At 45.2% G+C, this 143402-nt stretch overlaps 2 protein-coding genes across 4 annotated transcripts; one reads left to right on the forward strand and one right to left on the reverse strand.

The window, feature by feature from the left end:
* The first annotated feature begins 35578 nt into the window (after positions 1-35578).
* On the forward strand, positions 35579-113973 carry AMOTL1 (angiomotin like 1). 3 transcript variants are annotated; one of them, XM_019286452.3, is made up of 15 exons: positions 35579-35741; positions 42918-43053; positions 45592-45642; positions 66367-66513; positions 68993-69878; positions 79837-80113; positions 84132-84276; positions 85342-85431; positions 95775-95920; positions 102335-102484; positions 105943-106133; positions 107440-107565; positions 108821-109047; positions 109752-110021; positions 110978-113973. In XM_019286452.3, exons 2-15 carry the CDS (start codon positions 42969-42971, stop codon positions 111079-111081), a joined length of 2895 nt encoding a protein of 964 aa, XP_019141997.1. In that variant the 5' UTR covers positions 35579-35741; positions 42918-42968; the 3' UTR covers positions 111082-113973. The 3 variants fall into 3 exon arrangements, with proteins under 3 accessions (XP_019141997.1, XP_039419456.1, XP_010398930.1); XM_039563522.1 differs by lacking the exons at positions 35579-35741; positions 42918-43053; positions 45592-45642 and adding an exon at positions 55398-55433; XM_010400628.4 differs by lacking the exons at positions 35579-35741; positions 42918-43053; positions 45592-45642 and adding an exon at positions 60684-60982.
* A 15032-nt stretch (positions 113974-129005) lies between these two features.
* Positions 129006-143301, reverse strand: CWC15 (CWC15 spliceosome associated protein homolog). Its single transcript, XM_010400626.4, has 7 exons — positions 143196-143301; positions 142084-142222; positions 139909-140021; positions 138910-138998; positions 138060-138170; positions 129737-129855; positions 129006-129452 (listed from the first exon to the last, which is right to left on the reverse strand). Exons 2-7 carry the CDS (start codon positions 142212-142214, stop codon positions 129323-129325), a joined length of 693 nt encoding a protein of 230 aa, XP_010398928.1. The 5' UTR covers positions 142215-142222; positions 143196-143301; the 3' UTR covers positions 129006-129322.
* Positions 143302-143402: the final 101 nt, after the last annotated feature.

Here is a 143402-nt window from a genome sequence, read left to right on the forward strand (position 1 = left end):
AGTGTGATATGAAAGAGTAACATGGATATAATTTTTACATTTTACAACTGATGCTTCAACATCAGAGATCCTACAGGCAAAGCAGACTGTTGTACCACTAAGGTTTGGACCCAGAAGGACTTGGGCATATCACTTGATACTGAAATTAAACCTGATTTGTACATCTGTAGGATTCTGTATTTAGATTAGAAGCATCTGTGTCGAGTCCTGTTTCTGTGCATCCCTACTACATTCACCAGGGTGTTCTCAGGAATGCTGAAGTCCTCTCTTGGACTTGCAATCGAGATATACCTGTGCACATGTAAATACTGAAGGAATATGGCCTGAGTGACTGACAGGTGCATAAGAGAACAAAAAGATACCACTGCAAGGGAACACTGGCTTTGTTCTCACTGAACGGTCTGACCACGTAGTGCCTCTTGTTTCCCATGATGTTTACAGCACACTAAAGCCTTCTGTATTGAGCCTTCTGAAATGCTGCTTCTGCATCAAAGGGAAAGTATCGATTTGTTTCTGTGGCATCTCACCTGTCTGGTTTTACCAGAGAGTTGTCAATCATCTTATTTTACAGGCACTTCTCCATTCTTTTAAAAGAAAACTATTTCACTTGCATCTCAGGTTACTTGGTTTATATGATAAAAACTCAGCATTATAAGTTAGCTAAAGGAAGGTCTGGCTTTAGTGAAAAGTCACAAAAATTTACCTTTGTTTCAGCCTCCACAAAGTCTGATATAAACCAAGAGAGATGTATCTGAGAGGTCCTAAGTCCTGTGACCAGACATGGAATCTTTCCTGACCTTTGCTCTTAGGACAATATTCTACATATTTTATGATTCTGTATCTTCTGTAAGAGGTAGTCCAGAAGGCACAAGTGGATTTCATCTTTTTCTGAAGTCTTGCATATTCCTAATTCACTGGAAGTCATTTTAGCCTGACTTTCCTGGAGATAGCAGTGCTAGTTTCTAGGATGATACATTCCCCTGCATTTACCTCCTCCTTCAGTCAGTGACCCAGTGTGTGAGTTGTAGAGGTGAGTCTCCACTCAGCCTAACATCTCAGGCCCATGTGTGTACTTACAGCTGTCCTTCACACAAAACAGTGCTCAAAATAGGTGGATGTAGCTCATGATCAGTTCTTATCTGAGCTCAGGGATGGTAGTAATTAGTGGTGGTGGGATGCTGGTGGGTCTGGGACAGCCTGATTCTTCACCCTAGGAACACTTCCATGGAGTAAGACAGGACCTGTCCATACCATTCCTTCTCCTCATTTCCCCCCCACTTTGGTTACAGTAAGCTGCAAAGAATCCCTCTGTTCGTAAATGCACCTAATATGATCCTTATTTTCTAGGGGCATTGTGAGGTATTTTCCCCCATTAATAAAGTACTTTGAGATCTATAAACAAAAAAGCTACCACAGTGGTATGAAGATGCTAGAAACTAAAGGAGTGCATGGCAGTCAATAAGATGAGAAGATTGCTGTATTAAAGCAGCCTGGACCTGTGACCTCTATGGGATAAGTCACTTTCATCTTTGCTAAACTGATGCTCTAGTTGGAGTTGTCACTTCTGCTCTGAGAATGCAGAGCATTCTCGCTCCCAAACCCATTTCCACCCCCACTCCCATCCTCATCCTTTGCATATTGTCTTTGAGAGGAACATTGTAACATGGTGGAGATGGGAATGTCTGCTTTGTGCCAACACTTCCCTGTAAGCTGTTCTGTTAAAGGTGTTCACCCATGTCCCACCAAAGCACAAGGGAAATCTCTCCAGAGGCTTTCTTGGTGTATTACCCTACGTGTTAGTGCCGTATTTGCCTACATGGCCACAGGAATTATCACAGGAGACACAACAAAAGGGCTGCTCCAACACCAACCAGAGTGACTACGCTGATATGATGTTTATTCTGAAAGCAGAAGAAAGTGAGATAAGGTTAACCTGTTCTTTCCACGCGCACTGTTTGCACTGCATTAGTGTAGTAATGTGTTTATACCCCTGGTGTTTTGCATCTCTTTGATCTTTGCAATCTCACAAGTTACAGCACAAACAGAACAGGGTCTGCAGGAAGCAATAGTGCTTTGTGTGCCTTTGTTTGCAGTGAGCATGACCTCATGGGTTGTGTTTCAAAGTTCCAGAGAAGCCCATAGCTTCAGAGCAAAAGAGAGGTTTCTATTCTTCACCACTTAGACACACTTCTTTAATATAAAGGAGACATGTCAGATGGTCATGTCTTGTGTGGTTTGATTTTCAGGGGAGACACCATGGTTTTCAATGACCTGATGCTCTACCCATCACGTGCTACATTTCCTTTGCCCCCCGTGGGACACACACAGGCAATGGGGGATGAACTTGTGTCTGCACAAAGCAAAGTGTGTACGATCTCAGGGGCCATGGGGAAGAGGAGGTGCTGTATCAGAACAATGAGCCATTGCTTCTTGGAGCAAACAGCAACAGTGATGGCAGCAGCCACTAACATCCATCCTTGGCCAGGCTACTACACATTTTGAGTAAAATGAGGTGATTTTCTTCATTTTTGAAGGTAGTGTTCCCTATTCTCTTCAAAGGCTAATAGAAAATTAGTTTGCTCTCACATGCATGGTATCCAGAGCAGAACCTCAAAACAATGGGCCAAAGCAAACAGAAGAAGCATGACCTACCAAGAAAAGAACAACTTTCCTCTATCCTCAGCCTAGCTCTAGAGATAAAAGTGCCCTGGACAGTAAACATATACCATCTAATGGAGCTCACTGCAGGCAATGTCCTTTTAAGAAAGGGTGGGCTTCTAGTTCAAAAGCTGCTGCCAATTTTAAATAAGACAGCATTAAGCAAAAAGAATCACAGGCTCATTGGTAGCCCACGAGGTCCCAAAGACCATTCTGGATGTTTTGAGTAAAAATTAATGTTTTGGATTTTATCTGTGACTTGAAGTGTGTCCTAAGACAGAGGGGTGAAAGACACAGGTGTAATTCAATTCTAGAAGTGAAATTCAGGCCCATGGGATCACCTTGGGAAAAGTTTGGAGACCACCCTGGATCTCAGCTGAGCAGGTTTTTATACCATGGCCTGAGAGCAATTTTCTGGCCTGGCTATGTATTGCCTTCTGTTGTTGTGATCCAGTCCTAAAGTAAGATAAGCACAGATAACAGACAAAGCCTACACAGAAAAAGTCCTTGTTGGAAAAATGCCTAGGTACACTGAGCAGCCCTCCTGCTCCAGGAGCAGGTCAGGCTACCACAGTGCTTCTGTTTTGTTATGTACTTACATTACAAGTGGCAGCTGATTCCCATCAGTCAGGCACATGGATATAATTGTCACTTTTGCTTCTGGTTCCTTTCCAGGAATGAGTTAGGCTATATCTCAGTCCTTGCTGAGGCATTGCCAGGTGGCTCTCACCTGAGGCCAGGACTCACCTGAACACTGAATCCTTTGTTCCACTGCCCTTCCTTGGTCAGACAAGGAGCAAATAATCAGATCACTGTTTACTGACAACCTGTTTTCCTTAGAACATATGCAAAGAGACTGAGATCAAAAGGTTTGTCACCTGGGGCTTTTTCTTTATCAAATCTCCATCTAGCCACCAACATTTTGGTACAATTAAAGTACTAAATGGAGACAACCATACATGCAGTTAACTGCATGAGTGTTTTACTCTAAATAGAATGTGTGTCCATGGAGAAACACACAGAAATATTAATTTCCTTTGTTTTTCTTCCCATTGTCACAGTGTCACCAGTGAGGATAACTGGAGTGTGCATGCTCTTGCAAAAATAAGGGTCTCAAACTCAAAAGATATGGCTTCTCTCTGCTGTGTCTATTGATAAATGCACTTCACTTGCTTATCAGTTCTCTAGCAGGGTAGCTGTGTTGTGGTTAAACTGGGCAGGCAGCTAAACACCTCCTAGCCATTTGGAAAAAAAGTAAAACTAGTGGGTTGAGATAAAGATAGTTTCATAGAATAGAAAAGGAAGGGAAAATAATAGTAGTAATAATAATAATAATAATAATGATGATGATGATAGTAGTGTTAAAAGAATAAGCAAAACAAATGATGCACACTACAGTTGCTCATCACTCACTGAATCATGCCCAACCAGTCCCTGAGCAGTGATTGGTCTCTCCTGGCCAACTTCCTCAGTTTTATTATTCAGCATTATGCCATATGGTACGGAATGAGCCTTTGGCAAGTTGGGGTTAGCTGTCCTGGCTGTATCCCCTCCCATTTTCTTGTACACCTGCAGCCTCCTCGCTGGCAGGGTAGTGTGAGCAGCTGGAAAGTCCTTGATTTAGAGTAAGCACTACTTAGCAACAACTAAAACATCAGTGTGTTATCAACATTACTCTTAACATCATTCTCATCCTAAATCCGAAACACAGCACTGTACCAGCTACTAGGAATAAAATTAATCTATCCCAGCTGATATGAAGCTGATATCTTGTACTTTGAAGCCCTCTGTTACCTGTGTGCATTAAGAGTTATAAAAAGAGTGAAGGGTTCATCTAGGACTGCCTCTGTTTGACCTCTGTTAACAACATAAGGATTGCATGTGTCAAACAAGAAGATATACAGACTTCCTTAAACCTAAAATAAGAAAAAAAATCATAATTACAGCAGCCTTTCATGATGAGCTCAGCTTGTTCAGTTGTCCTTAAAAGCCCAGCAACTGAGATGAGCATGACAGCAGGCTCTGGATGTTACAAGATTTGAGTCATTTTGGTTTTGAGAGGTGAGGAACTGACTTCCAATGTCAGATTGCAAAATCCACTCCACCATCACCTGCCAGAGCTGTTAAAGGAGCACGTTCTCTGCCATAACTCTTCCAAGATGGCTCAGAGATCTCAAATTTCAGGTATTTCAGATTCAGTAGAAAACAGCTCAAACTCCATCTCCTAATCTGCATGCCATCAGTACAGAGAATGGCATCTGGGGTTTCCTGCAGCACAATGATGCTACCAATTCCTGTGATCCAGCCTGGTGTCCTGTGTGCTTACAGGTGTATCTACAGAACCCTGTGGAGGGAGAGTCACCAGGTTGCAGGTGGCAGGGTGCTAAAATTGCCTCTCATGAAGAAGCATGCGTTGTCTTGGGTCCGAGGAGTAGGTGGGACTGGGTAAGGGCATTGGGTTCAACAGGCTTTTGCAAGTGCAGAAGGGAGAGTACAAGAGCTTGGCAGCCTGCAAGTAGTAATTAACATCTGTGTGCAGCTGAGGGAGGACAGGCAAGAGAGGAGTTTTTAACCACTTTCCTCTGGCTATTGATTTCCCCTCTTTGAGCTTGCTGGTTTAGCTGAAGTGTTGTGTATTGAACATCTGCTTTGTTGCCTCTGTCATGATGCTGCTTTTGCATTCTCTTGCCTTTGGAGCATTAAAGCTTACAGTGAAGAGAGAGATAAAGCTGGGCTTTGATGGTTTCATTGCGCATTGCTCCTTTAGTGTCCCATATCTCCAGCTAGAGTGTGGGAGTCTGGCTGGGAGATGGAATCCACTCACGTGTATTGGCAGAAGGCAACAGCAGAGCCAGCTCTGCTCCCCCACTTCTCCCTGCTACAGTAGAAGCCAGATCCAGATAGATAAAGCAAGAACAATATGAATTAGGATGGTGTAAATACATAGAAATGACAGCCCTAATTAATTCTACTTTTTTACACTGACATGAAAATGTCCACTCTGCGTTCCTCTAACTGCAAAGAAAAAAACCCAAAACAAACAAACAAAAAAAAAACAACCAAGAAAATTGCTGTATTAATTTGGGGAAGACTTGTTTTTCTTGTAACTCTTGAAAAACATTACTATACAGAATATACAATGAATACTGTGTATTTTCTGTGCTGCACAAAAATGTATATGAAGAATGGTTATTTCTCATCTTTTAGCATCATTTATCCATGCCTCTCTAGCCAGTTATATTTAGGATCAGATGAATCATGGACTGTTTCTGCCCAGTGACTATAAAAGGAGTCGTAAATGACCATCTCAGATGCAGATATCTTTTGTAACCATTTTTGTTGTACTATCCCTCCTTAATTTAGTTTCACAGTTTGGACAGAAGAATCTGTTGCTAAATCAGACATCAGATCTGTTATGCCAAAACTAAACACAAAACTGATGGATTTTATATAATAAAATACAATCTGAAGGTTATAAAAAAATGGTAGGTGATGAAGTAACCCCCACAAACGTCTCCAGAGTCATGGCTTGCTGAGGTGGCTGCTTTGGCATCTCTTGTGTGCAGTGGGTGGTGTGTAGGTACCATGGCTCTCCCTGCCCATCACCTTGCCAGCAGCAAGCCTTCCCACCCCCAGCAGAAGACACAGTGTTTTTCAAACTCTCTTCTTCTGGCCTGTGTTAGACATCTGTGCTGAGGTAAGCTGAAGTTGCTTGGAGGGCTTGCTCCCTGCCTCGGGGCTCCTGCCGCAGCTGGGGTCCCTGCAGGGGTGAGGTGTCTGCAGCCCCAGACTCCTGTGTGTGTGATGGGCCTGGTCCCAGGTGGCCTGAGGCAGGTGTGGCCACAGCAAGGCTGCGCCCTGAAGGAGCTCACACGGGGGAAACACGAAGGGCAGCGTGCTGGGGTGGTGCTGGCAGGAGGCTGGGCACGGCACAGCACAGATGTGGCCGGTTCTTGTTTGTGGTTTCACAGATGGACTAACAGCGCCTGCAGATGTGCTGAACCAGTGGCTGCTCGGGTCCTGCAGCCTGAGAAAGGCGCTTCCACCTGCTCTGGCCACAGGGGAGCATCAAACCGGGCTCCAGAATGGGAACGTGCACCCTGCTGCCCTGCTTTGCGTAAGCAAATGAATGGTAAACAGCATTATAAGCTCACTAGGGCAGGGAACATCTCGTTTGTTCTCTCTCTTGTTCTCTGCCTTTTTTCCTATATTGTCATAGTAGAGATAATAATGCTGTTATTAAATATCTAACAGGATTGGTGAAACATAGCATTTTCTTATAGGTATTGGTATGTCTGAGCTTTAGACAAAGAGTACCATAAATAAATCAGTTTCAATGTGTGTAAAAATGAAACACTTTTTGTTTTGTAAAATAATTTACATTACTTTATAAAGTAATTTATTATTGTTTATTATTTCATAAAACTTTGCAGTGTTCTGCAAAGTAATTTGTCTTTTGCATTTTTGGAAAAAGAATTAATATATTTCAATGCCATACTAGTCATTAAGCCAATTGGGACAAATTTAATAAGATTAATTTTGCATTCCAATGCTGAGTAGTCTGCTGGGCAAATAAAAAACAATTAACTATAATGAACCTTCAGACTTGCTATTCGTTTTGCAAACCCAGGAGAAACAAAAGACAGCAAGAGCAACTGTATCTAAATTTCATCAATCCCACTGGAGCCATTAAAAAAGAATAATTTTAGGTTTTTCTCCATATTTCTATTTTCCCCATGCACTTTTTCCATGCTGCAGGAGGGAGGAGTTTCCCAATGGCAGAGACGGGGAGGAAGGCTCACTGTAAGGTTCAGGATTGAGAAATAAATACCAGGAAGACAGTGTCAGATGGCAGAGATCATAAACTGGGTAGAATAAAGACTTTTTTTATTGCATTTCCCTGCATTTGCGGGATGGGGTTTGGACAGTGGCTGAGCACTGGAAGGCGGTAACCTCGCTGTTTTTGCTGTTACTGACTCATAAATGACTCAATCTTGAAAACACAAAAGCACTCTTGTGCAAAGTTCTCATCTCTGATCATTGGTAGTCATTACCTCTGAGAGGGTGCTCAGAACATGTGTAGGAGTTTTCCTCTGCCAAGAGAGTATTTTGAGGTGTCTGGTTTTTGACAACCCAATTTTCTTTCCATGCTTCAACTCCTTCCTGACCAGACAGTTGTATGAAGCATTTGCAATTTTTTTGGTTCAAGGTTTTAGTAAGTCTAGGGAGGGCAAAATCCTGTTTAAAAAGTAGCAGAGAAAGCTTTCTTTTTTTTTGGTGCCAATATTATTAGTATTTTTAAAATACAGGTGTTAAATACAAATCTAATTTGTTTTTTAATTTACATTCACAGCTGCTTGTCATTTTGGCCATCTGCTAGCATTGCTCAGAATCAGAATGAAATACCAGGATTCCTCAGACACACAGCATCAAGGTGATCGATCCCCTGTGTGTCACCCACCTTTCCCTGGCAAACACCAAGCACTTCCCAAGTTCATCAGGCACCCTGATACATTAGCCCATTAGCAGCCTCTTTGCTCCATAAAAACAGATTCTTGCTGTGTTCCGTTCACTATGAACATACTTTTGCTTGTCTCTTGTAATGGGTTTTAAATCTGCTCAAATTATTTGGCAATCTTTAGAAAGACTGTGGTTGGTTTTTTCACACTGGTATGGTGCAGAGGGAAAATGCAGGGCCCATTGCTCCATCAGCAGTTACCTGAAGGACATTTTGGTTTAGATCTTTGCGGGGAGATTCGTCTACAAATCCCAGCGGGGTGCAATGGGATCATGTATGGAAGCTGGGCAGGCTGTGTTCTGTTGCTGACTTTCAGCAGGAGCTGTTTGGATGGGATGGCCCCTCTGTGCCTCTCCTAATCCCTACTCAGGGGATTATGGCATTGTGCTTCCTGAGGGGCACTGGTGGATGTAATCCACTGCTACATGTGAGACTGGCCGCAGGATGATGCTGAAATGCAAAGCAGTGGTTTGACTTGGAAGATGCTGTTCTGTTGCAGCTAGCCCATTGTGTTGGAAGCTCTGAAAGATCCGTGATGGTGTGTGCTTGTTACAATGCCTGTCAGTGGGAATCTGGGTTCTGTGTTGAACTCTTCAGTTCAGCCCCAATTCTCTGTTATATTCTAACAATGTTGAAAATAAGTATTTTACAGGCATCTGCCTCTTGTGACAGAGATTTGAAGGGCTCTTTGTGTTTGCTTTAAGTGCAGTTGGTTCTTAATTCTGAGTCTTGTTTCCACAGTCCTTCAGAAGGCCCCTAAATGTTAACTCAATGTCAATTTATATATTTAATTGTGGGTTTAGAGTTAATTTTTTTCCCTTACTTTTGCTGTCTTCATAATTTCCATAAGGTAGTACATATTGATGGTGGAAAAATAATTTTTTTATTCTCACTTCAGGCTTCTTAAATTTTCTTATGCATCACCAGGGAAGATACTGTTATCATGGATCAATAAGAACTAAGATATTTCTACCAACAATGTCTTAAAACAATTTTTTTCATTTAAAACTGACTTCTGTAGTGGAACTGAAGGGAAAGCTGACACAAGCCTCTCTAGTGTAAGTTTTGCCAAGGAGGCTGCGATTGTATCAATACCACATAATGACACACTCAAAATTGGCTTCAGAGTGCCTGCTACTTGCTTGGTTTTACAGCCTGAAAGAATTTCATAGGAAAGCAGGAGCACCTGGTGGTGCTGTCACAAAACCTAGAAGCTTCTAACCCTGTTGAAGAAGATAAATAGGCATGCAATTTTGCATATGTGTATGGCAAGAGAAAATATAAAAAATTATTGCTTACTTGCTTTGTGAGCACCTTAAATATTACACATTCTGGGCCTAAGTGCCTCTTCCAACATAAATCATTCTATAACTCTACCTTTTTCAGAAAAAGTGGGACCCACGGTGCCCATGCATCTAAAACTGAGGACTTTGTCAGAAAAAGCACTTAGTAAAGTCTAGGATGAACAGAAAGAAGAGGGAGATGCACTGTGCTCTTCAGTGCTAATCTCGATATGAACAGAAGCGGAATGTTTCATTTTCAAAGTCAGGTGTGATTTGGCTTTTTCTTACTGTAGCAAATTCATGGGTTTACTGGCTTTTTAAAAATAATGTTTGTTTCAATCATGTTTAACCAGTCTAATCCCTCATAAGGTATTTGATTTTGTAAAGCCCATACTTAGGTTTATGTATAATCGGTACTTACTGGGGGCAACAAGCAGGGAAAATGAAGACTGGAGTAGCACGACACGTGGTAAAACCAAACGAAAACTGAAAAAAAGAGAGTGTGACATAGTGCAGGTAAAATAGGGTGAAAGAGCTGTGTGACAAATGAGTTGTATGGGAAAGTCAGGGAGATGCATGTTTGGGGCTGGAACAGTGGTTTTTTATTCAAAATCGGTGCCCTTCTCAGCTAGCACTGGGCTGCCAACGTGCCTCTTCACGAGCTGAGCCGTGGCTCAGTCCCCTAGATGGTGTTAGAGCGCTGTGATTCTCGGCTACCTCCTGCTGCTTCGTCTGCGCTCTGAAGGGACCAGCCGATAAAACAGGCAATATCCTAAGAGGGTCTTTGGAGAGGCCACATCATGCTGGCAGCTGCCATCCAGTCTAATCAGCCGGTCCTGGGTTGCTTTTCTCAAGTAATTGTGTGAAATACAGCCAGATGCTTTGAAAACTAAAGCTTGCTTATTTGATAGCTGTTTCTCAATTATGTTAGCATGCCCTTAAATTCTTGTCTTGTCAAAGAAAGTGCTTCTGCAGAAATAGAGGCTTGTTTATATCTGATGTTGCAGTTTGTATGCTGAATTTCTTTGAGGGAACAAGCTCTCACAAGTGACAAATCTTAGAAGAGCAGAGAGTAAATTCACAAATCTAACTTCCACCACAAATTGTCTATTTCTGTGTGTCTCCACAGTCTGGAACTGCCCATCAAGTGTTCTTTATAATAACGCATCTGGGCTTTTAAAACATGGGGAGAAAATCCTGCTGCTGGAGAAAGGACAGCTATGTCCTTGTATCAGTCATAAAGAAAACGAAGATTATCTTTGATTTAACGTAGGGGATTGCTATTCAATGTTACACAGTTTGTATCTGCGGTGTATGCTTCCATGAATAGAAGGTCCTTGGCTGCAGGAGCTGCTTGAGCTGCTGCTGCTCTGTAGGGAATGACCCTGCATTGTCTCTTTACCAAGGTGCAGGAACTCTCAGGAATGACAGCTCCTGTCTGCTGCTGGAGGAGGTTGTTTCTGAAGAGAAACTGCGCTGATTGTGGAAGTGTGGGGAGGCAAAGGAATGGCATCAGTAGGTGCTGTGCTGGCATCTCTCTGCTTTGCTGGTTCTCATTACTGAGCTTGTTTCACAGGTCCAGCTCCTGGTAGAGCTGGGCTTGCTTGGGGTATCTTCTTTGGACCACAGAATCACCAAGTGGTTTGGATTGGTTAAAGATCACCTAGTTCCATCCCCCTCCACGATGAGGGACACCTTCCACTGGACCAGGTTGCTCAAATCCCCATCCAGCCTGGCCTTGAAGATTTCCAGGAATGGGGCATCCACAGCTTCTCTGGGCAGCCAGTGCCAGTGCCTCACTGCCCTCACAGTAAAGAAATTCTTTCTAATGTCTAATCTGAGCCTACACTCAGTCAGTTTAAAATCATTCTGCCTTGTCCTATCACTGCATATCCTTGTGAAAAGTCCCTCTCCAGCTCTTCTGTAAGCCCCCTTAAAGTACTGGGAGGTGCTGTAAAGTCTCCTCAGAGCCCTCTCTTTTCCAGAGTGAACAACCCCAGCTCTTCCAGCCTGTACTTATAGCAGAGGTGTTCTCTCCTCTGAACTCCCTTCAGCACATACATGTTCGAACAAGGCATGTATGTCTGTAGAGAGTCGTTTTCCAGGGTCACAGTGGCCAAAGTGACTGCTGCCACCTGAAGAAGCTGCTGTTGAGCATGCTACAACATGCAGGTATTACTGCAGCATCCTTTATAGACTCATCTTGGAAGCAATTGAACTAGTTATCCCAAAAATTCAGATTTTACAAAAAAATCCCCAAACAACCCAACCACAAAACTGGGAGTTTTCTGAGAATTATATTTGGTAGATGTGGCATCACACTTGTGACTGGTCCTCATCTTGGAAGATGAGCAGCAGACTGGTATTTGCAAAGTTAGGGCACAGCTGGATGTGTTCACTGCACATGGTTTTATTCAGATTACAAGGGCCCGAGCGCAGGGTGGCATTCCTGGGGCAAGGCAGCAGCACTCGAATTTGAGGCACTGCTGGGGTTACTGCCTTTTGTTTACTCAGGCACCCGTTTGTTTTGCACATGAAGAAAATGCAGCCTGATTTCTGGCCCTTAGGGAAGAGAGTTGGAGAGGGAAGTGAGTGTTGACAGTGCAGAGATCAGAAATCTTAGAGCAGTTATTTTGGATACTGGTACCAGCATGACTGCAAGGGAGAGGGGTTGCGTTCTGCCCTGCAACGTGCACGGGAGGTTTGCTCCCATGGCTGGGCTGTGATGGGTTTTAGAGTAGCTGATTGAAAGCTATATAAGGCATATTTGTGCATATTTGTGCACAGGGCAGTAATTTCTTTGTTTTTTAGGGTAGATGTGAAGAGGCTGAGGAGGGGGCAGGATGGAAGTGCAGTAGGTGCAGGGTCAGCAGCTACAGGGACACTATGTCCTGCCTCTAATGAAGTACATTGGCTTTATTTCCCCCCCAGAATAGGGTAAGAGTGAGCATGCGACATTTTCTTCCTGGTCTGGAAGCATTGCCACTGCAGAGGTCTCCCCTCCAGTGCTTTCAGCTTGTTTGATCCTGACAGGATTCTGTCTGGAGCTGTCACCAGTTTATTCAGCACAGTCCATTTGGGCAGATATCTTCAGCTCTGCTACATGGATCTTATTTACCAGCTGTCATCTTGTATGAAAAAGAAATTTGCAGAGTAGCCAGATCAGTCAGAATTCATAAATTCTTCCCATTTCATGAGAAAAACTGTGTGTGTTTAAAACAGTGGAAAAACCTTGCCATAGGGAGGTGTGTGGAAGCAGAGCACTGCATCACCACCTCCACATCTCCTGGGGAGGGACATGGGTTCTGTGAAATTAACATCAAGATTTAATGATAATAAATAATAAACACAAAGACATCTGCGTGTGTGGGGCCTTTCAGCTGGGTGACGTGAAGTAGCTGCCACAAGAGTGTACTGTAAAACTAATTAGCTCTTTCTGTTCACCAATAGATCAGAAGTCAATTCTATCTCCTTTTCTAATTGGTCATTTAAGGGTGGATTAGGCTCACATTAAAATATTGCTTGATCTTCAAAAGTAAGCAGGCGGTTTAGTTAGACAATTAGACAATTATTTAGACAATATTGTATTTTTTATCAGTGTATTAGTAATAGGAAAAGTTTGCCCCTATGTTGTTGACACATCAGCAGGAAAACTCTTTCTTTACTGTTTTTCTCTTCCATACTAATTAGTTCAAAAAGGTTTGTCAGCACTGTAGAAGTCCAACCACCAGTATAATTAGGTCCCACCTTTGATTTGAACTGACACATCACTGTGAGTATCAGCCTCATTACTAAAATCTGCCCATTTGGTTTGACTTCTGTGCACGGGCATGTCAGGGGCCAACTCCAGTACTGGCAAGATTCCCGCCTCAGTTACAGACATAAACCAAATTATTTCCTTCAGAGCCTCTGTCAGCACTCAGGGATTGTACAAAGTGCAGGAAGTGGCATGAGACATTATAAAAATTGTAATTTAGAAAATGTAATAATGCATTAGCAGCTCATCAAAATCAGTTTATCACTAAGTCACTCCAAATTTAAATATGTTATTTCACAGTTCACATCACTCCTAGTGATGGATGCTGGTAAAGATGCAGAAGGTTGGGTAATGGGCTTGGTGGCCCACCCTAATTCCAGCATCATGAGGTAAGGGTTTTGCCATCTTCCAGTTCAGTGATGATCTGATCTGTCTGAGGCAGTCCAAGGAGAAATGAAACCTCAGACTGCCCTAATAAGGAGGGCAGACACAGCAATAATAACGGCAGTGTGAGCAAAGCCATAACACTTGCAGCTGACCCAAACTTCAGGAAATGGATAAAAGAAGAGGGAGCATAACCTGCGGATGCCAAAATTACCTCCAGCCACAGCCAAATTCTTGCAGAAAAGCAGGAGGCAGTGACTCATCTGATCAGCCTGATTATACAGCATGGGGCTTTGGTCCTGCTTGAAAGCGTGTGGCTTTGGGAGGGAGCCAAGGGCACCTCCAGAGCCCGCAGGAAGGGCATGGAGGAGCCCAAATCAGGCTCTGCATGGCAGTGCAAGGCAAGAGGATGAGAGGCAATGGACAAAAGCTAAAAGAATATGTGAGATTTGGATGGGCATAAGGAGAAGTCTTTTCTCTATGAGGACACCCACCCCACCACCCAGAGAGGCTCTGCAGCCTCCTTCCTTGGAGGCTGTCAAGACCTGAATGAAGCTCTGAGCACCTGAGGCAGATCTTGGAGCTGACCTCCCAAAGTCCCTTTTAGCCTGAATTTTTCTCTCATTTTATGGAAAAACCCAGTGCTACCAAGGGAAATGCAGGCAGGCATGTATATGTGCAGGAAAATACCCAGCAGATGAGCTAATGCACCTTCTCATTTGGCAGTGTTGTGGTACTTCTTGAGGGGATGGTTTCAGTAGTCATCTAACACTAAGACAGTTTAGGGGTGAGTCACAGATTTAATGAAGTATTGGGAAAAGTGCCTTTGTTGTGAGACTCTTAACGAGCTCATTTACTTAGCTTAATGAAGTGAGGATTGAGAGCCAGCTTTGATCCCTGTCACTGTTTATTTGAGGAACAAATTGGATTGTGGAGTTTCCAGTGTATCAGATAAAGCCAAAGTGAAATCCAGTGGCTGAAGTCAAAGTTAGATGGATTCAGGAGAGAGGCCATTAATAATCACTAATAAATCATTTTAATAAATTTCTGATTTTTGGAAAAAAAGTTGCCATGGGTTATGATCAGTCCTCTGCTGTATTTAAATCAAATACATTTATTTGACAGATATGATCTACCTTAAAGGAGAGTGCATTCAGGTGAGTCCCTTGCCCCTCCTGATGCAAGCTGTGGCAGTTGAATGGGTGAACCTGAGCAGCAGTGCTGGCCTCATTCCCTGGTCTGGTCCAGCCCAGGGAAGGCACACAGAGCTGCATTCAAGAGCTTGGCACAAAACCACTGCTTTGTTTCCAATGATCTGTTTCATCACTTGGACAGAGATTCAGCAGAATACTTAGTCTTTTTGTAAGAGTGTAAGCACTTCCATCATCAAGAAGCAGCTTAAATTACACTTGGTTCCTGTGCCTTGGTCATATGGACAGTCACTCTTCACTTTTTGCAACGGTCAGATACAGACAATGGTTCACTAAAATGCAGCATTTCATTACTCATCTCTCTGTCATTCACAAAAATGTGAAGCACTTTTGATGAAAGCCACGAGCGTTACGGTGTTGCATCTAATTCACAGTCACAGGCGTAACCTTTATTTCAAATGAAGCAAACTTAATGTGAGCTCACAGTAGAAAATACACATCCTTTGTCCTCAGCATGTTTAGCAAGCACTCGAGATTACTCCACTCAAAAGAGCAGTTTTCATCAAGAGGTTCAGATACACTTAAATGTTAAGTAATTGACTGCCCAGCATTTTTGTGAGAAAAAAGGATGAGGTAATGGTTCGATTAGAAGAGCATGTGCTGAGGACCAGCAGTACCCTCAGCATAATTCCTCATGGTAACACTGGTCTTTGCAGCCCTAGGCACCATTTTTCAATAATTTTTTTATTTAGAAAAGTGTATTTACATTTTCATCTACCTAGTGTGATGGTCCTCTCGCAATCCACCAGTTCTTACAATCCCACTATTACTGCCTACCCCCCTTGGAATGAATCTTACATTGGTGAAGAAATTACTGCAACACCATGACCTGTATCAACTCCTAGAATGCATTCCTGTGTAAATCACTCTAGATTGATTCTAAACTGATTATTCTTCATGTACTTCACCTGTACAGTGAGTAATACAGTCAACCTTGCCATTCAGCTTTGTTTCACTTTCACAAATTTTTATTAAACTTCTTGTGCTAATACCTTTGACAATAATTGAGTGGTTGTAAATCATTGTTACTTTGGTCAGAGCATGGTGCTAATAACACCAAGGTCGAGGGTTAAATCCCTGTATGGTCCATTCACTTAAGAGTTGGATTCGATGATCCTTGTGGGTCGCTTTCAACTCAGACTATTCTGTGGTTCTGTGATCCCGTGAGTACAGTCAGCTAGCAGTTGCCCGAGTGCTGCCAGCTGAGGTGTGAATGGGTATTGAGAAGCACAGATGGATAAGCAGAATCACGAGAAATGACTCATCTAGAAGTTGTAGGATCCAGAAATACAGCCCTAACCGTGAATCAGACATCCCAGGCCACCCAGGATTTCTAGTAAACTGAGACCATGACATCATCTTCAGTTATGAGAATGTCTTAAATATCATATGTAACAGTGGATAAACTCACCTTATACACCCATTCTGTTCTTTATCCTGATAGTAAAATCAGCCAGAGATGGCCATAGATGTTGAAGTTCCCGAGCTGCTAAACTTCACCACAGGATATATGAGATTCCTTGGGTGTTTTTTCACACTCTAGGAACCTGAGCAGGTTCAACACTTACCTATTCTGTGAGAGTTTGGGTTTTTCCCCAAAAAAACATATACACAAAAATTTTGAAGTCGTTATGTTTCTTACTTCTCTAAGGAAATTGGATTTAGAGAGAGACTGCCTAGTTTTATATCACTGGATATCTTCTTCCATGCCCAACAAATTGCTGCATTCACAGTGAAGGTGTGTGGTTGCTGTAGGCTACACTGTTAGTGAAGAAGGCCAGGAAGCTCCTGGAAGGAAACCAGACCTCACAAGGTCTGAGCCCATCTTCAGTGATGATCAACACATGCAGCAGTTCCATAGGGATCCTGGGCTGGGACAGGATCCCAGGACTTAGCTACTTCAAGTGCATGTGAGATAAACCTGAGCTTAAATTCACTTACAATTAGAAAATATGTGTATGTAAGTGCCTGGATATGTGGCCTTTGTTTCCTCTGTTGTTTCAAGACCCAAAGTGTCACAGCTGTGGTCTGGGACAAATGCATCCCTTGGTTCTGTGTGTGCACCCTGAATGCCAAGGAGACATTTACACCCTCCTGAGGAAATGTTTGACATCTGCATACTGCCCAGCGCAGAGAGCCAAGCTGAGGGGGAATATGTGGCTCAGGGGGTATCTGCCATCAAATAGCATTTTGAGAAAATATTAAATTCAAAACCAGACCATAAACCTGAACTGAATGAAGCAGTATGTGACTATTTTTAGCATTTCTTCATCTAATAAAACTTGCCTTGCCTTAACTATTTTACAGAAATTCTCATATTTTTAAAACTACAGATATAAATTAAAATTCCAATACGGAACTTGCTGACAGAGTCACTAGTTGCATTGCAAAGGGTGCATAGCAATCCATATTAACTTTTTTATTGCTTTAGGATTATCACAGCTCATTAAAAATAGAATATGTTGCATATAAAACAATTTCACACATGTAGTCTTAGGTTTTAAAGGTAATTCCTAATATATGTTCCTTCTAGAAGAGAAAAATACAACTGCAGGATTTCTCTTAATGTAATCTATATTACTTTGCTTAAATCTGATTCCACAGTTTCTCAGAGCAGTTCTGCATTGCTGCCAGTACAATTTTAGAGTGAAGTGTAATAATAGCCTTAATGGCCAAGTAACTGTATTAAATAGGTATTGTAACAGGTAATATATTGTGAAATCGTGCATGGAAGAAGTGTACATCTGGGTATTTCATAACATTCAAAATCAGAAGATGAGGTATCCTGGAGAAGAAAGGCTTTCTTAGACAATAAACAGGAAGGTTGCCACAGAGGAGAATGTGGAGCCAGAAGCAGAGATGGAGGCACTCTGTGTGTGACACTGTGACCCTTCACTGCATGTGCAGCCTCTGCATCTGAGGCATTTCATGCTCATATGCACAAAATGCCCCTCCACCTCCTGCAGCACAGGTCCTGTGGGCACAAGCAGTGCTACAGGTGCTGAAGCTCCTTTCTGGTGTCCAGGGGGCCCAGGGGAGCCTTGGGGCAGCTGAACAATGCAGTGTTCTTTATGAGGTTCCTGCTGAATCACAGAGCTCATCTGGGCTATGGGACAGGATGCTCTGTCCAGGCTGGCAGTGGGCATGGGGAAGGGGGACATTCCCAGGCACTGCAAAGTCTTCCCAGAAAGCCTGTGACTGCTGAAAAACTGTGGAATGTGCCCGTGGTCTGAACCTGTTGTTAGTGTCCCTGTGAAGGGCTGCTGGCTGTGAAGAGCATCACTGGCAGTTGCAGGAGAGAATCTAAGCTAGCACCTTCTCTTTCTCTGCTAGTGTTCAGGGGAGACTAAGAGCCTTGGAGAGGGCTGGCTGGAAGCATGGCTGTGGAGCCTGGGTCACCTGGGACCGTTCCTTCCAGAACTAGACAGAGACTGTAAACAAAAAAAATTTAAATACATTTGCATATCTACACACCGCACACACACTCATGCACTGTGGTGGAGGAAAAAAAATTACAAATATTTAGAAGCTTGATCTCAGTTGCCTTGAAAGATGGCTAAATGTAGAAGGCATCCCCGCAGGCATCCCACCATGGTGCCTCAATGTGCATCAGAGCTGATGTCCCACCAGGCACCACCGCAGGCACCACCGCAGGCACCACTGCGAGCATCCCACTGGTTCATCTCTGCAGGCAGGAGAGCAGGAAAAGCAGCAGACATCTCTCCACAGCATCTCACCAGAACATTGCAGCAAGAACCACAGCAGGGTGGTGCTTTGCTGCCAGCCCTGCTTTTGGGCCCGATGGGGGCAGGTGGATGAGGAAGCAGGGCTGTTCCCTGGGCAGACACAGGCAGTGCAGGTGACTGATCACCCACAGGTTAGCCTGGGTGGGATAAGGAAGGGCTCAGGAAGGGAGAAGCAGCAGCCTCCAAGAGCATACAACAGTTGCTGGTGAAAAGAGGAATCCTGCAGGTGTCATGCCTGCTCTTCAGCTGAGTTCTAAGGAGCTTTAGGCGTGTTTCATCCAAAAATGGTAAAAACTGGCTTTCCTTCCACCAACTATATATATATATATATATATCATGTCCAAAAAATACAGTGTTCATTGTGAAATTGAGCCTCTGGCTGAACACGCAGAATGTGACCTTGGGTGGTCTATGGCCACCAGTGATGGGGAGAGCAATTCCACAGCAGCATTGTGTACAGGGAAAAAAGAAGACGCAGTGGTGCAGATAAGAAATGGCCATTTACTTTCTCAAATACTTTTTTCACAGGGTCTGGTTGGCCTGTGAGCACCCCATGCCCAAAACCAGGGAGATGGAGCAGCCATGGGGAGCCAAGCCTGGAGCTGCCTGACTGGCTTCTCTGCCCAGTGAAGTGAATAATCTCATACTGTAAAAATGATTTTCTGAATTGCTGTTGGAATATCAAGGCTGTTAATAAAGTCTTGTTCCACATCTCTCATTTCCCCTCTCATTAGCGAGGGGAAAACATTTGGGTTTACATTTAAAATGAGGAATAATCTATTCTCTGAATTAGGACAGCTGAAGACTTTGTGTGCCCAGGGTAGCTGCATATCAGGAATGATGACATTTAAATACACATTCTGGTGTCCAGGGGCAAACCCCCACTAGTGCCCTGAGATGTGGGGCGTAAATAGACCACGTCTTACTCTGCAGGCACACACATTTGGCTTCTGGGTTCCTTTTCAAGGTCGCTTCTCCATTTACAGAATTTATTTACTGTCTGTTTACATGAAATTTTAAACAGTTCTTAAGAAATAAAGTCTCATTGCATCATAGGAATATTTTTGATACATAATATGAACATTGTATTACTAAAATATATTACGTTGAAGATTTTTCTGAACTCATTTTGCTGTTAATCTGGATACCCAGGTAAGGAAACAGGCACTGGCACAGATGTTTTGGAAAATGAACCCTGATGTCACTGCCATGCAGTGTAGGAACAGATGAACATATAAAACCCACTGACACATGGGCTGGAAATGGAGGAAGTGCTCCAGGTCTTGCTCTGGTCCCAGTCTGTGAAACTCAAGTGCTTCTATTATTGCTGTGACCCCGCCATGGTGACTTGAAGAAGGGCTGTGCTCAAGCAGTGCCTGCTGTGCAGTTTTGGCTCCCAAAAGATATGGCTTGTAAAGACAAACTCTGACTCAGCCTTTTCTGCAAGAAGTTTACATACTTCCAGTCCAGCCTTGATGGACACAAGTGAGTGTCCATCCAAACTGCTACCTCACCTCCAGCACAGCCTTTGGCCATGCAAATGTGGCACTGCAGAACGCTCCTAGTGTGGTTTGGATTTTCTGTACTATAAGCCTTGAAGTTCAGGTGATGAATCCAAGGAGATGAAAAGATCATGTTACACATTTCAAACAACAGTACTTTGTGCATTTACTGCTTCTATTTCAAATATTAGGAAGGTAACAATTTGGTCATTTCATTTACAGATAGTTTGGCAATACTGGCATCCACATTTTCCCACCTCTGCTGTTCCCTGTATTTGTCAATATCCCTGTGTTTTGTCCACACATTGGTCCAAGGTCTTTCCCCAATTACTTTCCACAAGGTGGTTATAGGAGAACTTAACCATATGTGACTGTGAGTTTAAATACTGCCACATGAACAGCTGATATGCTCTTAAATAGTAAGAAAATTTTCTGGAAATTATTTTCAAGAAGGAGTGAAGGGGAAAGGATTGCATGACTTTACTGAGAACTGTCAAGGCCAAAGATACCTGGTATTAGTTTTACATCAGTAAAAGAGCTCTCAAAATCCAAATTTAGTTCAGTTCTTGCTGTCTTGCCATACCCAGCTGGATCACACTTTCTTTAAATGAGTGGTGCTATTAAACACATACAAATATATTACACTTCCTGTCAAGGCAATACTTGCACTTGTATACTTTCTTTTAAAACTCTTTTCAAATAAATAAATAAATAAATTTCAAAATAAGAGTGGGAGCTTTAACGTAAAAGTGATTTTGACTCAATATTTTTATTCCCTGATAACATTGCAGCAGAGTAATTTGTGGGTCAGGGAAAACTCTGGGATCTTCACGCAGCAGTATCCAATACTCTATATTTTTATTGAAATAACTTACCTTTCCAGCAAACAGCTATCTAGCAGAGCTGGTGAGGACCAGGAAATGAACATCACCTTCCAGTATCTCACCTTGCATTTTATCCATGACCTGATCCAGACTCTGTCCTGGCAGTCCCAAGAGAAGAGCTGGCTCTAGAAGCATCTGACTTCTGGGGACTCCCACTCCTGCCTGGATCAAGCCCTTGAGCACTTTGGCTGTTGGAGCTGCACATGGGCATGGCCACAGCAGCCACTCTGCTTCTGACAGCATGTTTCCCCATGCACTAAACTGGCTAAAACCAGAAAAGTTAGTTAACCATAGGGGATTAAAAAAACCCAAAAAACAAATGTGAGAATGGTTTTATTCAGGTTTGAATCCAGCATCTAATTTAGCTGATATACTTTGAATTATATATAGATTTAACATTTGCTCTTCAGAAGTTTGAACTTCCTTAAAAGGTCATATTTCATTTTGTATTAGAACATGGTGTGTTGGCTTTCTGCTTGTGGTTTTTCTGCACATGAGTGCTTAAGGTAAAATGCTTTCTATTTCCAACAGCAGCAACTGTACGGACACTTAATAAAAAATAATTTCTTCACACCCATCTTTAGTCAGTAGGAATTTATCAAGCAGCAAGATAGAGGAATTCTGGCTGATTTCTTCAGGTTTCCACCTCAGATCCTGCAGAAAGCGATGAATATCATAGTAATACAAAATTGCTCTTCACGTTCAGCACCATTCCCATATGATTTGCCTCTCAAACTCATCATGCCAATCTCAGCTGCCTGCTTTGTTTTTATGAGTTCTGGGAAATCAAAACAGAAACCAATTTTGCTTTAGCAATTGTAACTTCAACTAGACAAGATACAAAGCATGTGTGGGCTTTCCTCCCTCCCTCCTCAAGCTTAGAAGTGTGACTGAAGTTAATGGCATAACTACCGTGACATAACTACCAGAATGAAACAGAAGAGAAAAGGCCCAGGATATTTACTCTAAATTTTATGAGAGTGGTCTGGTTTTGACTCTGTTAAACTGAGTATGGACCCAGCTATGTCACGTCAAATGTTCAGTGCTAAACTGAAAGATGTATCTGCTTAAACATGCAGCATTACACTGGTTTAATTAAAGCAGCACAACCCTGGGTGTGCACACCGCTCACAAGAGCGGCTGTCATGCAATTTGTGAGTCAAATAGTAAAACTTCAGCAATCTGACTTGTTTTGTTTCAAGTAGCCAAGGACATCTGCCTGCAGGTCCTGACTGCAGATGCAGAAGGCTGAGCTCAAAGTAGGGCTCTCACCCACGCTGTTTCTCCAGAGGAGGTCATCTTTTGCAGATGAGCTACAAAACTGTAGCTTCTGTGTTTGAAGCAACCCTCTATGAAGCTCCAAAGTAAAGTGTCACGAAAAACTTGTATGGTCCCTGCAGTCATAGAGCTGTAAAGCAAAAATAACTCTGAAGCAGAGAAAGTGTGAATTGTCTTTGAACTGAAGCCACTGGCAAAGTGTAAAAACAAGAATTGGAGAAGTGAGAAAGATAACAAAATGCACGTGTGTGTGTGTAAGAGAGAAACAGAGACACATCCATGCTATGGAAAGAGATTCTGTGTTTCACCTGATCCATCATCATCAGATCTCTTTTTACATGGGCAGATATTGATAGGACAAAGGGGTGTGGCTTTAAACTGACAGGGAGCAGGTTTAGATTGAATGTAAGGAAGAAATTTTTTATACTGAGTGTAGTGAGGCACTGGCACAGGTTGCACGGAGAAGCTGAGGATGGCTTATCCCTGGAAGTGTTCAAGGCCAGGTTGGGGCCCTGAGAGGTCTGGTCTAGTGGAAGGTGTCCCTGCCCATGATGTGGTGGGTTGTAACTACATGGTCTTTAAAGTCCCTTTAAATCCAAAATATTCTATCATTCTATGCTTTGGTGACTTCAGGTTTATTAAAATCATCTGCTAATTGCAGCCCAGAGAATAGCCACAGTGTCCTGCTTGTTTCCCTAGAGGTTTGTGGATGACTCAATGTGATATTTTTGTTTAACAGCAGGCAAAGGCAATTTTTCTATCACACCAGTCTGCAGGGAAGCATTTCTCTCTGGAGCTGGCTGTTGCTTTGTCCAGATGCATCTCCGCATGCAGTATCCCTCTGCCATGCTCAATGACACATCAGTCTGCCTGAACATGCCAGCAGCAAAAACAGATGAGAAAACACCCAAAGGAAAACCACAGAGCATCTAAAAATGCCAGAAGAAAACACAGTTTGCAGAACATCATCTCTTCCTGAGAAAACCTTCATAGCTCATCAGCACGCCTCACCTAACAGGCACAGGAGGGACATGTGCATGCCTAATTTAGCTTTGCAAGTATGTCACTGGGCACTGGGATGGAAATCTACCTGAAGTTTAAGACATTATAAGAATTCAGAAGATCGCAGCCTTTAAACACGAGAAATACAAACCAAAGCTGACCATAGGTGCCCCACCTCCAGCCCGCTTGGGGCACAGGGACTGCAGGGAATGGCCACCTTCTCCCAGCTATGGCTCATCTCAACTGTCCCTCTGAGTGCTGGTGTCAGTGAGATGAGAGAGGGATGCAGCTTTTGAGGATGAATTAAATCATCCCAAGTCAGAAACTTGGTATCATTAATCTCATCCTGAAAGTAGGCTCCTCCATTCTCCTGGGATGAATTTTAGCGCTTAAAACAGGTAAAGCTAACCCCATCTGTGTACCCTTTCCTGTTTAGAATGATTTGAAAGTAGTCTGCCAATGTAAATTCATTTTTTTTTTGAAAAAAACATTTTGGTCCCTGCTTTGGGACATTCAGAAATCATATATTCAAGTCTAAAGTAGTTGCTTTAGGCTTTCTTTTTAATCAGAGAGGAGAATGGGCACCTCTGGCGGGACAGTCATCTGTTTTGGGAGAGCTGGTGGGCTGGTTGGCTGAATCATCCTTTGGAAGTGCTCATGCCTTCTGATAAGGCAGGTCACTGTTAACAAAAACTTTTTGAAAATAAGAAAAAAAGGCTTTTTGGGATTACAGAGACTGTTTTGTGAGGTAGAAATGCAGGGTTTTGCTAGCAAGGGGAGAGTCTGGGGCTTTGTAGTTGCACTGCTGAAAGCCCTGGACAGAAGTGCAGGGGAAGTGAGCCCTAAGCTAACTGACACATGTGGCAGACAAATAAAATCACATAAGTTCTCTGATCTTGGGTAAAATAAGGAGTGTGACTCCCAGAGTAGTCCCTGAGGATGGGACTTCAGACACTGATCAGGGTATTCATGCAGCAGGGGACACTGGATGCAGCTTCACAGGGCTGACACCTGAGCCAAGGTGTTTACCTATGAGCCAGCTGTCTAACCCTGGATCAGGGGAAAGAGAGAGAGAATGAGAAAGATTTCTGTCTATACCCACGCACAGAGAGACATCAAATGAACTGACATGGAAGGAGCTGCTGAAGCTCACTTTATGCTCCAGCACACAGGTTAGAAGAAGAAAGAGCTCAATATGGTTGCACAAGATAAGCTAATTTTCTGGACTGAAACATCATATTGCCAGTTATTACAGGCTGAGGCTGTGCTTGTGCACTCAGAGTTAGGAATTCATGTTGGTAAAAATAGCAAAGCAGTTTTATCTGAAATAGGTATTTCTGAACCAGAAGTTCATTGCAATGCAGAATAGTAACTCAGTTTTGTGCCCAGGTACTGTGTAGGTGAAGCTAGTGGGAAATTTTTGTTGCTCTAACACTCAGTAAATTCTAAGGGCTAACCCATGTGTGGGTAAAACCAGCACATGTTCTACTTTTATGCGTGTTAACTTGGCCAAAATTTTCTTAGCTTTTCATTATTAAGTTGCATGCAAAATCCATGTATAGCAATCAGAAATGACAGAGTGCTGCACACTGAGCAAGAAGGAACTGCTACCATTAAAGATGCAGTTCCTTTGTTGTCTTGGCATCTTGCTGGATGAAGGGTTTTTCTGAATGAAGGGTTTCGGTTTTGCTGTTGCATTACTCTTAACACAATATTAGTGAAAAAGCACTTCCGCTTCAGAAATGCTTGTGACATCTTTTAAACCTAAGTAATTGTATTAATTTGTCATAGCACTCTGTAATTTCATAATGAAAGAAGACAAATCAAAGGATATTAATTTCTCTTAACCGAAAATTCATATTATGATTCTTTTGAAAAGCAGAACATACCTTTTAGATGCAGAATACACATAGATGCAGCTAATTACACAACCAATTTTCTTACAAAATTATGTTTCATTTGTTTCTGAGTAGTGTCTTCATTTTTGCTAGACCTGCATGCTAGAAAAAAATTAAGCAGATGAATGTTTGCGTGTCTGAACCTTAGGGTACCAGTATATACCAGCCAAAATGTATAAAACAGCTTAGTGCTGTATATACTGGTTGCAATTGCTCTTTCTAACCCAGGAATAGATTCCTGGGTTAGAAAAGGGAATGGGACCAAACTACTTAAACTAGAGGAGAGCATGGGGTTTAGAGCAAATGGATATAAACTGCCTGTGAATGTATTTAGACTGGAAATGAGAAGAATGTCCTTAACCATCAGAAGGTGAAAACATCCTTCTGAGAGTAAAAATGGTTATAGAGGATGAAACTAGCTGTGAGATCTACCTCAGCTGGTTTAGCACAATCTCCTGATGTGATTGCTTGTGGCAGACAGCAATGGAGGATGATGGCACAGAAGCTCTGCTCTGGCATTATCTGGTTCTAGTATAACACAATGAGTACCTTTTATGCTAATAACCACCATGGCTCTTCACAAGGTGTGCTTGGATCTACATTAATCACCATCAAGTTCATTATGTTCAAACGCTTGGACATGAAAGCTGTGAGGTGGAATCAGGTGCCCTTCGGCAGAGGTAATTGCCCTGGTGGAAACGGCTGATGACGCTCAGGGACTGCAGCGGGAGGAGGGAAGATGAAGGTGCTTGTAACGTGTCCCTGAGCAGCATCAAAGAGAACACATTAATCAAAGTGGGAACAACAAAGGGCAGAGGGATGACTGATCTAAGAACAACACCGGGTCTTTCTTGTTGGCTGGAGAGTCAAATTGCAGCAGATGTCCTCAGTGGTCACAGACTTTGAAAGCCTGGTGATGCACAATGAAAGTGGTTGTGAAATGCGTAAATGAACGTCTGGATGCACAAGAAGCAATGTTGGGAAGAAAATGAAAGCGATGGTACCTGATCCTTGTAGATGTCAGATGTTTGTATCCCAAGAATGACACTTTTGGACTTTTCTCTGAAAAGCATTTAAATTTTGCAACTATTTGAGAATTAGGAGAAACGCATCATCCCTGATGCAGCAAGCATATTATTCCCCTCTATAGTGTCAATAAGGGCCTGTTTGGGCTCTGCTGTGGAGGGAATACCCTGGACTTGAACCTTCCACATCCCATAGGCATGGTGCAGCTTCACAGGCTGAAGCTATGGTGATGATTTTCCTTGAGACAGAGAAATTTGGAAATACTCTCAGCAGCTCTTCCACATATCCAGTAAATTTGATTAAGAGCTGAAGAAGATTCCATTATACTAACAATAAGGTCTACAGATTATATTAGTGTACTCTTAGGCAGCATTAATGTCAGAAACAAGAGGCTGGAATTGAGGGCCATCAGCCTGCTGGGCTCCACTGCCTTTTGCAATTAGCACGGGCTAGGGACGAGTACCAAGAAGAGTTCTATTGTTTCTCACAGTCTGGCTTGGAATCAGGTGCTTCCTGTGGCTGTGGCTTCACCGTCTGTTTGGTGGTTGCAGAGCTACTCCTTCAGGAAAACAAACAGATGTTCTTTCCTCACACCCAAAATACTCCAGTCTCCATTTTTTCAGGTGCCACAGGACTGCAGCAAAACAAGGCAGTTGCTCGTGCAAGATGGTACACTCGGAAACAGAGCGCTGCTTCTTCTGGTCATCCTGAATTGGATGTCTCACAATATCCATGTAGAAGGACGTGAAAATTCAAAGCTCTTATTGCAACAGCTTTGTGGTATGTGCTTCACACAGAGATTAGAGAGGGCTTTGCAAGAATCAGCAAAGAATCAAAAGTAGAGTGTCTATGAAAGACACCATAAACTGCAGAAACCATCTTGTGTCAGGACTGAGGTTGCCAAAACCAACCCGAATTGCAATTACACAGCTACAGCTTCCACCCAGCTCTACAAACATCAGACAGACTTGGGGTTCAGAGTCTCCTCGTGGGTTTTTAGAGTTTCCTCTTCACCTTTTGGGGGAGGCTGTCTCTATTGTGACTTTTTCCCATTCCTTTTCTTTGGAGGTACTCTTCTCTTGTGGCTGCTCCAGTCAGTGAGAGCTGCAGCATCCCCTGGGGTGGGGATTAGCAGCTGCACGAGGTGTTGGGGAGTCCATGGGCTGGGACTTGCCCAGCTTTGCCTCCCCTGCCATATCCCCACCATGTGAGGGCACTTCTGTCCCTCCACAATCTTCTACCCTCCCCAGCAGAACAAGGACCAGCAGCTCCATGGGGCTGTGGGATTTCTGGAGGGGTACCTTTGTCCATGTCATGGGCAAGCTTGAAGAGGCTGTCTGCTTTTGTGCTGCAGCAAAGCACAGTGCACCTGGAAGGGGGCTTGTTTTTGAAGGGGTGATGCAGCATGGCAGTGGGGCTGGTGTAGAAACTCCTGGCTCCATCCTCTGCCCTGTGCTTGGGTGGGAGGTGGTTGCAGGGTGTTGTCTCTCTCTTGTCAGCCTGGCAGTAGCTTCCCTCCAGAGCATTTTAGGACTGTGCTAATTCCCTAAATTTAACCAGTGATGTCAAAGGCTCATGTTAGCTCCCTGCACGGCGTCCTGTGCCCACACACGCTGACATGAACCAGGAATAACTCCACCACCACGTAGATTTGAGTCCTGTCCCAAGCAATGGCACCCAACGCCCAGTTTCGTAACAGACACCCCTAAGCCTTCGCTTCAGCCACGCAGCTGGGGGGAAGGAGATGCTGGGGCTGGGAGAACTCACAACAGCAGAGCTGGATACAGCTGGCAGTGCAAGGAGAAACCTCTCAAGGTAAGCTGGAAATGGAGTGCTGTTACTTATTGATGCAGTGGTGGCCAGAGAGCAGGCATGAGGATAGCTGTGTTTGGTTTGGCTGATGAACTGACAAATTGGAAGAGGAAAGGAAACAAACTCGGGCGTGTATCTAAATCGATGTTACTTTCTGTTGTTGGCTTTGTCAGTAAAATGGCAAAGTAAAGAAGATAAAGTTCTGTTCAAAACAGAATGTTGGATGGTGCTGGAGATGCCTGTCTGACTTTGGGTTCTGGCTAAAGGAAAACAAGGGAAACAAAGGGCTCATTTCACAACAATGCTGGATGGGTGGCAGGCCCCCACCAGGTTCCCATCCACCCCATTCCTTTCCTTCCTGACCCCAAGAGGCAGCAGTGCAGCACCCCACCAGTGTTCAGGCTATGGACCAGCTCTCACCCACCTCCTCCCTGAGAAGTGAAGCCCAGAAAGGCTTTGTTAGGAAAAAGTGTCTGTTTTCAGATAGAATTTGTCAACAACATTCTCATCCCGTTGCCTGGTGCAACCCTTTCTCTCCATTCGACTGCTTTTTTGGAGGAGTGCAGTGCTTGCAGCTGGGCAGATGTTTAGCACAACACCTTTCCCCCACCAGTTCAGAAGAACTGGTGAGCAGGACAAGTTGTGTGGAACAGGAGTTTTGCCATGAAGATGTTTTGGTGGGGCATTGTTGTTTGTGAGGATGGACTCAGTCGGCGCTAGTAGGGAAAAGCAGTCCCAGCTGTATGTGGTGTTTTGCTGCCTGGGCAGGACATGGGTGGGCAGAAGGGCTGAGCCAAGTTGGCACAGAACATCCATCACCTCTGCATTTCAGCCTGGCTGCAGGCTGTTGAACACCCCCTGGAACCTGGAGCCCTTCTTGTCTCCCAGAGCTGAGCTGCAGAGGGTGTGGATAGTGCAGTCTTGGCTCGGGACATGCAGCATCATGAGAAACGTGTGGAGAACTTACCCTGGAAATAAAACAGTCTCAGCTAGGGCTGGGAAGAAACAGTTTTTGAGCTTTATTATAGCTTCCCCCCACCTTTGCCCCCTCCCCTCCCCCAGCTTCACAGGAGGATCAAATCTCATCTTTATGATTTTTGATTTATTAGTTTTGTTGGAAGAAGACTTAGAGCCCAAGATCATAACCAAAAGGGTTAAGGATGTAGGAAGCTCAGGTCAGAGACCTGCATTGAAACAGGCCAGCTTAGATCCCACCACTGTCCTGCCCTAACTGCTGATTGCTGTTGCCTCCAGGTGGTTTTTCCACACGTAGACTAAAAGTTCCAGCCTAAGAAACTTTCCTGGCAGAAGTTTTGTTGAAAATGGTACATTCCTGAAATGAGGAGAAAAAGAATTATTAGTTGATATTTTCCAGGAAAATATTGATTTCTGTGGCAATTGGGAGGCAGTGAGGTGAGCACAGGGGCCGCAGGAGCTGCTGCTGATCCTCATGAGTCCAAGTGTTGGGTGGACAAGGCACTTCCATGGGTAGAGAGCATCCCTCTGATCTCTGTGTGTCCTGGCCACTGCAGACACAAATGACATGCCTTTGGAAAACTGCAGAGACTGGTGGGCAAGCTCCAGGGCCTCGGAAAAAACCAGCAGTGGAAAACCCACTGGCACAGCCCAAACCACAGACAGCCAAGAATGAGCTGTTACAGCTTGCTCATGGGGGAAAAGAGGTAGATGTGGTCTCCTTTGGGCCCCATCCATGGAACATATGCAATGTTTCATCCATCATGAAAAAATCTTGAAGGAAAAGCCTAAATTTTGGTGTTGCCAATAACCCATCTGTACATTCAGTGTGGTTCAGTGTCCCCATAGGGGAGGAGATGATGGGCTTGCAAGGATGTTTTCTGGGGGGAGACAAGACTGAGGAATGGAGGGAATCAAAGACTGCCATAATTTTTTGGGGGAAGCCTCAATGTAGTGGCTTACTGGAAGGAAGAAAAAGGGAAAGGGCAGCCTCTGTCACACCATCATTTTGGGAAGAGACATGGAATTGCCCCATACCCTAGAAGAAAGTGCCTTCAATCTGCTCAGACCTACTAAGAATGCTTTCAGCATAAGAACAGAAAAAGACTTGAGAGCAGTTGCTTTCTTTGCAGGAGCAGGAGTCAGGAAAAAAATAATGTATTTAACAGAACTTAAAGATTATTCTTCATTTTTTTGTGGTAGCAGAAAATCCCCTCAGCAACCCTCTGAAAAGAGTTCATATCTATGATACTTCTGATTAGAGAATCGTAGTGGCCAATGTGGGTAGGACTGACTGTTACAGTGAAGTGCCTGGTAGAGCCACAGGAAGTTTTTTTAGTTTATTTGCAACATCACAAACATGTCAGTAATAATGGAGGTGTCTTCTTGGCTGCTTGGAAGTGTAGGGAAGGTATTGTGTACCATATAGTAAAAAAAAAGAGCTATCCCCATTCATTTACTTTGTTGCAACTGGGGGGTCTGCTCCATCATTTCTTGAAGTCAACAGGGAAAATATTATTGACCTGATGAGGTCTCTCTTTGCCCCACACCTGGCTCTGTTTCCATTTGAGAAGTGCTACCACCGATGCTGGATTGCTGATGAATTTTTCAGTAATGTGCATGTGAAAGTAATACTACCTCAAGGGATGATTAAATCACTGGGTGTCTCAGTCTCCAGGATGCAGCTAGACACATCCTGTCAGACGCTGTTCTTCCATAATTGACCTGAGCAGACTTTTTCATAAGGTTATTCCTCACCAATAGCTCATACTGGTTCCATGGCATCAGTGTTCGTCAGGCTTTCTTGTGAATCACCAAAGCAGGGGGTGGATAACTGTTACTTTGGTTCCTTGCCGAGAGTGTAAATAACATGCCCAAATCGAAAGCCCCTTATTGATACAAAATAAAAGCCTAAGGAATACTCAGGAGGGAACCTGAAAGGAGAGGAGATGAAATGCCTCACATTTCAGCTGGAACAAATGCCACTACAGTGCTGACATTTTTCTGGTGGAGTAATTTTTTTTTTTCTCAAGTAGCAAGTAGAACGGGCTGGAAAATGGCATTTCCCTTTAGTGAGATATTTAGAAGTTTCAGCTTTTGGGTTTGTTCTGACTTGGAGCATCAGGTCTTCTCTAGTTTTTAATGAGAACCAAAGAGAATGAGGCAGGGACATGGTGACAGGGACTCATCCACCACCATGCCTTAGGTAAGACTGATGGCCAAAATCTTGCTCAGTGTAATTAGCGATTAGGATTGTAATTGCACCCTCCTCATACCCCGGGGGCATCCCTGGCTCCCCCATGCCAGTGGGTAGAGGGAACCCTGCATCAGGTGGAGCTCTGCCCTGGATGCATCCAGATCCTCCTGCAACTAGAGAAGGAGCTTGCAGAGGATGTGAGGTGGGAAGTGACCACAGCATCCCACCACACAGTTCACAGGGAAGAGCAGGCAGCCAGGGGAAAATCAGGCGAAAGAAAATGTTGGCTACATTTCTGTGATCCCACTGGCAAGATATTAGGTATCTGTGTTATGGCTGACTCCACGGAGGCAGAGATCATCACACCCTCATAAATTGTCACCAGAGTCTTGGGTGTAAAGATACAAAAGAGATTTGTTTCTCTTCTCCCCAGCACCGCAGCAGGACTTTCACATTCCATTTTATGTGGAAGACATGAGCAAGTTTGCAGCTAACTGTTATCTCAAGGTCCTATTTGGTCTGCTTCTTAATATTGCAGCCTAGCAAAGGAAGACTTGATCTTCCCTCGTTCACCCATGTGAAGCCATCAATGAGCATCCATCCGTGTGATTGGCCCACAAAGTGTGCCTTAAGGCCTGCTAGGGAATCAGCTGGGAGCCAGGACCCCAGGGCCCCCCAGCAGCACCTCCTGAGAGCCAGCAGCTTTCACTGTCAAAGCTGGGTTTGGGGTGCCCAGTGCTGGGCTCCTCCAGGGGAGGCGTGCTGGGTGCTGGGTAAGCAGGGAGTGAGCGTGGGTGTGCCCTTGGATGGAAAAACACAGGGCTGGGGGAGATTAGAGCTGTGCATTGGTGAGTCACAGGAAGCCAAGGTGCTGGGTCAGCCCCGAACTGAATGAGGAAGGATTAGGAGCCAGACCAGGTGCAGGATGCCATAACCCCTATGGGAAGTCAGATAAGGAAGGATGGTCAAGGCATCCTTCACACATGCCGCTGAAGTCTGGTTTTGCCATAAATTCCTCCCGTAGTTACCAACATCACCACCACCTTACCAACCTCTTTTCTGCTCTTAGCTGATCCTGGGGAAAGCAATTCAGTGAGAGGCAGGTTGGATTCCCTCTGTATTTTTCTCTTCAGAGTTCCAATTTTGTTTAGCACAGAAAGATAGACCAAAAAGCAGGTTTCTCTGAAGAGAGAGCTGTAAATATTTTATGTCTAAGTCAGTCCTCTGGAAAATACTACAGCTTAAACAGAAAGTGTTTCCTACCTGCCAGCAGAGATCCTGCCTGAGCCTCAATTGCACTGAAGGATGTATGTGGATATTTGAGCAAAGAAGTTTCCTCAGCCTGCCCTGTCCTTCACCAGGGAGAAAATTATGGTGATTATGGCTGTGCTGTCTGTCAGGGTCTCAATGTGACAGAACTCTTCCCCTCTGACTCCCATCACTGAATAACTGCTGCCCATCTCTTCCTGCCCCACAAGTAACTTGAGACTCTCTACTGCCTGTGCCTGGCCTGGGACTTATCTCCTTTCGACCACCAGTCACACTTTCCTCCTCTCCCTGGCAGAGGTAACTCAGCACTCTCTCTGAATGAGAGAGCATTATAGGCATGGCGTGGTCTAGACATGGGGATGGGGACAAACCAGCCCTCAGCCAAGAAACTCCACTGCTCCTCGAGAGGCAGCTGTGCAAGACCCCACCAGTGTTCAGGATATGGAAAATCTCCCATCCAACCTCACTCATGCCTGTGCTGCCTTGCGAGGAGAAGCCCAGAAAGGCTTTCCTAGGAGAGTGTCTGTTTTCAGACACCTTTGCAACAACAGAGGGATGGCCTCCCTCATCCTGTTGACTGGTATGATCATCCGTCTCCATTTGCTCCACTCTTTTGGGGGAGCACCGTGTTTACATCTGGGCAGATGTGTAGCAGAAGACAGGCGCCATGGTGAAGACTTTTCTCCCACCAATTCAGAAGAACTGGTGAGCAGGATGATGAGCAAGGGATGGGAGTTTTTATGTGGGCACCCAGTGACACAGCTCAGGTGATGTGGCTGGAGAAAGGGCAGGAGGCTGGTGATATTCAGCACCATCCCTTGTCCTCAGCACAGGGTAGGAAGAGAGGAAAGAGTGGGTTTACCCACTTTGTGGCTAAACCTTTCTGCAACAGATGCAATGCAGTGCAATGACTGCTCAACTCTGCCTCACCCAGACTCACCTGGGAGCTTGGCTTGGGCTGAAACCATCCACTCCATTTGTGTTCGAGGCAGATCGGTGCCTCTGGCTGTAAATCTCCTGGGAATCTCATGACTCACAAGAGTCATGGAGTGCCGTGAATTACACATCGCCGGCTGCTCACCCTCCTGAAGGCAGTTTTGGCTCCCCAGGATGTTTGTGCAGGAGTGGATGAGCCTGTGCCGTGGTGGGGCGACCACAGCCCCGCACAGACATGCCGGGAGGAAGGTAAGAACGTGCCCTGAGTCAACAGGCCTGGAAAAGTCATTAGGACTTGGTATCCCTGTAATTACAAGCCTACTATGTAGGTTTTTGGTTTTTTTTTTAAAAAAGCTTAACCCAAAATCTCCACACAAATGTCCATCAGTTGACTTCTATCCAACCAGTGATTTCTCCAAGTTTCTCCCATTACAGAGTTGAAGCCTGGTGGCCTCCTCATCCTCCAGGATGGATCCCGATGCACCAGAACCTCAGGGGCTTGGTGGGAGAGCTTTGACACTACTGGTGCTGCTCCTGCTGGTCTACAGCTGTGGTGAGTGAGTCAGGGTGTGAGGACGACCTTGGAACACACCAGCACAGCCAGGGCTCTCTCAGCTCCTCCCCTGTGCATAGGTGGTGGCACAGCCAGAATCGTTCACTGCTCCAGACACTGGCTGCCACCACAGCCAGCACCGGTTGGTGCCATGCTGGCAGTCCCCAAAATGCCTCTTGGTAAGAGCTCGAATGCTCTTTCCTTTGTGGCCAGACCTATGCCATTGGAGAAGGTATGGGAATGCAGGGTCTGAGGGTCTTTGTTCCGTGGCTGATATCTGCTTCTCCTGGACCTCCTGGCTTCTGGAATACACAGGCAGTCTGCAACCCACCTCATGCCTGGCAGCATCCCAACCTGCTCACGCTGCATGAAGGTGCCAAGTACAGCCAGATACTGACAGAGGTCTTAGGCAATGCTGGCTAAATCTGGAATTGGGTGATAAAACCAAGCCTCAGAGTTGGCTCAAATGCTGCACAGCACATTTCTCTTTGTCATCCAGTACACAGGGCTGCTTGAAGCCCTCCTGGCCCTGGGAATGGGGGCTGTTTGCCTCCTAGGTGTGAGGTTTTTTCCTGGTAGCTGGAAGCACTTAACAACCAAGCTCAAAATTTTATATAATCTCCTGAGTACCATAAGCTGTCAAGAGACATGATGGATGGTAATGGTCGTTCAGGAGATGAAGCAAAAACCAAGATCTGTTCACATCTGCTGCAGGTGTGTGGGCTGCTTATGCTCAAGTGAGCTTGTGGAGGTCATGAAGGATTTGGAGGTTCACTTCTGGGATGTCCTTGTTGTAAATCATATGGGAAAACTGGCCACTCTGAAAAAAGATTGCAGAGTGTGAACATCTGCTGGAGCCATTCTCACCATGGTAAGACCATATTTTTCGTTGCAAGAAGGTGGGGTAATCAAGGCTTCCTTCACTGTTTGCTCTTCACTGTCACCCTCATCTCCTCCCATCTACTTGGTACAAGTGGCTTCTCTGGAAATTTAACTTGCATGGTATCCCATTGTCTCATGCTATTTATTCCTCTTCTGAGATTGCCTGAGGTGCCATTTGATCATGGCAGATATCCCTTTCCTGGTATCACTTTCCCCAGGTGCTTCTGACTCAAGGGAAAACCCAGGAAGACACCCACCATCCTTATCAAGATGTAACTAGCCCAGGCACCACTGCATCACATCATTTTTTCATTCCGTGTCACCGATGACTCAGCCTTCATTAGCAGCAGTCATCAGGGACTATTTCACCTACATTTCCTCCTGGCTAGAGGCCATCCCATAACCTGTGCAACTCAGTGAGCTTCAGATTGTCTCTTCCAGTGCTGTGGCTGCTTTTGAGACTCTGCTGCTCCTTCTCCTTGGCACTTTCCACATGTGGTGCTGCAAACTGCTGAGGAAGGTGGGAAGCAGCCAGTCCAGCATCCCTGCTAGCTTTGGCATTTTGGACATAGGAATTAGCAAATCCCCTGTTTGAGAACATCTCAATGTTTAAATCCTGTCGAGGGATTTAAACAGCCCATTAGGTTTTTCCCCCCTCTGCCATGTTTCCGCAGGTTACTTTCCCATAGATAATTATGTGACTCAGGAAGACAGACACATACCTCGCATACTTGTGGGAACCATAATTCGATAGGTGGTGTAGAGCATTTTGAAGCTCTTTGAACACACAAGAGCAGCTGAATTCCCGTGACTTACCTACCCAAACCAAAGCAAGTCCAGGCAATGGCTACATAGTTTTTGTGGGGCTCTTACCCAACCGAGGACAAACATTTCCCAGGAAAGCTTTGGTCTTGCAGCACCAAGGCACAGATGCTTTTTGTCGCCAGAGAAATCACAGGTGTTTTGTCAGGTAAGGTTTACCATTTCTACTTTACCATTTTTTTTTAAATGTCTGAACTGAGGCTGGAACAGGAACACTTTCTTCTATGACAGCAAAGAAAAGGCAGTCGTGTTTTCTGAGAGGTCAGGGAAACAGCAAAGAGAAATTGTCCTCTCTTAAGCAGCTAAGTGATTGTTATGGCTAAAATATCCCGGCAGCTAATTGCCTGTGAAGATAACTGGCAGAGCTGAGGCGTGGTGGCATTTGCTTCTGCTAGTTTAGTACAGACAGCTTTGCAACAGACACAAAAGGAGACACAGGCTTTGCTTCAAGTGCTTTAACATTTGGATTGTGGAATTGCAATTCAATTTGCTGACTTTGGAAGAAAACCAGAGAAGTAAGGAAGAGAAATTTTATTCCACATGGTGACTTTGAGGACCTTACAGATCTTAAACTCACCCCAAATCTGTATTGATATGTGCATCCAGCACCTCCTGTACTGTGTCATCAGAGCAGTGGTCCTGCAGCACTGTGAAGTGAATCCTGGTGTCCGGCCCTACCTGTGGGATGGCTGGGACAGGTTTGTGAGCAGCTCCATTTGGGGGATACCCTTGCTCAGGAGTGAGAGTAAGAGTTTGGCTGAAACTAAGGATTCTCTTTTCAAAGGTCTTCAAGACTTTGGTTATCTGTGTGGCTAGAGGTGAGCTGTTTAAAGGAAGTCATGACAGGTAAATAGGAATTTATTTATTGGTTTGCCTCCTACCTTTACATCCAAAGGGATGTAGAGGATAGATAGGACTTCTAGAGCCCATCCCCATCAGTGCAGGTGACCTGAAACTACCCACCTGCCATTATGTCCCCTAAGACCAGATTGGTGAATGAAAAAAGGGCTTTGTCATACAGAAAGCTTATCAAAAATGTTTTGGGGTTCCTGAGCAAAGATGGGATTCTGTCCCTAAGCCCCTTCCCTCTCTGGTCATCCTTGCAGCCCTGAACTGAGTCAGGGCTGTATTTTTGGGAAGGTTCCCTTTGGAGGAGATTGTGTGTTTGGCTTGTGAATGTTTTTGTTTGTTGGGGTGAGGGGAGCAATACAACTTGCAGCTTGCCCTGACATGTGCCTGCTGTGTGTAAACCTGCAGCTTTTATAAAAAGGGCTCCTGTCTTGAGAACTGTGGAGTGTTCAAGTGCTTCTTGGCTCTGGGCTTCTCCTTTAGCTGTCGTAAGATCAGATTAATGATGTATTAGTTCAAGATAACTGCCATGAGATCATGTAATTAGTTTGTGATCATGCTCTGTGCCAGTTGGCTGAAACTGATGCTTTTAAAAAAGCGTCTTTCAGACCAGCTACAAAAAGAGCTTTTTGATTGATGACATTAACAAATAGGTCATTAGTTACCTTTTGGGCTAATTAAAGGAGAGCACATCCAAGGCAGTAAAGAACAGCTGTGGGTGATTAAAGGCAGCCATCAGGCTGAGCTCTGGGGTACATGAAAAGTAGTTTATCACCTTGTGCCTTTCACTGTGCCCACGCTGCTCCAGGTTAAACAAATTTGTAATGTCCCCCTCAAAGTCCTGATCATGCCCTGCTCAGCTCTGTAAGGCTCAGTCAGACCTTCCCATTCCCGCTCCTATTGCCTTTGGGCAGATGAACAGCTGCAGGAAGGCAGTGCCTTCGCAGGGCAGTGATACCTGCCCAAGAGCAGCTGCTGTCTGCCCAAGCAACAAGACTTCCCTTTGCCACTGCTCCCACATTCCGAGTACATGGCCTTTTTGACACAGAAGTTGTCAAGAAGTTTTTACTCAGAGCAAAACTATGAGTCAGGGGATACTTTAACTTCTCTGGACTCATTGGGTTTGAGAAGAATCTGGATTATTGTGTAGGCACCATAAGGCCACTTTGGTGAGCATGGGGAGAGAGGTTCCCAGTGCATCCCTGATGAGAAGGCAGCTATCCCTGTGTTACTGCAGGGTGCTGGGAAGCATCACTGATAAAGGGATCTGTCTCATTGCATTTAATCCCAAGTGTGATTGCTGCAAGGCTGCTGCCCGACACCTTCTCCCACAGTCTGGCCAAGCTCTTTTCTTCAGTCCCTGCTTCTTGTCTCAGCCTCAGTTCTACCTTGGCTGCCCACATCATCCCTTTGGTGTGGCGAATACAGATCCCAAACCCCAAAAGCTGTCTGGAAGCACATGTTGGGGTCAGTGCCCTCTCTTGCTGGAGAACACACTAGTAATGGCCAGCCACTCCTGTAGGGTTTGCAACATGAACAGAAACAGATTTTTCTCCCTTGTTCCAGCCTCCCCTCTCCAAACTGATACTGAACACCACTCTCCATGGTGTACTCCCTGCTGCCCCATCTACCAGACCTCCTATGACTTGTGACCACCTCAGCTGTTGTGTAGCCTTTTCTCTTGCCACAGTCCCTGCCCATGCTCACTCTTACACGAGGCTGCTACAGGCTAGTGGTAGCTGTCTACTCGCTAGCCCTGGCCTGGCAATGGGCTGGTGTGGCTTGGGGCTGCTCTGATCCCAGGAACCAGCTGTGTGGACCTCACACTACCTGGCTCCCCCAGGACAGATGCTACTCAGAAGGGATCACACATGAGCTCTTCTTAGGTGCTACAAGGTGTTGGAAAGGTTGCTCATTAAATCAAGAAATCGTTAAATGCAAAGGGCTCCACTGTGCTGTTCTGGGGGCTCAGACCAGCAAGGTGGTGTGTGAGTATCACCAGCCCTAAGTGATCACCAGCCCCAGGTGGTCAGCAGCCCCAGGTGGTGATCTACCTGGATTGTATTGAGTATCTCATGAAACTATGCCCTGCTTTGTCCCTCATGGGGAAGAGAAGTAGCTGAGTCTGTGTCTTCTGGAAGAGCCACTGAATTTTACTCCCAGTCAAGTAGGTGGATGTAGTTAGAGCTCTAAACCTGAACCATATGCAAGGAGACATGATAGCACAAAGAAATGTGAGCTCCTTTGTACAGCATCTGCATCTCCACTCAGCAGCACTTGAGCCATGTGGATGGAGCCAGTTTTGAGGGCAGTGTTTGGGCAAACACTTCCAGCCTATACTTGTCCACCAGATCAAGCCTCTGCCTGCTGTAGCATTTAGGGTTTGACGCTTTAATCTCTTGTCTGTCTGGGTTAACTTCAGGTCATTGACTTTTATTTTCCTGCTGTTTTGGCCATGTGAATTCTACAGTTTATGGTACTAAAAAAAATCCCCATTCAGTTGCTGAGTTCCCTGAGAGGCTGGCTGTGTGGCAGATTGTCTTGAATTGGAAATGCTCCAGAAGAGGAGCTTAACTGGGGCTTGTGCTCCAACAACCACTCCTGACAGATTAGAGGGATTGTAAAACTTTGCTGAAATGGTCATTCCAATATTATGCTATTTTTTTCTGTGGTTTGGAAGAGATTTGCAGGTTAGATTGAACATGGACAGTGCTTTGTGATCTGCATTGTTGTTATTGAGGTACAGTAAAAGCTCTGGAGTGAAAGGACTCTTAATGTATTCAGTCCCTATCATTTTTAAAATACTGTATCAGGATATAGGAGGAATGTGAGTCTTTTCTCACCTTGTTTTTCCTCAGAGGAATGGTGGAAGCTATTGGTGTGTAAAATGAGCACCCCTTGCCCTAGGTGAAGACTGCACACAGAACCTGAGTGCAGGCCCTTTGAAAAATCTCACATTTTATTTGTCTTCTTGAAAGATGGAGGTAATGGGTGTTGATTTTTGACCATAGCAAGGCTGAGCCCTTCAAGCAGCTGGAGCTGTCATCCCAGCCCTAGTGAGACAACAGCTTGAGCAGTGATGCCTCCTTCTCCAGCTCTGCATTTTAGCAAGAGGTGTATTGCATGGATATAAATGCAGCTAGTGGACCCTGTCCTGTGTTTTCACTCATCCCTTTCCCTCCCATCCCATCCTGTTGGGCAGCCACAGCGATAGTGGGCACAATGCATGCTCTGTGGTGAGACAGGGACCACAAACCCATCGCTGATGCTGACACTGAGCATCCAACACCAGCAGCCTGTGCTGATACCAGGTTCTGCTGTGCAGGGAAGAGATAGATGCCCCAAAGCTACAGCAAGGACTGAGGTTTATGATCGTCTGGGTGTTTCTCATTGCTGGTATTATTGACCCAAATAAATTTTGACCTTTGCTTTCTCTAGTGTAGGTTAGACCTTATGTGTCAGTGAAGTCAGAAGGTTTTACATCCGCAATTAATCTTCTATGTGATGAGAGCTCAGGACTCGTGTCTATATGATTTCGTGTCTATATGATTTCATGTCTATATGATTCTGAGCAGAGCGGGTCAGCAGGCAAAGAGCTGAGGTTCCTTCTTTCAGAGAAACAAGTTAATATGGAAAAGCCATTTTATCTTCTATGCTATGCTGATAAATTGCCCTTTCGTTCTTTCTCTCTTATACTTTTATTGAACTTGCAGACAAACCCCTCCCTTGGCAGGTAGAAAGAAGAAATTGCCAACAGTACGCACTGAAGAGATGCCTTTCAGTAGTGTAGCTGTACAAATAATAGGTTTTTCATTTCAGTGGCTGAAGGGAAAAATTGAAAATACTTTTCGGTTTGGATCACCCCCTAAAGGAGAATGTTTCTTTTCTTCTTTGATTTCTTTTCATAAGCGTAGCATGAGACATTCTGGTTTGAGATTATTTACTGCTTTTCATAACTTAAAAAAAATAAGAAAAAAGAAAAGAAAAAGCAAACTAGGTCACTTTCAAACCAAAACCAGCATTTGAAAGAACAAGAAAAAAAGTTTCATTTTTTAAATGTCAAAATGGAGCCTTGCTGGTCTTCTCAGGACTCTTTTTTTCTCTTTCAGCTTAAACTAATTACATAGTCAATCCAAATTTGCCTGAAGTCTCAGTACCTCTTAATTGCAATTCAGCTGAATTTGCTATGTCAAAAAACTCCAGTCCAGCTCTGCCTGTGCGTGCAGTGACCTGTCCTGCTTGCTGCTCACCAAACGCATATGGACAAGTATTTAATTCTACTCCATTAAGGTGTTGAGCAAGAGAACGTGTGAAATGACTTCTTGCAGGTCTGGCCAGCTGGGGAAGAACCAGCATACTCCTGGTTCTTGCTGGTGAGACCTGGCAGTAGGCTGAGGTAGGGGCTTTGGCTGTGCCGTGCTGGGAGCCACTGGGAGCCAAATACGTCAGTGTGGAGCTGCTGCCCCTTCCTGCAGCTCCCCTCAGTAAGATGGTAGCTGAGAGGTACCAGTGCTTGGGAAGTGCAGTGGGATGGCTCAGCCGTGCTTTGCTTCCCTATGGAGACAGGGCCCCATCCATCTCTTTCTTGGCCTCATTTGCTAAGGAGATGGTGCTGGTGTGATGGTGTCCCTCCATTGCTATCTGCCTGCCTCTACCAGGAATGCCCTCAGTTAGGGTCATGACAGCATTAAATTACAAAAAATTCCTACAAATAATGACGAAGAAAATCAGAGACCGAGTAGAGATGATCAGCTGCCAGTGTGGTGGGGCTCGTGGGACACACCTCACCATGAAATCAGCTCCATTGCTGCCTTTTGGGGTCTGGGTTTGCCTCAGACACTGCTGAGGAAGATCCTTGTTGTCACCTCCTTTTCAGCATCTTCCAACAGAGGCAAAAACTTGTTGTTGCATCACAACACTTGTATGTTTCCTTAATAAATTAGAGGTTGCTGATACTGGATGGACTCTATTCCCTTCCAAATCCATGTAATCCTGAAGGCTTAGGGGTGCATTAAATGCCTGTATGTGCTACCCCACCAGGGATCATAGAACCACAGAATCATAGAATTGCTTGGTTTCGAAGGGACCTTAAAGATCACCTAGTTCCAACACCCTGGCTGTGGGCATGGGCGCCACCCACTAGCCCACATTGCTCAAAGCCCCATCCAGCCTGGCCGGAAACTTCCAGGGATGAGACATCCGTAACTTCTCTGGGCAATCAGTTCCAGTGCCTCACCACCCTAACAGTAAAGAATTTCTTCCTAATATCTAATCTAAACGCTTTTTATAAGCCACCTTTAGGTACTGGAAGGTGCTATATGGTCTCCCTGGAGCCTTCTCTTCTCCAGGCTGAGCAACCCCAGCTTTCTCAGCCTGTCCTCATAGGGGAGGTGCTCCAGGCTTCTGATCATCTTCATGGCCCTCCTTTTGACTCACTCCAACAGGTCCATGTCCTTCTTGTGCTGAGGATGCAGCACTGCAGGTGGGATCTCACAAGGGCAGAGCAGAGGGGCAGAATCCCCTCCTCACCCTGCTGGCCATGCTGCTTCGGATGCAGCCCAGGATGAGGTTGGCTTTCTGGGCTGTAAGCACACATTGTTGGTTCATGTCCAGCTTTTCATCCATGAGAACACCAAGTCTTCTGCAGGGCTGCTCTCCATGAGTTATTCTTACAGTCTTTGCTCACATCTGGGATTGCCCAGATGCACAGGTCCAAGGAGTAAAGGGAAGATAAAGGTCTCCAGGAAGATTCTCAGGTGCAATAAACCTGTAGGTTTCCTGACTGATAGTCAAGAAAATAATTTAGTGTCTACACCAGAAAGGAACTTTTTAGGGCGGAGAGCTCTCATGTTAACTGCTCAATAATCCCCATCCTTCCCTGGTGGCTCAGAGCCACTACTCCAGGGCTGGGGCGGCTGTGAGAGCCAAGTGGCCAGTGGTAGTGTTGCCTTGGAATGTATAAATGATTGTAGTTTCCAGCCTGCAACTCCTGTCCATGGAGGAGCTGGGATGTGGGAAAAAGGGCCAGCAAGCCTGCCCACTCCCCTCGCTTGCCAGGACCTGATGGCTGGGCATGTAAAGCCAAGACACACATCCCCGATGGATGTCCTTGTGAAACATCGCCTCACTCAGAAGTAAAACCCCACCCCTGCAAGTATCATGACAGATTAGGAATTTCTCAGTGTTGGTCAGACTGATAACAGAAAATGGAAGATGTCCAAGTGTTGGTGGCCTTTTGATGCAGTGGGGAGGCCTGTTGATGTGGTAAGTCAAGGCGTGGTAGAGTCAGCAACTCCTTGGTCCAAGAATTCCCTGTGAGCCATGTGGGTTTTTTCTCAATTTTTTTCTTAATTAATTTTCTTTTTTTCTCCTGAAATATTGACAAGATTTTCCTCTGCTGAGGTGAGCTTCTCAGCAGCTGGCTATGGTCCAGCAGCACGACAGATGCTTAGTGTATCTTTTGATTATTCCCCAGAGAGAGCAGCAGGAGGCATTGCAAGCAGATCTTTGATGCTGCGGATCAGAGATGGACCCTGGTGAAAACTGGAAGCTGGATGAAACAAACTGGCTGTCTCGTGGTGGGATCCACCCCTTTTCCAGTGTGAAAGGAGGTAGGATGTGATTGATGATTTTTAATCCACCCAGTGAAAGTGCTGAGAGCCTTCCCAGTGTGCTGCTGCCATTCACTGTGCTTGCAGTGGCCCCAGGGGTTTTGCTGGGCTATATCCAGAGCCAGGCAGTACTTGGTATGAAGGTGGGAAAGGTCTGACCCAAACTGTCACACTGACACAGGCACTTGGCCTGCGGCTTCTTTTCCTTGTTCAGAGTGGACTTTCAAAGAAAAAAAGAGAAGAAAATAAAAGAAAGAAAAAAGGCTTCAACACCCATCTTTTGGCCAGTTAATGTGCCACTTGTGCTAGATGTAACCACCCTCACTCTCCACAAGCAGAACTCCGCAAATGACCATTGTTGGGAAGGAGTGACAGGAGAACTGATAAAATATTCTCTTCAATCACATTTGTGGGGGATAATTTAGGATGGCTGCAGGATACATGCTGTCCTGGCAGTGACAGGGGGGCTGCCCCAACTGGGGCTCCATGTGCAAGGACTGTTCAAGGCTTCAGCCCACCTTAGCCAGACACAAGATGTCCCACATCAAGGCTAGGGTTCATTGCTCTCTAGAAATTGCCTGTTTCAGGAAAGCACCCAGGGCAGATGCAATGAGAAGTACCCAGCAGTCCTTTTTCCTCTATTAATTAATCTCTACCTAATTTCCAGTCAGCTGCTCTTACTTGCTTTTTAATCCCCATTTGAACATTTGGCAGGAGCAGCCACAAGTGCTCCTTGCTCAGCCCCAGGTCATCTTTGTTACCAGAGGTCCCTGTCCCCTGGGCCAGCACAAGCTGTCCCTCCTTGGGCAAAGATCCTTCTTTGTCTGGGATGTGCTGTGCCCTAGACTAAAACCAAAATAAACCCACAGCCTTCCAGATGGCAGCACCTTGGGAACGGAAACACTTTGCTTTGGTAAAGTGCTCGCTTATCTCCATCTGTTTCCCTTGGCTTCCCGCTGGTAGCCCAGATGCTGGGGGAAGGGAAAGGGACAAACCAAGAAGCAGCATCGCCTCCTTTTCTGTGAGAGCTGAATTACATAAGTAGCTTTATCCTTTTGAGCCCATAGGTAGATTTATGCTTTTGAGCCCTGGGTTCAATATCACCAGCAAAGCACCACTGGGCAGCATCCTTATGATAGAACATCTGTTGCTTTTCCAGGTACCCAGCCCAGGGTGGCTCCAGGGGACCAGCACAGGGATGCTTCCTGCAGTCCACTCTTTTTTCCCATTAGAACAATCTCTGCTTCTGTTATTTCTGAAAAGTCTTTCCTGTGTGCATGGTCTGTGTTATTGTTTATAGCTGTATTGGTTAAATGCCCATTGACTTCAGGACTGCAATGTGCTTGTGTCTGTAGAGGATGGCAGTGTCACTGCCATCACGAGTTCAGAAAAGTCCAAACCAGCTGAACAATTGAATGTGGATGTACATTGGCTTTTGGTTTTGTATGCAGCCCATTGCTATCCTAAACTAGTGGCTCACAGCGTTTTCCAACTGTTGGGCCTAAGAGCATTTTATAACAGGGGGCAAGATCTCTTAGAAAGGGCACAGGTATGGATTGCTGTAGGGCATCACACACCTGCCCTTCTTAAATGTCGTTCTGGAACCCCTAGGAATACAGCGATCCACAGATTCCAGACCAAAAGTTTTTTGAGTCAAGCCCATTCATTGAAAAAATGCCATGAATCATAAAGGGATAAAAAACCAGCACAAAAACCCCCACCCACTGCAATTTAATTTTTTTTAAAATTTGCATTGGGTTTTTCAATTTAGCAACACTTTTGACATTGCAAGAAATGTTTGAAAATAGCAAAATCCCCCCCAACTACAAGGCACAAATGGAATTCAACACTTGGCCACGTGTGTGGTTGTGGGTCTTACTGGCAGTGAGCGATCTGTGTGTGTTGTTCTCTGCAGCTGGGAGCAGACAAGAGTGGGTGGGCTCGTTTATGGGATGCAAAATAAACCCCTACAAGTTTTTGATGAGAGATGCCACCAGCTCAGGGATTTCCAGAGACTGTGGCCTAACCCGTCACTGGCACTGAGTTACTTCGGTGCTGTTATCAGATGACTCAAAGGTTTGGTCAGCCTCTGAATAATTCTTGCTCCCGCTGGTTAAACCTTCTCCAGCTGCTGTTGTTGGAGCAGACTGTAGCATACAGGAAAGCTTTGCTGCAGGCAGGGTGCTCCTGGCCATGCCCTAAGCACCATGTAAATTGAAGAAAGGGAGTGAAAAGCTGTGGTGTGGACAAAAAAGGGAGCATTGCCAGGGATCCCGGGGAGGACACAGATGGGGCAGTGGAGCTTCTGCTCCTCAGGGCTCATCCTGACAAGCATCTGTCTTGAGATGGTTCTGAGGTTTTTCAATAACAGCTGAATTAGAAGAAAACCCACAACATGCACATGAAAGCTGTCAGGGTGAACTGGAAGCAAGCTGAGCAAGGGCTTATCAGCAGTGTGATGAAAACAGCATTGTTACTCCCCCTGTCCTCATCTACCTCTCCAGCTGACTTCCTGAGCATTTGTTCTTCTTCCCGCAGACAATGAGCTCTCCGAAGGTGCCCCAGCCCTCTTTGCTCTGGATCAGCTGGGTAAGTCCATGCATGACACATTTTCCTCTCCCTGTTTTTTCTATGTTGAGTAATTAGGAGATGACTTAAACAACAGCAGGGCAGCTGCTGAATGCTTTAAAATTTATCAGCAGCAGTGCCTCCTTTCTGTGTTGTTTTTTAATGCCATCCATCAGAGGGATGGAACAACTTGACAGTAGATGTGTTTGATACATTTCTGTGTTAAATCGATGCAGGTTTTTTTCCCCTGGGAGAGAAGCTGTTACCTTTCTGGTGCAGAGCACTATAGGATGCTGTTGTTTCTTGGCTGGGGGTTTGAAGCTTAGCCAGCAGGTGGTACTGGAGTTTATGTGACTTTCTGGCACCTTGCAAAATGATGAGGGATTTTTCTTCACCTGGGAGGCAGAAATAGAGATGTGTAAAGCAAGAGTGAAGAATAAGATACTCAGAGAGAAAACAACCTCAAATGGACAAGGGAAGCTGAAGGCTTCAGAGGCTGAATCCATGGGGAAACCTCATCTGGCAGCGATCTCCCCTGAATCCCAGGGTCAAGGTCAAAAGAGGTGTGATTCTCAGGATGAGTTAGAGACGTTCTAGGTGGGGTGGGGTGAGGACTTGAGCTGCAGGATGGGAAGCTTCTGAAGGAGGACTTCTGGGCACCCAGCACTGGAGGTCTGATGTGCATGGAAAGGGGAAAATCACAGAATCATGAAATGGGTAAGGTTGGAAAGAACCACAGTGGGGTCATCTGGTCCAACCTTCCCACTCAAGTGCCATCAATTGCACACAGTTGCATCTAGATAGCTCCAAAATATCTCCAGTGAGGGAGACCCCCCAATCCCTCAGGGCAGTCTTTTCCAGTGCTCGGTCACCCACACAGTAAGGAAGTTTCTTCTCATATTTAGGTGGAACTACCTGTGCACCAGTTTCTGCCTGTTGCTGTTTGTCCTATTGCTTGGCTCAACTTAGAAGAGCCTGGGTCCATCCTCTTGACACCCTCCCTTCAGATAGTCATTGATAAGTCATCTCTTCATGAGGCTGAACAGGCCCTCAGCCAATCCTTACAAGAGAGATGCTCCAGTCCCTTAATCCTCTTTGTAGTCCTCCTCTGTATCTGCTCCAGGAACTCCACGTCTCTCTCGTACTGAAGAGCCCAGAACTGGACCAGCCCTCAACCCCTCCTGAGAAGAGCATGCTGGAAGGCGTGAATAAGAAGTGCTGGGAGATATGCCAGTCTCAGGACTGGGTACCCTGCCTTGCTCTGTGGCAGCATGGTGGGACTCCTCTGGCACACTGCAGTGTGCACCACCTTGACACGACTGAGCACTGGCCCTTCCCCACAAGGAAAAGGCACCCTCCTCTTCATTTTCAGGGCAATACATTCTCCATACTTGGAGATATTCAAAAGCTCTCTAGACAAAGACCTGGGAAGTGGGCTGTAGGTGGCCCTGCTTGAGCAGGGGATTGGACCAGATGAACTCCAGAGGTCCCTGCTAACCTCAACCTATCTGTGATTCTGTGACTACCCTGCCACTCTTGGAACCCACCTTGACCCCAGTAAAGATGATCCACATGCACTCACGGGGTACTCACCATGTACGGCACTGGTGGAAACTTGGGATAGGAGGGTAACACTGCAGGAGCCCAGAAAGTGGTTTTTATCAAGTATAGCCATCTTCAATGTATATTTCTGCTGCTAGGAGACAGGTTCTTGAAAAAAAATCCTAGAAATACAAAAATGCTTAAAAACTGTATGATGTCTCACTGGTTCTGGAATGGGTGGCGTATCAAGTGGTTGTCCTCACTTCCAGCGAGGATATATACTTGATCACATTTTAAAGTAGTCTGTGTGAGCTCTCTCCACTTGGTGTCAGGATAGAGACTGCCCTGACATGCATTCACCCAGAAGAGTGTCTTAACAGGGAATGGGAATAAAGCCAGGAGCCTTCTTTTGGCTGCCTCATTCATTACCTGATTCTGGTTAAAACATGTAAGATAACTTCAAAATGCATTTTCTGTGACAGAACTTGGACCAGCTCCTTTTATATTCTTGGTTATCCTTGTCTTATTCCTTGAACAGAGTTTTTCCTCAGTGGCATGTGCCCAGCTCTCCTAACCCTGGTATTTAGTGACAAAGATAAAGCTCCCTCTCCCAAATAACAAGTTGTGGTCGATTTTAGGAGGAACTCCTTGGATATCACTTTCCTCTGCACAGCAACTTAGACATCCCTCAGTCTGGAAAGGATTATCCAAACCAGTGCTTATATCACCTTACAATTCCACTCTCCTTTCCAAACATAGCACAAGATGTGATTACTCCATCCAAGGTAGACAAGACAGAAAAAAGATATGAGATAGCAGAACAAGTAATGGAAATACAATCTCTCCTCTTGCCTTCCTCCCAGCTGGTGAGTTTTCAGCTGGATCAGTCCGCTGGCCCAAGTCAGGCACAGCTGTCTAGTTTGCAGTGCCAGGCAAGACAGACGGTAAGACCAAGCACAGGTTGGAGGGAGAGAGGACAAGACCATGCCGGTAGCAGCTTGGATTCATGCTGTGAAGTGATTGTGTAACCAAAGAATACCAGGTCAAAAATACTCATCTCTGGTCAAACCAGCCACCTCAACAGCTGGAGTTATTAGTAGAGGAGCAGCAGACAAAAGAGTATTATAATAACAACATTCTGAGACAAACCATCAATATTTTAATAATCATCAGGATAAAAATCACAAAAAGGCAGGTCTGAGCAGGACTTCAGGGAGACAGATACACCCCACTTCTGCCTGGAGGCAGGGATAGTGGCTCCTGTTCACCCATCACCCTGTGTGCAGGACCAACTCATCCTAACAGCCTTCCTAGGCAACTCACCCCAGTGCTTTGCTGCACTGGAAGGGTTTCCTCAGTGTCTAATTAGATTTGCATAATTTAAGCCAAAGGCAGGCATAAAGGCCTTCCATGGATCAGACTGAGAGTTTCTTGCCCACTCTGCAGGGGCTGAAGGGGGCATTCAATGGAGGATCAGTGGAGTGTATCCCTTTCTTCCTGCTCAACATGTCTTCCTTGACCTCTAGTCCTGTCTCCAGTTTTCTGTCAGCTTGTCCCAGCTTGCTGTCAACTGCAAATTTGTGTTATTTGTGGAAATGCTGATCAGGACCAGATTCATGAGAAGTTTTTTTGCATCACATCATACCACAAGCAACTAACCTCTAAGAAAAGTTTTGACCAGACATGCACCCACCTTTTCATATTTTCTTGTAGCCCGTGTGTTCCTATCCTGCGTATAGTGACCCCGTATGATACAGTACCACAAGCCACACTTACACACCAACACATACAGCATCTGCACCTCCTTGTTCACCTACCTGGTTTATCACCTCATTGCAGCAGGTCAGATGAGTCTGACAGCTCTGCTCTTGCTGAATGCGTGCTGTTACTCATACTTTCCTTTTCTCCATGTTTGCAAAAATTTTAGTGATTCCAAAGCTTCCAATGATGGAATTAACCATAACTGGGAAATCCTTCCTAACTCTTCTTTCTCTCTTTGTCTTAAAGATCTGTGGTCTGCTTTGTCATGTCTGACCTTTGAAAACCTCTCTGTGGTCTGCTGCTGTGCAAGTCAGTGCATGGCTCACCTGTACCTTGTGCAGTAAGAACATTTCTGACATTCCCTGGAGAAGTACCAGGCAAGGGAGGCAAAAATGACTGAGGGAGAGAGCAGCTTTTGTGAAAGCAGACTCTGAGAAAACTACAGCTGAATTGGGTGGAAAAGAGGTGCTTGAAGGAAGGTACAATAGAACTACAAGAATTATGAATGGCATTGAAGTAAATAAGTGCAGGAGAGACATGGACACAATGGACATGGTCCAGCAAAGGGCCACAAGGATGATGAAGGGATTGTGGCACCTCTCCTGTGAGAAAAGGCTGAGAGAGCTGGGTGTCATCAGCACAGAGAAGGAATGGCTCTGGGAGATCTCATCAATGTGTATAAATACCTGTAGGGAGGTTGTAAAGCGGTTGTAATCAGGCTCTTTTCAGTGGTGCCCAGTGCCAGGACCAGAGGCAATGGGCACAAACAGAAACACAGGAGGTTCCCTCTGAATATCAGGAAGCAATTTTTTCTGTGAGGGTGACCAAGCACTGGCACATGTTTCTCAGGGAGGTTGTGGACTTTCCATCCTTGGAGTTATTCCAAAGCCATCTGGATGTGGTCCTGGGTAACAGGCTCTAGCTGGTCCTGCCTGAGCAGGGTGGTTAGACCAGATGACCTGCAGAACCCCTTCTGACCTCAACCAGTCTGAGATTCTGTGAAATAGGGAAAGGCTTAAAATAACCCAAAGGATGTGTGTCTTCACTCAGCACATAATTCCTCTGTGCAACTTGCTGCCGCAGAATGTCCAGGGTGCCAAAAGTATGAATGGGCTCAAAAAATGATTAGAAAACATCATGGGAGAAAGGTCTATGAAGGGCTCTCAAACTTGATGATGCAGTTAAACTTCTGGCTCAGGAAGGCAAGTGGGATCATGTACTAGAGGAAACAGCACTTGTAATGTTCTATGCATTTTCTCTGCAGTCGTCTACTGGAGAGGACACTCGGAGCTCTTAAACTCTGCAATAATCCAATGTGGTCCTTCTTGTCTTTCCTTAGGTCCACAGTGACTAACCAGAAGAAAAAAAAAACCCAAAGCCACACCTTCTCTTCCTTTCTTTTCTTCGCCTGTCTCTCCTCTCCCACAGCTTTGGCTGCTGGATTTCAGCAGATATGAATCAGACGGTGACTGTTGTGTTCCTTTTGTTCTGTAAATGATTAAAACAGAACATTTCACACTTGCTTTGTGGCTCAGTAGAGAAATGCTCCATTTTCTCCTTGGCAAATCCTGAGGTGGAACTTCTGGCTATGGAGAAAGTGAGATCAGGGAGAGAAAAACTATCCCAACAGAGGAACATGTGCAGACTGCTTTTCTGTCTCTCCTGTGCTTGGCATATCTTCTCCCCATTTTCCATTTTCTCATCCCTCCTCTCTTTTCCACCTCCTTCCCACCCCACTGGCATTTTTTCTGCTTGCTGCTTTAAGATAATTTAATTGAATATCAGAAAAAAAGAAAGCAGACTGAATGAAAAATGCAAGGTGAAAGCCCCCAGCGCAGAAAGCCCTGGGAAGAGTAATGAGAATGTGATGAAATGGAAAAATAAAGTGGGAGTAGGGGGTATGAACCTCACTCTGCCAAAATCAAGATGAATACGTATGGGAGATGCAATATCTCAGTGGAAACCCCTAGGACCTGTGCCTCACATTTCCTGACAGCCAACCAGAGGAGGAATTAGCTGGCTGTACTATTTATAAGTGCACCCTGGGCATGGCCAGCTTGCTGGAGGAGGCTCCCCACAACAGCGGCTTGCAGGAAATACTGCTTTGGTGATACTGACCGCCTGGGGAATAAACACGCCCAGAAACGAGATCTCATTGGATATAAAGGGAAGGAAAGAGAAAGCCCTGGTCCCTGCCCTGCTTCTTCCCACTGCTTCACAGCCATCCAGCTGGTTTTTTTTCTTTGTTGTCCTGACCTCATCCCATACTGAAGCAAATCCAGAGAGCGAGTGCTCTGCTTAGCTGTCTTCTGCCAGAAACCAAAGAGGTCAAGTTATTAGAGAAAAATGAAAGCTCTTTGGCAGAACTGGAAAAACAGATGTGCAGAGATATTTCTGCTGCCTCCAAACACAATGCTGCCTATGAAATGTGTATCAGAGGCGATCTGAAAAATATGCACAGTTTTTGCAGCAGAAATCTTAACAGTGGCTAGTTATTTAGCAGGATGGGTTTCTTTGGGGCTCCCCAAACCACTGAGTTTACTGGCTGCTAGGTTACAAGATTACTTTAAAACCTTCTGCAGATGTAGTTTAGAAAGTCGTGCTCCAGTGCTGCAGGAGGATCTGCCTCTGCCCAGTAGCTGGAAGCCAGTTGGGGATGGTGAGAATGGGGAGCTGTGTCTCTGCAGGGCACGTAAAGCCTGTGACTATCAAGAAGAGATAGGGTATTCTGCGCCTGAGGTATGGTAAGGACATCTTTCATGTCAAAGGCTTTGTGGCTTTTATTCACTAAATTTGCCTGGGTGGAAGTTTCTACGCAGTGTATTCTGATTTCTTGATTCAGCTCTTGCTGTGGTCTCGGCACTGCAGGGCAGCTATTTGGGCCATCCCCAGAGGTGGTGTTAATGGGGCTGGAACCCTCTGGCTGCCCATCAGCCACTGCTAAAAGCAGCAACGACAGCAAGAAGTGGAATTGTGTGCAGGCATTTGGGGTTGCCGCAGTGTCAGGCGGAGCGGGACAATTATTTGTTTGCTTGCGGCATTTGGAATCTGTGGGATTACACGCATGGTTGGCTGCAAATGTAGCGAGCATCAATACCCGGGTGCGCCCGTAGCTTGGGATGGCCACATCCCTGCTGCAGGGTCTCAGGGGTCCGGCCCCAGGTCTGTCAGTAGCAATTGCTTCGAGCTCCCCAGCTGGCAGGTGTTTGGGATGGTGCAGGGATGCTGAGTGATGCAGGGGGCTGCTAAGGACCAAGCCCTGATGGCACCTGGAAATGCTACTCCTTCCCCATGGAGCTCACCAAAGTGCTTGGGATATCCATGAGAGGTGTTTGTTTTCCGTGGCAGGGTATAAGAGACATGGGATGTGTGGATAATGTGGGTCTCCTGAATCCATGGCTACCAGGGAGAAGCAGGAGGGAGGCAGTGAAAAGAGATGGCACTGTCATATCCACTCTGCAGACCTGACAGCTGGAGTTATGGTGGCACTTGGTCCTGGCTGAGCAGATTAGAACTAAAAGGAGTGAAAAATTAACTTCTTTCCTTCCCCAGATTCCTTTGAAGAATGACATAAAACAAACAAACACACAAAGAAATATTAAAATATTGGAGCTATTCCCAAATTGAGGGAACAATATATTTTAATAAAATATATAAATAAAAAAATTATTAAGTACATATAAAACATATTAAAATATTGGAGCTACAAAGGGGAGAAGCTTGAGTGGCAGTTGCCTTGCCCTCCTGGGCAGACACAGCTCCCCAGAGGTCATCTGGGGATAACCTCTGAGAGATGTAACAAACCAAAAGGGGTTCGAGAACTCCCTCTGCAATCTGTCACCCTTTGTGGCCACTTGCCAGTTTATAAAATCAAAATGGAATTGAAGAGGAAAAAAGATTTTGAAAATCATGTGCAAACACACACCAGAAAATTGATTACATGAGAGAAAATTGAAACAATACCTTCACTTCAGCAGAAAAAAAGGGTCTTTTCCTTGGGAACATAACAGCATGGCTCACCAGGTCCTTGCAATGCTACTGAAAGACAAGATGGCAGATAATCTTTTTTCCTGATATATTTGTTCTTCTAGCACCAAAATCATCACTGATCACCATGTAGGAGTAGGTAAAAGGGGAGCACAAACTCTGGGGCCAGAATGAGAAAAAAATAAGCCCTTGAACAGGATGGATCTGCTTGGCCAAGGGCAGTACAGCCAGATGGCCCCCATGACACAGACTGGGAAGCAGAATAACCATAATAATGTGTCCCATTTTGCCCAATCAAATTATAAAATTGGAACATGACAAAAAGTACCACTTGAATTGCTACTTTGAACTGGACTCATGGGACTTACTGGACAGCAGTGCCTTCATCCCACTTCATCTGCCACAGTGAACAGGCACTTAACAAGCAAGGGCAAAATTTCACCTTCATTTTACAGCTGAACTGGTTCATGGCTCACCTGCGCTTATAAGCAAAGCTAACATTTATCTCTGGGAGAGGTAGGAAAATCTGAAAAATCCAAGGCAAATTCCTCTTGGGGACTCAGGTGTCTAACTCTATTGTCAAGGTTCCCCATGACTTTGCAAAGGCAAATTTGAATTTGAATTTAGGCATTCAAAAATCTGAATTTGGGCTTAATCTTCTCCCACATATTCAGGGCACCTGCAAAGGAACTGAACATCGATCTCTAATACAAGTCTGGTACCCTAAGCACTGGCCTGTAGTTTGTCTCCCAAAGAGGTCAAGGGTATGATGATTCCCCTTGTCCCCCACCTCAAAAAGCAGCATATTTGCAATTCGCTTCTCCCCTGTTTAAGCATAACCCCAGCCTGTATTAGATGACTTCAGGGAGACAGGTAATAGATGCTTCAGCTTCAAAGCTTTAGAGAGACACTGCAGGGACAGCACCTGACTGGCACCTCACCTTGCACACGGGCATGGAGGGAAGGGCACCTCTGAGGATGTCCAGCTCACATGGCAAACATCATTCTGGGGTAACTTCTGTTATGGGAGATGCACAGATGCAGGAACCGAGGAACCTGATTTCACCGCTGAATATTTTTTCCTTCTTTGCCTCTTTCCCATATCCTATAGCGTCCCTGTGTGTTGCATCTGAGCAAAACCCAAACTGAGCAAAGCTGGGTTTTGTGATGCAAAAAAGCAATGCCTCAGACTGCTGTGAACCACAGCACCCCCACAGTGCCTGGAGGTACCAGGAGTCCTCTCTGCATCCATACAGTCCTGTGACAATGGCACGGGGGCAGCTCCTGTCTTGCTGTGCCCCTTTATGGGGCTGTGGTGGCAGTGAGTGAGTTCTTCTTCAGCCTGTTGCTGCATTCCTTCCTACCTGCCTTTATCCATTTGGCACAGTGTTGAGGAGGGAGAAGCCAACATCAGTTCCTGGGAGAAAGTACAAATACAATGGACAATCCTGGCATCAGTGGGCAGCTTGCTGGACTGAAGAAGGTTGAAGCACTGAGATGGGGAAACCCAAGCAGTGTCCTGGCAGTGCCACTCATCCCAAAAGATGCCCACCCTGTGGGCCAGTGCTGGGAATAGGGTGTGTTGGGACTGCCCAACCCAGTCTGTGCCCATATGTCTGCAGGGATGGGAATGAGGTGCTGTGCAACACCAGAGGAGCTGTCCTGCCATGTTCCCTCTGTCAGACCCTTGGCAGAACGGCTGGAGTGGTCGGGGGAGATGGAGTAGCGGCTCACTCCAGCCCTAATGAACACACCCGTGGAGCTGGTGTGCCAAACCACAAAGACACCTGAGCTGGCAAATGTCCTGTCTTCCCATTACCGCAGCGCTTGCACTCAGCATCAGCTGTAAATCCCTTGACATAAAGGGATATGTGCACCCACCACTCATGTGAATATGTGTGATGGAGCAGGTGGGCAGCAGGGCAAGGGGCTGCGTTCAGGAATGGGGCGCTGAGTTTAGGAACGGGGAGCTGAGTTTAGGAACGGAGTGATATATGGCCCAGTCAATCCCCAAACAGCCATCGGCTCCTCCATGCACAGGGAGCAGCTAGAGCTCTGGGAGATGAGGAGGATGCCCAGGGTTAATTCACGGGATTGGGACTCGGGGTAACCCCCACCAACTGTCCCTCAAGAGACCAGGGAGCCTGTGCCGGTACCTAGGTCGGGATTTAGATCCCGAGCATCCCCAGACATGAGGCGGGGCAGCCGTGCTGCCACACAGGCTCACCCCAGGCGTAGCCAGCTGTCTTTACGCGGTCCCGTGTGGGGCTGCGAGCCTCCAGCCTGTCCCCCACAGCGTGCCGCCCCCACATACCCGACCGGAGGGGCGAGGGGCGGGCAGCGGCCGCCCCGCGCCGGGAGGTGCCCGGACCGCCCCCGGACCCGCCCCGTCGGCTGCCCCCGCCCCCGGCTGTCCCCGCCCCGGCCCGGCCCGTGGCGGCCGGCGGAGCGCGCCCGGCGGCGGCGGGGAGCGGCGCGGATGGAAGCGGTGCTGCCGGGGGCGGCGGGGCGCGGAGCCGGAGGTGAGGGCGTGGAAGGGAAACGGTGTCCGTGTGTCCCCGCAGGGGTGCCTGTCCGTGCGTACATGTTTGCGCACACGTGTGTCTGTGCGTGGGGGGATGCGGGTGCCCGTGTCCACGTGTGTGCCGGGGAGCGCGCCGGGGTGTGCGGGGGTGCCGCTGCGGGATGTCTCTCCTCATGCCCGCCCGTGAGTGCTGTCGTGACCCGCCACCCTCCCGGGAGGATGCGGGAAGGCCTGGGCAGCCTTCTCCGGCTCCCGGAGCCAGCGCACCCCGCTGCTCCCCCGGGCTGCGTGGAGCCCGCACGCTGTGCGGGAGCGGGGCCGAGTCGGCGCTAACCCGGCCCGCCGCTCCGCTAGAGCCGAGCCGCCAGCCCGGCCGCCGCCGCTGCTCCCGCTCCTTCGCTCTCGGAGTCCTCCCCGGGTGCTCCCGAATCTTCCCCGCTCCGGGAAGGCAGAGCAGCGCGGGGCGAGCCCCGAAACAGCCCCGGTCAGAGCGGGGTGTCCGCAGTATATTCCGAAGGAGGAACGCGCCGAGGGTCCGCCGCCCCGGCGCTCCAGGGAAGAGCGAAGCGCCGGCTGGGAGCGCGGGCAGTGTTTCCAGCGGCACTCGGAGCGGCCGCTGTCGTTTCCGCAGCAGCGATCGCAGCGTCCCCGCGGGTCCCCAGCGCCGGGCTGTCACTCGGAGCGGCCCCGGAGCACCCTCCGGGGACACCGGCCCCGTCCCGTCCCGTCCCGCGGGTGCGTGGGGCGGCAGCGCCGGCCGCAGGGGACACGCAGGAGGGGCCTCCCACGCCGGGGGAGCGCTTTCTCATGTTGTTGTTGTAGGGGGATGGTGAGAGGGAACTTTTTGATATTTAACCTTCCTACCCGTTCAGGAAACAAAGATAAACTCCGGTTAAACAAAACAAAACAAAAAAAGGCAGCATTGAAAAAAAAAAAAAAAAAAAAAGCCGCGACGTGAATTTTACCCGAATCCTTCTGCCAGGTTTTGTGATTCATAGCTTTAAGTACAGGAAGGTCGCTGCTTGGGCTTTTTCCTCTTTCGATGGAAAGAGGTTTTTTTTTCTCTTTCCTGGTGCTGTGTGAGCATCCCGGGAGCTGTGGACAGCTGCTGCCAGAGACCAGGAGCTCGTGAATGAGAGTCTGCAAGGCCCTTATCGTGCATCCACTGAGTACAGGTTATGCCTTTTTATGTATAAAAAGAAGCCTAAAAGCTTCCTGAGAGAAGGGTGGCAGTGAACATGAGTCCCATGAATTTTCCTGAGCACAGCTAGCTGGCAGCGCCATTCCTGCTAACAGGTGTGCATGTATATAGTTATATATAGATATTAAATACATACATTAAAAATATATGTAGATAACTGTTTGTGTATTTTTCTATATTTACATATATATAGAGAGAGATATATGGCTGCATATATTATATATAAATAAAATAGGGACCATGTGTATATATTTATTTTTATACATATATATGTGTATATAATAGATTTTTGCATATACATGTAGTCATTTCTAATGGCCAGAAAAGCTTTTCCAAGAGTTCTATAAATACCTTATCAAGAAATGTCTGAGTGATGAGGGCAGGGAATATTGGGTGGGCAGGAGCCCATAATAAAATCCTCTCTGGGGCTGTGCTGGGTGCATGCTATGGCCCTGCATGGAGAGTCCGAGTCCTGCCCAGCCTTCCTCATCCTCAGCCGTGACTGGAGCAGTGGTATGAGGGGATGAATTCGGGGACGCTGGTTTTAGGTTGTTAAACTGGGGAGGTATGTGCCCCACAGTGTTTCTGGGGCTGGGCCTCCCAGTTTCCCCAGGCTGTTTGGGGCCAATGGGATCCCCCAATCACCTGCATGTCCATTCTCCTCTGTCCTGATGTCCATTGCTCCCCTTTTCTATCAGCATTTCACAGGGGGAACTTTGCTTTCCCTCTTCTTTTGGAAAGCACTCAGCTTCAATCTACAGGGGCACGTGTCGCCTCTCCTAAATCCAAGTATCTGCAGGATTGGTGACAGGCCTGAAGGCAGTTTCCAAGTCTTGGCCTCCCACAGCGATCTGGACCAAAGCCTCTGCGCATTAGTCCCTGGATGGAGGGATGGGTGCACGGATAGAGCTCTGGTGCTCCTTGCAAGAGCTTCTCTGTGAGGAAACGCCAGCACAGAGCCAAAGGCAAAGAGACACCTAAGGGGGTTGGAAGGGATCCCAGCTGCAGCCCGGGGAGGGTCAGGCACAACCAAACTCTGCACAAGGGTGTTTCAGGATTATGTGGAGATGTTACTGCTGACCATTGCAGCTTTCTTTTTTTCTCACTGATAGGCATGTAACTCACTTTAAAGGCCAGATCTGGTATAAATGTTATTTGGCGCTAAGGCAGGAGTGTGTGCCCTGTGCAGCTTCCTTGTCCTGGAAACCATTAGGAGGACGGCTGCATACTTGGATTTTCACACACAGACTATCTGCTAATGTAATAGTCCCAGTGGAAAGTTTAGTGCTCGGGAATATTTTGTGGATTTGAGAAAAATCCCAGGAGGATTTTTGGTTTCATACAGCAATTGCTTTTTGGCAGCTTTGGGATAGATGTAATCTGGTTCCCATTTGTGTCCTGAATATTTAAATGGAACGGCCTGCCTTCCACTCAGGGCACAAGTAGATGGATCTAGAAATAGATGGAAGTAGAAAATAATAGTAACAAGAAAATCATCACCTCTACAAAAAAAAAATTTCTTAGGGCAACTTTTCAGATGTTGCGTTTAGGAAATGTATATGTCAATTTTTGGTCCTTTTAGTGACTTTTTGAGTAGGTGAGATACTGCTGTGGGTGTAAATCTGAAGTAAACCTGTAGAAGCTGGTGAAATTGCTCCAGGTTTGGATTGGTGCATGTGAGAGCAGAGTTTGGCCACACAGTAAGGTGTATCCCATTAGTGGCAGGCAGTCCTGCAGCATTTGCTGGCTTTCAGTGGCCTTGTCCAGCTCAGATGTCCCACCACGGTGTGTGGTTGTGGTTTTCCTGATGCGTGTCTGTCCCACATCTTGAAGGTGTCATTTTTGTGCAAACCAAGCCATGACAGCCAGCACCTGTCAAGGCAGCACCAGCCGAGGAGCAGCGTGATCTACAGGGGGATGCCACATCTCAAGAAAACACAGCATGGGGTTAAATAATTGAGCAGCACTTGGGATTATCTGCTCTGACCATGTTGGCTAACACAAATATTAATGTGCTTTAGACAACAGTAACTCCAGTGATCAAGTCTCAGGCTGGAAAATAATGACATTGTTAACTTAATGAACGATTTAAGGAATTAAAATGCTTTTAGTGAAATTCTTCCCTATGATGGCTACCTGGGATGGACAGAGGGTCCCTGCCAGTGACATATCCTGTCCCCTGGGCTGTGTCCCTCTGCTTGTGACCAGCACCATTTTGGGTCTGTTTTTGATATGATGGCTCCACACCAGTGGCTGTTGCTGTGATTTTCCCTGTTTTAAATCTGAGCAGAGCCATCTGGGAGCAAGAACTACAGGCAATTATCTTGTTAGCTCTTCTACGTATAACACCTTTATTAAATTTCTGCATTTTAAAAGTGGCTGAATATAAATTGCTTGTAATGATTTAATAATGGAAGGATCATAGTTGTAATATATATTCTGGTGGGAAGAAGGTTTAATTCCTTTTTGCTTTAAGTTATGACACTTAAGAATTGTGCAAAGGCTCTGCTTAGAGTAGGGTTATCACAAGCAGTTCTTCACACAGATCACGTGAAGAGCTGTGGATCCTTAGGATGGTTTGTTGCTTGCATTAAAAGAAAAGGAAAAACTCTAGAAATCCATACGATAGAGTTCAATGCCTGCCTTTTCAGTTAGAGAGCACTGTACAGCCTTTGTACTATTTTTGTTCTGTCCTTATCCCAGGCTCCTTTGTACGCTGCAAGTTTGTGGGAATGACTCAGGGAGAAAGCTATTTAACCTAAAGGACACCACTGGCAAAAAAAAAAAGAGATGGATAAAGAGCAATGTCCGTGACTGTGAGTGGGAACCAAGAGGAATATTTGTGTGTGTCTGAGGAAGAGAGATCCCAAAACCTCCTCCAAATGGGAAAAAAAATCCTCTTCTTCAAGATGCTGTTTATTCAGTTCAAGAAGGGAATTTTAAAATATACTTGCTTGAAGTAACAAGGAGCTAAGACTGAATGATCCACAGACCTAGGTCCTATTTCACTTCTGGTTAATTAATGGAAGGGCTTAAATATCCGAGTGACATGGATCGTGCCAGTGCTTTTCTGTAACGTGATCATTTTTAAAGGCAGTAAGTACAGCAGAATTTATCATGGCTTAAACTCCTGCTCTACAAGTGTCTTGTCTGTATGTTGTAGCTGATTGATGATTTTTCTTTTTTCCCCCAGTAGAAGAAAATTTCCTTCCCTAAGAATTTATGTGATGAATTTTTATCTTGGAGGTTTTTTATTGCTTGGAAATCAGAATTTATAGTGTAGTGAAATTGTCTGCAGACAGCTGCTGTGCTGATAAGCAGTGTGGCTGTAGCAGAAGTGTTGTCTCACTCGCAAGCTCCATGTCAGCCTTCGTATTTCACTCTTTTACCGGGAGTTTCTTTCCCTACTTTCAGCTCTGAATAATACTTATCCTTTCATCTCAGAGCAGCAAGGCTGACATGAGTCATCATTGTGCCACTGGCACTTTGATCAAAGCAGGATTTTCAATTATTGATTCAATTCTTTGAATAAATTTGGGCTGGCTGTGTATTGTAGACTCAGTGTTACAGCTGCAAAGGCAAATGTGTAGCTTATAATATAGAGAGACCTTAAAAATGCACGTATTTGTGCAAAGCCTAGTGCAGCTGCCTAAGCAATATGCATCTCTTCCTCCGTGGGGTTAATGCCCAGGTAACTGTTTGGCACCTGGAGGTGTGATGAGAATGCTCTGCCTGTATCCTGCCTCTCCTCTGGGGTGAGCCTGGGACGGGGGGAAAAACCAGCATGTTTTTCTAGCATTATAAAACCTGTTACCATCTGAGATGAAAGAGTGGTGATGGGCACAGTTTGCCCCTACATGCCAGCACACCTGATTTCCATAGGGAAGGGGGAGAAGTGCGGGCATCCGAGGGGATCTCCCGGGTAGTCAGGCTTGGCTCCACTCTTTCCTCTATCCATGTGATCTCATGCCAGCTTCAGGAGCTGCTTTCAAAGCACATTTGCTTTGCTTCTCTCATAGGTTTTTTTCTCCCCTGCTTTGCTTTTTGCTGAGGGGAAGCATATATGAAAATAAGCGCGTGAGGCTGAAGTTTTGTGGAGAATGCTCATCCTTGTCAGCAGTTAAATTTGGACGTGTTAGCACGATTCCTTGGGAGAGACGGAGTTTGGCTGCCTCCATTGCCTATTCACATTAGTCTTGCTCGTGTTTTCTTGGACAATGCACTTTCTGGAGACTGGCATGACAGTACCAAGGATGGGTGACTCCAGGAACTTTTCTTGAGCAAGGGAATAGCACAACGTGGATCCTGGAGCTGATACTGGGATGAGGATTTCTTTCCCCAGAGTGGTGAGTTGTGGAGGCGTAGCTCGGTCTGATAATCCTGCCAGGCACAGGGGTGCAGCTTCTCCTGGCTTTCATGTGGAAAATGAGAGGTGCTGCTTGCTCACATCTGGTGTGCATTATGTGTGTTGGATTTTAGTCCTGCAAGATATTGCTCTGCTCCTGTGAAAATAATACTAGTGATGCTTGTTCAGTCCTCGCAGGGCTCGGGAGCCCTGGCAGTGGATGCGAGGTTCACAAGCAGAATTATGGGGTGTGAGGATGAGTCAGCCACCCCAGAAGTGACCTGGAAAACTTGTGCATTGACTGGGGAGCTGTTGATGGAAAATGATCACCAGTGGCTGCCTGAGCCCCTGCACTTCATCGGAGCTGTGGCTGCAAAAGAATCCCAGCGCTGCTGAAGGAGAGCTGCTGGAGGTACCAAAAACATCCCTTGTGACATTGTTAGGAGTCCAGTTTTTATACCTAAACTAAGAAGTGAGACACATGAGTTATTTTTTTTCTTCCCAGCTTTGGGAGAGTGGCATGGCTATGGGGCTGGGGTATGGCAATCCCTGCTCTCACAACTGTGCTAATGCTTAGGAGGGGAAGTAGTGTTCATGGGCCAGGATGCACATGGAGGGGTGTCCAGCCTCAACAGAGGGTCCCTGTGACCCACTGCAGGGACTGATTGGTCCACCCTGGGCAATTCATGGTACAGCCTTCGTGCAGCCCCTGGAATGTTGGAGTGCTTTACTGTCCTTTTGTTTTCCTTAAACAATTCTCTTCCTTTTTTGACCTGAGATTTTTATGCAGCAACAGGGCAGAGAAAGTATTTTAAATGTGGAATAAGGTATTTATACTCCTTTTTGGCACAGCTATGATACAGAAGGACAGATGTGGGCTTGGAAATGATGTAGTTTTTGTTCTGTCTTTTTTGGACTTCCCTTACATACTGTGGCAGGATTTAAAGGAAAGTGTAAAGCTGCCTTACTTACTTTTTAATTTTAGATGATTGCTTTGGATGATATTTGAAACACCTCAGTTTCTGTTGAACTGCTCGGTCAGTAGGGTACAGATTAAAAGGATTTTTTGGAGGTCAACTCTGTGGTTTTGTTTGGCTGGGTGGATTTTGGGTGGTAGAGGAGGAGTTACACATGCCAGCAGCATGGGCTGTGCTGCGGGCAGCCACATTATGTTACCTGGGTGGGCAGTGGGGTGTGATGCAGAAACTCATTAGCTGGACTCTGCCGTGAGGTGTTGCCTCTAAATAGCACCAAGCTGTGTTTTCACAACTGGCATCATTTGGTGTTTTGCTGAAGATGAGAGTCCTAGTACAGTTTGGCTGTAAGCAAACCATCTTCTCTGACTGTTTTCGTAAATTTGTTTCTTGGGGATGCTGTTATTGCTCTAAAAGCATGGCTTTCCTCTCATGTCACAGCAATGAGCTTCCTATGTGGTTTGCTTTAGATCCTTTTCAAAACCAGACTGAAACCACATCAGAAACAGGAAATATTTAAGTGTTGCTCCACTGTCTCTGGGTCCTGGCTGACTGTCTGGTGTTAATCTTAGCAACTGATTCATTTAAATAGTTCTGAATCTTCAAATGAATTGCACTGCTGTGCAATAACCTCCAGGATAATATGTCTGCTTCTGTACAATGGAATGTGTGCTTATCTAAAAGAAAAGGAAAACAAGTGAATTGGTGTCAGGCAGTCACTTAGATGTAGGAGGGTCAGTAGAGATGCAGAAATGAAGGCCTGGAGCAGCTGCCCAATTTAGCAAGGACTGAACTGGGCCAGAAATGTGGTCATGTCTTACAGAGCTGGCTATAAGAGACACTAGATGTATGGCAATTGAAGGCGTGATGTCTATGGACTGGGCTGCATCCTGGCATTCTGGGGCTGAGGGGGCTGGGCTGCCTTTGGGAGCGGGAGAGGAGAGGGCACAGCACAGCTGGCAGCTGCCTGCAGGCACCTACAGACATGATGAGGTTGGTTCTTCTTGGCAGTGGCTGTCACAAAACATGGGGCAGCAGCTGCAGCAGCTGTGGTTTATGGTTTGTTTGGGCTAGATGTGGGTAAAAAGCCATTCCCCAGGGACACGTCCCTGAAGGGGTGATAATCTTCATCCTAGGTTGCCCTCAACTGGCTTCTTACTCATGGCTGCTGGGCACCACTGCTCTGGCACCAGGAATCAGTTATAGGGATGAAAATTGCTCTTTTGGTGAGCACTGTAGAGGAATGCAGAGGTCTGGGAAAGGAACAAATGCCTGAGCATTGGATGGGTGCCTTGCACCATGTCAGAGCTGGGTGTAATAAAGCCTTTCCCTTCAGAGAGTGGAGCTGGGATTTGGAAGGCTCCAGTGACAGCAAGGAGGGAAAGAAAAAGGGCTTGTGCTTTGCTCCAAATGGCTTGGGAGGTTCCACTAAGCTTTCAAGTGGTGCCTTACTGCCCATGATCTGGATTTTGGTTATGTGCCAAACACTGATCTTTTGGCAACTGTTTTCTGTGTTACACAAAAACTGGTTTTCTGTGTCAGTTACAGCTGACATTTTATTAAAACCTACTTTGAATGAGCATAAAATATTGTTACATCATTTTTAATGTCATAAGACATCATGACAGCATTTTATAATGATAAAACATCAACGTGGGTGCAGCACAGTCCAGTAGTTTCTGCCTGGATTTGGGCTACTTGATTTTGACTCTGATATAACAGAGATCAGAAACTGAGCAGTTTGGCAGATGCTGGTATTTACCAATCCTGATTTTAGTAGAATATTGCTCTGCCACGACTACCAAGGACAAGGGGTTAGGTGAGAATTTCTGATCCTGTTAAAGAAAAAACCATGTCTTTGTTCTCGATCTTGTAAAATTTGAAACCATGACCCAAGGGTGCCTACAGACTCGAAATGCAGAAGGCGAGGGTACAGTTTTACTAACAGTTTATTTCTTTTGAATTCTCTTTGGTTAGTGATGAGGCCAAGCCAGTATCTGCTTGAAGCTGCTTGTCTTCTTCCTTCGGTATGCAGGTTTTCTTTGCTTCACCCCAGTCTACCTTTTATTCATAAAACAAGCTTGGGGTTGAAATGCACTGGTTTCATACAGGATTCCAAATTCCAAGGCAGAACTGTGGGTGTGGAGGAGCAATTAAGGGTGTCTTTAATCCTATTCTCTACCAGAATAGGCCAATAATTTTTGAAATTAGTTTACTTGAGATTTTTTTTTGGGTCTGTGTTGGCATCAGCACAATTTACAGACCAGTCTCCTATGCTTCTTTTCACAGACATATATGGTTTAGATCTACTCAAGCAAGCAATCTTTCCCTCTTGCTCTCTAAATATAGATAACTGCCATGCACATTCATGCATAATATGAATGGTAAAGTGATGAATTCATTAACATTTTGCAGAAATGTCTATTTCTTTTCCTCTTGGCACAGAAGAAAACAGTATCTTCATGCCTGTAGAAAAGATAGGCTGGATCCTACCCCCTTGTTATCCCCCTGCTGCCTTGCTCCATGCAGTTGCATGGGGTTAGCGATGACCTGTGTAATATATGCAGAGAGATGCAGTTAACTGAGCACAAACCAAGCAGTTAGGATTTATAAATCCGGGTCATTTGTGCATGACTCTTTCTTTCCTGCAGAGCGGGGTGCTGCAGATCTCTGTGTTTGTGGGCTTCCTGACCCACAGGGGTCGGTGGATGCAGCACTGGTGCCACTTTGAGCATTCCACCTCCTGCTCAAGCAAGTCCTTGGCAGTGGCTGGTGCTAGAGGTTGATGACCATTCCTTTAGCCTAAAACCTGTGACAACCAGTGGGGTGAGTTGAGAGTGAGTCTTCTGTGTCCCTGCTGTGTGCCAGGGTACTTGCAGCCAGGAGATGCTCATTTCCAAGGTTTGAACCTTGAAGAGCCTCTCTTTACAAAAATGAGTAAGTTCTCAGAAAAATGAGAAAGTGAAAAATAACAAAATCATAGAACAGACCAGATGGGAAGGGATCTCAGCAGATCACCTGGTCTAACCTTTTGAGGGAAGGAGACAATTTAGACGAGATTATCTAGGACAGTGTCTAATCGCATCCTGAAAACCTTGAGTGATGGGGAGTCTGCCACATCCCTGGGCAGGTTGTTCAGTGAGTGATTGTTTTCACTGTAAAAAGTTTCATCCTGATGTCGAGATAAAACATCTCTTAGTGCAACTCATGCTTGTTGCCCTTTCTCACGGTAGCTCCTTGTGAGGAGAGGGCCTCTTTCCTCTCAGTAGCCTCCTTTTAAATCCTGCAAGACTGTAATGAGAGCTCCCTCACAGCCAGGGAGAAAGGACCTAACTGCTTCAGCCTTTCCTCACAGAACAGGCTCTACAGCCCACTGATGATCTTTGTGGCCCTCCTTTGGACCCTGTACAGTCTGTATCTTTCTTGAATTGTAGGGTTATGCCAATGTCATTTGTGACCTGAAATATAGGGACAATCCAATGTCATTCCTGGCTTAACGCTGCTGTGATGCATTTTGTATCAGCTTCTTAAAACAAGCACCCCTGAGAACAGATTTAGGATGGGCCCTGTTGTTTGCCAAGTTGCAAGCAGAAAAGGCCTGAATGCTGTGTAAGTGCTGCTCAGCAGAGACTAAAACATCCCTGTGTTATCAACAGTGTTTCCAGTGCAAATCCAAAACACGGCCCCACACCAGCTACTGAGAAGAAAATTAACTCTACCCTAGCCAAAACCAGCTCAGTCCAGTCATCAGTGTCTGTAGCATGCTGGGGCTGGGGCATGCAGCTCCTGTGCAGTTGATCTGCCAGACGAATTCCCATGGCCCTCCAGCTACATCCACTCTTTACCATATTAAGAATATCTGGACAAAGTGATTTATAAACTCTCTCCCTTGATAGCACTGGTTGTATTTTATGTCTCAGCAATTTTCTGTATTGCTAAACTATTACTCATGGGCAGATTTTGTGGTAAGGCCTTTCCCAGACTATAGCCCTATTTAATGTGTGGCTGTGTCCTCAGCTTTCCTTCTTTTTACCTATTCCCTTGTTCAGTTTTATGCTGGCTCTGTTGGTTTCATGTCCTGGGGCTATGCCCTGATTCGTGAGCTTGTGACTTGTCACTGCTAGCTCTTACAAACCTTTCTTTGTACCTGGACTGAGGACCTTGTAGCCGAGGGTGGGCCAATGCATGAAACAGCATTGGTGACTTGGTGTTTTGCCTCTCCTTCCTCAGAGCTACTGTGTTATTTGGGAGGTGTGGACTGAAGAGGTGGTTTGCTCACTGGCCTCAGAAGGGCTCCTTGGCACCCAGCCAGGCTCAAGAAAATTTTTTTTGACTACTATCATAAGTCATGGCTTCATATTTTGTCGTTCATGCGGTTTCTTTACTGACATTCCGTTCGTCTTTCTTCCAGGCTCCACATCTGTTTGTTACAAGCCTACCAGCCCAGTCCAGGTACTGGAAGACACTGGCTTTCTTTACCAGGATCACCAGTTATTTGCTGGCAGGCATGAAGTGTCTCCACTAGCGGCTGAAGTGATCAGTGCCAAAGAAAAAGCTGGTAAGCGCATGGCCACACTTCCGTATGAACCCACTGCACTTACTTCCAAGTTTTCCCCAAAGCATAAATCGAGCAGTTTAAACCATTTACAAATAGTGTTTACAGAGTTGAAGGCCAACTTCTCATTCTTGCTAGAGTCAAAGTTGCCTTTGGCTTGTGTATTGTGACCCACCATTGCTTGTACTTGTGGAGGATGCAGCATTTCCACTTGTCCTTCAGGACATGGTTGCTTTTCACTGCACAGCCGGACCAATTTCCACAGCTCTTTTGCTGATGGAGCAAGACCACAGGCACTGTGGAAGGCTCACTGTGGTCAATCCTTCTGGACTTCAGTAATAGGCAATTTAAAGTACATCTCCCAGATACAAGGATGATAACATCACTAGTACAGAAGTGGAAATCCTGATGTGTTATAAAGAACTGCCTTGACTGTGTGATGTTGGCTTTGTCCCCTTTCCTCAGGCTTTTCTCAGGCGTTGTCTTACAACCTAGACTGGAAGCTTTCTGGTGTGTTAGGGAGACGTTATTCCTTGTCTGCAAAAATGTCCCTTGTGGTGAGGCTTCTGTGTGCTAACATGGATAAAGCAGCAGGAGTTTGCTGTAACTGCAGGGACATATAAGGCAGATGGATACTTGGCTGTTGAGCAGACAGGTAGATGGAGATGTGTGTGTCTGTGCATCTTCCTGGCTTAGACCCCATCCCGAGGAGCTGATAGCCCCTCTGAGAGGTGGTGGCCAGGCTGCAACCCCAGCGAGTGAGGCTGGCAGGCAGATAACATGGTTTCAGCGAAAGCAGGAGAGGTGTATCTCCTAGGGCAGGTGTGGAGTGAAACAGCCTGGGAATCTTCTCTCCCTCTTGAGCCCCACAATCATCTTTAAGGCTTTGCCACAGAAATGTTAGTGGAAATGACCTCATTGTTAAAGGCTTTTCTTTCCCTCTTGCATCTGGGTTGTATATAAGTTATCCCACAGCATGTGCCGTAACTGGTGAAACCTCCGGGAAATGACCAGACCTCAAGAGAAAGTTTGTTTTTAAACTGCTTTTAAATGCCAAAAAACAAATGTAATTCCTGACAAACTCCTCTGAGAATTGGAAACAGCAGGAGAAAGAAAGTTGCCAAGAACAACCTCAAAAAACCAAACTGCAGACATCACCTCCTTCTTACCTAGGGACATTGGAAGACTCTTCTCACTTTTGTCTGCACTGGAATCTTTCAGGAACATTCCTCTGAGTTCAGACGGCGTTCAGATAGACAGCTTACAGCACTTTTGGGATGGGTGTGGAAGAAGGGCTGCAGGAAGGAGGGATTCCAAACCTCTCAGCCATGGCTATAACACAATATGCTGAGTTGAAAGGGACTCATTGGGATCATCAAGTCCAGCTCCTGGCCCTATGCAGGACACCCCAAGAATCACACCATCTGCCTGAGAGCATTGTCCAAATGCTTCTAGGTGCTTAGCTCCAGGCAAGCTCCATTCCATATGCAGTGCAAAGATGGTGCCATTGGCTCTGAATGACTTCAGTAGCCTGTGTTAGGGTTGTGTAGCTAATCTGTCTGTGTTTTTTTTTTAAATGCTGGCATTACATCTATGACCATAATGCCTTCCTTGTGTTGACCCAGCAAAATTACAACAGTTAGTATTGACTCCCTTAGAAACAGCGTTATCAGCCAGAAGGGAAATTGCAGTTTTAGAGGAACATGCCGGAGCACAGATTATTCTCAGACCTTTAGGGTCACTTTATTTTCAGTTCCATTTCACAGTTTTCCTGTGACACATTTTACATTTTATTTTGTCATGGCACACAGTACACTTACGACTTCGTCCATCAAAAATACAGTAGTTGGTATTGCCATGCAGGCTGCCTCTGTAAGTTGTGCAAGCCATCTCCAGGGAGAGGTCAAACACTGGAACAGGCTTCCAAGAGAGGTGGTCAATGCCCCAAGCCTGTCAGTGTTTAAAGAGGCATTTGGACAATGCCCTTAATAAAATACTTTAACTTTTGCTGAGCCTTGGATTGGTCAGGCAGTGGGAGGAGATAATCATTGTAGGTCTCTATCCCATCCCATCTCATCTCATCCCATCCCATCCCGTCCCATCCTATCCATTTCAGAAAATACCAAATTTCCCTGTGATATGGAAGTCCCTTGTTGACTTGGAGGAGGGGTTCAGAGCTGTGGGTATGGGATGCATGGAATATTGTGGAGGGGAAGGCCAGGGAGGGGACTGGAATGTGTTCCTAGGGGTCACTGCAAACAGAATTAGGGGTGGGGGACAAAGAGGGAGCAGTGCTCCGCCTCCTTTGTTGGCTTCCAGCCATGTCACCTGTGCTGCCAGGGGAATCCTGGCAGGGCACTGCCCATGAGGTGCATCCTGGGCACGGGGTCACTGTTGTGGGACGTAGGAGGGGGAAAAAGAGCAGGGGGAATTAGACCTCCTGGACAGCAGAGCTAATGGCCGCCTCTCTCTCCCTGTCCAGCCGAGGACACCCTCTGCACCCTGCGCCCACCCAGCTTCCGCCGTGTGCCAGAGGCGGAGATGCGAGGGGCAGAGGAGGTGGCAGCCGGCACCGTCCTGCAGCGCCTGATCCAGGAGCGGCTGAGGTATGGCAACCCCAGCGAGAACATGAACCTGCTGGCCATACAGCACCAGGCGACGGGCAGCGCCGGCCCCTCCAACAGCACTGCCAGCACTCTCTCTTCCGCAGAAAACCTTGCTCCCGAAGACCTGCCAATGGTCCAGCCGTCAGGGCGGCAGGAACCACAGGGGCAGGAGCACCAGGGGGACGGTGCTGCCATGGAGAAGCAGCCCCGGGCCCCGCAGCCCCCACACAGCACCGAGGAGCTCCCCACGTATGAGGAGGCCAAGGCCCAGTCTCAGTTTTTCCGTGGCCAGCCCGCACCACCAGCCACCGCTGCCACACCGGGTTTTTATGGCTCTTCCAGCCAGAAGTCCAGGACGGAGGGGAGGCCGACAGTGAACCGGGCCAACAGCGGGCAGGCGCATAAGGATGAGGCGCTGAAGGAGCTGAAGCAGGGCCACGTCCGCTCGCTGAGCGAGAGGATCATGCAGCTCTCGCTGGAGAGGAACGGGGCCAAGCAGCACCCCCCAGCCCCAGGAGGTGGGAAGGGTTTCAAGGCAGCCCCACAACCTGGCAAGGCCACAGACCCGCGGGGCCCGCCACCTGAGTACCCCTACAAAGGCAAGGCAGCAGCCCCAGGCAGCAAGGCACAGGAGCACGGGCTCTTCTATGGCGAGCAGCCGGCACAGGATGTCCTCAAGGCTGCCTACGCCACCCCCCAGCCCGCCCGGGCAGAGCTGGCCCTCGTCCGCTACCAGCCACCCCCAGAGTATGGGGTCAGCAGGTAATGGCCATTGGGGGTGGGTCTGCGGGGCCACCTGGTCCTACCCTTGTTGGAGGAGCCGGTGTCTGTGGGGCTTGGGCCTTGTGTAGACATGGCCACAGTGAGCTGTAGCTCCAGGCACGGGGGGGGACATCACACCCTGCAGTGGGGACATAACATCCTGTGGCTGGGATGGCAGGCCTGGCTGGTGGAGGCACCTGTATCTCCCCGAGCACTCTATAAAGCTTGTATGCCACTTATGTGCTACTTAAACCTTCCCACAGAGCTCACATGGGGCTTTCACAGTACAGGGCCCCTCGTGCCAGGCCTCCCCGTGAGCACAGGTTTATTCCAAGCGCATTAAAAACAATCCCGTGTTTGCTGGCTGTGTGCTGATCCCTACGAGCAGTGCAGGTCCTGCCTTCAGTGGAGAGGTGGTGTGTTAAGGGCTCCTTTTCCTTGCTGTACCTGAATGCAAGTGTTTCTCTGTCTCATCCCTGTCTCTTTGACCTCTCAGACAGTTATTTTGCTGGGTTTGGAAGTCTTAAGTTGTTTGGTGTGAATGTGAGCGGTTTCTGTGTTGCAAGCTGCCTCATTGGGTCTTTAGTGATCCCAGAATCCCCAAAGGTTTTGTTGTCATCACCTTAAGTTGCACACAGTTATTTTACCACAGCACAGGCACAAAGAAAAGGTGATACAACTGACCTGGCTCTTTCTGTCCAAAATGTGTAAGGCATGAAATGCAGGAGGGAATGCTCTGCTTTTCCATGTTTGCAGAAAGGATGGGTTTTGTGTCAAGACAGGTAGAAACTCAAAGTATAGCTTCAGTGACAGTGGCAAGGTGACTGTGACAAGTGGTGGGCCTGTGCTGAGTCTTTCTCCAGCTACATGTATGGCCACTGTGTGGAGTTTATGCAATTTTTTCAGAGCAAGATGGTATTTTTAAGACCTCAGCAAAAATGCCTGTTTATGCAAAGAAAGACCTATATGAATGTGAGGGCACCTGGGGCCATGCTTTCCTGCAGTTGTTTATTGTGCTAACAAACATCTCCAGCACCAAGCAGAATCATCCCCACAGAAAAGGAGCTGGTTTGGGTATTTTTATCACTCTTGGAAAATGCTGGTTTAATAGCCACAGAGTGTTCTGGGTCTGTCCAAGTGAGTGGAGCTGGATGCTGCATTCACTGCTTCTGCTAATGGGGAACTGGGAAACCCTTTGGGACCACTTCCAGAGCTTTTCCTAGTTGCCTGATCAGCAAGGTTAATGCTGAGAAACCCTTTGATTCAGTGCAGATTTCCATGCCAGTCCTCAGCAAAGGCTGCATCACCCCAGCAGCTGTGGGGAGAAATCCACTGCCTCGTGATGGTGGTCACTGCTCATTCCTGGCAAGGCAGCGTAGTTTACTCCCAAATCACGCTGCAGGGGGGATGTGTGCTGTTTTCTTTGCATGGTGCTGAAGCAGTCTCCCTCCTGTCAGGTATGGGGTCACCAAGGGGAGGGATATGTGCTGCAGCAGAGGACTGGCAGCATGACAGAGCAGAGCTGCTATGGTTTGCACACTCACTAAAAAAATCTTCAGTGGTATCTTTCTTGCAACTCATCAAGGGCCTTAATACTTCTCAGTCTGCATATATCCCTGCTGGCTATGCCAGGAAGCTTATAGAGATGTAGGTTAGGAGGTTGGCATGGCCGGGTGTTGTTTCACCAAAGCTAAGTTTGCTCTAAGGTGTATGGTGTCTCTTGTGCTTTATTTAAGGCAGTTCTGGGTCCTGATGTGCAGATGGTTATTTTCGGGTCCTTCTTGGCTCCCTTTACATGGTGCCTGGATTTTGGGGAGGTTTTCTTTCAGTGAATGGGGGAACATTTGGCTGTGCTCAGATGTCAGAGAGTGAGCCTCTGGGTCTCAGCAAAGCGATGGTCTTCATCCTCATCTCAGGCTTCTCTATATTTTTTAACACAGGAATGTCAACCTTTCACTTTCCTTGGGTGCACTGAAATATTCATTGCTGGCATTACCTGGGCTTGTTCTCAATTATTATGAACTGGTGTCACTAAAAACCAGGAAATAAACTCACTTAGTTTATTCTCCTGTGCTTATCCCAGTTTATAACTGGTCCCATGGTCTGTAGGATCCCTGTATGGCTCTGTCACCCAGGGAGATTTGGTTGACAAAAGCAGTTAGGAGGTGACTGTAGTCCCTGGGTGTTTATTCATCACTTGTCATTTCTCTATCTGCAGCAGCTGTGCTCCAGTGCATCCTTGCATGCATCTTGGGCTGCATGACAGGATGGGCTTGCCCACATCTGGGATGGTTAAAATGCAATTTCACAAAGTAGTCTCTGCACCAAATATTCCTGTCTTTGGAGAGGATAAAGGCAGTTTACCTGCTCAGGGATATGAGCCCTGTCTTTACTAGAGGATTTGTCTGGGCAGCAGTCCCGAAGCACTGCTGGAGGAGGCGGCGGGGGCTGTGTTACACTCCTGGGGTGCTCCCAAACACAAACCTTCCTGTGGCTCTGCACTTGATCAATGCTTCTCTCCTTACCTGGGCTCTGGGGAGGCTCACTGCATGCTGGCTGGGATGGAGGACCTTGATAGAAGAGGTTGAGATAAGGGACTACCTGGTTTCATAAGGTTAACAGTAGGGGTAGGGTTTGGAGAGACTGGTTTTTCTGTTAGAGGAGCAAGCGAGGTGAGGAATTTCAGCTTTCATCTCATCAGGAGGGTCTGGGAAAGAAGCTGATGGAAACAGAACTTTCCTTATAGTCAGATGGGAATCTCATATACCCCAGCATCTCCTTCCCTCTGTCTTGGTCATATCAGTTCCCCAGCCCATCCATCCTGGCATCCTCTGGATAGGGACCACGCAAAAGGCTTCCATGTTCCAGAAAAGAGGAGAAACACAGAGTGCATCAATACAGGAAAAGCATTAACAGATACAAGGAATGGAAAAGACCTCTAGGGTCATTGATCCCCCACTTCCCCCCCCTTCTTTGACAAGGGAGATGTGGCTGGAAATGGACCAATGCTGGCAGGGAGCTGTTGAAGGATAATGGAATAACTGTAGCTGCTGCTTAACTTCCTTTTTTGGTTTAACTTTTTCTTTTGCACATGACTGGTTTTAAAGGAAGCATTGCCTTTATAATCATCAGGGTGAAATATTGAAATTTATTGTAAATTTCATGATAATCGGTGTTGTACTGAAGAACTCCTAGAGTCATATGATGTTGTGGTAGTCTCAGTATTTCTACAAATTAGACTTAGTGACTTCTGTTTTATGGACATCACAACTGCAGAGCAGAGCTTGAACCTTGAAGCTTAAAGGACAAAACAACCAGAAGGCAAATAAAAATGAACCAGTATTTTTTCCTTTTAAAATATCAAGCCAGTTGCTTGATGCTTGGGGCCCTGACTCACGACTTCTGAATGCTTTAAGTTGGCCAAGTATAATAATCTTTAGAAAACGTTTCCTTTCCTAGATGTGCAGCTATTCCTGAATGGTGTCTTTGCTAACTTTCCTTAAGTGCAGGTTCAGAAAGTCACAGCTTGTTAGGCAAAAGGGCTGGGAACTAATCTAATTTACTTTTTTGCACAATGCCATGAATTAATTCCAGTTTGTGAAACATTCAGTCCTGGAGATTATAACAGTCTCCATCTGGAGAATCCATCACTGCCTTTACAGCCTTGTTCCACTAGCTAATTGCCATCTCTGGCATAGATCTCCATCTTAGTTTCAGGCTGTATTTTCTAGTTACCAGGGATTTTGCGAAGTCTTTGTCAGATACAGTGAGGAGCCCTGTGCTATCAGTCCTTTAATATATTTAACAGATGGAGCCTGGAGCCCTGTACTTATTTCACTGTTGTCAAAATCCGTTTTTCTCACTGTGGAAAGCTAACATGAACACTGCTTCAGTACCAGCTGGACCAGAGGCTTATCAGGTGTAGTAACACCTCTGATTTGACTCAGTGTTCCTTGTTTACATAGCTCATTAACACTTGCAGTTGGCACCCTGGGATCTCCCCATACAGCTTGTTACCCGGTCAGGCATGTGAGGGTTGTCACAGCCCAGGATAGTATTTTCCACCCTTTTACTCTAGCTTGCTGTATTTATTCCTGGATGGATGATACTGGACCAGCTCAAGTCTGTATTGTTTCTCCATGTCCTGCTTAAGCAGTGATCCAGATCACTCGGTGCAATGAATCCTCTTCATTGATCCCAGTGGCCCTTGTCAGATCCTGGTGTCTTTTATTCAGAATGATTTCTTTCTCTTCACTATTAATAAAAAGCGTGTATAATGCAAATGAAGCCTTGAACTGGAAACTTGGCTGCTTACTGAGGGGAATTAATTTGTGGTACATGCATAAGACAATCATGCAGGCACCTTTTCATTCTGATTTAATCCATGCATTTTGAAAGACAGCATGCAGAATCAATGGAAAGAATAAATCTGGGCTGTTTTTAAATACATCCCATTTTTTATGTGCCTCATAAAATTCCACCCTGCCAGGATGTAGAAGTCTGTAATTAACTGCTGGAATAGTCTGCTGCTTCTCCAGTTATTTGTGTATTTATTCCCCCCACACATATTACTGCTGTTTTCAGACAACCTGTTGGTATTTACTGATTCGACCACGTCTGTGGCTGCTGACAGGACACAAGGAGCTTGTTTTCTGAGACAGCCCAGGCAGGCAGGTTTGCTGGCAGTGTGGATGAGCTGAAGGATGTTACACCCAAACTGACTTGTCCTGGCATTTCTCGGCAAGGATAGCCCAAACATGAGCGTGGGTTGGAGGCTGCACTTCCATCTTACGTGGATGCTGGCAGCCCTGCGGAGGAGCTTTGCTCTGTATCCTTTTCCTTCTGGTCTAATATGCCTTACATTAAAATAAATGAAAGGCGAATGAAGCTGTTTCCGTGGCTTGGGTGATGCCCACGTCATTTCTCCTTACCCTTCTCTATTACTATCCCAGCTGGTTCTTCTAGAAGTGCAGAGGTCTTATGCTGGGAGCCTGTTCTGAGTGTGGATCTCTGAGAGGAAATACAATATCCTGTCCCTCTCTTAACTACCGAGGATAAGTTTGATACAGCATATATCTTTTTAGATCATAATTTTGACCTGCAAAATCTTTATGTAATTGTGCCAAAGAAGCTGGGCCAAGTCTTTCCAGAGCTAACAAATGTCACCAACAAAACAGTGAATTCAAGAGATGTGAGTCCAAGTCTGCAAAATGCTTTTTGAAACAAATACTTGTGTTTACAAGGTGCTGCTGCTATTGCTGATTCCGTAAGACAGAGAATACCATGAGGGCCCTGTCTGGGCTATGGCAAATGTTCTCCCATTTCTTTCTGTAGCACCATTTAGTGGTGGATCTATAGTTGTGTTTCCTTGAACCATGACCATCAGACTGGGCTTGCTGACTTTGCCAGGATCCTGTTTTTTTCCTGCGTGGTTATAATACTGTTTCCTCCATGTTATTCACAATGAGACAGAAGTGTTTGAAGTCTGCTTCGTGACTGCAGAAATCATAATGAGATCAGGTAGACACCTGGGTCTGAGGTTAGTAGCCAGACTGAAGGCACCCAGTAAATGGGCTGGAATAAGCGCATTTCACACACTTTTTTACTCTCATTGTAAGGTAAAAGCCTAAGGCAACTTCAAAGAACTGCACCCCAGAAATGCCTTATTCTCATCGCTGTCTCAGCCAGAGCATCCACAGTAGATGCATGAAGTTGTGAGATAAAGTTCCTTGGGAGAGTCTTTGAAAGATGAAATAGGCCAGTCTGCCCTAGAGGCAAAGGAAGGCAAAGAATTCAGAGAAAGACGAGCTAAATAGGTTAGAGGAGGGCATTTTAATTATGAATGTAAATGCCATGGTGTGTTGGAAACAAAGTCCTTGCTCCACCGGCCCCTTTCCATCTCTAGACAGAGGAGAGCTTCACTGTACCTGTAGCAAGGCAGAGGTGGAATTTCCTTTCCAGAACATTTACAGGCATTTTCATTTTATTACTAATGCTGCGCTGCTTTATCCAACAACAGCTCTTCTGTATTTATGATTTCCTGGTCATCAACAGCAAGTGGACTTTATAATTAATTTTCCTTTCCAGGTTTCTTATTCCTACATAAAGCTACAAATTGTCCCCAAATTCCTCTGTCTTGGTAATTCTTGCTCCCAGGTGGGCCAGTAGAAGAGGAGTATTAAGACCATGCCTAAATTTGGGGGCTTGGGCAGCCCCAAAATCTTGAGGGACTTCTTATGAAAGTGAGATCTGTGGTCAAGTATTTTGCTCAAGACGCTGTATTACAAGCTATAGGTAGTAAGCTATTATATATGTATTACAAGCTATACATTTGTGAAAAGAAAGAGAGTGCTTGGTGACCCCAACACAGTAGCCCTTGAAAGCCTTACTGCCTGCTGGTGCTCCTTAATTTTTTTTCTTTTTTTCCTTCTTTAGAATACATTGCAGAAGCTTATGGGGGCACTACTTCTACAATAATGTTAACAAAAAACATGCTTTTAATAGAAATGCAGCTGAAATGTTGCAGAGACAGCCAAAACTCATAATGTTCCACAGTCGCATGCTTTTAAGAAGGATGATTTTCAACGAGAATGTGTTTGGCTGAAAGATTTTAACCTGCTCTAATGCAGAGTAAGATCAACATTTAAAATACAGTAGAAGCATTGTGAGAATGTCATTCTTTACTAAGCCCAAAGGACCTCAGGATAATCCCACTTGCTGCGTTTCTTTGGAGCTTTATATGAGAATTTGCATAGGAACTAAGCTGATGTTATAATATTCCTATTTTTGCAAATGTTGATTTGTTAATATGGATTGCTGTGTTTATTTTATTCAATATATACTCAGAGATTTTGCAGTTGGCTAAGTCAGAACTAAATTGGGACAGATTAAACAAGTAAAAAGCAAGTCAGAAACGTTAATTTGGTTGAACAGCTGTGTATCCAGAAGTATAAAGTCAATTGTACCTGTTCAGTTTCCAAGCTGGAAAAAAACTGGAGAATCTCTCCTGTAGCCATGGCTACTGAGACTCTGGTGGCTGGCTGCTGCTATAGGGTGTAAATCTTTAGGAGCTCAAGAAGTCATTTGCAGTTCCATAAAATAGAGATTTCTGTGGTCTTTCCTTCCTCTCTATGTAAAGATAGACAGACTAAAGTGACAAGAAAGGTTTGATGAAAGGGTAAGATTTTCCAGAAGTACAGTGTCAAAAGTTCATGCGAGGGTCTAAAGGGTGAATCTATGGACAAAGATTGCTGTGCTTCATAATGAAAAAGAAAGATTGCTGTATCTCCACTGGTTTAGATTCAGAGATCAATTTAATTCTATTGCTCTATGCTATTCCCTTAAAGAAGTGAAAAAATCTGTACCTGCATCAAGTCTTCCAAGTCTTCTACTTTCTACTGAGTGTCTTTGTAGGGCTGTAACTGTATCCAGACAGCTGGGCTTTTACTTGCATAAAACCAGCTGTGCCTTTTCTTTCGGTAAAGACAAACAAGCTCACACTTATCTGAATTCATTGCTGAGGTAAAACATGCGAGCACAGACTGGCTGTCAGCAGCGTTGAGGTCTGAGTTGTCTGAGTTCGTGTTCACTTGTGCAGCATCTTTTGCTGTGAGTGACATCCCTCACTCATGATATTACTTACTGTTCAGATTTTTGAGCAAAAGAATATTCAAGTCCCACAATGGGGATCAGGTCCCCTGCCAGGTTTGCACACTGGAGCACCAGAAGGAAAGGGGGAAGGAAGAAATTTTTTATGCTGAGGGTGGTGAGGCACTGGAACAGGTTGCCCAGAGAAGTTCTGGATGCTCCATCGTGGGAAGTTCAAGGCCAGGTTGTGGACAGTGTTCATCTAGTGGAAAGTGTTCAAACCTGTGGCAGGGTGGCTGGACTAGATGGTTTTTGAAGATCACTTCCAACCCAAGCCGTTCTGTGATTCTGTGAATTCCTATGTGTTTTGTTGTGAAGTGTCATACAGCACCTCCATGACTTCTTGTCTTTTGGAAAGTTTTATCCTCTTTTAGTTGACATTTAGCACCTTAGTTATTAGCCTGCACCTCTGCCAGAGAACTAACATGCCTGGGACTGAGAGCAAACCCTTCTGGCCCTGGGAGCTGCCCAGGGGGAATGACCCCTCTCCTGTGCTCCTGAGCTGCCTCCATGGATGTTTAATTTACATTACATCTCTAAGGAGAGACACAGCCTTAGAGCATGTCTATGCTAGACAGGTAAAAGCCATCTCAAGACCAGACTGAGCTCAGCGCAGCTTTCCTCAGTGCTGGCTGCATGAAGCTCTGCTGGGATCTTCTTCCCAGGGGCACTGCTCTGTACTTCTGGCCAGGTTAGCAATGTGCTTGTGTTTGGTGTTTCCTCCATTTCAGTACCTTTCTGTGCCAGAGTGGATGCACTGGGCAAAGCTGGGACGGGAGTGTGGGGCTGTGTGTTTGCTGTGTCTGGGGGCCTGCAGAGCCCTATTTGCTTTCACTCTAGTTTGAACAGAAGATTAAGGCTGAACTGCTGGCTTGCTTTGCTGTCGTGTGGCTTGGCGGAGACAAGTTTGTTAGAGCAGTGCTGTTCATTTTCTAGGGCAGGATTTTAAAATTGCCTTCACTTTTGAGCTTTGTTCTGCAGCAGTTGAAAGAAGTGGTGGGTTATTGTCAGTAGAATTAGGCCAATACTCAGGGCTTTTGAAAACCCTGTTTTGAGAAGCTGTGTAGGTGCTGAAGACAACAATAACCACAATTACTGTGCCTTTATATAGCACAAAATTGTCTGTCTAAGAAATAGCATTCATGGATCTTTGAGGCCCAGTGGATTAAATAGGTCTGTTCATTATGTCTTGTGCCTTGTGTAGGGTATAGAAATAAAGGTAATGATATCAACAGCAAGCCTAATAGCTTGTGGTTAAGTTAAAATACAAATTCCAGAAGGTGCTTGATTGCAGACTTCAGGTGGAGTCCGGCAGCCAGCTTATTTTCCAGCCAAACTGGGCCCTGACACTGTGGTACCACATGGTCTGGGTAGAGTCTCTTAAACAAGATCAGTGTAGAAATTCCAGAGCTTTGGCATCAGGGCTGAGGAGTGGCTCAGCCTGTGCACAGTGAGATTTTGCATGGGGCTGCTTCCCCTGGCTGAGGCTTCGAGGCTGCCTGTGCAGTGGATGGAGGGATGGAGATGGGTCGAGCGAGGGACTCTGATCCCACCTGGCTGCCAGCTGCAGGGTTACCCTCACTGCTGAGGCATCCTCCTGGATTATCTTCCAGCCATTGCAAATTATGATTCAGGTGTATTAAAGAACTGCCTGCTGACAGCAAGTCTAGCTCACGAGCTCACTTCTTATTCTTCCCTGATATGAGTCTGGTGGGTGATGGATGCCCTTAATCGGGGAGTGACACAATGAGGTCTCCCACTGGAAGATGGCTTTCATGGCTCACCGTGATTGAACAGGGCTGTGCCTCCAGCAGTTCCGCAGCAGCCCTTCCCTCTTCCACTTGCTAAAGCCACTCAGGGATGCTGCTTTGCTCACATCACTTCCTCTCGCCTCCCAGCTCGGCTGATCCGCTGGTCTTGCTCTGGGCAGGGAGCGGTGTTTGAAGGGTGAGTAATGCATCCCTTGTGTTTTCTTCAAGCCTGCCAGCTTATGCTTCTCAGTTGTGGCGTTTGTGGGAAGGGGAGGCAGGGAGAGGCTGGCTGCTGCTGAAGTATTAGCTGCACACCTAGACAAAAATGCTGGTTTTGAGTCAGTGCTTCCTTTATCCGTTCATGCCAGATGTGTACGTCACTGTCAAGGGCAGGCAAGGAGACAATTTACCCAGTCTCTGCTGTGATTGTTGGTATTTAGGAGTCGTGACTGTCCAGTTATAGCACTATTAATAAACCATGCAGTCATTAGGTGAAAGCTCCCGTGAGCATTTCAAGGGTGTGTGGCTCTAACACTTCCCCCATGTGTGCTTTCCCACAGCCGACAATGCCAGCCGCCCTTCGCACCGCCGCCGGCCCAGCAGCACAGCCCCATGTCCTCGCAGGCCACCGCTGGCCCTCTGCTCCCAGGCTCCTTGCCCCCGCTGCCGGCCCCTGCGGCTGCCCAGACCCCAACGCTGCCAGGCCAGCAGCTGACGCCCGACGCCTTTGCTATCGTGGAGAGGGCGCAGCAGATGGTAGAGATGCTCTCCGAGGAGAACCACGTGCTGCGGCAGGAGCTGGAGGGCTACTATGAGAAGGCAGACAAGCTGCAGAAGGTAGGTGTAGAGTCTGGGATGGGTCCTGGCCAGGGTAACCATCTTGGTGCTTGTGCCTTTGGGCAGCTGTCTTCATAGCTGTGTCAGTGTGTGCAATGGGGATGCACCAGTGGCCATCTCTAACCAATGCCTCTCCATGGTGGTCTTGCAGAAGGGTAATCCTGTGCCTTGTGGGCTCCTGCAAAACAGGGCAGCCCATCAGATATGTCTCAACTGGATATTTTCCCCTTCCGTCCTTCCATGTTGGCCTCACTGGAGCTTTCCCTGGAAGTGTCCCATGGGCAGTATGTTCCTGGTGCAGCTGGATCCTGCAGCATGTGCACAGGGGTTAGAGATGCAGGTGAAAACCATATGAAGAGCACATCCACGTCTGTCCCAAGCACATCTTGTCCACCACAATAAGCTCGTGTGGTGCTCCACACTCTTTGGAAGTGTAACAGCCACCAGTGGGGTTGTCCATTGTTTGGAAATGGATTAACTGGGTTGTCTTAGAGGCTTTCAGTGACAGCTCTTTGAGTTTCTGAGAACTGATGTTAGACATCCATTTGAACATGTTGGTTCTAAAAGCACTGCCCCCTTATCTGAAAGAACCATTTGGTAAAGATTTTGCTCAAAACCCATTTTCATAAGAGATCCTGCATCCTCTTTTTTGTAAGCATGCAAGTTTTTTCAGTGGAGAAGGGTGATGTCTTGCACACTGCCTGGGGTGAGAAGATGAAGGGTCATATCAAATGAAGTAGAAATTGCTTAAAACTGAGGCTCACTGAAGGCAAAGCAGAGATGCTCCCCAGATCTGCTGGCTTTGGGTCCCAAGGGCTCGGATCAAATAACTGATTTAGGACCCTGCACTACTGTTTCATTGATGTCTCCCCACCACTTATACACAAATGAGCTTAGACTGCAGGTCTTTTCTTTCTGAATTTAGGAGTCTATATAGGAGTTCAGTTTTTTTCTGTGCTGTGCAGATCAGGGTGTTCTTGGAGACACCCTTCACATGAGAAGAAGCAGATCTGAAAGACCACGTCCCAGCCTCAGCTTTGGGAAAAATTTGTGACAATCTGTTCAAACAGATGAGAAAAAAGACCAGGTGTTTTGTAGCTGCTGTCTTTTCTGCCTCCTTCTCTGCAACAAGATGAGTTGACTTTATTCACACCATTTCCTAAACTTAGTTAAAAAATCTTCGCAGCAACATCAACTATTCCTGAAGAAGTCTGCAAAAACTTTAACGTTAACTTCCCTGTGGCCTTTGTGGGCAAAAAGAAATATTCCAGCTATTAATTTTACAAAAGCTTCATTGTTCAGTAAAAGGTATTTAAGTGTAATGCCCTATAAATATTCCAGTTTTCTTTCACTGTTGGAAATGGCTCTCTCTTTATCTTGGATGCCCTGCAAGTCGATTGCATCAGACACCAACAGAAAGGTATTCAAGCATGGGCTGAAGTCTCACTTCAGTCAATAAAGTGTGGACTTGAGTCCCATTGACTTTGGGGGAATGTAAGCAGAGTATTACAGTGAAACACATACTCAAGTGCATTCTTTCTTCAGGAAACCAAATTTCTAACACATGGTATCCCTCCCACGCTGCTTTTGCTGTGTTTGAACACAAGGTCAGGGCAGGTCTTCCTCTGTTCCCACAGTTTCAGCTGAACATCACCGCTGAAAATGTGATTCAGTTAAATTACGTACTTTAGATGTGAAAACTCTTCCCTCTTGTTTCAAGTGGAAAGGTTAGGAAGGAGTACTTGTTTGGGGGTAACAATTTTATTCTAGGTAGCACCACCTTCCCATCACTTTTATTCATTACAGAATAGGAGAAGAAGTTAGAGAAAATCAGCCTGACTAGCAGGACTCTCTGGGCATTTGTTCAAAGAGAGCACAGCTCTGAAGGTTGTCATATTCTCAGTTGTGTGTGAACAGACTTTTCTGTAGAGAGGTATAAGGTAGTGATGAATCCCTGTGCTGTTTGATGAGTTGCCTTGTTTTCTTACCTAAAAAGAGTTGGAAGAGGAATTGTGTGCATTTAATTTTGAGCTTTTTGCATGATTTTCCCTTTTCTGTGTGGCGTTACCTTGCTGAAGTTTAATTGCCAGGCTGGGCTGGCTCTTCCCCATGCCACATGTGTGGGTTGTTGGAGTGGGTTGGCTCCAGGAGCTACCAGGCAGAGAAAAGGCTGAATTGTTTTTTTGTCCTCCATGGAAGAAGGAGAAGGAAATCCCAGAGCTGTTGCGAAACGCCAACACAATTTGTGGCTGTTCTTCTGCTCTCCTTTAATTTTGTTCAGTGCTGATGGAGCACTTGCTACAGGAAGTTTTTGCCTCCAGGGCTGCAGTCTGTGTGGTGATGTGATTTGGGAAATACCAGCATACAGAGGGCCAGGCAGAGCCCTTGTGGTAACCAGCAGCATTGGGCCAGGCTGTGGAAACCCACTTCTGTGCTGGCAAATCTGCTTTGCTGTGGTAGGAGCTCTCTGGAGAAGGCATTTTCTCCTGCAGATACTGGCTTACCAGCTCCCTGAACAATTCAGAGTGAACCAAATTAAAGCATCTTGCTAAGGGCATTGTTCAAATGCCTCTAAAGCACTCACAGGCTTGGGGCATCAACCACCTCTCTAGGAAACTTGTTTCAGGGTTTCACCACCCACTCAGTAAAGAAACGCTTTGTCATGTCTAGTCTGAACTTCCCCATTTGTTTCAGCTTTTGTGTTTGTGAACAAGCTGGAAGCAGAAATTGGGGAAGGTAATCAGGTTTCCCCATCATGGCTCTGCCAGGCTTTCCTTGGTGCATGGTTTGGAGGTGCTGCCTGCCCATGGGCTGTATCTTGACAGAGTGGCTCCAGCATCATGGGAAGTGCAAGTCCAGGCTGCAGCCTGGCTGCAGGTTCCTACACAGACAGTGGGGTGACAGCTCCAGCGTCCCTGGAGCTTTCATTCTGCAAGTGCTGCAGCTGGAAGATCACACCTGAGGCTTACTGAGAGGGACCTAACTCTACAGCAAGTGGAGGTGAGTTCGCACCCTGGCTTTAAAAATCATGAATCTGTCCCACCCATGACTCAAGAGGCCAAAAAAGTGCTAGGTAAAGGTATGTGGGAGGCTATATATATATGTCTTTTGGTTTTCCAGCTTGTGCGCATTATCAAGCCTTTCTCCACACACAAGGGCCAGGCATGCAGGAACAGATTCCCATGTCAGTTGATTATCTCTGCAGCAATGATTTTACTTAACATGACATTTTCTGATTAAAAGAGTTGGATTGGATTGAGCAAAACTCTACCCAGGACTATTCTTGTGTCAGTCTTTTGGGCTCAGGTCTTAAGATGCAGGTTCACCACTAAGGGATTCCTCTGCATACCCTGCCTGCAATTTGTCAGATTTCAAGGAGATGAAGTTAAGAAGACCGAAAACCCAAAACAATTGATTCTGTCTGTTGTGGAGAGTTTTTCTTGTATAAAGCAGTCTTCAGTCAAGGATGGAAAGGAGTGGATCACAGTAGTTTAAAAGCAACATGAGGCCAGAGCTGAGCCTAAAATATTTCTGGTGGTATTCAGAGCTCAGAGATAAGTTTTGGATCAAGGACTTGTTGAATAATAAATGTTGCCTCCTACACCCTTTCTAGGAGAGAATACAGCCCACACAAGTACACCATTTCCTGTTTTTTCTCCTCTTGGATGGCATTAAAGCAGTCACCATGGTCATAGACCAAAGGCAACCAAGCAGTTCCATCAAGTCTAGCCCACCACAAGCTTTGTGGGAGCTGCCAGTGGGGTGTCATGGGGCGTTGTAACATGGTAAGCTGCCTCACAGGGTGTTTACAGGTGTTCCCACTGCAGGAGCCACCAGCATTGCTGGGGCTTCATGCCATCCTCTGCCAGGGAGATTGGTCATTGCAGAATTGGTCGCTGGCATGACACTGGACATGAGCATTGCCGTGACCCCTTGTGTCTTACTGGAATGTGCTGGGCAAACACTGGGATGGGACACATTCCTGCAGGGCTTTAACAAGAGCTTTCTCTCCTTTCAGTTTGAAATAGAGATTCAGAGGATTTCAGAAGCTTACGAAGGTTTGGTCAAGACCACCACTAAGAGGGAGTCTCTGGACAAAGCGATGAGAAACAAACTCGAAGGAGAAATCAGGAGGCTTCATGACTTCAACAGGGATCTCCGTGGTACGTTACAGTCGCTTGTGGTTTTTTTTCCCCTCTGGTTGACATGGTGTTTCACTTACAAGCTCCAGAGCAGCAGGCTTTAGAGGAGTGGCTTCACACAATATTGAGATACATGTTCATGAGAAGTAAGACCCTGGTCATTGGCATAAGACAAAACTGCTGTCACCCCCCTGGTGGCAAAAAAAACCTTCTGGCAAAGTGTAAGAATCCGCTCCAGATGGTGCCTTTGTGTTCAGCACTTGAAAATATGGATATGACAGCAAGGCCACCAGTCACAGTGTCCTGTCCATTCGTAATGAGCTGAAGGGCAAATTGTAATGTAGAACAGTGCTGTGTTACCCATAAATCTCCAAGGTCAGTGGCGTCACAGATCAGTAGCAAGTATCAAAGGGTATCTCTTTTTTAAAACACTTAAAATTGAGGGTGTATCCTTTTAAGAAAGGAAACGGAGGATATGTTGGGTCACTATTGCCCATCCGGGTTCCTGATGGGGGGTACTTTGGTACTCGCTGCTCATGCAGTGAGGTGCCTTCTGACTTACGTGTTTTGCAGTGGTGCAAGGTGGGTCACATGGTCTTTTTGAAGCGGGGGAGTTTCTGAAGGCAGGACCTTCCCAGGGAAAGCTGTCCTTGGCTGCAGAAAATGCCTTCTTTCCCAGGACATCCCCAAGGAGTGGTGTCACTGGGCTGGGGGCTGCCTTTGCCCAGGACGTCTTGCTGCACCAGGGGCAGCTCTTCACTGCAGGAAAGCAGCCATCCCCTCGCAAAGCTGGGTAATTCAGATTACAGATGCCTTGTGCATTTTGAATAGTGTGAGAGATGACTGCCTGGGCATGTCAGCTGTGAATGGCAGAGGCTTCCCCCCCAGTTTCTGTGAATCTGAATAACACAGCTTCATGCAAGAGGTCAAAGGCCTCATCTTTTATGTATGTGTCAGCCTCCATTTTAATGTCCTCCTTCAGAGAGTCTATTTATACTGCTCTGCTGGCATGCATCTTATTTTCTTGGTTGGCCTACAATTTTATATACATATATTTATACTTGAAGTATTTCCTGTTTTTTGCAGAACGACTGGAGACAGCCAATAGGCAGCTGGCCAGCAGAGACTTCGATGGGCACGAGGATAAGGCAACAGAGGGCCTTTATGCCACTCAGAGTGAGTACTGTGCTTATCTGTTTGGAAGATGCAGATAGAGAGATATATATATGCATACATACATGCACACATATCTACATGGTGGAGTGGAAGTGAATACTTTGCTCTTAACTGTTATCATGCTTGTAGCTTGGTTTTACTCAGCTAATTCATCACATACTCTTGTTTAAGCTGCAGACTGGATTGTTTAGGGTTTTTTCTCTCTGAGCACCAGAACCAAGCAGTGGGAGTTAATGGTAACACAACTTAGCTTATTTTTGATAAATATTTATCTGAAATTGTGAAGTGTTGCTTGCAGAGATAATCTCTAGGGATGAATGCTTTTTAGAGAAGCCAGATTCTTCCCCTGGCTGGGAAAAGCCCAGAGCAAGCTCTGCTGACTAGTTGTCAGTGCCATGGTTTGACTAACTGCAGAAAGAGCAGAACTGGACCACACTTTTTTCAAAGGACAGAAGGGACAAAGATTTTATGACTTCTATTGCTATGAAAGCATCCATTCCCAATACATAGTAGGCTCCCATAATGACTGGCCATAGTGCTGCTGATTTCCTTGCCATGCACTGATGTATGTGTGACCATCTGATGTGAGCATCTGGATGCTGTGTGGCAATGTGTGGCTTCTTTTGTATCCTAAGCATCTTCAGCATGCTTCCAGAAGGGCTTGGCCACCTGGAAGCTGTGCAGTATCTTGTGAACTTAAATCCCATTGATGCTCAGTGCTGTGTACAGCTAATCCTTCTGTTTTATCACACCAAGAACTTCCTTGGAAGATGAGCTGCAACTGCAGTGGAGAATTATCCACTTCCATTAGCATTGCAGAGTTTGGTACTACTCAACATGCCTTACCACCAGCCCTGTAATGTCCACCAGCTGCTCCAAATGCTGGAGAGCCTTCTCCTGACTCCCACCAGCAGCGAGGAGCCCAGCAGGGCTGATCATTTGGTACATATGTGCACAAACCAGAAAAGAATCCAGTGATCTTTTCATGACATGTTAGCTTTGCCATATTAGCAAACGGCATAAAGGGGTGTAGATAGTGCTGTGAATCCAGCAGGATGATCTGTTAAGGAAATAGCATTGCTGTATAAATCTTGTCATCTTTGGGAAGAGTTCAAATGGGATAAGCTGCTCAGTGGAAACTGGAGACTGGGATCTGCTCTCTTCATATAGAGACAGCCTGGCAGTGTTCCTGTATGCTATTAGCTACAAGGAGGAGTTAAATCCCCAGGATGGAATCAATTTGAGTTATTTTCCAGTTCATGGAAAATAAACATGCTCTGTGCTTCTACTGATAAATATCTAGCAGTGAAACTTTGCACTGTGCACTCAGCGTACTGCTGCAATCAATTCACAGCTTACAAACAAATATAGCTTTTTGGATCCTGTCACGTAAGAAGGTCTGGATGCTTGGAGTGTCTCCTGGCTAGGCCAGAGAGCTAAATGTTCCTAATGCAATGCAGAGTGCTTCCAAGAATAGAAAAATGGGCACATGTAAAGCAGGTCCTCTTCAGTCGTGTTCTTTGGGCTGCTGGGACATGCACAGTACTGACCTCAGTATCAGGGTGTCTGCCTAAAACACCCCTCTCAGAGTCCATAAAAGGTTCTGCTTGGAAATCCTCTGTTGCTGACTGCATTTATACACTGATGTTTGTGTGTTTGGGAGTCTTCCACAGGGGCAGACTGTGACTGGGGTTCGGTTGCACCTCACTGCTGACTTGGGGGTTTTTGCAAGCACAGTTTGTATCTTCCTCGTGCCTTTTAATGGGATGCACAGGCAGAAAACTGAGAAGAAGGAAACTAAGGTTTAGCTGCCTTATATACACTGAGATTGAAATAGTCATTTTTAGAAGAAGAGAAAAAAGTTTTTTGTGAGACTGATGTTTTGGTTTCTTCCTAAGAGTAGCAGGTTATTAAGTAAGTGCAGATTAGTAAATGCAAATCTTAATTTGCATTAGGAAAGCAAAAGCAAATTTCTAGTCCCTATGTTTGTGGAAGACAGCCTGGAAACATTATAAACAAGTTATATAAGAAGACTCCAACATCAGCGGTTTCCTAAAAGTTGTCATTTTTAAGCCACTCTGGTGATGAGCTGAAGAAAGAAAGATAAGATTCTTGAAGTTGGTAATACTGCACACCAATTTTTCTATGGTAAAACTCCAGTAATAGGAAAAATTCCCTGAAAAAGAAAAATGGCAAGGCAGGATGTTCAAGGATCATTTCTCAGTTCCTCATAGAGGTCTCCATTAGCAGTGCAACAGTGCAGAGCAATCATATGCTCTGAGATGGAGACCAGAGGTGACACAAAAATCTTATTCTTTGCAGTAATAATAGACAAAGCCAGGCCACATGCCTCAAAGTATTGAGTGCTAGGCATTTGTGCCTAAGGGAAACGTTACTGTTCTATCAGGGGCTGGAAATTACTCACACCAGATTAGTTTCAAGATAATTATGTGATGTTTTGTCAGGGAAAAGGGTTATTTTAAGGAAAGCCATGAAGTAGCAACTGATGAAGGCATATGGACCCATACAGGCAAGAGAAGAGATACTTAGGAGGAGGCTAAGAGATGCTGTGGAAAGGGAGAGGCAGGAACATTGAGGATGGTTTCAAGGGCATCAATGTCATATCTTGGGAAAAATATGTTTTGGTGGAGTGTGAGAATTTTGTGTATTTTTTGGGGGGGATTTCTGAACTGTGGGAACACCGTTTTTTCAGGTGTCTGAGACAGATTGAGGTCTGTGCCCATCCATATGGCTCTGCATCTGTTAGTGGGGATGCACGGACAGTTCTAGCAGTGTGTTGATAGAGCCTTATGAGAGAACACTTTGTGGAAGTGTTCAGTTCATGTGCCACGAACTTGTGCATATATCTCTGTCCCAAATATCCCAGGCAAATAAATATTCCCATTTCCAGACAGGAAATAATCAGGAAATAATCAGGAAATAATCTGCATTGCTGCTCCAGGCCTCCCTTGGCCCAGCTTTGTCAGCATCAAACCACAGCTGTAGGGGACTGACTGAGGCTTGGGCAGATGGACAGTATCTCTGCTGCTCTTCTGGGGGGAAACACCTCAATGTCTGGGCCTGGCAACCTGGCCCTATTTAATGTGCAGAGAATTTAGTAAAGCTGTGTAAAACCTTCTCCTGTTTGGCTGCTTGGAGTAAATAATGATTCATTTATTTTGCATATTATTATGGAGTGGATACCAGCAGGCAGCAAGGTCCTGTCCTCATTTCAGATTCCTTCTGACAGTCAGTCTGGGGAGACTGTCAGAGCATGAGGGCCCATCCTGCTCTTGATCCCCTGCCTCACAGCCATGGTACTTAGCTGTTCAGGAAGGTTGGGCCACTGGAGTTGGCTGGTACACAACTTGATCTAGGTGAGCACAAGAGGTGACTCTTGTGCCCCATCCTGGTACAGCAGCTGGTCCAAGGTGACTGGCAGCGGCTGCCATGATGTACACCTGTGACCAGGAACGGCAGATGGCAGAGCTCCTCCACACACTTGCCATGTCACGAGCTGCAAGGCTGACGAGAGACTAAAGTCCTTCGGTTTTCACTGAGGAAAGGCATGGTCACTGGAAAGCATCTGTGGAATTAACAGCTGTGAGTGAAGTGCCATTGGGAAATGAAAACCTGCTAAGAGAAATTGTTGGAAGTACCGGAAGGGATGTGGTATGGGAGCCACTCTTGTTTGCAGCAAATCTCCTGCAGCCAAATAAGTCTCCAGCTGCTGTAATTTGATATATTTTCTTCCGCCAGCAGTGGTCATTTTGTAGTAGCAAGGACTGTCTTTTAAATATGTCTATGTTGCCACTCTGCAACATCAGAACAAGGCAAAAATCAGCTTGGGATGTATTGAGATGGTCATTAAATTGGTCAAATAAGTTGATACTTGGATGTAATGTGCACTAAAGTGGGAGTCACATCTGAGTTACAGGCATGAGATGACATAGATGTAGTTTATCTTTTTGTCTCAAGTTTCCACTTCAAAGCAGATTCAAGACTTGGCTACTTTTGGTGTACTTGCCCATCCTGACAACTCAGAAAGCCGGTTTGAAAGCCACTAAATTTGTGCTGGTTTGGCCAACTTTAGAAATATATCCTCTGAGAGAAGGCAGGTTACAAACCACTCGTCCCCCATCAGGTTTGGGAAAAAAATGTTTTCCTCGAAGGAAAGTGAAAGAGATAAAAACTATTTATTTAACAAATACACAGGGGAAAAAAAAGATACTAATGCCAAATAATGAAACCTCTCGCTGTAGAGAGAAAACCTGAGAAAATTTCAGAGTCCTTCTGTAGTCTGTCTCTCTCTCTCTCTCTCCCCCTCCTTGGAGCTGGGACGGGGTAGTGGGCCCACCTCCAGGGCCAAGGCCTTGGTGGAAAGTCCTCCCAATGTGTTCTGATGTTAAAACAGTCCAGCAGAGAAAAAGGAAAAAAAATGAAGTCCCAGGAAAGCAAAAGTTCAAGTCTCCGTCTCTCTCCAGAGAAAAAGAAAACCGAAAACTGGCTGAACAAACAAGCAGGGTGCTTCTTTGCTCCTCTCCCACAGCCCCTTTGCTTTATCCCCTTTTTTCTACCCAGCCAGAGTACAGGTGTCGCATCCACAGTGTGTGGAGGTACAACAGTCAGAGGCAGTGTGTAGAAAGCTGTGAGATGACAAATGTGAGCTGCAATAGTGAAGCCTTTTGGGAACTGTTCTGTAATGGGGTGTGACAGTTACCCACCAGAACATAGAAATAGTTATTAATTGGAGTCCTTTAGTTAAAAAGGTGTATGCAAGGGTAGTGTAGTAAAACAGTATTTCTAGACTTTAAGGATACCTTGCTTGCACTTGAAGAGAATTTAAGGTATGTTCGATTAAGTCCTTCTTCAATAAAAATTAATGCAAGTAAAGTACTTATAAAATATACCTCCAGGATTTTACAGGATGAAGCTGATGTGGAGAAGTGTTGAGAACTGTTCAGGAAATTTTTTTTTGCCAGCTTTCTAGTGGTGATTATTTTGTGTATTTGTTATAATTTGTCCTCTTTTGGTGGGATAGAAAGCCCAGCGCAACAGTGTAGGGTGAGGGCTTCAAGTTCCCAATATAGAAGCTGAAAATGAAGATCCCAAGTCCTGTTTTACTATGTGTTATCCCCATGTGTAATGCAAAACATGGGTTTCAAATCCAGAGCAGAGCACATGTGGTCCCAGCATGAGGTGGTAGAGTGCAGGGCTGAAATAGCATTTGTCTTCCAGCTTCCTCACCCTCTAATGACTGGAGCTCCCTCATAATTTGCTCAGATTTACAGTTCTCTACAATAGATATTAATGTTCCTTCTGGCTAATCTGATTGAAGTAAATATTTTTGCATTGAAGGAAGAGGTCTGCATGTCTAATATAAAATCCCTTGCCAACAAGGGAAGAAGGCCACCATCACACTAAGATGGCTCATGGTGGCAGTGGTGTGGTGTCCGCAGCACTCACTGGGCTTTGCTTGTGGGCTTTGCGGTGACCACCATTATGGTGTTGCTGCTAGGATTTTTGTTATGAGGTGATGAGTTCCTCCTTTTAGGATAAGTGGGAAGACAGCTGGGTGGGCTTGGGCTCATCTCATCCACTTTTGCCTTGTTCCATATGACTCAGCTTGTGTACATCTCACCTGGCCGCTGGCACCTGCTGATGGTGTGTGAATTAAACCTGTTCTCATCCCACCTGACATTAAGGAAGAATGTGGCCCTGCTGGGGGTAGTTCAGGTCTGAAATGGCATGGCTTTGGCCGTAAGTTTTCTGACCCTGCTTGGAGGAAGGCAGATGGTTGGGCTTCCAACTTGAGTGGTCACATTTGGGTGGCATGGGCTATATGTTTGGGGCAGTGTTGCATTCCACTGTGGGGAACTGTGAGGAATTCTTTTAAAAATGGATGGTCAGGAATGAAATTACGCCAAACGAGGCAAATGTTGTATGTGAGAACCGTTTATTGGTAACGAAAAACAAAATAAAAAGGAGTTACATTATGAAAGAGGGCTAGAAAAGACAAAGCAAGAGTAAGGAAAATAGGAACGGAATGGGGACAGAGAGAAAAAGGGGGCATTACCACCAACGACTCAGGGAAGTACAGTCAGCGTCCAGGTGACAGGGGCGTGCACACTGCCTGCCTGTGGATGGACTGCGTCTGACCGAGCCTGCGCGGCTCCCGGAAAGGTGCGGCTCCACAGCTGCGGCTCCTGTGGCGACGGCCCTGGACACGCGGTGAGTGGGCCGTCGGACGGGAGGACCAGGACCCTGGGCAGGGTCACGGCGACCGGCTGGATCGGGGTGGCAAGGTTGGAAGCAGGCAGCCCAGGCAGGGACGCAGGGCGAAGTGTCAAGGCGGCAGTCAGGTGTTGGGTCCCTCCCCCTGCCATGTAGCCCTGGGAGGGGGCCCTGAGGGCACAGACACGGGGTTTCCCTGCCCCTGCTCAGCCTCGTTCCCATTGGTTGGTTTGTGTTCCCTGCGCGGGCAGAAGGACCCTTGGTCCCGTGACTGTGACAGTTCCTCGGCAGAGCCCTGGCCATGTGACTGGAGAAATAAACATCTCTGAAACATCTGTCAAGAATCCGTCCATATATATTTCTTTCCCACGGGCCTCCTTGTTTGATACATCGTGTTACAGAATCCCCACTGTAACGAATGGTGGAGAATTGCAAGCAGAATGATCCCCGATCCCTAAGGACAGAAAATTCGTGAGTAAGAACCACTCTAGATCTCTCTCTTCTCACCTTGGTTTGGATATTCTCTCTGGACTATGGAAGAATCGTGGGAAATGAGGCTCTCTGAACCACAGAAAGAAATGTATCTAGAAGTTAAAGGAATCCTTGAACAGCAAAACAAGAAAGTATTGGAACCGGGAGATCTATAACATTTTTTTAACTGGCTTTTCAAAAATTTCTTCTATATTTCTCGAGACTTACTTTTTGATATTGATCCTCCTGGAACTAGTCATGGGTGTTTTTGGTACGAGATCTGGGATAAGATAAGGGATCAGACAAAACATGGACTAGTGACAGAACCTCTCCGTGGATCCATTGTAATCACTGAAGCTCTTCAGGAGCATTTGTATGGCCCCATTACCCCTAAAGCAGAGGATGGCTGTAATCCCGTGGCTGAGACTGTGCGGCGGCCATCTCAGGAGCACATGACTGCAGCCATGCTGGCGGAGGTGCCTGTGCTGGATGCACCCGGACCCCTCAGGAGCGCGCGCCTTATTGCAGACCCCATCCCTGTCTTGGGGTCCCCGGCCGCTCGACCGCGAGTGAGGGAGCGATGCTGCAGGCACCACAGGTGCCATGGGCCATGAGCAGCCGCGTGGCAGCCCGCTCTGAGCACACGGCTCGGAGAGCCCTGCGGAGGGAGAAGCGGCGGTTTCCACAGCAACACGAGGAGCCGCGCAGCGCAGCGCCGAGCCGGAACGGGGCCGCACTCAAAGCAGCGCGGAGTTTGCAGAGCGGAACCGCTCACAGGGCATGGGGCCAGCGGCGATGGCAACGCGGGGCCGCGCAGAGCCCAGACGCGCAGGAGCAGCACCACTTGGAGAGCGCGGAGCAGCCGCAACGCGGGGGCCCGGCCGAGACATTGGAGTCGGTGAGGCAGCAGCCACGCGGGATCGGCACCCACGACAAACACGCAAGCATGTGATAGGAGCAGTTGTAGCCACGAAAGTCACAGGAACTGTGAAATGGTACAATGTAAAAAAACAACTATGGATTTATAACACGAGATGATACAGGGGAAGATTTATTCATCCATAGAACTGCCATTAAAAGGAATAACCCTAAAAATTACCTGTAAAGTGTAGGAGACGGGGAAGTTATACAATTTGATATAGTGCAAGGAAAGAAGGGCTTACAAGCAGCAAATGTTACTGGGCCTGGAGGTATTCCAGTCAAAGGCAGCCATTATGCACAAAATTATAAACAATATCCATCCCAGCAATTTCCCTACCCACAGCCTACTTTCCCCTTTTACTCTATACCCAATATGAACCCCTTCCTAAATTTACCCTATCCCCAGTTTATTCCTAATCCGTTTTTCACCCCATGGCTTCTCTATACAATTCCCTTTCCCTACAACTCCTCTCCGATGCCGAGGGGGGGATGAAAAGGGGGAGGGAAGAAATTAAACCCTCTCCTGCCTCAGTTTCCCCACAAAACATGCCCAGAGAGTCCTGTCTCCCTTCTGTCAGCCTTAAGATGTTCCGGAGAACCTGTTTGGACATTTAAAGACTCAGGAAGGTGGCTTGTTTTGTTTTGAAACTGTTCTTGTTGAGTTTATCCAGTTGTTTTCAATGTTAAGTTTTAAATCTCTTTTTGTTAAAAATAAATGGGTGAAATGTCGGGGTCCCTCCCCCTGCCATGTAGCCCTAGGAGAGGGGCCCTGGGCGGGAGGCACGGGGTTTCCCTGCCCCTGGTCAGCCTCGTTCCCCATTGGTTGGTTTGTGTTCCCCTGCGGGCAAGGACCCTCGGGTCCCGTGATTGAGCAGTTCCTCGGCAGAGCCCCGGCCATGCGGCTGGAGAAATAAACATCTCTGAAACAGCTAGCAAGAATCGGTCCATATATATTTCTTTCCCACGGGCCTCCTTGTTTGATACATCGTGTTACAGACTCCCCACTGTAACGAACGGTCAGGGGCACAGGGAGGCAGGGCAGGTGCGAGGGCAAGCCAGCGAGGGCACGAGAGCCAGAAGGCAGGCTGGGGCCAGGGCAAAGGAGGGAGCGAGCGGCAGCAGCGAACAGTAGCGAGCAGTGGGGAGCCCTGACGCAGCTTTTATACCCCCCGGCCCCTCCCAAAGTCCAGCTGCTGGCAGGGGACCATTGGTTCAGTCCAACCTGTGCCATCCATTGGTGGACACCTTTTCGCGACCGGATCGGAGAAGCCCCTCCACAGTGTCTCCTACTGACTGCCTCATTGGAGGTGGTGCCAGGTGAAGTCTCCCAGAGAGGAGGCTTTCCTCTACCCCAGTTGTCTCCTGCAAGTGGCACCTGTACACTCCCTCCCGCCACATGCCTCTGACAACCATTGTTGAGGCATAACAAAACTGAATGGGCTCCTCACAGGCAGATTTCCCATGTTTCAGTGTTTTTGAAGCAACTTTTCATTTCAGTTAAAAAATAAGATTATGTAATGCTATGTTTTAAAAATCAAAAATCAAAACAAACATTAATTGATGCCAAGTAAATTTTTGGAGGAAATTTCCTTCCTGGAGGCAACTCTATTTTTGTTGTCATTCAGAACAAAGGCCAGATTTTGAAATCTCAGATGTCACTGAATGAAACCTTGATCCCTTGCTCACTCCAGTCTTTAACTTTGTGTTCTGACATCAGGGATGCAGTGATTGGCCTGTGACACTCATGTTCCCAGAAATGGCTTCTCAGCACTGTCAGGGCAGAAGCAGATGGAGTCAAGCATTTCCCCAGGCAGCTTGCCAGCAAAGTCAATGGTGGGCCTGCAGTTTGTTGCTGAAGACAAAGATCTGAGCGGAGCTGACTGAATTTAGCCAGTTGTTTGCTTTTTTAATGTTGTTTTAAATCTTACCCCAAAAAAGGATGATTTTTCAGCACAGAGATTATCTACATGCTTTAGAATCTCTTGTGATGCTTAACAGGAGGGAGCACTGATCATTGGATCTTTAAGTCCTGCTGGTCTGGAAGGTCACCCAGGATCTCCATAGGGCTGAAATGGCTCCCATGGCGCCTCCCTTTTCTCTGCATGGTCAGAGAAAGCCTGTGCAGAGGCCTCCTATCATATTCTTCATTACTGCTTTCCCCTCTTTCCATTTTCAGGCTCTCCAGCACAGATTTGTGTTTATTATTCAGCTCCTTCAAATTTTCTGTATGTCACGATCTCCATCCTTGTAAATAAAAAGCACGAGGCACAGCACAGTCCACATCCATGGGGCTGAGGTTTCCTGCCCATTACAGAAGGGCAGCAGCATTGAAGCTGGCAGCTATAAGCAGCCCTTGATGTACGGTGTTGTTTAAAAAAGGAGTAGTTGGTGCAAGCCAAAATTTTACTGTGGGATGTGCTAGCAGTTCAGCAGAATGGAGAGCTGTGAGGCAGTGCTGGGGTCCACAAGCTCTGCTAGTGCAGATGCAGTCCAAGCTGCCACTTGTTTCTGCTGCTGGTGAAAGGCTGGGCACTGAGGGGCTGAGCCCTGGCAGTAGAAGCTTCTTGCCCACTGTGTCTCAGCACTGTGTTGTAAAGGCCCTACTCGCTGCTGCTTCACGTAATTTTTGCTTTCCTAGGGAGGTGGCAGCTTACCTCTGGTGTGTGGCCTGGTGAGCTGTGCTCATGGAGTGGCTCTTGTTCTTGTCTTTCTTTCAGATAAAGAGCACTTGAAGGAGAAGGAGAAGTTGGAGATGGAGCTGGCAGCTGTGCGTTCTGCCAATGAGGACCAGCGGAGGCACATTGAAATCCTCGACCAGGCCCTAAACAATGCACAAGCCAAGGTTATCAAGCTGGAAGAGGAGGTGAGGCATGGACGATATTTCTGTGCTCTGGGGATAGACATGGCTCATGGTTAGGCCTTTCTCCATCCAAGTCCTGGTTCTCTTCTACCGACAGGGTGCTAGGTCTTCCTGTTTCGCTTGCACTGGCCCTTTTATAGAGAACATGTGTAGTTATACAGTACTGAGCCAAACAAGCAAGCAGAGGAGACCATAGATGTGTGTAGAGCAAATCCTTCAGTGTGTAATCAGAAGCAAGATCAAATTTAACTAGCTGGTGGCTGAGGCAATGGTAGGATTTAACAGAAAAATTGAATTAAAAACTGACTACTCATTGGCCTGGACTGTGATACAGACATGTGGTGTTACTGCATCCCATTCCTTGCCAAATAATACCGGGAAGCTTTTGAGATACGCACAGCAACACGGTAGTGCAGGGTTTGGTGACTTCGCATCTTAAAAAGTCTTGATGATCTGGCTGGAAGCAGACTGACCAGGATTTAGAGCTACAGGTTTTATTTGAGAGCTGAAGAGAACCTGTCATACTGAAGTCCAAAACTCCAAGAGGTCTTTAAGCAATAATCATATCAGCCTGATAATGAAAATAGGTATTCAGATAGGAAGAGAAATCCCAGGCACAGGGGGCTCTTTAAACTGACGGACAGAACAATACCTAGTAGGTGGAAGCTGAAACCAGGCGAATTCAAAGTAGAAATAATGCTCAGTTTTAATTATAACTAAGAGTGACATTATCAGTTCTCCATTACTGGTGAAGAAAGTCTCAATTTATTGTATTCCTTAAGGATCTTCAAATCAGGAGGTGTGGCTCTAGTAACTATTTAAAAGTCTGTGCATTCTTGCAGATCGGTCAAGACTGTCAAAACAGGCCTTTTTGACCTTTTAGACCCCTAAAATCTCTGTTGATGGGACCAACAGAGGGAGAGTGTTTTATGGGGAGTAAAAGAAACATAATCTTTACTACTTGAGTGAGCAGGTCATTGGTGAGGGGAAGGCCATTGGTGAACCATTACCCTAGCAGATTTGGTAGAGGTTCAGGCTCTGGCACAGTGTTGGCATGATCTTGGGCAGCTCTGTTCCCCTTCAGAGCCCCGTTTTCCACCTGCACCCTCCCCAGAGCTGGCACAGGGCAGAGGGGAATCCACAGGAATCTGCTGGGTGCACAGATGCAAAGGGTCCTGTGAGGAGCAGAGAAAGCCTTTCCCAAATACCTGCAGTTAAATTCATTGTCTTGGAAAGATGAAGGGACAATTGAGCTCAGTGAGTTTTGAATGATTTTTGTTGGGGTATCTAATGATACCGCAGTGACAGACCCCCTGTTAGGCTAACCAATGCTTACTTAGAGTCTGGAAGATTTAAGGTACTATATGTAAGAGCTGATGGCATTGCTGCTTTGTACCTGACCATTGGCCCATTCCAACTCCCTGTTTAGAAACATTTTGAAAACTCCATTTCCTTGGATGGATGCACTCGGCAGCAAGAAGAGGATCACATTAAGTTTAACTGCTCCCTTGTTAGTTAGCCTAAAGCCTGCTCACCATCCTGGTGTATTTGGGGTAGTCCCTTTAGGGTAGCTGCAGGAGCCAGCGTATCTTTAATCTGTACATAATTCACTTGATACTGTTTGGCTTAAAGGCTACCTGAGGTTTTCTATTTGCATTTCATTACAAAGGGCTGAATAAAGGAATGTTTTAGGTGGCAACATCTGCTTCTACACTCATGGCATCATGCAGGGGATGGGAAGAAATCGTGTTTAGCTCATGTCTGGTCCACAGACTGCCAGTGTGGTATGGGCAGGTAACATTGACTTGCTGAGTAGAGACTAGTGAAGGCAGAAGCATATACAGTGATTTCCAGGCGGGTGGTTCAAGAACCTACCTTATGCCTGCTGTGTTGTAGTAAATATGTTTGCAGCCTTAGGGCTCTAAGAGCTGGGCAGCAGTCAGGTTTTACTCTAGTCATCCAACAGAAATGTGCCTCTGCTGGATCCTGGATTGTGGACTGGTAGAGCTGAGGATAGGTTAGATGCTCCCCTCTAGGGAGCTCCTAACCTGCCCAGGGCATGGCAGGTGTTATGGAGGTGGTAACTTCCTGCCTGGGGCACTGTAGGTGTTACAGAGGTGGTAATCTCCTGCCTGGGGCATGGTAGATCTCAGAGGTGACATATATGAAAGTGATGCAGTGGTATTTGTCAGAGTATATCAGAGTCCTCAGCCTGACTAACCCATGTCGATCTGGTACCTTTTAACTTCTTTTTTCATTCTTCGGGCAGTTCAAATGAATTTTAGCCAAGCTGCTGTGTTTTAATTGTTCAAGGCAGTGTCAGGCAGCTTGGGTGAAGTGCAGTTAATCTGAGACTGCCAGCATGTGCCCAAGTTCCATCACTCACTTTCCCTTTTGTCTTGTTTCATGGCTGAATCAGAGCACCTTTTCAACAGTCTCCAGTGTTTCTGGATCTTAATTAGACACATGCAGAAGATAAACTGCAGTGTTAAACCTTCATTTTAAAGCAGGGATTTTTACTATAGTTGGCAATATATTGAAGAAAACGCAAATTCAGTCAAATCAAAATGACTGTTATTATTGTTAACTGAGCTCTAGCTCATGCACTGCTTTGTAAATCCATCCAGATTTCTTCTACCACTGGCATGTAATTAACAGCGTTTTAAATCAAGCCCTGAGAAATAAGCAATAGCTACTAAGTTGAATTAACATAAGATAGTCTGCTATGTAAATCTGCATTATCCTGAGTGCCTGCTAGTAGAAGGATTTAATTCAACGTGTGTAGGTGGTATTATCACCACATGTCATTTAGCAGACTGCTGCTGGAATCAGTATCTGTTCCATGCTTTGAATAGAAAACTGAATAATTGGAGAGGACTCAGAAAGCAGCTGTACAATTTATTTGGGGTCCAGAAGCTGTTCTTTGCTGGGAGGAATTAAAGGGAAAAGTTGGCTGAGCTTCGGTCCATGCACATGAATGTGAATCACTGAATGGGTAAGATTAGAAGGGACCACAGTGGGTTGTCTGGTCCAGCCTCCCTGCTTAAGCAGGGTCATCCTAGAGCACATGGCACAGGATTTTGTCCATATGGTTCTTGATTATCTACAGTGAGGGAAACGCCACAACCTCTCTGGTCAATCTGTTGCAGTGCTTGGTCACCTACATAGTAAAGAGCCCCCAGGTCCTTCTCTTCAGAGCTGCTTTTCAGCAGGTCAGCCCCCACCCTGTACTAGACTATGGGGCTATTCCTCCCCAAGTGCAGTGCTCTGCATTTGCCCCTGTTGAATTTCAGATGCTTCCTCTCTGTCCATCTCTCCAACCTGTCGAGGTCCTTCTGAAGGGCTGCACAGCCCTCTGGAGTATCGGCAACTCCTCCCAGCTTTATATCTGCAGGGAACTTGCTGAGGAGGCATCTACCCTTTCACCCAAGTCATTGATTAATAGGTTAAACAATGCTGGGCCCAATATTGAACCTTGGGTGACGCAACTAGTGACTAGCCTCCAACCAGACCCTGTGCCACCCTCTGGGATCTGCTCTTCAGCCAATTCTCAATCCTCCTCACTGTCCACTCATCCACAGTTCCTGAGTTCACCTATGAGGATGTTGTGAGAGACAGTATCAAAAGCTTTGCTGAAGTCGAGGTAGACTGTGGGGTATGCCCAGCCTCTGCCCTGGAGGGAGGCCTGCTGAGATAGGGAGATTGCATAACCTCCCAGCAGAATCCCCCTGGAAAAGGGAGCCACCTTTCAGTTACAGCGAGAGAGGACACAGACCCATGATCCTCTTGGAGATCCTATGCAGATCCTTTGTAACCCACTGGCTTTTACCCTCTCACACCCACCCCTGTACCCCTAAAAGATCTAGCCCTCTGCCCTTGTGAGACTGGAGAGCTCGTCCCTGGCCTCCCCTTCGCATGGTTCAGGCTAATAAAGCTGCCTCATGTGGAATTGCTATACGAGCCTCTCGTCTCTCTCCTCCTGGTCTGGCCTGGGGTTTGCCTCACAGAACAAGAGCTGAAATCACTCTTGCTGAATCACTAAAGGGCTGACAGCCTCTCTGCAAAGGCACTCCCGTGGCTGAGGGAAAACTACACGGGCCCCGGGAAGACGGTTCCTCCCGGGACCATCTGTCCGAACCGGTTATGGTTTCCTGGGTCTGAGCTACAGACCCCACACCAGCCACCACAGTAGACAATATCTGCTGCTCTCCCTTCATCCATCCAGGGATGGATGAAGAAGGGATTGTTGTCAGAGAGATAAATACTGCTATTTAATATAAGAGGAAATAATGAGATGCAGTGTTTGGAGGCTGAAGCTGAGCAAGTCCGGCTGGAAATAAGGAGTTAAGAGTAATTAACACTGAAACAATCTACTTAGAGTGATAGTGGATTCTCCATCTCTTACAGTCTCATAATTCAAATTCATTCAAATCTCATATCTATAGAATTTGATTGTTCAAACTGGAGTTATGTTTCTAGCACAGATATTTTTCCAAGACTCACTCATCTTTACTCAGATTTATTTGCTTGGATCATCCCCTTTTAGCCTTAGCTCTTCTTTATCTTTATTTTTCTAATCCCTAGGACAAGGGCAGTGTTCAGGCAAGTTTGCTGATGTAGTGAAGAAGTGAATTGTTTAATTAAATGCTTCTTGCTCTAATAGATCACAGTTTGGAAATAGAACAAGAAGTAATTTGCTTAAATTGCATAAGAGAAAGCTAGATTAGGCATTAATGTAAAAGTTTTCTGGCAGTAAAGGAAAATAAGCTGTGAAGTAGTTTACAGGGATAGGTTGTGTAGTTCCTACCCCTGGATGATTTTGTAAACAGCTTATACAGATATGTGCCAGGTTTTATGTACAGTTGATCCTACCATGCAGTGGGAGGATAGATTAGTACCTCTCCAGGTGCCATCCAGTTTTGAGGTTTTTTGGAGTCTGTGTGTCTGTGAGGTGTTGGAGCTTAATGTCACATGTCTCTGATTGTAGTCGCCCCTCCCTTATGGATCCATGCTTCCATGCAACCCAAATTAATTTGAATTACAACATTTTCTATTTTGTGTTTTAAATGCATGTGTGATTTTTTTTTTTTTGCTTATGAATCTACATGCAGAATAGAAAAGTCAGAATTGGCTCGAGAACCTCCCTATAAATTTATGAATGTGAGAACTGTCTTGTTGCACATCTCCTGCAGAATTGTTTTCGAAGGCAGTGGACACGTGAGCATCGCCTCACCCACAAGGGCAGAGGTGTGTGAGTGTGTGAACCCTGGGGCTTAGGGGACTGCTCCAAAGCCAAGTTGTGGCTGCTGTGATACAGATGGACCCTGCAGCATTTGGCAGGACATGGGAGAGCAGATGAGGTCTGCTGCCAAAGAGAGACCCTGAGGGAGCTCCCCAGCCCTCTCTGATGCACGCTGGTGTGGCTGGAGGTGACACAAACACCTTCCTACTGCCAAAATAGCACATTCTGCAAGAAGCCTCTGCTCTGTGGGTCTTGCCAAGTGGTGAGCTCCTGAGGAATGCAGTCTTCATGCTGCTGCCAGAGACTAGTGGGGATTATAATCTCATTAATTTTCATGGAAAGCCCAGGGAGCTGTAAGCATTAGCCTAGATTGCAGCAAGGATAAGGAGGTCACTCTGCCAGTTGTTGGTGCCACTTGTTAGGGAGGTTTGTTTAGACCAAGCTGTGCTTTTGCTGTGAGCAAGCCTGTTTCACTTCACCTGTGACATGGATGGATTTAGGGTGACAGAAGAGGAATTCATATCCCTTTTGGGGTATGCTGCTTGAGCAATCTCTGGTTGTAAAACCCTGCATTGCACAATCCTTGTGTCATGTTTAGCCCTTCAGTAATTGCATTATAGAGGTAAAGAGGGCCTGGCTTTAGCTGCCTGGACATACCATCTCCAGATCAGCATGGACAAGCCTGTGAGCAGGATAAAGTAGGTGGAGAGCTTCTGGCTGCTGGCACTCCACTTGTTCCACCTGTGTTGAGCAAATATGCAAGAGTGAAAAAAGAGCCCCTCTGGGTGCAGGCAGTGTGCCAAGTGTCACCAGTCAATAAAATCCACGGGGATTCCTCTTAACTGGGTCCAGCCTGTGCGTTTGCCCAAATAGTATCCACCAACATGACAGCTCTTGCTTAGAAATGGCCAGGGGGGTTCATGTTTAGCAGATTCCCAGTGAGTGGAAGATCTGGGCAGCATTCCTTCCGAAAAGGGTAGATCTGCCCCAGCAATGCTTGCTGTGCACATTCCCTGCCCATCAAAGAGGCACTATCCTTTCCCCAGGAAAACTCTTGGAAGCAAATGACCAAAGCCATGCTCGAGCTCAGTGCATGCCTGCCAGTGCACAGGGGTCCCAGTGGCCGAGGGTGGGGTACAGTGCCCTCCAGACTGCTGACCCCCTGTACCCCACAGCTGCGCAGGAAGCAGGCCTATGTGGAGAAGGTGGAAAAGCTGCAGCAGGCGCTCACACAGCTGCAGGCGGCCTGCGAGAAGAGGGAGCAGATGGAGCGGCGGCTGCGCACACGCCTGGAGCGAGAGCTGGACTCGCTGAGGATGCAGCAGGTGAGGACAGGGTGATATGGGCAGGACCCCAGCATGGGGCCTTTGGTGTTGATTTTAACAGAGATGGTCACTTGCATCCCTGCCAGGTGCCACCTTGCTTTTGGATTCAGGTTGTTGGGCTTTCCTCCAAACCATTCATTTGGATAGGGTCCTGGATCATTGGAAGTGTTCAAGGTCATGTTGGATGGGGCTTGGAGCTTGTGAAGTTTTCCCTGCCCGTGACAGGAGGGCTGGATTTAGATGATCTTTGAAGGTCCTTTCCAACCCAATCCACTCTATGATTCTTATTCCGGATCTTCAGCAGAGTATGCGGCCTTTCTGCTATGGGACTCTGGACACAGTTGAGCCCTGCCTGCTGCTGGGCTGGGATGTCCTGGCTCCCCTGCCCAAGGGCAGGCAGGGGAAAATGTCCTTCCAGGTTTCTCTCTCTAGCAATGACAGATTGTGCAAAACTCAGCTCCACAGAGAAGGAGGAAAGGTGCGGTACATGTGAGATTTATCCCAAAAATTTTAGCTGATGTTTCATTGAAAAAGCCAAGTGGGATGATGTAGAAGCTGGTAGGGGCAAGACCTAGGCCCTTATTTGTTCTGCGCAAAGCTTGATGTATGTGGTTCACGGAAACCTCAACCCATGACAGATCTGGAGCCAAGTGATGCCATCTTCAGACAATAAATTATTTATGTATCAATCCAGTCCAGAATGGGCTAGGAGTATAGATTGGCATTTCTGTGTGTCCCCTTGTTTTTTGGCAGCCCTGTGTCCTTAGAGGAGTATTGTTATGCTTATATTTTATGCACAGTTATTCCTTTGTTATAACACCTTCATCCCTAAGTCCCAAGTCCAGTCGTCTCTGAACGGGAAAAAGATAAAGCATGAGGAGGTTGCAGGGAGAATTTCCAGGCTGCAGCCTGTACCAAGTGCCAAATAGGTGGGCATTGGCTCTGGAGGAGAGTGAGCAGATACGCTAAATGTATCAAACTACAGCTTGGGGAAAAACCAGCAACATAAGCAAAGCATGATGCTCCTGGAACTCCTGAAGGGCTCATTCGTATCTGTCATCACACGCATCTGCTACTATAACCTTTCCTTATTTATAAGCCATTAGTGGACACCAAAGCAGCTGTTACACAGACCTTGTGCTGCCAGAAAGCAGAGGGGCTGATCCTGCTGGCAGTATGCCATTGGCAAATAGCTCTACGGTCAGGGTCAGTGTCAGTGGTTTGCAGAGTCATGAGGTGGCCAGACCTGAGAGCATCCCCTTCCTTCCAGCAGCCCCAGGGCAGGGCAAGCCCCCCAGCAGCTTTGCCAAGGTATCATTCTGCTGCTTCTCCCTGCAGGCCCTTCTCATTCATCTTGGCTCTTTCTTGCTGCCATAGAAGTGTGTTAAGTCTTTCTTGCCCAGTCCACCCTGGGCTTGGTGTTCAAGTCTTCTCAGTTCCCCCTTAGCCAACTCTCTTCCTGTTTAACAAAGGAATTACATGGGGTATGACATGCTAATGCCATTTGAGAAAAGGACATCTGAGAAAAGTACAATTAAAATTCAAGTGAAGATAAAACTAGAACTAAGAAAGGCTGGGGATACAGAGACAAATTGATATATTAAGTAACAGAGATACACTGTCGCTCAAGTCCTTGTCTTGGGAGTTCAGGCTATGTCTGTTCACTTTGGCAGAAAATTCCTCTGTAACTTACAGATTCTTTTATTTTAAAATTTTTTTGGCAGTGTAATTAGGAATTGGCCTTTAAGTTGACATAGTTTTCAAATGCCAGCACCCATTCCATCTAGTAAGTTTTAAGAGGAAAGATACTCTTAACTTCTTGTCTCATGTATCAGCTTTGAGAGAAAACTTCGGGGTGTTTTTACTACTGTTATCCATACTGTTTGTTTATGAGCCACAGCACTGCAGAGAATCATGTGGCATCAAAATACCCCAGCTTTTTGCTTCAGAGCTGTCTTCTTTGAGTTATCAAAGTTATAGCTACTGAAATATTTTCTCATTGCAGAGCGAAAAAGGAGATTTTATTTTCTCATTTTTACCAGAGTCAGCAGAAGAGACCCAGCACACAAGGAGACGATGAGCCAGAATCTGTTCTGTCCCTGGCTTGCTGGTAGCTGAGTCCAAGTGGCAAATCTTCCTTATCACTGATACCACTGACACACAAATTGGGACCAATAAACAAACTCTTTCAGTCAGCGTTGCAGGCTCAGTGTTCAGGGCTGGCAGATGTTTTTGACTCAGAAGATGACAAGCACCTGTGATGTCCCAAGATACCATCAGGACCACACTTCCGAAATAGTACCTTCCTGCCAGAGATTTGACTGTATTTTTGCAGGAGCAGAGTCGCAGCCGTTGTTTCCAAGGGCTGATTCATATTGCATTTCCAGAAAGCATCTTCCAAACACGTTATTACTGCACCAGAGGCAAAGGCTGCAGCCCTTCCCTGGTATCTCTAGTTTCGGTGGTACAGCTTTGCCAGTGGAACTTCAAGGTGCAGCATGAATGAGAAGCCAGTGCTCCTGAGACATGGTTTCCTCTTTAGCACAATACTGTTCACCATGGAGTATAACAAATCTCTTGCATTTTTTATTTAAAAATGAATTTGTTTCTACTGAGTTCTCCCAGAGGTTCATGCCTCTCCCCTCAGTGTGCACTCATCCCTCTGCTGAGCCAAGGAGTGGATCTCCATCTGCCTCTGCTCTCTATCAGCAGTGAGAGAAGCTCAGGGTAGCTACCCATGCTGCTTAGGTGACTTAATTAAGTGTTGTAACTGGGTGGAATAAATCCTGCCTGGACAAGCACTTTCCTTGCAGAATAGATGGAAAGAGTTACGCACCCATTGCTGCTTGTCAGCATCCAATGGGAGCCACTCCACAGTGCCTGGGGATCTTCTGCCCCTCTAGTTAGAAAGTTAGCTGTTACACCACAGAAAGCATCCCCTGAGGGCACAAGAGAACTAATGTGCCAGAAGGGACAAGCTTAAATGCATGTCTGGGGTATTCTCCCAGCTGCTGCTTTAAACGGGGTGCCATGTAACTAGGTCACAAGGTGCTTTTTTTTCAGCTTCAATATATAAACCCTCTGCAAATAACTGCCTGTCCATACTAAGCACTGCCCAGCCATGGGCATGAAGTCCTAGCAAGAAGAATGTATCTTTTAAAGCTTCATTGCTTCTTTTTCTACCAACTTTTTTTCCCCTTGGCTTGGGGTATCCCAGGAAATCTCTGCATATCCAGGGTAGCAGCCAAATCCCTGCTTCTGTCAGCATGGTCTGGGGAAGCACATATGGTCAACTTGCCTGTTCTCCTGCAAGCTAAAGGGTTTAGCCTGGGGTTTTCACCTGCCTCTGTCAAAAGACATGGTGATGTCTTTGTATGTGCCAGAAAATTGAGGAAAAAAGGGTCAGCATCTCCCATGCTTGGCAGGGCATGAATATCTGTCACTGTTTCCACTGGCAGAGGCAGGGCAGCTACCAGGCAAGCAGCCTTCCGGAGCATAATGCCCCAGCCCTCATGGAGCTGGTGCGGGAGAAGGAGGAGAGGATCCTGGCCTTGGAAGCTGACATGACCAAGTGGGAGCAGAAATATCTGGAGGAGAGTACGATCCGGCACTTTGCCATGAATGCTGCAGCCACAGCAGCAACGGAGAGGTAAGATGACCTCACTGCAAGCAGGCAGCTCTGTTCACCATGGAAAGCATGGGGAAATAACACAAAATGGGTGTTTTCTTAAGGCTGGATGTTTCTTGTCTTTCCCTGCTGAGTTGCACTGCCAGGGTTAATGCACTTGTCCAAGGTGTGATGCCAGTGAAATACAATAGTTGGTTAAGACAGGATTTATCCTTCTGACCAGGTCCAAAAGTTTATCAGATCTAGGCACCAGATTCAAGCAATGGCCTCTGGCAGTCTGAAGGTGCCAAATTACACAGCACAGGTAAGGCAGCTCCTCCCAGCACACCGGTGGAGTGAGCAGGGACATTGTATATGGCTGCACCCATCCCATGGCCTGCAACAAGGTCGTTTAGCCTAGTTTTAAAAACCTGTAATAAGGGAAATTTTGTTGCCTAAATCTCCTTTTTCACTACTTCATTAATCTTCAAACTAAAATGTTTTTCCTGATAGCTAAGCTAAACTTCTTTACTGCAAATTACCTCCACTGATTCTTGTCCTTCCCAGGCATACAGGATGAGCAACAGAACACAGTTGATGTTCAGCCTTGTATATATTGGAAGACAGATAGCCCCTGTTGTATCTTCCCTGGTCTGAACTAACTTCCTCCCTTCAGCCATTCCTCACATGTCCTAGTGTAAACCCTTTCCCATTCACATTGCATATGTCTGGACTATCTCTCTCCAGTTTGTCTGTGTCAGAGCGTGGTGGCCAAAAGCACAAGAGGCAGTGAGACTTCCCAGTGATCAGGAGGACGGGATAATTAACTTCGCACATCAGTTTCCTAGGAACCAAATCCCCCGAAAACATCCTAAAATGAGTTTTCCCTTTGAAAGGTGTTTAGGTGCGTGACTCAGGATGGAATTTTCTTTTGCACTCCAGTCTAGGCAGCAATTCCTATGCTGTTTTTCAACGTCCAAAGTGTAGAGCTTTGTTACTGGTTCATGATGTAGTCTTGTTGACTTGGGATCTGGCGAGTGAGTCCCTCTAATGCCTGACCCTATCCTTCTGGATGGCTGTTAGCCCTGTATGGGTCACCCATGACTCCAGCATGCTCTCTGTTCCTTTAACCCAGTTAAATTAATGGCATTAATGACCCAGCCCAAGCCAAGAGTAGCCTGCAACAGGATGCCCTGATGCCAGGGAGCCACCCGCTTGACAGGCAACCGTCGCTAGCTTGCTCTTTGAACGTGGCTTTAGGGTTTTCTTTGCAAGTTTCAATCTCACTTGCAGAAGCCACCCTCACAGTCTCAGGAGCCTGACTCACTGTGGTGACCCTCTTTTCCAGGGATGCCTCGGCCCCGAGCCACTCACGCAATGGCAGCTACGGTGAGACAGCACTGGAGGTGAGGGGCTGGCAGGAGGAGGAGGAGATCGTGCAAGCCAACCGCCGTTGCCAGGACATGGAGTACACGTAAGGGATGCTGTGCCATTCCTCCTTGCTGTGGTGGTGGGGCTGGGTTCAGATAAACCAGGATGCCCTTCTGTTCCTTCCTACGTGCCCAGAAAGAATGGGCTTGGCTTCACTTTGACTTAGTTTTGCTCTTCAGCATTCAAACAGGGATTAAAGAGTTGTTGTCATTAGATAACTTCCTCCCTATCTTCTTGTTAAGCCTTCCGTGGCAAACCCAACATTTTTACAAAACAGAGGCTGTTCCAATATTAAAAGTAGTCTGTCATGCAAGGACACAAATGTGCAGACACTTTTATAAAGAAGGTGTGTTTGTTGCTTTTGGAAAACACCAGTGATTGTTTTTACTGGGTTTGGGTTTTGTTTTTCACTCACAGATGCAAGCTACTCCTACTTCCAGGGAAGTAGTGGAGTTTTGCCACTGGCTTCATAAATATAGATTAGCATCTTGTATTTACATTGTTAATTAAACATGTGATGATGAAAACTAATGCTTTCACTGCTTCACAAAATGCACCTGCATTGTATTATATATTGTGCAGCACAGTCAGGCTAGCCATTTGACTGTCACAGTGTACACATTTTTGAAAAATACAGTTTGGTAGTTGTTCAGTATGATTTGGTGTTAAACATTCCTGGAGAAGAGTTCAGATAATCCCATTTTTTTAGTGATTTGAGAGTCTTCAGGGTCTGTATGAGAGAAGTAGCGATCTTTGCTGAGCTCTGAACACCATGTGCTGATCGTTTCTGCAGCAGTGAGGGAGAAGGAAGAGCTCAGACTTTTTTTTCTTACAGAAACCAAAAGGAACCTTTCCACTCACTTCAGCATGTCTTCACTCCAGCTGACAACAGACCTGAATCTTGGGGTTAACTCAGTCTGCCAAAGCATAGTTTCCAGATTTGGCCCTGATGTATTACAGGGGTGAAAATTGCCTGTGTGTTTGTATTGTGAACATAACAATGTGCTTAAGACACTGCCCACTGCTCCTGCTGGGTTAGTAAAACCATAGCATAGATGGGTTCAGTTAACCTTGCAGAAAAGTTTTGGCTTAATAGCTAGAAATGCTGTCTGTTTTGAAGTGCATGGTTATCCTTGGAGGAACTGCTAGGAGCTGCCTTGTCCAAGTATCTCAAAACCAGAGAGAACAGAACAGCAGGGCATCTGCCCTGGAGGCCTCCCTGCTGCCCCTGGGTGTGGAGACCTGCCCATATGAATGTTTTTTCCATTCCTGTAAGCAGAGCATTCATATTTTGGCAGAATAAAGAATCTCCATGCCAAAATAATTGAGAAGGATGCCATGATCAAGGTCCTTCAGCAGCGGTCACGAAAGGACCCTGGGAAAGCTGACAGTGCCAGCCTGCGGCCGGCTCGGTCCGTGCCCTCCATCGCTGCTGCTACAGGTGTGCATTCGCGCCAGACCTCGCTCACCAGCAACCAGATAGCTGAGGAGAGGAAGGAAGAAAAGCTCTGGAAGGGAAGCATAGGTGAGTTCAGTTTAAGCTTTGGCTCATCCATTACTCTGTCATAATCCTTCTGCTTGAGCTTAGCAAAAGTGCCTTGGCACACATTACCCTGACAGCTCATTTCCAGAGCACTTTCCATGGGCAGAATGTGCGTCCTTGTGCTTAAGTCAAAAATCAGTCATTCTTTAACCTTGCATTGTATCTTAATTACATTTTTATTCATATTAAATCATTCTGCACTGATTATAGAAAGCCACAGTTGAGGGAAGTCTTCCCAGATACAAGCACACAATGTTTGCAACTTCATGGGAGTAAATAACAATTTTGGGCTAGAAATAAAGCCTGAATAAAGTTAATCAAGAGGGTGAGCATCCCTTTGGATGGGACAGCATGATGTGATGTGGCAGATCAGATGTGAAAATCAGTGTTGGACTGCCTTTTGTTTGGGGCCACATAGGATGGGGGTGTGGAGGTGTGCGAGGCTGTGTCAGGAGTAAGTGCCACTAGGATGGGTGTGCACAAGGGGAGGCAGGGAGGGGAAGCTGCTTTCAAAAAGCTGTTTTGTAGGAAAGTACATATGGATGCCAGAAGAAGCAGCATCAAGGGAAAAAGCTAAGCCAAACTAAATGAGTTGAGACATACCCAGTGTCTTGTAGCTCCAGGGTGGGATGGGGGACAGCACATGTGTTTGAGCCAGGATATGACTGACCCCTATGTGTTTTCAGGGCTGCTCTTGGGAAAGGAGCACCATGACCACCCATCAGGCTCTTCACAGCCTCCTCCTCTGCCCTCCTTGTCTTGCATGCCCGTCCCAGTGCCGGCAGCCTCCCACGCGAAGACGGGCAGCAAAGACAGCAGCACCCAGACGGACAAAACTGCTGAGCTCTTCTGGCCTGCCACCGCCTCCTTCCCTGGCCGGGGACGCCTGGGTACCACCCCATCACACAGCCCAGCCCCACGGCCCCTGGGGACACGAGTGGCCAGTGAGAAACTGGGTGAGCTCTGCCAGATCCCTGTGTCAGTGCAAAATGTCAGCACCCCCAGGGCTATCAGCAACCCCCAGAGACACATCAGTATTAATGGGGGCAAGGTGTGTGTATGTGATGCTGCCACAGTTTGTAAGGTGCAGTGGAGGTTTCTTCAAGGAAACTAAAATTGTTGAGAGAGAACTTCCTAAGGCCGCCCAGAGTGGCTTTGCAGAGCTTTGTGCTTGGCAGCTTCTGTAGGGCTTTGTTCACCTGTGGCAGGCAGAGTTTGCAATTATTCGTGCTGCCAGATATAAAACTGTAGAGTTTCACACCATGAAAACACTCCACACCTGCTCACATACTCAGACTCTTCTCTTTTTTTTCAACTGAAACCATGGTTAGTTAAAGCACAATTTTCTCCCTAATTTTTAAAGGAAAGCTGAGGGAAATATTAAGGAGAAAGTGGAGATCTTTTTTTTTACAGGGGATGGAGAAGTAGAATTTTAATTATTTTTGAAAGGTGGAAACAGCTGGTTTGCAGCCTAGCAAAGGAGACATTTATTTTATGGACATTATTTTGAAAAAGCCTGTTTCTTACACATTCATCTCCTCTCAAAAGCAAGCTTTCCCTCTAAAAACGTGCTATGTATCATTAAAAGAGCTGACTATCACAGAACTAGATGGTCTTTAGCATCCCTTCCAACCCAGACCATTCTATGATTTTAGCTGAGGTTCTTTGGTCTGTATCTCTTAAATACCATCTTTGTGCCTGTCTTCGGGGGTCTGTGCACACTGACACCTGCTGTCATTGTGCAGGGAATTCAGCATCACACGTTCCTAGTGTCCTGAACAAATTTGGCTTTCAGTATGTAGGATGTACAGGTAATACATGCCCTACCTTCCAGGAATGGGTTGATATTTGCTTTGAACAATTTGCTGTTGCATTTGGGATGAAGACTAACTTTCCCTTCTTTCCATTACAGAGAACTCCAGCCACGGGAAGCTGCCTGACAGCAAAGGCAGAGTGAGCAGCCTGCTCCACAAGCCTGAGTTTCCAGATACAGACATGATGGAAGTCCTCATCTGAGCAGAGGACAGCATCTCTGGGGTTTTGTGTGTGTACAGCTAGGCCCAAGATGGTCCTTGGTGTGCCAACATTAAAAACTAACCCTGAGAGTGTGAAAAAGATGGAGTTTATGCCCAAATTGAAGCTAGAGTCTGATATGTTGAGACTTTTGACCGGGTGAGAAGTCAAGAGCACTGAAGAGGAGCAATGAAATGAACATCCGGGATTTTCTGAACAGAAGGGGTCGTTGAAAATGGAGAGTGGTGTGAGAAGGAGATCGTTGAGGAAAAAGGAAACTGTGTTTTGTGGCATAAAGAGAAAGTACTGAAGTTACAGACTGGTTGCATGCTGCCGTTCTGTTTTCCTGCCTCTGCAACCAGGACAGGAAGCGAAATCCCATCTCTTTGGAGGCCAGAGTGAGTTTCTTAGTAATCCAGGAAAAACTTACATCTTCCTCAGTATCAATGCATTTCTCAAAAGTTTCAATCTCAAAAATTTCACTACTTAATTTTTGTGAATAATTGGTCTGTAGGTGTAATCAGCAGGTTCTTATAAGTATTTGTTTGAGTGGCATTGGTGTGGTTTTCCTGGGCAGGCAGGTCAGGTGCCTCTTTCCTGGCTGGACAAGTGTTTCTCTTGGAGCCAAATTTACAGTACAAATATTCATGTCTCGCAACCTCAGAGCTTGCTGAGACTTCTTTTTTTGGTAGGAGCAGTTGTTGGCTGGAATTCTCCTGGTGGATGAATGTAGAAGAGGGGGGAGGGACCCTTCTGAAGCGAACCCTGTTGTAACCATAGGAAGGTTTCAGGAGGGAAAGTTGGGGGAGTATCCCAGCAGCTCCCTAAGGGGCTGTGCGCTATAGAGTTCCTTCAGAGGGGAGCTGCATGGGTGTGTTTTTAGAGGAGTTAAGCTGGGTTTGCATGTGAGATCAGAAGATACCTCTTTCTGGGCACTGGTTCATAGTATTGGAAGGATGAGTGTGTTTGTGGTAAAAACAAGATTTTTCCTTACTTTCAATTCTTATAGCCAAATCCTACCTTCCTTGAGCATACAAACCTGCTGTTCAAGCTGATGTGGGACTGGACATTAAAGGGTGTAGGAGCAGGCTGGGATGGGCTTAACTGCAAAGCAGTACGTGAGCATCATGTGTTTTCTGTGCTGCGCTGCACGTTTTTTTCACCTTATTTTACCCAGGGTGGAACATTTCTCATTTTCAGCTTTGTCCCTGAATTCAGTAAGAGGCAGCCAACTCACCCGCTGTGTTACTTGTGGCTTCGTGCACTGCACATGCCGATAGGGAAATTTTCCTATGTGAGGCATTTCTGTATTGGCTTTGTGATTCCTGAGCCTTGTGGTGCACCATAATGACTTTAAGGAGAGCTTGGCTGTGGGAAAAAGAGTGATGGGATCTAATGTGAAGCTGCCTAGAGTGGAAAAGTGATGGTTGCTAGAAGTAATCATGCACTCAGGGCTGGCTCAAAGTCACTTCTTCCCATAGGAAACAAATCAGAGCCCTTGTCTGTTGAGAACACCAGGCATTTTAAACTCTGCTTTCACCGAAAACTGAATCCTTGTGAACTCAAAGCCTTCACAGGCCAGAGCCTTGTGCTCAATACTGCCTGGCTGATAACTTTTTTATGAAAAAGAACAAAATTGCTATGTTAAAGCTATGCACTTATTTTTGCGTGTACCTAGAATTAGACGTATGTTGTTGTCACCCTCTTTCTGAGTTTTGCACTTGTTAAACATAGTGGTAGGTCAGTTGTGCAGGAAGCAAACTGTGTGTTTCAAGTATTAGCAGCTTTGCATTGTGAAACCAAAGGTATAAAACCCTTGGAAGATATTATGCAGCTTAATATATGCCTTGTAAGATAATTTTATTTTTTTCTCTAGAGTTAATTTAAACATTGTAATTGTTTGCATAAAAGCCAGGACCGTGCGTGACATCACCACTGACCCACCTCCATGGCCCTTCCTCAAGTGTCTGTGGGAAGAATGGGGCAGGAGAAAGACAAATCAAGGGAATACAAGTAAAATATTGGTTACTATTTAATTGCATTACTTTTTATCCAAGAAATAAGGATACCCAGGTGCTTGGATATCCCTAAGCATTTTATTACCAGCTGTAATATTTTTTTTGCTGAAACTCTTTAGTAAGTTGTGTGCAGGCAGACACTGAGGCATCCAGGAGAAACAGTCCTGGATCAGCATGGATCAGCTCTCAGTTATGTTTGGTAGTGGTTCAGCTGGATTTCTCCAAGTCAGCTAGAGTACAGCACTCCTCCTTGTGGAGACCACAGTCTCTCCAGTTTCTGCTTTCCAAAGCTGGCTTTACACTTTATGCTGCCCCAGATTCATGGTCACATATAGGAAACTGTTAGAGACAGTGTGTAGGCAACTCTTGTTGTAGGCAACAGCTCAAATAAACCAAAAGGTTCATTCTCACCAATGGTGTTGAACTCAAAAGATGTTAGTTTTCCTGGAGGGAAGGTCTGGAGGACCAGTGTGTCTCCCTGCAGCCCAAGTGCTGGCAGGACTTGCATGGAATACTACTGCCATATGTCAGTCCTGCTCAGCAGAGCGGCGCAGCTCCCTTTGTGCTGGCTTTCCCAGTTCTTGGAACTGTTTTGTGTTTTTGGGAAACTGTGCTGTAGCCATTCCAGGTGACATTGGTGGTAACTAGTTGTAAAATACTGTCATTTTTTATTGTTGTTGGTTGTATAGAGAAGTTTGTGTACAGCGTTGTACAGCTGGAGGGTTATTTGTACATAGGGGGGAAAACAAAGAACGTTATGTGTCACCCCCAGTAAATGTTGATACTGTTGGTCAGCCAAAGATTTCTTATTCTTTGCTGTTTAAATTTGTGCCTTACTATTGTATATAATAAATGTATAAACATGTTTATTTTCTCACTTTTCCAGTGTGAATACATTTAGTCCTCTGGAAGAAAGGACTTAAAAAAATTCTTTAAGCTTTGCAAACAGTGTGCTAAGACTAAGATGGGATACCTCAGGGACTTTTAAGGTTGCATCTTCTCCATTTTTGGCAGTTGTTAATGAAAGGCCCCACAGCAGGTGACACCAGTAGGTGTATGTAGGCATGAAATCAGTGGGTCTCCAAAGCAGAGGATCAAACTGAGAGCTTGCCCAAACAAGAAGAGCGTGATTTTAGTGAGATCATCTTCACTGGAAGGAAAGGAGAGTGGAAAGTTAATGAGATACTTTGGTGAAGATCTGAATGTTTTTTAGCCCTATGTTCCTGCTAAGCACATAACTCCCACTGATTTTTTTGTACTTTATTCTTGAGGGTCTGGGGCTTCTTTATCTGGCAGATGTTGGATCAGTGTGAGTGAGGTACCTAAATACCTTTTTTATCTAGATGTTCTTGAATGATATACTGTGCTCAGCAAGGAATAAAGATCAGATCCCGTTTCATGCTGTAGTGCAGGCAAGGGGAATGCTCCAGCCTGTTGGAAATACTGTTCCTATGTTTGTTTATGGAACTGAAATAAATGGGGGGAAGGGAGCAAAAGTTAGCTGAGTATCTGGCTTTGAGTAAGGGAGGTTTGCTCAGCAGGCTCTCACATGCTCTTGAAAGTGTCTGTTAAAAAATTCCTGAATCAGGTCCCAGGGAGCTACAGGCATGAAAGGCATGAATGCCACTAAGGGCCTCTCTCTCCTGTGAGTTTTTCTCTGCCTGTCCCAAGCTTCTCTCCCCAGATCCTTGCACATGTTGAAAAGACCAACCTGTCCTGAGCAGGAGTGTGTCAGCAAAGATCCAGGGGGGTTGCAGAAGTTTGAGGAGCAGTTTGCTTCACCCAGATCCTGGCACGTGTTCCCTGTGCAAATGCAGGTCAGTCTGACCCATCTGGTCACTGCATCTTCAAGACATGGCAGCTGGAAGTATTTCTTGGGCCAAGAATGAAAGTTTGGTGACTGTTGAGCTTGTGGCTTTTCAGCTTCCTTCAAGTCAAGATTTGACAGTAAAATTTGGCACATATCTTGTTTTTCAAGGTCATGGAAGAAAAGAAACTAACAGAGGCCAAACCAGTATTAGGATGGGAAAAGCCTCATGGCCAGCTGTGTTCAGGTATAACAAGGAAGGGGCTTTTTCCATTTTTGGGTTGTGTCTTCACCCAACCCAAATGCTTTGGCCAAAAAAAAGAATGTCACTGTAACACTCTGCAGGTTAAATACATTTTGCATATTAACGTCAGGAATAAACATGCAAAGAAGCCAACTTCGGGAGTCAGTTTTTTTAAACATTAAAATCCATGATTCCAAAAGTAAGTAATGGACTTTCAACATGTAAGGAAAGCTCAGAAGAACTAAAAACATTAGCAAGATTGCCATTTAGAAGTGTTCAAAAGTCTAGTCCCACCCAAAATGACCAGACCTTTTCAGGCTTCACTTGGATTCAGTGCACTGTGCAGCTGTGACATCTCTTCTGTGCTGGTTACCATGTTCAGGGCTTTCTCCTCCCAAAGTTTGAGAGGGGCAAATGTACAAACAGCAGTGAGGTGCATTCTTGGGGAAAAGCTGTGATTTCCAACATCTTCAAATACCTTCTGGGTCTGGACTTAAGGTACACTGCAGTGAAACATGTGAAAAGTTCAGATCTCACTCCCTGGAGGGAAGGATGCTGCTGCCAGGTGTCTGCTTGTCATCAGAATCCCCAGTCTGGAGTCTGGATGCAGCCCAACAAACCGGGCTGGTCTGAGCACCCCGCTGTGTTCCTTGACCACTCTGAGTCAGGTAAGTCAGCCTGAAGGTGGTAACTCCCCTCTCTGCAAACCAAAGCAAGTGGGGAAAACAGGGCACAACGTCCACAGTGCAGTCCCACCTGAGAGAAGGGTAAAACACGAGCAGCTGTCATCGTGCCACTGTGATTAATGTTCATCCAGACCTTAAGCTGCGGCTTCGAAGCCTTGTAAAACCAAACGCAAGTGCCCAGCATTCCTGAGCTATAAAAGGCCCAGGAATTCATTGACTCGAGGTATGAAGACCACAAGCTATTTTCTTTCATACCAACCACTTCAGCTTTAGATGAACAAAGTATCAGTGTGCATATTTTCCAGAGTAACCCTGCATGCCCCTGCTGCAGTCCAGAACTCAGTCATGTGCCAGTACCCTCCAGTTTGACACAAAGCAGGGCAGCAGTTCAGAGATGAGACCCAGGTCCGTGTTGGCCTCCCATCCTGTTAGAGGCTGAGGACAAGCAGCAAGGTTTAGTGCTGAAAGGGAACTTTTTTCCCCAGGTACCATGCGATGAGGCAGTGATGGAACTTTTGGCAAGTTAAAAGTTGGAAGATGGCAGTGCCACCACCTCTTGGGAGGTCATACCCACACCTGACCATTGTGGTGGCTTCTCCAGCTGCTTGGTGGACTCATTAACTCCTTCTTCATGGCTCCTCTGGTGCCTGTGTGCCCTGGGGACACCCTCAGTTCCCTGCAGCAGCAGGGTGGACAGCCAGTGACCCTCCAGGCATGTGAAGCTTCCTACAGGACAGCTGGGCTCAGAATGAGAAAAGGGGACCGTGGCGGCAGCTGACATCCCTCCGCCAGTCCCTGGTTTGGGACTTGATCAGCTCAGGTAGGAAAGGAAAGAAGGAAGGAAGGAAGCTCCAGGAGGGAGAAAGGTGTAAAGTATGAGGAGATGGAGGTCTTCTTGCTTGGCCAGTTACTTGCAGCATATTTAAGATGACCCTTTTTGGTAGGCTTGCTATTAAAACTGCAACGCAATTTGGTGTGCAAGAAAAGAGCTGCTTGGTGTAAATTCCATCTGAATTCAGGGAAGGGACCTTAAAGACGACATGTAGTTCCAACACCCCTGCCCTGGGCAGTGACACTTTCTGTGAAACCCAGTTGCTCAAAGCCCCATCCAACCTGGCCTTGAAGATTTCCAGGAATGGGGCATCCACAACTTCTCTGGGCAGCCAGTGCCAGTGCCTCACCACCCTCACAGTACAGAATTTCTTCCTTATGTCCAATCTAAACTTTTCCTCTTTAAAGCCCTTGCCCCTTGTCCCATCACTACATGCCATTGTAAACTCCCTCTCTGGCTTTCTTGTAGCAACCCTCTCGTAGCTCTGGCTTTCATCCTCTCAGTGCACATCCTACCCTGCTTCTCTGCTGCACCCTCTCACCCTGAGGCCTCCAACATTTTTTTGCAGCTCAACCCTGCCAGAAACAGGCAGGGAAAGCCCAGGCGATCAGGTTCTCATGTGCCACCAGTTTTACTGTTCAGTTTTAAGACTGAACAGCTTGAGAGGAAGGGGCTGCCCTCATCTAGATGCTTCTACAGTTCCTTGCACTGTGGGGCCATGTGTGGTAGCTCCAAATCATACTCTCAATCTGTAAATAAGGGTATTTGTTGATGATGATGATTATCTGCGTGCCAGCTCTGTGCACCTCTGCTTTTAAAATGAAATCATTGTACACATTTCCCAAGCCTAAATCTGGTGCACAAGTCAGAGCCCTTTCACTTAAGGTGTTAAATAATGCCTTATCCTCACCACAGGACTTTTTTTAGATGGGTGAGCCTTTCTTTTCAGATGCCATGAGTGCCTTATCGTGTTACCCAGATGGCTGTGTGTGCTGGCTCTTCTGCCTGCAGGGCTCTGAAGCCTCACCCGACCCCGAATAAGACTGCAGCACCAGCCTACATCATCCCTGTCCCCATCCACCACTAACAGGTCCCCTGCGCCATTCTCCAGCAGCCATCTGCCAACTCCTGGGCAAAGCCAGCTGGCAGCAAAGTGTCTGCCCCCGTACCGAAATTGTGTGGGAGCCACTCCCTCTGCTGGCTCATCCTGCCTGCTCTTCTCTGCTGCTTAAACTGGGAAGGCTCTGCGTGGGGGTTTTGGTCTGAAGGGTGAGTCCAGCATGTAATGCTGATGCTAATACCAGTAGTATTATAGTAACAAGTGGTAGTAGATGCAGAGAGAGAGCAAGAGGAAAAGATTAAGACAGACTAGGAGGAACCTGATCTAGTTGAAGATGTCCCCTGTCATTGCATGGGGGTTGGACTAGGTGGCCTTCAAAAGTCCATTGCAATCCAAACCATCCTATGATTCTATGATAAGGATATAAATAAAAAATAAGAATAGGAATCAGAACAAGAAAATAAGAAAAACAGGAATAGGAATAAGCATAATAAAAAATTGGTTCATTACAGGGAACAAGAAAATTAAGAGAAGAAGAAGGAGAACAAGAAGGAGAACAAGAAATCTGGTTGCCTCTAGTAGCAGAAGAAAGTTTGAGTATGAAGAATTTGATTCTAGAGTGAGCTACACTCTAGAAGGGAAAATTTTCTGTTATCCCCCAGTGACCCCTGGCTGTGGCCAGGCCTGTTCAAATGTAGGCCTTTCCAGGTAAAAAGCTCGATCTAAGCACAGGGCTTTGAGCTTGCAGCGAGAAAATGGGATTGTGTGCTCATGGGAACTGGGTTTGCATTTGAAAACTAGTTTATTACATAGCCCCTGGGCGTGAAAGTTCTCTTTGCATCATCATCCAGTTGAACTGTTCAAACCCAAAACAGCTACCACAGACCAGGTTCATTTCAGTTTTAGAGAGGAATTTCATACACCCCGTTAGAGCAAATATTTCCCAGCACTCCACAGTCCTCATCCCACACATGTCAGCTTTCTCCTTGGATCTTTCACCAGAGGCAAGATTTTTCTCTTTTGAAAAATGTGCTTGAAGTTTTAAGTAGAAGAGGCTTTTCTGAACACAGGAACTGTCCCTCAGCTCACTGGAGAGAGGAACGCCATTTCGAGGCCCCCTTCAGGACCAGCTCCAGAGTTGCACTGTGCTAGGCATTTGTTGGTGGGACATGCCCTGGGGTCCCAGAGGTCCCGGTAGTCCTTTGCTATCATTGTATGCAAAAATCATGACCCATGGCTAGTCCCTCCTGATCCCAGCAGAGCTGGCATGGAAGGGTGCTGCAGCCCCAGGACTGCTTGGGCACTGGCCAGCAGCTGGGAATCCCTTCGGCAATGTCCTCCTCACCCCACCAGCTCCATGTGTCCCTTGTGGGGGACCATCAAGAAAGTACCGTGGAGTCTGCACCCATCCCTGAAGTAACTTACATGGACTATTTTGCTGGATGCTGGATGCATCAAAGTCTTCCCTTAGCAGAGCACCATAGCAAGAGGGAGAATTGGCAGGAACACGCATCACTGTGCATTGTTTGTTGGGCAGTGTAGGACATTCCCAAGGTGAGCACTGCCAGGTAAGAAACCAGATGAAACCTGTACAACGGTACAGGACCTAAGAATAATAAATGAGATTTTTAAACCAAGGCATCCCACGGTCCCAGATCCTTATACCTTGAACCAGGTTCCCTCTTCACATCACTGCCATTCAGCACTTGATGTAAATTATGCTTTCTGCAGATGCCCATTTAAAAAGGATAGTAAAGAGTATTTTGCCTTTGAGTGGGAACAGGAGGAAGAAGGGAAAATGGTAAAGCAACAATTGACATTGATGGTCCTTCTGCAGGGATACACAGAGGTACCAGTCTTATTCAGGAAAGCCTTACAAAAAATATTGAAAGAATTTACTCCATGCCTAGGGATTAAGTTATTGCAGTATGTGAATGACTTGCTCCTATCAGGAAAACAAGTGAAAGTGGTAGAAAAAGCAAATGGGAAATTGCTTAATTTTCTAGCTTAAAAGGGACTTGAGAGTATATGAAAAGAAAGCACAAATGGTGGAAAAAAAGGTTAAATATTTGGGATTGCGGTGTATTGATCAAGAGAGGATGCAGGGAATTTTAGAAGTACCATTAAACAGGACTAAAAAGGAGCTGCGACAATTTTTAGGACTAATAGGATATTGCAGGACCTGGATTGAGGATTTTTCTATTTTAGCCAGATCCCTGGACGACCTTTAAATGCACGACAGCCCCAGTGTTGTGATATGGACACCAGAAGGAAAGCAGAGTTTTTAAGTGTTAAAAAACAGACTGAGGGTCCAGCCCTAGCCCTTCCAGATAGGTAAAAAAATTTTGAATTCTCTGTGGATGTTAAACAGCCGTCTTAACCAATTCATAATAGCGCACGTACAACTGTTAAATATATTGTTATGCCGTGACATAACAATACACAATATCCCATTATAAGGCTTAAACTTATCTATGCTAAGCAAGACTTTTCCAGCCTCAGTTTTCCTGGACCTGTAGGATCTTTTATTCTCTCAACCCTGACCCTAAGCCAAACCTAAAGCTAGGCTTAAGCCTAAGCCTAAACCTAATGGCAGCTTGGCACTGTGGCAGAGGTCCTCATTGCCACAGGTGTACAGATTAAAAAGTGTTGGGCTGGCAGTGTAGCACCCTTGCACTGCCTTTTTGAGTGCCAGCCTCCCTGGAGCTGTAGGCTCCGCAGCAATCTGAACCTTAACCCAAACTCTAATGGTAGCTTACTGCTGCTGCTGAGATCCACATCACCATGGCTAGATGAGAAAAGGGTAGAGTGAGCAATCTGGGTACCCTGCCGTGATGAAAATCCTTCATTTCATGAAAGTAAATGAAATCTCGAGATTTCAATGAAACAAAAATTATTTCATGATTTTTGCTTCATTCTGATGCACTTCCTTTCTTTCAATTACATTTCATTTTTTTCACTTAAGTCCTTCATGAAAATTCTTCATTTCATGAAATGATTTAATTGAAATCTCAATATTTCATTTCACTAAATAAATGAAATGAGGAATCAAGAAATAAAGTGAAATGAAAAGATAGCAAAGGAAATAAAATGCCACAAAATTAAATTGAAAAAATATATTCTGACCTACTGAATGCTGGATGAAAAAAACCCCAAAAGGATCAAGCCCTGGACTCACTCCCCCACTTCCAAAAGTTGGTTTTGCTGAAGACCCACTTTGTTTGTCCCACTACATCCTTCATGCTCCCACTCCACTGTCCCCGTACTTCCTCTGTTTCTGCTGCATCGGCAAAGAAAACTTGTGGGGAGTTTTCAATTCCTGACAACTCTTTTCTTAGGAAGAGCAGCTGCTGGCTTAGTCCATAATGACGCCATTCGGCATCAAACCACCCCTCCTATGCCCAGCTTGCCACCTCAGATTTGGAGCTGGCATTCTCAGACACACAGTTACTTGCTGTCCCTCCAGCTGGCAGGGGCAGCTCACCATTTTCCTGCCAAGTGCAGACTGCCTGCACTTGGCAGGAAAATACATAGCTGACTCTTAGGATGTCCAGGATATTAAAAAAACCTCTTTGGTTTATTGTTATTTTCACTCTAGAAATCATATTTCACTATAAAAAAGAATTCCAAGTATTTAGAAACATCTTGGTCTTGTTCTCCCATTTACAACAGCAAGGATCAAGACTAACTCCACTGCAGCCAGCAGTATAACACTGGGATAAAAACAGAGCCATGCCAGTCACAGGATTAACATCTCAGAGCACTGTTTTTTGAGCATTCTAGGACAGAAATTAGAGCTTTAAAATCATCCAGCTCCCTTTCAGATGCCTCTTAACTGACCACAATCTCAGATGTTGCTCAACATTTTCCCGCAGACACTGAGTGCTTTGGAGAACCTGTTGACAGGCCCCTGAACTGGTTGTCAGAAGAGCAACTATCTGTGCTGAAACTCATTTTTTGGGGCAGCTGAAACAACTGCTGCTTGAGCTGTGGAGAGCAGACAAATGAGTCCATCTGGTCCCACTTAGTGAGTTATCACCTCTTTGCAGGAGTGGGAAGAGCTCTCTTCTGTCCATGTTACTCTGCTCATCTTTCCTGTTTATCCATCACACTCCTTCCGATCTATTCCCTATAGATCTCAAGATCTATTCCCTTTACTTAATTTCACCATTTTATTATATTTTTTCTTTCTGCATCTGCTAGTTCTGCACTGTGTTTCCTTCCAGTTGAGTGTGGTCCAAACACCCTCCAGGTCTTCTGTGAAATCCCTCCTCACATTCCCTTGTACCAAGGCACTTTGTGGTATCTCTGCATTTTCTTGCAACACACTCACTCCAGTTCTCAGATTTGATACTCCTGGCAAGGAGTAATTATTGGGGGGGGGGAAAAAAGGATGAAATTAAATAACAAACCCACTCCAAACCAACAAATGCTGAAGAGGAGCCAGCAAGGCTACAGCAGTTAAGGAAAGCAAAAGCTTTATCCATAAATGCTCCCATTTGCAATCAGCAATTGCTAGCAGCTTTCTATTTTACTCTATAGGCAAGAGTAAAATGAAAAATGTTTCTCATACATATCACTGCTAATTGACAAAAAAATACTTACTTTGAAAATGTGGAATTTTAATAAAAACTTCATGCCAAAGGCATTCTCACTCTAGATCCAGAAATGCTCTCATGCTCTGCAGCTACAGCTGAGCTAAGAGGCATCTCAGCAGCCAAAGGCATGTCCCAGGCTCCATCCTCCTGCAGGAGTCTCACCTGGAAAGTGTGAACTTACCCAAGGGACCAACGCTGAGCACTGCTCTCTCTGTCCCCTGCCTTGAGCAACATTAACTCAGATCTTCTGCATCTCTCTTGTGACCACCTTATGCTCTAAGGTGGTTCAGCACTGCAAGGGTAAAGGTACACCCACTTTCATCACGAACAGAGCTGGCTAGAGCTGGGATACCAGCACCCTGTTCTCTCCTCAGATCCAGCGTTGGGACTGAAGAGTTTACATGCCTGAGCCATGCCTGTAAATTCACACAAACTGAAGCAGAGCCAAAACCTGAACCCTGCTTCCCTCTCATCTCAGAGCAGGGCTAAAATCATTGCTTCATCCCTTTGCTTCATGCCCGACTCCATGAATATAACAAGTTTTGCAATACAAGTCCATCAAGAGGAATAAAATCCAGGCCACCATCTTGGCTGCAAATAGACTCCAGAGGCCTGATTACAATCCCCTGCTCTAACGCCCACCATCTGGCTTTTATTCTTTATTGGAACAAATGGTAGAAAGGGATCTTTTATAAAGAAAGACTTTTATTTGCTTTTTAATTTTTAAAAAATTATTTGGCTCCAGAATTTTCTAAAATTATTCCTTCTCTCACTTGAAAAGAGGATGCATTGAAAGAGAGAATATACATTTTTAAAAGCTGGTGTTTGAAAAGCAAGCATAAATTAAAAGATGAGGTGGTGTAAAACAGCTAGAGATTTCAACATCTATGAATAATTTCTATAGCTCTGAGAAAACATGATTCATTGTTGTTACCATCAGTTTATCTGTGCTCCAAGTGAAATGAATTCAGCCCTCAAAGTTTTGAGCCACAAAGAAGTTCCAATGAAGTCTTATCTTCTAAAATAAATCATAATGCTGCACTACCTAAAACAAATCTTGCAGTGAGAAATGTGATGACTCCATCTATTGCTAGGAGGAGTAATTGGGGAAGTTGGTTTAACGCACTCATCTCAGAGGTGCAAGTGGCAGTTCTCATCACCAGAAGAAACAAACCCAACAGGACCTGTGGGAGACAGAGGAGTAGAAACTCCTGCAATTAAAGGAGGCTTTGATTTACAACCCTGGAAGAGACTAGGTCTGGCTTAATTGACAGAGATTTGTGGACTTTAAGCAAAAGGATTACAAACTTGTGTTCCTATCATTATAAGTAAAATTGTACACTGGGTGTTTTGGTGAAGGGTTTTAAAATATAATAGTGTGATTTTATATAGTTTAAGTTAAGAATGTAGATGGTATAAGAGAGACATCTGTGTGTACGTGACATGAGAAGTTATTGGTCAAGACATAGCTGCATTGCAGTGAGAAGTGCCACAGGTGATAGGTCATTAATCTAAAACAAAGTGTCATTTTAAGTATCTATTGGATTAGAAAGTTATAAATTACGATGTAACCCTAAATCTTGTGACTAGTCGCCATTACTCGGAGGTGTTGTAAAATCTCACGCCTCGACTGATGCGTTTGTTATTTTAAACAATAAATTCGTGTAATTGCATAGTCCCATCCCTTAAAGTTATTTTCCTCCGACACGTGAAGCGTGAAAAATGGACAAGGACCCCAACTTCTTCCACTCTGTGTTTGGTGTTGACAACCTCCATTGCTGCCTGGTTTCACCACCAATCCCAACCACCCATGTGCCACCAACTTCAACTGGGCAGCCCCAAAAGAAAGAGACCAACCACAAGGGACCCCATCTGAAAGCAGGCAGGCTAACTGGCAGATGTATCCTTCACCCTCATCCAACTCAAATTCACAGTTAGTTCTCCCAGTACAGGAAAAATAACCATTTTTCACTGGAGGAAGCCTAACTGCTTGAAATCCCATCCACTAGAAACAACTCAAAAGAAACAGAAATAGCCCAATTTCTTAACAGGAGTATTTCTGAGACAAGAGCTGGTTGGAGTGGCAGATTTGTAAGTAACGCTGATGCCAAGAGGAGAGGAGCTCAATACTCAGCAACCAAACACAACTTTTTGTGGGACTGAGCACCCTGTTTTCATTCTGCCCTTCACCCTGACTTCTGAGCATCTAAGCTCTTCAGACTACAGCCTGCTTTACAGCCTCTGTTTCCATAAAACTTATCATAATAGATGCCCACTGTGGTCTTTAAAATGATATTCTAGTATACAATTTAGAAGTAATCTTTTCCTATGCAGATGATACTGATTTCAACACAGAACAAGCAGATTTCTCTGTTCCATTCTTCCACCTCCTGTACAGTGCTTCTTCCCTCTACTTCAGAATGTATTTCTTAGGCTTGGTGGCAAACTGGGATTTGGATTAGGAGACAATTTGTTTAGATCTACACGACCCCTTCTTCTCATTAGAGGTGCACTAGGCACACTAGAATTCCAAGCAATTTTGTGCTTGGCTTTTTCTTTGTCTGGTTCTGTTTTTTAATGAAAGTTTCCCACTTGAAATGACAAGTTTTGGTAAAATCAGTGACATTAAGGTTCTGGTCCTGAACTATTGGTCAGATGCTACAAAGGGGAAAGAAAAACATATTACACAAGCCTTTGGTATATTCCAACTCCCTGAACTAATGCAATTTTAAAAACTAGACATAGTCACTATTTAATTTTCAATCTTACTTCCCCACCAGGCACAATATCATGGTCATTCTTGAGTTACATCCCATGATACACCCACCTATGCCAAGAAAACAAAGTCAAGTATGAAATACAGAAAAGCCAACCTGTCTGACCTCAGTCCAGGGAGGAAAGCAGCACAATGGTAAAATCTATCTGTGGTTGAACAACGTAAGAATTCGATGTGGTTTTGGTTGTTGTTTTTTTTTTTTTTTAAACTTACCTCAAATGAGTGGCTGGGGCATGTACAGGAACATTATTCTTCTTTCTCCTTATCCACAATTCAAAAAGAGAGCTCGGAGAAGCCTTTCTTAGGAAACATAAATTTTCCAAATGTCCCCATTTATGCTCTGCTTGCACTGTACCTTGGGGGACATAAAGTGTGGTAGCGAGGCTGTACTTGCCTCTAGCACTAGATACGATGAGTCAGTCTGCCTTGGTAGGGAAGATAGAGAAGATAGAGATTAACTCAAAACAAAACTTACAAGAAGACTTTGTTTCCTTGGAAAAAGCTTCCCAAAATTTTTCTCCCAAACAGGCATGACAAAATGAGACAGGAAGTTTTGTTTCTGAGTAACAACTAATTAAACTTCCTTCTAGAAGCTGACAGGAGATGGAATGAGGACTTCAATGGATGGAAACATTTCTGTGGGTATTTCCTTTCCCTCCTCCTGAATCTGTATTGCAGAGCACTATGCCATGAGAAAGAAAATCAGAGAAGCACCTACATGTGATTCTGACTTTCCTTAAAAAAAAAAAAGGCTTCAGACCCCAACTAGCCCTGGCTGCAAATATGAATAAACACTTGAGTCTGAAGCACTTTCTGAGCATCAGTACATCCCTTCAAAGCTTGAATCCTAGATTTCTTTGAAGCAAAGCACTTGAGGGCAACATCCCCCATGCATTTAATGGTTTGACCTTGTGTTCAGATCTCTCCTCCAGCAGGAAAGACTTTTGGGTATTTGTAGCTGTAGAGCGAAATTTCAGCACCTCAGTGGGAATTGATTCCTGCCTGGCTGAAAGGAGACACCAGGCTGTCACTACAGCAAGCATGAGCTGGGCTGCCCATGAGACACTCCAAGGGAAACAGAGCAAGTACCAGATCACCCCTGCCCCAGGATTTTACTTCAAACAAAATACAAGTGAACAGAGAAGCTGTAACTCACCAAAAAGGTTTGCTTGGTTGGGTTTTTTTAGAAAAGAACTCTTTCCAGGCATTCATAGGATGAAATCCTGAAAAATGCAGATGGCAATCTTGCTGGTTGCAATAGGAAGCCTGTAATATTCAGCCATCTACTTGAGGAAGACAAATAGATGCTAAACATTTTAGAACCCTGTATACACACAGCACAATTATTTCCAGTTGCAGGACTATCATTAGGCTTTATTCCTCATACTATTAATCCCTTCAGAATTATAAAACATACTCCAAGAAAAATTTTGAAAGACGAGGCTTTGCAAAAAAACCTCGGAAGTTTCACTTAGCCCTAATGGAAAATAGATCCTAGCGTTCAGTTGTAATGCTACTCCAAAGGTAGCCATAAACAATAGGAAACTGTTTATAAAGCAGATAGGCTTTGTCTATACCTACCAGTCACAGTAAGTTCAAGTGTTGCTTACAAAACCACAGAATTAAACAATTCTGAATGCTAGCAACTGCAAAATAATGCCTTCCTTGAAATCCTGAACATTAACTTTCTTCCACTTCACCTCCTGGAACAAGTTGCCTTTGCCAGGTCCACTGTCCTTGTTGAAAGCTATTTGTCATACTGAACAGGGGATCCTGGAAAAAAAATCTCTGCTGAGAGCAGAGGTGTAGCATGTCAATCTGATTTTTTTTTTTAAGAACTCATAGTCATACTGCAGTTTTACAAAAACAAATGGTCAACTTATTTTTTCTAGATGCATGCAAGAAGCACAGCAGAAAATTAAACATCAATACAGCATCAACACTGAAAGCACTTCCCTGACAAAAAAATCACAGAGCACTTCAGAGTTTCCAGTACTAGTAAAGAAAATTCAGTAATTAATGATACAAAACCCATCAAAAGGTAAGACTTGAGATTCCTTAATTATCATATTGTGTTAGTGTATTGCTGAGTCCTCAGATCTTGGGTCAGCTTACACTCCAGGAGGCTAAAATACAAAAGCTTTGAGGGGGGACATCAGAGAGAGGATCTGCAAATTCTGTGGTGGAGCTGAAGAACAATGCCAACAAAAAATGTCAAATGAAGCTGCAGCCTGGAGCTATACAGTCCCTACAGCTCTTTCCACAGAACCTGTGAGGGAGGGAGCTGCTGGGAAAAACGACCCAGCACAGCTATGCATTATGCCTAAATTTAAGAAAGGGAAGCTCCTGCAGGCGTGCAGAACAGCTGCCTGCGTGCCTGTGGAAGACCTCATTCAACCACAGCCATCTGACTTCTGGAAAGTGTTATTTTTTCCAAGAAAAGTTCCCTTACTTCGGGAACACAAATGATGGCCACTCTGCACTTGTGATTTTCCATGAGGGCATTGAACTGGCCTTCCAACTACGTCTCCCTCATCCAATAAAACCCTGTGCCACAGCAATTAGATCTCAGAATACTGCAAGATCAATGTAATTTTTTTGTTGTTGTTGTTGCCATGACAACTATGCTGCTAGGTTGGACCTGAAGCAGCAGCTGGCTTCTCCACTGCCAGGCCGTGACAAGTACAGCCCTTGACTTCTTTTTTCCCCACCTTCTAAACATGTTGCCTATATACTAAGATTTTAGTAGCTTTATTTTAAGAGAATTACAAACTACACCTATTTTTCTGCTTCCCAAGAATCATTTCTATCTAAGGCAGGCGGCAGAAATAACACAAACATGTATTCCTCCAGTAGCTCACATGACCCTAAGCATGCTAAAAATCTTGTTTCCAAGTAAATGTGGGTATGAGCTGCTGGCATTAGCACGCTATGCATAACTTAGTGAAAGGGTGGCAAATACAGCTAAAGCCAAGGAAAGCTTTTACAGGATACCAGTCATGCCCAACAAAAATCTGAAATATTGTGCTCTACATTTACTCTCTTAAGAAGAAAATCAGGTAAGTTTTCAAATTAAGAACTTGAAAATAAGACTAAGAAACAGCATCTGTGAGAACAAACTCAACTGAGCATAACATAGGCAAAGAGAAGGGCAAGAATTTTACATAAACACATCTGAGTTCTGCTACTGTCACCTCCCAGGCAGGGAGGTAACTACTCCATTTTGAAACTGTTACGTTCCAAGCCAGCGCATTGCTTGGCCAAGATTTCAAATGCAACTGAGATAACAGTAGAATAGAAAAAAACAAACCCTTCACATTTTAGATTTTTTTGCAGTCATTCATATTTTATACTGTCCTAAGTGTTGACATTAGAGGAGTAAATGAAGTGGACTATTGTACCTTGGTATCACTTGTTTGGTTGAAAACACTTGCAAGTTTCTGACAACGCTATTATTACCACTAAAGGACACACACAGAGACTGAACCTTGTGGCCACTAGATTGTGGCTGAGGGACCGAGCACTGCAGTGGTTTATTAAGGAGGAAAAAAACCCCACAGTTCCATGGAGCATTTCCCACTCAAGGTTCCCCCAGGCATTACATGGCATTGTTCCAGATGTGCTGAGCCAAGAGAGCCCAGAAAGTAGGAAAGCTGCTTAGAACTTGGACCCACCCCAAAACCGTATCTTTGCTGACAGTAGAAAGAAACTAAAAATGAAGATTAGCTAAGTTACTAACTAGCTTTTAAGAGGAAGTCCAGTTTGCTACAGAAAGTATAGCTCTTTTCAGTTCACACTGCTTACCATACTCAGTTCTTCCTCACCTCTGATTAATACTGAGATTTATCAAAGTTGCATGAGTTACAAACCACCATCACTACAAATACAGGGCATTTTGGAAAGCAATTTAAACAATCAGCAGTATTTATTGCAAATCAAGTTCTCTCTTCTACCACTTACAAGGTGGACAGTAAAAGTAAACACACAAGAAGAAAGAAAAACATTCATGAGACACAAACTGGTTTAATTAAAACTGTAAAGGAAAACAATATGCAGGAATAAAACCTCCAGACACATAGCACTTATTAATTATGAAGCTGTTGCTGATCTTGGAAAAGCATTTGGGAATCCATGACCAAACATTCAGCCTTAAATTCTGAGGGAAAGGGAGGGAACGACCATGACCTACCAAGTCCTTGCACGCTACCGCACATAAAACTGTACTACTTGATATATTTTTCCATGAACTTTTTGTGAAATTCTGATCGCAGAGTGTCATTGACAAATCTTTTGTCCTTTTTTGTTTCGTCTATCCCCTTGGCACAGTTCTTGAAGACAACATCATCATCCCACCTGAAAACAAAAGTTTTTAATTTCAGTAAGCTTGCATGAAAATTAGGTGCAATATACAAAAACATATATACAGAGTTTGACCCTCCTACAGAACACCTAGTCATTAGGCTTAGATTTTAGTCTTTCACAAAGATGATCTATTTTTCTATCCCAACCTGTCTCCTACACATTTGTGACAAGATCTGAGGAAGGAAATAGAAACCAGCTACAGTGATAACATTTTCTGACTCTGAACAGCGAGAGTCAGCAAGGGGATGGGTGTCACTGAACAGACTGCACAGTACCTCCTCTTCACTTTGAAGTTTGCCTGAGGCTGTGCTGGCCCAGTAAGGTTCAGCAGTGGGTTACCACTCAGGATGTTCTCCATGCGAATTCTTTCTTCTTCGGCCTTTTGCTCTTGTTCCTGAGAACCAGAAATGGATGTATTATTTTTCTAGGCCACTTTTCTCCTCTGATTGGTAGAGATACACATTATTTAGCTTTGAACACTCACACAGATGGAGCTTTAATTCTTAGCTCAGACTTTTCAGAGTGTTTGGCACTTGCATATGAGGAGAATAAGGATAGAAGCAGAGATACACTAAAGAGCTTAACTTTGCTAATAAACTGTCAAACTAGCAACACTCATATCTGCTCTACTTAGCTCTGATGTGACATCAAATACTCAGTTAAATTCTAGCTCTACCATATACATATGTATTACATTAAAAACTGTATACCGATTAAAAGATTTTCTTTATCCTCATGAGAAAAGCGAGTACATCATACAATATTCACTAGGTAGAAGAAACCATACAGCATGTTGAAACTTCTCTATTTTCAGCAGCTGTTTGGATTTTACAACTACAACTTCCCCTAGGGACAAATTAAAAAGAATACTGAGAACCCCACAGTGAAATGAACTGAGGCTGTCATAAGACTATTTAAGAGTTTCAATATTAAGAAGCAGACGAATTTTCTTGTCCTTGTACTGTCAAATGCATGTAACTCAAGCCTAAGTGAAGCAATGCACTACAAGCAACACAAAGTAATTTCACTGCCCACGCTTCCAAGCTCTATTAGCACATCTAGTGACTTAAATGTTTACAGACTTCAAAATTAATGTTTAATATTCATTTTACATCACTGTATTTTTCCACAAGCTTTCACAAATATTGCAGGGAGTGCTCTTTGATGAAAGAACCAGTAGGAAAAAAAAGTAATTCTTTAAATTTGGATGACTAAGTAGGTTTCCTACTCTGAAGTATGGTCTGAAGACACTGGTTAAAAAATGAACTGAAGCCTCATTAGCACTGCAGGAGAACCAAACCATGGCTTTTAAAAATTATATAAACTAAAAACAAAGAGATCACAAGGTTGGGGCTTTTCCATGAGCTGGGAAAAAAAAACCTGCAGAAAATGAATTGCTGAGGACTTCTACAGGATCCCAAAAGAGGAAGCAGTTTCCTTGCTGCTGGAGTTTACAAGGTTTAAATGCTAAACTTGATGCTGATGCTAGCCAGAGTGCTCTAGCTTCAAACATTTAACCAATACTAAGTAATTTATTATTACCTACAATTTACAATGTTTTTCCATTAAATTGATCAGGTATGTGAAATTCTGGATGGGCACCCTAAGCCTGGAAGTGTTTAGGGCCAGGCTGGATGGAGCTCTCAGCAACCTGGTCTAGTGGAAGGTGTCCATGCCCACAGCAAGGAGGTTGGAACTAGATGACCTTTAAGGTCCCTTCCAACCCAAACCATTCTGTGATTCTATGAAACTTTCTGTTTAAATACCTCAGCTTTCTTAAGAACATTGATTTAATGTACACACGAATACCAGATGATGCAGGATCACTGGTAAAGATTTTACCTTTCAAAATCTACCCACGTTTTAGTTATGAAAAAACATCATTACACTGCTTCTCACAAATAAAATGTAGAACCAGCTGCAATTAATTGCCAGTGGGATGGAAAGAGTTCCCCAAAAGGGCATATTGCTCAAAAACAAAGTACAGCTGCCCTTATTAAAACATATGCCTCGGCAAAACTTGCTCTTTCTTGCTACTGTATCCATGGAGCTGTAACACAAACCACAGCAGTTAGAAGTTATTAACACAAATCAACTAAGGTTTTGAGCTTTCAAATAGCTCTAAATCCAACATTTGCAGTTCAACTTCAGTTATTATCATCCCAGTCAGTATGGGAACATGGAGAACAAAAATATTTGATATGGAACAGCAATTTCCTCCCATATTAGAAATATAAACTCAAATGATACTTTTCTCTGTGGATCAGAGACAAGAAATGTATGCAGCTGCTTCTGCACAGAATGCCAACCTTTGATTTACCATCTTCCTTCCCCATAACATGGAATAGCCAACAGCCATGAAATCCAATTTACTGCAGTCTGTTGCCATGTGTTCTCACCAGAAGTCCAGCAGCCCTCTGATTATCATACAGCACATGCATGCAAAGCACTGCCTTGAAACCAAGCAAAACCTTGGCTACTGGAACAAGCCAAAACCCAGTACTGATCTTCAGGTACCTCCCAGGAGGTGATCAGATACTGTTTACGACCATGAGCAAATTTACAGCTGGATGCAAGCATGTGAACTGTTCTCTGTGTTGTCCAAAATGAGGTGGGCTCTGCACCATTAACTTTAATCTGCAGTGCTCCATTAAAAGTGAGGCTTTGAAAACACAACAGGCCTGGGAAAAACATTGAGAGAAAATGAGACGGCTACAAACCTAAAATTCCTAATCAAGAGAAGGTAGCACTACTAAGACCATTGCAAGAAATTAATAGTCCTCTGCTGAAAAACAGTTCTGTGAAGAGAACTTCTTCCAAGTTTATACAGATGCAGCAGTTCCTCATTTTAGAGCTGGACTCCAGGTGAACTCTTCTGAAGGTGGCAGGTAGAGCATGGCACAGTCTCACCCTCAAACTTCTAAGACATGATCCAAAGTTTCTGAACCTGTGCATCATGCATTATGCTATCTGGGGCAGACATTACTATTTTAGTTTGGGTTTTCACAATGTATGAAAATGCATCCACACACCATTGACATATACTGAACTACAAGTATGCACTTCACATTCGATGTTTTTTTAGTGGTCAAAAATTGACTGGAGTCAGCCAGCATCTTCTGAGGAGGAATTACAATTCTTCTTCCCTCCCTTTCTCCATTTCAGATTTGATTTCAACAGTTCCTACAAAGCTGATGATTCCAGCACTCTTTACCATGCACAAAGAGAAGCCAAAAGCTTCCGTCATTTGAATGGCAAATATTCAGAATCACTAGAGAAAGATAAAGTCAATATTAAGAATCATAAAAAATATGCATACTGTACTCCAATGTACTTCCTACACACAGATGCACATTCAAATTTTCTATACTAAGATTTTTAAAAGGCATATTACACATCATCCTAAATTTTATCTGCTTTGACACAACCCATATATATCCTTCAGCCTCAATCAGCCTGACATAGTTTGATTTCTGATAAAAAGAAAAGCATTAAGTGATAAAATGTGGCGATAGAAAAAAAAATCAAAGCCGAAATAACACTTCTAAGAAGTGTTACACTACAAGAACTAGTTTAAGACTAAAAGAGGGATTTATCTCTGTGTTAAGACACCTACAGATAGACATGGGCCCATAGGCACCTGAGCTCACGTCCTGGCAGAGACCTAGAGGATACAACAGGGAGCCAAGACAGCTCTTGTGCTCACCCTAAATTATGACAAAGGAGACCAGCCACACTCCAGGCTCTACTGACTGCATCTCCACTGCACCATCATGCAGGCTGGGATACACAATTCGTACACTGGCCCCAACAACTTGGCATTTCAGGCTCAACTGAATTCTGTCTACAGCTGATTATTGCTAGCAAAAAAATTGCATTGACTTAAGTCAACTACAGTTGCAGAGGACTGGAAAAGTGGCAGATAAACTAAGTGGTCGAGGCAATCTTGGGAATTTCTTTCCTTGGCATATCTGTTTCTGACTGCAAAGGAAAGAAAAACATTGTCACCATGTTTATTTTTAGCATAGTTCCTACCCTTAGCACAGAGCAAGATTACTTTTACAGAAAGTGCTGAAATTCCCCATATGACTCTATTGTATTAAAGTCAGTTATCCTACAGTTTTTATAGATGTTGAGCAGCTGAAAGAAAACCTGAAATACCCACATTTCATAGAAGGCTGAAAAAAAGCTTTAAAAAAAAAGCATAACCTGATTGAAACACTGATTTTTGAATGACAAACTATGATAGCACTGCCTTTAGCAGCAGGGAATGAAATTCAAGAATGCACAGATCCACCTCAGTTATCTGATCCTGTGCAAGTTACTAACTCTGTGCAACACAGAGATTCAAATAATTCATTGAGACTTCAAAAACAAAGAGCACCGAGTAATCACAACAGCAGCATCCACATGCAGCTTTGTTGTCATTTTATCCACAAGGAAAGGGATGTTATCATTAGTTCCTGGCAAGGGTTAAGTGTTCCTGACATGTCTCAAACACTGTATGAAGAAACATACTCTGCGATCTGCTTTTGCTTCTTTACTGAAATTCTTTCTCAAACACTGATTTGATCTTCTAGTTTTAGTCAGACCCTTAAGATTTAAGTGAAAAGGTTAATATCTATCAAGACTCATTTTCTGATCTTTTATCTGAAGGCCTGTGACACGGCTAAAACAGGGGGCAGAGCTAAGATTGACTACTGGTAAAGTAATATATGCAGTTATAGAGAAACGCTTGGTGAAATAAAACTGTTAAGGTAACAAACTTTAAGTCTGCTCTCAGCTAAGCAAAAAATTACTGGATATTAAAACAGGTTTGCTAGAACTGCACACATACATTCAGCTGCTCAATGGTTTGAAGTTTCTTTTTAATTATTTCAATTTACTTTCTAAGGAAGCACTGGCAAACTGAAGAACAAGAGCATTGTAAAGCTTAACTTAGAATATTGAAATGTTTCCTGAAACCTATCCATGGATGGTTAACACAGACACCGACCTTGTGTTTGCACACTTTTATACAGACCTAGAATTATTCCACAGAAATGGCTTTCAAAACTACAATTTCCTGGTCATCTTAGTGTCTGCTAGATACAATCTGAGATTACAAATGTAGACAAAAAGTCAGCAGGACCCCCACACTCAAATGATTTTAAAAAAACATTCATAGCATTTATTTAATGATTCTACATAATTTCAGGTAACCTAAACATTCTGAGAAGTTAACAAGCTTTGAGAGGAATTGCTTATTTGGCTGACGAACTATTAGAACCTCTTAATATTAATATTGTCAAAATTAGATTTAGAGGACTTCTATGGAAATTGGTGTTACCCATAAGGGAAGTTAACAGAGAACAGGATGTCCTGTAAAAAAGCAGATTCTCATATTTTGTTTTTAACTGCTGTTTCACCACCATTTGGAAAGGAGGTGTTCTCCTTTCATGGCAATTTAAATAATGAACACCAAAGTGATGAGTGAAGACTGTTGACAAAAATACAGTTTACTCTAAATGAACTCTCAGAAATAACTGGACTAGCATTTTAATAAATCAAAATAATTTCAGTATCAGGGAAAAATTTACATACGGCACAGGTTTGGGATACATTACAGTTGTTTACCCTCTTAATCTTGTTAAGACCCTGGGATGTTCACATTAATCTGCCTACATAACAACGGGGTTTGAGAATGATGACCAGAGTGAAGAGAGAACAGGTATTCACTCCACAGTTTCCCTTTGCCTGGCCACTGGCTTCCACATGCTGTCTACTGTGGACAGCAGCATTTCAGCAGGTAAAGCACTCCTGTACATGGATTAGGATTAACAGCAACTACACGGGTAAGACTTGACATGCGATGCTCTCCTGACATCACCTGAATGATTAATACAAGGTCAAATGGCTTGCAGTACATAGTGACATGAAACTCCAGGTATCTGAAGGGAAAATGAATTCATATAAAATAACTCCAAAATGCTTTGCCAGTTAACACCTTATGTCAGAGACATGGAAAACAAGGCATAATCTAAACAGATTGCACCACTAAAGCCAACGTACATAAGACATCTTTCCAAAGATGACCCTTACTCCTAAAGACTCTTTCCAAGGCTGTGCCCCACTCTGGCTTTTACTTTTTCCATCAAAATAATCTTAGTTTCCTATTCCCCAAAAAACCACAAGAAAATAAAATTCCAAGTACCTGTAGAGCACCCTCTATTTACTGAAGATGCCAATTTTAAAGAGAGCCTACCTGCCACCAACCAGTGAAAGGATGAACACTGTAGGTCTAGATTCTGAGTGTGCAATAGTAGGCACTACTGCAAATGAATAACACAGTTGTGTTCAGTATACATACAGCATTTGACATTAAAAACCTGCTGCTGGAGTAAAGAGAACATCCATGAAGGTAACACATTACATCTGCTGTTAAGAGACAGCAAAGTAAAACAAGCGCTATCCCAAATACTTCATGGCTTTCAGCACCCTCTAGTGACAAAATTAGAATTTCACAGAGATTATAATGTTCCTACTTCTCACACATGATAAAAGAAGCAGGCACTTGGTTATCTGAGCTATTTACTAACAATTTACTAACAATTATTTTCCTAATGCAAGTTTTCTACACTGAAATGTGACAATTTACGCTGTTTAATCTTGATGCATAATTTCAACTATCAAGCAAAGTGAAAAATCCACACAGACCTAAGCTTTCATTTTAAGCACTGTGCAAGGACAGCTGAGATCAAAATCTTTCCTACACATGGCTACACTTAATTTGTATCTTAGTACATTTCACATAGGAATATATGAGGTCGAATTTTTGACAGTGTTTTTTAAGTAATTTTCACCATGTTGTTACTGCAAAAGACAATTTCATTGCTTCAAATGATGTGCCTCAAATGCCTAGATAGAGACAAGAGATGCTTTCAGACACACTTTAATGTAGAAGACCTCTCACAGGCCAGATGGGCAATCAAGTAGCAACAGTCTTCTACAGCACAATTTCTGCACTGAAGCAGCATGGTACAGCTTTTAGCCTTCCATAGTATTTAAGTGCAGAGCTGCAGAGCTCACTGGTTCTACAGGCCTTGTTGAGTCTAAAGGTAAATTTTTATATTGTTAGGCAAGAACAGGCTCGCAGCTACAACGCTGCCAACAGCAGTTAAAACATTATCATCTCCTCGCTGTTCCTAGTGTCTGCTGGAAGCTCTGCCCTGTTCACTGCCAGCTAAGCACTCATGAAAGACATTAAACTATGAATGTGTATGTTAAGCTACAGGAAAGGTTACAAGTAGTTCAGAGGCACTAAAGCATTACATTGTCAGAGCTGCCTTTGATTAGCCTCCTGATCAGCATCTCATGTGTTTATTTAACATGTTCTAAAAAACCACCTCAGATTAGTTTATACAAAGGTGACAGGTGGCTTGGGTTTTTTGTTTGTTTGTTCAGGGATTTTTGTTTTGTTTTACAGGAATGGAGAAATATACTTACAAAAACATACAAAACTACTCCAGATGAAGGAACCAATGTTTTACAAAAGCACTAAAACATTTAAGCCCTACTCAAAAAAAAAGAAAGCACTTAGTAAAAGCAGATGAGGGAACTCTGCACATATCCACTACTTCTGTTGCACCATCAGAGCAGAGTGTTTCAGCAGTGAAGATGAAATACCTGGACTCTAAATTCTGTTGCAGTACATTGTTAGAACCAGTACCCAATACAATCCTAAAACCTGGTAAGTTAGACAACACAGACTACTCCCAGAAACAGTCCCTGAAGTCCAATCAATAGTTAGGGATTTTGCTAATGCACTCCATCCCAGCAATTTCTCTCACACCAAGGAGGTAATAGTATCAACAGCATAGGATTTAATCCCACTCACAGGAAAACATCTGTAACTACAGGGACTTTCTTCCCCTTTCAAGGGCAGAACACAGTGTTTCTGTCTGTAGAGAGAGAGATTATAGAGAGGTATGAAATCTACCTGTGAATTAAGTTTCCCATTTCTGAAAAGACTGCTGTATTATTATCTGGTTTTGCAGAGACATTTATCAAATGAATTTGCCTGTGTATAATCACATGGAAATAGTTCTGGTCTTACAGTTCAAACTGGTGCTCCTTGCAACACAGCACCAAAGCTGCGAAAGGACAACTACTGTATAAAACCTGCAGCCACAAGAAGCAGCATCAAAAATTACACATCTTTCTTTCATAAATACAATTAATATTTCTTGTTTCATAAAAGCTAGTTAACAAACTAAATTACACTGGATTGCATGCAGCTCACTAATACCACTATACACTTTGGTATGATAGCTGAGTTCAGGGGACTTGCACATGAAATCAAGATTATCTTGACTCATTGCCCCTACAAAGCGTAGGAAAAGTGAGTAAAATGTTTCACTGAGTAAAGCATTCAGTATGCCTTATAAAGAAAAAAAGTCTTAATAATTATTAGATAGAAGAACAAATCCATCATACCTGAGAGGAGGTTTGAACAGCACTTTGTTCACCAGTTCTCACTCATCCCAAGTACTTAAGGCACACCGGTTTTAATAGACACCAGTACACAAAAACAGGTGCTTTTAATGTGTGAGATTTTACCTTTCGAGCCTGTTCTTCAGCTCGTTCTTTCTTGATTTTTTCCAGCTCAGCCAGAAGAGCTGCAGTGTCATCATCATCACTGTCTTCCAAGTCCTCATCTTCATCATCTTCCTAACAGTAACAAATGGAAGGCAAGAATCAGCTTGGTCATTTAATGTAATAAAAATGGCCATGGGCTGCCCAGCTAAGGCTACAATTTGCTGCTGGCTGATTTCTGAAATACTTGGGTAGCAGCAAATACAATACAAATGAGGTTTTTACTCTTCTACAGTAACGTTGAGAGAAAAATAGGTTTGTGCTTTTGGGATGACTGCAATTAAAAATGCTATGTAACTGACAGACTCTAGAGAATGGCTGTCCCCAGTCGCTGATCACTGTGACACAAGTCATTCTGTGTGCCTGACTACTCTGTCCAATACTGCTGGGACCAAATACCACAGGATTAAAAAACCCTGAGCTTACTGTCAAGCCTTTGACTTAACTCCTAGAGGTCAGCATAAGAAGCAGAGTCAAGGGCAAGCATTTTTTTGCTCATGCAGACAGTCATTTGCAGGTATCTCAACAGTTCTACCTCTGGGGAACTCTTACTAACCCAGTGGTAATTCCCCATACTCTAAGTGGTATTTTCAGTTTCCTAGATTTTTTTTGTGCTTTCCAAGAATACCATTACAGCATGGACCAGAATCCTCTGAACCACTCTGGACTTTCACCACAGTACAGAAGCTGTAAAAGGAAAATAAGTTGGAACCTGTCTGAAATCTTTAGGTGACCTAAAAGTACATATTGCATGAACAGCAAATCCTTAAGGCAGGGCTCTGAAAGGAAAGAAGACAGAAAAGAAGATACATACATCAGTAAGAGGATCATCTGCATCAAGATTTGCCGCAGGAATCTGGTCTAGCCGAGGCTTCTTAGACACAGATGATGATGTTGTATGTTCTATGGTGTAAGAGTTAAAAGAGAAAGTGACTAAGTCACTTCATTTAACAGCATCTAATGTCAGAAAGCAAAAATCTTCACAATTTGTCTTGAATTAGGCTAAGAGAAACAAGGTTAAGCTTACCTTTCCCTCACTTCTCAATCTTAATGCCCATGTTAACTCCTCCCCCTAGGTAGCCTCAAGAGCAGCAATAATAGCCCAAACTTACAATTCGGCCTCCAGAAGTTTTTTGAAATCATTATTATTTCAAGCCGAAAAATAGCAGAAAAAACAGCTGTGCAGAAACAGCTGTTCTTACTATATATATCCAACTGGAGGGTTCCCATTTAGGATGATCCCAAAGCATTACTGTTGGCTAGTTTGGTCCAAACCACATCTACTTACTTCTGTGAATTTGAGAGCCATGCAATAGCTTCACACCTAAACCTGATGTACAATAGGTTGTAGTTTAATACTAAAAACGAGTATTTCTCAAAAAGATCTTTGATTGTGTTACTACTTCACCATATCTGAACAGAATCGCATACTTTCAAACAGATTTTATTGTTACACTGGTGCTGTAGCAGTAGAAGATGACTCATTACCCCTTCTCCTTCCTGTCTTGCTCGTCCAAGTACAAAAAAAAAGCCCTTTAGTAGCTGTACACACTTGTTGCCAATTCATTACAATTATACTGTATTGGCTGGGCATGCTTTTCTACCAGCTGGCCTAGATTTCTGCTAGCATGAAGCCAGCATGAAAGCCAGTGGACATTCCCTTGCAGGTCAACAGCTCTGAACTATCAGACCAATACCCTAAATTCTACTCTCATGACATGCTGTCTGCAACTGCAAACTTCTTACAGCACCGAATTTCACGCAAGAGCAATGTTTCACAAAGGCATTGAGATTTTTGTTTCTTGGTTTTTACCTCTGGTTGGTCTGTCTCTATTCTTTTCTCTTGCAGCAACTCGTTCTCTCTCCTCCAGCTCCCTTCTGAAATCGCGGTTACGCACCTCTTCAGGAGCATCCTGAGTGGTCTGTCTAAAACAACAAAAGGGGAAAAAGCCTGAAGTTTGACAGTCTACAGCTGGGAGCAATTTTTTCAGGGAGGCCAGTAAATCCTGGGGTGCACAGGTAAGGATAGGCAGCAAGAACTGGGCTCCATGTAAACGTACGTTTATTCTCTCTTCAGCAGAGCCCTCCTGTGTACGTACGCATTGCACACACAGACCGGCCACGCCACACGCTCGTGCTCCTTCTGGTGGCTCTTGAATGAATGAAAAGACCCCACTTAAATTCCTACGAAACAGGGTGACTACAACTGCCTGCAGTCACTATGTTGAAATACTCTGTTCTCCAGCAGTCCAATCCCAGTGTCCTAGTAGACATTATGGTCACCTTTCTTCATTGTTGTACTACCCAAAGTTGCTGCTGCAAACCCAGTCCCTTAAGGCTTACAGATAAGACCAAGACTAGAACACCTTTTTCACAAACCTTTTCTTCTCCATGAGACCAGACCACGACCAATAATAAAAAAGTTGGGAGAACAGACAAAACACTAGCTTTAGTGAAACACCTTGTAAATACATGGTCATCCCTCTTTTATATAACAACATACCAGCAAAAAGCAATGAACTACATATATCTGAGTCACATTAAGTTCCACCTAGAGACTGCTGACATTTTTGTGGATATCTTGAAAAGAACTAGTGAATAAAAACAAGCAGCAATTTCTTTCATCTCTCTGTGAACCCAGTGCTGGAAGTTAAGAGTGCCTGGAAGAAACCCAGACTTGAGCCATTATAAACATATTGTGTGCACAGCCTGTCTTTATGATGAAGTACTTAATTTGCTTTTGTAATTAAAAACCTGAATTTGGAATCCCTGTTAGAGCTGCAAAATCTTCCCAAACCCTGTGCCATGCAAACAAACATGAATGGGATTGAAACACTGGACTTTTCCTGCAGTGATGTAGTCCTGGCAATTTAACAAAGACAACTTTGTTTTAGGTACTTGGGAGAAAGACCAGAAGACACTCGATGCTCCATCCATCTCTCCCTCTCCCAAGAAAGGAGGGATTTGTTAAAACATATATGATATATTCCCATACATACCTGTCCCCACAGACTTCTTCCAAAGCAACAGACTGGTGTTCCAAACCCCACTTTTGTTTAGAAAACAAACCACCAGCAATTTTCCCAGCAAAATGCATTTGACAACACTTTTTGTGTTTTTTATTTGGTATTCTTCAAAACACTCAACTGCCTTATGAATACATATTCTTAAAAACCAAAGGGGCAAGAGGGAAGAGGTGACAGGTCACACATCTACACAAAAATGTGCAACAGCAAAACCTTAACAGTAATTTCACTGACAAGAGTAACATCTGTTAGATAAAATGAGCATTTTTAGAAAGAACTAAAATTAAATGTGTCAATCACACTGACTCCAGATTTTATTTACTTTTTCAAAAAGATAAAGATTTATTATGCATTTCAGACATAGGAAAACATTAGTAAGATCACATTATCTTTCTCACTGGTTAAAGAAACTTCTTCTCCCAGGACCTGCGTAAACCACCTGCAGCTTAACATCAGCTCTTCCAACACACACCACCACCCCAGTGCTAGTCCATGGCTCCCCTGCCTGCTCTTAATGCCCTCACCACAGAGTCCTTTGCCAAATACATGATGTGGTTTTCCTGCCTTTAAGATGTGCTCAACTTCACTTCTCTCATCCCATCTTGCTCTGCAAGTGACAGTACTCCCTGTGGCTCAGTCCCAATGCCAATTCATTTTCCACTTCACTGCCCAAAATGTTCAGTCTCCAATGCTTACCTTCTCCTGATAATTCATGTGCATAAGCAGCAACAAATTATCACTAAAATTAAACCTCCCCAAGTCACCTGCAATGCATTTGAGCTCCTAGTTCTGCTTTTGAGACTATCACTTTCGGCCCACTTGTCCAGCACTGCTGCACAATCTCTGGACCTTGCTCAGTGTCAAACACATCAACATACACTGAGAAAATTTAAGAGTACCACTCATAACAAAACAGTCATTCCCAGCCTGTTTTGCCCTGACACCCAAAAAATGATACTAACCTGTATTTGATTTTAGTATGAGAAGGAAGATCTCTGCTGGAATACTGTTTGGATAGCTGGCTTAAGTCTCCTTCACCTTTTCCTCTTCCTCCTCTTGCAGGTTCAAACGTTGGCCTTGCTGCTGTCGTCATCTTCACTCCTACAGGATCAAAGGATAAAACAAGTTGTTACTAAAACTTACAGTGAAAGACACTCATTAGGAGCTACGTTGTTCCTGGACCTGTCAAAGCAGTGACAAGTCCCACTACAGTATATCAGCTGTCACTCAGCTCATGAGCCCAAAATTTAAGTAGCTTTTTATTGACAGAATCTATTCAGGTTTCAAAATAATGTCTTTTCCAATATGCTTGAAAGACAATACATGGACTATAATTTAAATACGAAGCTACATTTGTGAAGTAAATAACACCAGTCAGGGACTGATCTCGCATCCTTAAAGCCAGCAATACAGTCTTGTAACTAAACTCCTTCCCTTCCTGAAAAAAGCCAGGACACTAAGTGCCAAAATCCAGTCTTTCCTTAAAACACCTCCAGGGACAGTGACTCCTCTATCTCCTTGGGCAGCTTATTCCAATGTCTAATCACCCTTTTGGTGAAGAAATTCTTCCTCATGTCCAACCTAAACCCCCACTGGCACAACTGCAGGTTACTTCCTCTTTTCCTGGGAGAAGAGGCCAATTCCCGCGTGGCTCCAACCTTCTTTCAGGCAGTTGTAGAAAGCGATAAGGTACCCCTAAGCCTCCTCTTCTCCAGGCTAAACAACCCCAGCTGCCTCAGCCGTTCCTCACAGGACTAAATCAGTCTGTATTCGGCTTTAAAGGACCCAGACTCAACCTGAAACCTCTCAGGTTTCAGAAATACCCGAAGAAGCCTCTTTAGCGCTACCAGGAGTTATCGGCCAGGAGGGAGTGACCGAGCTTGGCCTGCAGCTGAATTGCCTTGGCCTTGCCGGGGTGCTCCCTCCCGGGAGGGCCCGAATCGCAGCAACGGGCCCGGCCGCAGCCCGTCCTCTCGCTAGGCCCGCGTCCCCCCCGACACCCCCTGCTCCAGAGCCGCCCTCTCCATCTTCAGGACCCTCCCGCAGCCTCCCTGCCGCACTCCCGAGCACTCACACCGCGGCCTCCTCTGCCCTGCGCAGCCGGGCCCTAGAGCACCACCATAGCTCCGCCGGGCACCCACAATGCACCGCGGCGGGCCATAGAGACGGGAGCTCTGACCATAGAGAGCGGCCGCCATGACGGTGCCGGGGCGGAAGCGCGCTCGGTAGCGATGGCGCCCCCGGTGCGGGTGTCAGGGCAAGGAGGGACGGGGTTAGGCAG

Source organism: Corvus cornix, chromosome 1 (genome assembly GCF_000738735.6).
Source record: "Corvus cornix cornix isolate S_Up_H32 chromosome 1, ASM73873v5, whole genome shotgun sequence".
NCBI classification, from domain to species: domain Eukaryota; kingdom Metazoa; phylum Chordata; class Aves; order Passeriformes; family Corvidae; genus Corvus; species Corvus cornix.

Excerpts from the sequence above, each read along its gene's own strand:
- AMOTL1 (XM_019286452.3), top strand. The coding sequence starts at position 42,969 with ATGGACCCTGGTGAAAACTGGAAGCTGGATGAAACAAACTGGCTGTCT. Across the intron at positions 43,054-45,591 it reads CTTTTCCAGTGTGAAAGGAG|ACAATGAGCTCTCCGAAGGT; the intron begins GTAGGATGTGAT and ends TTCTTCCCGCAG. Across the intron at positions 84,277-85,341 it reads CTTCAACAGGGATCTCCGTG|AACGACTGGAGACAGCCAAT; the intron begins GTACGTTACAGT and ends TGTTTTTTGCAG.
- CWC15 (XM_010400626.4), bottom strand. The coding sequence starts at position 142,214 with ATGACGACAGCAGCAAGGCCAACGTTTGAACCTGCAAGAGGAGGAAGA. Across the intron at positions 129,856-138,059 it reads CTGAAGAACAGGCTCGAAAG|GAACAAGAGCAAAAGGCCGA; the intron begins GTAAAATCTCAC and ends TCTGGTTCTCAG. Across the intron at positions 129,453-129,736 it reads AACTTCAAAGTGAAGAGGAG|GTGGGATGATGATGTTGTCT; the intron begins GTACTGTGCAGT and ends TTTTGTTTTCAG.